Genomic DNA, 144,179 nt, shown 5'->3' with positions numbered 1-144,179 from the left:
CTAAAACTATTTTGTATTTTTCAGGGGAATATTTTCATTGATTCCTTTAATTCATATAAAAATGTAATATGAATAATATGGCTCTCATTCTTTAATATACTTAGTTTGGAAAACTGATTCTAGTGCTGACTGGCTATAGTTTCCCAGTTGCACAAAATTTCTAAGCCTTTTTCTCACAATTATAAAGTAAGAACAGTCATACTTTTCTCAGAAAAACATATAATGCATGTACAATAGTGATAGTTATATGAACTACCCTCTCTCTAATCATATACATATATATGATTAAATCTTAAATCAAATTTTAAAGTCACCATTAGGCCAAAACTTGACTCCTAATTCTGTATGATCTTTTCAGAATATCAAGCTCCATTTTTACCTATTTAGATTTTTTTTTTCAACTCTGGAAGAACAACACTTTGAATTTTCATAGTTTTTGACATACTACTGAGCTTCCTTGGTGGTGCTAGTGGTAAAGAATCGACCTTCCAATGCAGGAGATATATGAGATGTGGGTTTGATCCCTGGGTAGTCCAGTATTCTTGTCTAGAGAATCCCATGGACAGAAGAGCCTGGTAGACTACACTCCATGGGATCTCAAAGAGTCAGACATAACTGAAGTGACTGAGTATGCACACACACACTGCATACTACTATAATTTTAATTTTAAAAATTCTATGACTCTCAATTACTTTAGTAAAGTAAGGTCAAATCATGTCTCTTTGCTGCTGGAATGGTTAACTAAGTTTAATATGTATAACATGTTGGAATATTCCTGGTACATAATAATGCTAGTTTACATTCTTGAATTTTCATGTAATTCCTTAAAAACATTTGCAAAGTATTTTTAACTGCCCTGTACTTCACTGAATATTTCTTTTACCTGTGTTGTGATTCATATCACATAATTCTTCAAGTAGGGTTGTATACCACACTATATTATGTTTGTCTGTAAGGCCAAATTATTTCCCAATTATGTGACTGGTTGTTGGAGCAAATAGGTGTGCAACACTGTAGGATTTTTTTTTCTATATAGATATTCTCTGTCAGATAAAGCATGTAACAGTGCTATTACAATAAACTCAGATTTGAGCTGACTATGCTTAAAACCAGTATATACAGATATGTCCTCCCTCTGGCAGAGTAATATGTATTAAAAGCAGGCTAAGGATGGCTGGGCATATCTCTTTCCATGTTTCAGTAGATGGGTATAGCTTTTGAAAGATTTAAATGAATCCTCAGGTGCAATCATCTTCTAGGTAAAAGCTGTGTCTTCTTAATGTCCTTAGAAGTTTTCTCATTTCCCCCACCATCTAAAGAACAATTTACATTGAGGTTAGGTTGATGCTGCCAGACAAGTCAGAGAGCATCTGAGATTTTCATTTTAGGCTGTTTCTGTGATTTAAACTGAGTCACATAGTTCAAGCTTCAGGTACAATCTGCTATTTTTTCATTTGAGAGTACTTAAACAATACAAAGGCCTAATATTTCTTTTCCTTATTATTAAAAAAAAAGAAAATCTCAAATATAGATGTTAGCTTTCTTTTGCCAGCAGAAAACCTTCACATTTAAAATACCAACTTAAAAATAAGTCTCCGTATATTTTTTAGTTCAAATTTTCAGTGTAAGAATATTTAATCCCCGAACATAGCTGCACCATTTTTAAACACTGCTATAACTTGGAAAATGCCAAAGATAAAACTAAACAAGTTGAATAACGATAATAATAGTGATGATGTTAGCAGAAATGATGTGTTGTGCTGTGCACGTTCAGTCGTGTCCGACTTTTTGTGGCCCCATGGTCTACAGTCCACCAGGATCCTCTGTCTATGGAAACTGTGGAAATTGTGCATGATAACTTATCCAGGATCTATTGAGAGCGTATGAGAAAGTCAGACTTTTTCCTTAAGAAACACATTTAAGATATACATGCAAATGGCAAGTGTAAAATATATTCGTTACATAATACAGGAAAGTCTAAAGTTAGAAGTTTTCAGAAGACAGAGCATGCAAAGACTGGAGAAAGCAGGATTGTATAATTAGATACCTCTGTGTTCAAAAGTAACCTTAACATGTGCTGCTTTTTGGAAAATTAAGTAAGGAGAACAATTTGTCTGATCATAATTTGGCCCAAGATAAAGAGGAAGAGGAAATGGAAATGGGGAAAAAGGAGCAGAAGAAGAAGGAGACAGAATGTGATATTTAACTTCAATGGTTGTTTTGAAATGTGATCATTTACAGGAAGTTGTGTGGTATAATAACTAGTACATTGAGATTAAATAGTATTTATTAAAATCACTTGCCACTAGTTTAATGAAATTATGTGAAGATGATGGCATATGAATTCAACTGGACAATGAATAGGATTTATACCTGTAAAAATAGAAAAAAAAAAGTGCTGTAAGCAGACAGAAACAAGGTAGTGAATGCTACAAAAAGAGTAAAGAAGTGAGTGAATTTATTCTGCTATTGTATCAGTGAAAGTGAAGTCGCTAAAAGATTTAACATTATTTAACTTTATTAAATGTTAAATCTGCAAAGGCATATTGAGGTAAAATTATTTTTAACTTAAAAATGAGGCTAAGCTTTTAATTTTAATTAGATGCCATTTGTTTATTTTTGCTTTTATTTCCAGAATTCTGGGGGGTGGGTCATAGAGGATCCTGCTGTGATTTATGTCGGAGAGTGTTTTGCCTATGTTCTCCTCTAAGAGTTTTATAGTTTCTGGTCTTACATTTAGATCTTTAATCCATTTTGAGTTTATTTTTCAGTGTGGTGTTAGAAAGTGATCTAGTTTCATTCTTTTACAAGTGGTTGACCAGTTTTCCCAGTACCACTTGTTAAAGAGATTGTCCTTACTCCATTGTATATTCTTGCCTCCTTTGTCAAAGATAAGATGTCCATATGTGTGTGGATTTATTTCTGGCCTTTTATTTTGTTCCATTGATCTATGTTTCTGTCTTTGGGCTAGTACCATACTGTCTTTGGGCATACACACCGAGGAAACCAGAATTGAAAGAGACACATGTACCCCAGTGTTCATCACAACACTGTTTATAATAGCCAGGACATGGAAACAACCTAGATGTCCATCAGCAGATGAATGGATAAGAAAGCTGTGGTACATATACACAATGGAGTATTACTCAGCCATTAAAAAGAATATATTTGAATCAGTTCTAATGAGATGGACAAAACTGGAGCCAATTATACAGAGTGAAGTAAGCCAGAAAGAAAAACACCAATACAGTATACTAACACATATATATGGAATTTAGAAAGGTGGCAATGATGATCCTGTATGTGAGACAGCAAAAGAGACACAGATGTGTAGAGCAGAATTTTGGACTCTGAGGGAGAGGGAGAGGGTGGGATGATTTGGGAGAATGGCATTGAAACATATATACTATCATGTAAGAAACGAATTGCCAGTCTATGTTTGATGCAGGATACAGGATGCTTGGGGCTGGTGCACGGGGATGACCCAGAGAGATGTTATGGGGAGGGAGGTGGGAGGGGGGTTCATGTTTGGGAACGCATGTACACCCGTGATGGATTCATGTCAATGTATGACAAAACTAATACAGTATTGTAAAGTAAAATAAAGAAAAAATAAAAATTTAATAAAAAAAATTAGGCTAAGGATTATAAAAAATGTTTTATGTTAAAAAGTGGGGTTACAAAATCTTCAGTAAAATATTAGCAAACCAATATCAACAATACATTAAAGAATCATTCACCATGATCAAATGAGACTTAGTCTAGAGATGCAGGGATGGTTCAATATTCACGTATCAATCAGCATGATCCATCACATCAGCAAAATGAATAGCAAATAATGTGATCATCTTAGATGCAGAAAAAGCATTTGACAAAGCTCAGTATCCATTTATGAGAAAAGTCTTCAACAATGTGTGTATAGAGGGAATGTATGTCGGCATAGTAAAGGTCATATATGACAAACCCACAGTTAACATAATTCTCAATGGAAAACAAAAGCTGAAAGGTTTTCCTCCAAGATCAGGAACAAGGCAAAAATGCTCACTCTCACAACTTTTATTCAACATGATACTGAAAGTCCTAGCCAGGGCAATTGTACATGAGAAATAAATAAACAGCATCCAAACTGGAAAGAAAGAAAGAAAGAAAACTCTCACTATTTGCAGATTGCATGATAGAATAGAAAACCTTAAAGACTTTACCAAAAAAAAAAAAAATCAGAACTAATAAATGAATTCAGTAAAGCTTCAGGATAAAAAAATGATATACAGAGACATACTATACCTTATATATAATATATAGACATTCTGTATACTAACTGCAAACTATCAGAGAGAGAGAAATTAAAAAACAGTCTCGATTAATACTACATCAAAAGAGCAAAATTATAAAGCTAAATAAGGAGATAAAAGAGCTGTACTCTGGAAGTTATAAGACATTAATGAAAGAAATTAAAGATAATACAAATAAATGGAGAGATATATCTTGTACTGGAAGTAAGTCCAATGCTGTAAAGAATAATGTTGTATAGGAATGTAGACTGTTAGATCTATGAATCAAGGTAAATTGGAAGTGGTCAAGCAGGAGATGACAAGAGTGAACATCAAAATTTTAGGAATCAGGAAACTAAAATGGGCTGGAATGGGTGAATTTAACTCAGATGACCATTATATCTAGTACTGTGGGCAAGAATCCCTTAGAAGAAATGGAGTAGCCCTTAGAGTCAACAAAATAGTCCAAAATGCAATACTTGTGTGCAGTCTCAACAATGACAGAATGATCTCTGTTCATTTCCACGGCAAACCATCCAATAACACAGTAATCCAAGTCTATGCCACAACCAGTAACCCTGAAGGAGCTGAAGTTGAACAGTTCTATGAAGACCTACAAGACCTTCTAGAACTAACACACAAAAAAAGATGTCCTTTTCATCACAGGGATCGGGAACGCGAAAGTAGGAAGTCAAGAGATACCTGGAGTAACAGACAAATTTGGCCTTAGAGTACAGAATGAAACAGGGTAAAGGTTAAAACAGGACAACGTTTTTCCAAGAGAAAGCACTGGTCATAGCAAACACCCTCTTCAAAGAACACAAAAGAATCTACATATGGACATCACCAGATGGTCAATACCAAAATCAAATTGATTATATTTTTGCAGCCAAAGATGGAGAAGCTCTATATAGTCAGCACAAACAAGACCAGGAGCTGACTGTGGCTCAGATCATGAAATATTTATTGCCAAATTCAGACTTAAATTTTAAAAAGTAGGGAAAACCACTAGACCACTTAGGTATGACCTAAATCAAATCCTTTATGATTACACAGTGGAAGAGAGAAATAGATCCAAAGGACTAGATCTGATAGACAGAATGCCTGATGAACTATGGACAGGTTCATGACATTGTAGAGGAGGCAGTGATTAAGACCACCCTTAAGAAGAGAAATTCAACAAGGCAAAATAGTATCCTGAGGAGGCCTTACAAACAACTGAGAAAAGAAGATAAGCTAAAGGCAAAGGAGTAGAGGAAAGATATACCTATTTGAATGCAGAGTTCCAAAGAATAGTGAGAAGATATAAGAAAGTCTTCCTAAGTGATCAGTGTAAAGAAACAGAGGAAAACCATAGAATGAGAATGATTAGAGATCTCTTCAGGAAATTTGGAGATACTAAAAAGAACATTTAATGAAAAGATGGGCACAAAAAAAAGACATAAATGGTATGGACCTAACAGAAGTTGAATATATTAAGAGGTGGCAAGAATACACAGAAACACTCTATAAAAAACATCTTCAGGACCTGGATAACTATGACAGTGTAGTCACTCACCTAGAGTCAGACATCCTGGAATGTGAAATCAAGAGGGCCTTAGGAAGCATCACTATGAACAAAGTTAGTGGTGGTTATGGAATTCCAGTTGAGCTATTTCAAATCCCAAAATATGATTCTGCTAATGTTCTTTATTCAGTATGCCAGCAAATTTGGCAAACACGGCAGTGGCCACAGGACTGGAAAATGTAAGTTTTTACTCTAATCCCAAAGGAAGGTAATGCCAAAGAATATTCAAACTACTACATAATTACACTCATCTCACACACACTAGCAAACTAATGCTCTAAATTCTCCAAGCCAGGCTTCAACAGTCCGTGAACAGAGAATTTCCAGATGTTCAAGCTGGATTTAGAAAAGGCAGAGTAACCAAACATCAAATTACCAACATCTATTGGATCATTGAAAAAGCAATAGAGTTCCAGAAAAATATTTACTTATGCTTTATTGACTATGCCAAAGCCTTTGTCTGTGTGGATCACTACAAACTGTGGAAAATTCTTCAAGAGATGGGAATACCAGACCACCTGACCTGCTTTCTGAGAAATCTGTATGCAGGTCAAGAAGCAACAGTTAGAACTGGAAATGGAACAACAGACTGATTCAAAATTGGGAAAAGAGTACATCAAGGCTATATACTGTCACTGTGCTTATTTAACTTATATGCGGTGTACATCATGAGAAATGCTGGGCTGGATGAAACACAAGCTGGAATCAAGATTGCCCAAATAAATATCAATAATTTCAGATATGTAGATGACACCAGCGTTATGGCAGAAAGCACAGAAGAACTAAAGAGCCTCTTGATAAAAGTGAAAGAGGAGAGAGAAAAAGTTGGCTTAAAACTCAACATTCAAAAAACTAAGGTGATGGCATCAGGTCCCATCACTTCATGGCAAATAGATGGGGAAACAGTGGAAACAGTGACAGACTTTATTGTGAGGGGTTCAAAATCATTGCAGATGGCGACTGCAGCCATGAAATTAAAAGATGCTTCTTCCTTGTAAGAAAAGCTGTGACCAACCTTGATAGCATATTAAAAAGCAGAGACATTACTTTCCCAACAAAAGTCCGTCTAGCCAAGGCTATGGTTTTCCCATTAGTTATGTATGGATGTGAGAGTTGGACTATAAAAAAAAGCTGAGGGCTGAAGAATCGATGCTTTGAAACTGTGGGGTTGGAGATAACTCTTTTTTTTTTAATTTTTATTTTTACTTTATTTTACTTTACAATACTGTATTGGTTTTGCCATACATTGACATGAATCCACCACGGGTGTACATGCGTTCCCAAACATGAACCCCCTTCCCACCTCCCTCCCCATAACATCCCCCTGGGTCATCCCTGTGCACCATCCCCAAGCATGCTGTATCCTGCATTGGACATAGACTGGCGATTCGATTCTTACATGATAGTATACATGAGAATCCCTTGAATTGCAAGGAGATAAAACCAGTTAATCCAAAAGGAAATCAGTCCTGAATGTTCATTGGAAGGGCTGATTTTGAACCTGAAACTCAAATACTTTGGCAACCTGATGTGAAGAACTGACTCATTGGAAAAGACCCTGATGCTGGGAAAGATTGAAGGCAGGAGGAGAAGAGGACGACAGAGGATGAGATAGTTGGATGGCATCCCCAACTCAATGGACATGAGTTTGAGCAAGCTCCAGGCGTTGGTGATCTACAGGGAAGCCTGGTGTGCTGCAGTCCATGGGGTCGCAAAGAATTAGACATGACTGAGTAACTGAAATGAAGTAAACCATACTCATAGAGGGAAGAATTAATATTGGTAACATTTCCATAATATCCAAAATAATCTACAGATTCTGTGTCATCCTTATCAAAATAGCCATGAGATAGATAGATAGATAGATAGATAGATAGATAGATAGATAGATAGGATGGTTTGATGCCATCACTGAGTCAACAGACATGAAGTTGGGCAAACTCCAGGAGATGGTGAAGAACAGGGATCCTGGCATGCTGCAGTCCATGGGTTGGCATATTCCAATGCTCTGAATATGTGTTAGCCACTCAGTAATGTCTGACTTTTGGGGCCCCATGGACTGTACTCTGTGAGACTTCTCTGCCGATAGGATTCTCCAGCAAGAATACTGGCGTGGGTAGCCATTCCCTTCTCCAGGGGATCTTTTTGACCCAGGAATCAAACCCAGGTCTCCCTTACCATGGGCAAATTCCTTACCATCTGAGCCACATAATGCATAATTGTGTTTGCAGTCTCAGAAGTGAGAAACAATAGAAAAAATCAAAAACTGCATCCAACTAAACCAAACCAAACAGAAATACAGAATAAACCAGATAGAACAAAACCAAATAGGAATACAGGAAAACACATCTCACACATCTACCATGTTCCCCAAGTTAACAAGTAGGCTATGAGTCACATCTACCTGCATCCACTGTTTATAACTTTATAATTTCAGATAACCTTCCATTCACTACTTCACAATAACAATCTGTGGCAATTCTAATGCTCACCTCTACAAGTAAACTTCAAGTGTTTTTCAAGTTAAAGTATCACATTTATAGTTGTATATATTTAAGTACTGTAACATATGTAAAATTGCATTATTCTTTTTTCTCTATATTTTTATATATTACTGATTATGTTCTTGAGTGTTTTCTTCATCAACCCTTTCTACACAATCCTTTGGTTTTTATTGAGTGATTCTGTGTAAAAGAATGTTTTAGAAATAACTATGTTATTTTATAGCTTTAAAAGATTTTATGCTGCTGCTGCTAAGTCACTTCAGTCGTGTCCAACTCTGAGCGACCCCAGAGACGGCAGCCCACCAGGCTCCCCCATCCCTGAGATTCTCCAGGCAAGAACATTGGAGTGGGTTGCCATTTCCTTCCCCAATGCATGAAAGTGAAAAATGAAAGTGAAGTCGTTCAGTCGTGTCCGACTCAGCGACCCCACGGACTGCAGCCTACCATGCTCCTCCATCCATGGGATTTTCCAAGCAAGACTGCTGGAGTGGGGTGCCATTGTCTTCTCCGAAAAGATTTTATAGAAAATATTTTAGTTTTGCCAGATTTTTCTGTATATTTAAAGCAATTCTAATTAAAATATCAGCAGAGTTTGTGTGCACGTTTGTGCTGATATGTGTGTATATGTAAATTAACAAGCCATTATAAATTTATAAAATAATGCAAAGTTTCAAGGCCATGTTCAAAAAGAAAAAGCAGGAAGGCCACCATGCATAGTATCAACAGTTGTTATAAATCAGAAATAATTTCTGATTCAAAGAAAGAAATTACTTTGCATAGATAAAAGGCCAATATATCAGAATCAGTTCAGTTCAGTTCAGTTGCTCAGTGGTGTTCGCCTCTTTGAGACCTCATGAATCGCAGCACGCCAGGCCTTCCTGTTCATCACCATCTCCCGGAGTTCACTCAGACTCACGTCCATCGAGTCCATGATGCCATCCAGCCATCTCATCCTCGGTCGTCCCCTTCTCCTCCTGCCCCCAATCCCCCCCAGCATCAGAGTCTTTTCCAGTGAGTCAACTATTCGCATGAGGTGGCCAAAGTACTGGAGTTTCAGCTTTAGCATCATTCCTTCCAAAGAAATCCCGGGTTGATCTCCTTCAGAATGGACTGGTTGGATCTCCTTTCAGTCCAAGGGACTCTCAAGAGTCTTCTCCAACACCACAGTTCAAATGCATCAATTTTTCGGCGCTCAGCCTTCTTCACAGTCCAACTCTCACATCCATACATGACCACAGGAAAAACCATAGCCTTGACTAGACGGACCTTAGTTGGCAAAGTAATGTCTCTGCTTTTCAATATGCTATCTAGGTTGGTCATAACTTTCCTTCCAAGGAGTAAGCGTCTTTTAATTTCATGGCTGCCGTCACCATCTGCAGTGATTCTGGAGCCCCAAAAAATAAAGTCTGACACTGTTTCCACTGTTTTCCCATCTATTTCCCATGAAGTGATGGGACTGGATGCCATGATCTTCGTTTTCTGAATGTTGAGCTTTAAGCCAACTTTTCACTCTCCTCTTTGACTTTCATCAAGAGGCTTTTTAGCTCCTCTTCACTTTCTTCCGAAAGGGTGGTGTCATCTGCATATCTGAGGTTATTGATATTTCTCCCAGCAATCTTGATTCCAGCTTGTGTTTCTTCCAGTCCAGCGTTTCTCATGATGTACTCTGCATAGAAGTTAAATAAGCAAGGTGACAATATACAGCCTTGATGTACTCCTTTTCCTATTTGGAACCAGTCTGTTGTTCCATGTCCAGTTCTAACTGTTGCTTCCTGACCTGCATACAGATTTCTCAAGAGGCAGGTCAGGTGGTCTGGGATTCCCATCTCTTTCAGAATTTTCCACAGTTTGTTGTGATCCAAACAGTCAAAGGCTTTGGCATAGTCAATAAAGCAGAAATAGATGAATATAGGACCAAAAATTAACCCACACAGATATCAATAGTTGACATATGCTATTTTTTTTTTTAAATCTGTGATAAAGAATAGGATTTTCAACAAGTGACACTGGAAAATTAATTATCCATTTGAAATAAAATGAAATTTAACCTTTCTTACACTATATATAAAAGTAAGTTCTTGACAATGAAAGTTTGAAATGTTGAAAACAAATACATGAAGCTTTTAGGTATAACAGTAAAATATTACATTCTCAGATATGAATTTGCTCTTTAAAAATACAGAAAGTAGTAATTGTATTTATGAAGTTCATTCAGCTACACTTATATTAAGAATGTTTTTGATCATTAAGAAAATTATGAATATATTAAAAAAGCATACAATTTGGAAGACCTATGATTTGGAATATCTATAACTGAAAAAAATTAGTCTCAAGCATAAATGAAGAACTTTTACAAATCAGTAATTTAGAGACAAAAATAATTAGAAAAATGTGAGAAATGTTTAACTAGATATTTCACCAAATTATATTTATAACTTATATTAATGAGAGCTCAAGTTTTTCAGTAATCAAGGAAAGACCAACTGAAATAACAATGAAATATCATTACAAACTAATTTATTGGAAAATTTAAAAATCCAATCAGTTCCAATTTTTGAAGTAATGGGAGCTCTTATATATTACTGCTCAGAAATTAAATTTTTACAACCACTTTCATGTAAAGTATTTCATTACCTAGTAAATTTGAAGTTATTCACACTATTGATATATTTCAATTTACAATATAGCCCAAAGACAAGTAGTAAAGGTAGACTATGTATAATAATTTTAAAAATATCATTATAAAGTTAAAATACCTATAGTTATGATCTTAGTACATAGATAGTCACATCAATGCTACTTAATGAGCAGTCCAGAGATAGACTAAAATATATTCCAAATTAGTGCATGACAAAGATAATAAAACAGATAAGTTTGTAAGACATATTCTTTAATAAAATGGTTGTATAACCTGGAAACTGTCTGAAAAAATTAAATGGAAAATAATAAACTTAAAATACATAAAAAAAAAATCACACCAGAACATATATTGAAACTTAGCAGCCAATCCATAACAGTATCAAAAAATAATGAGAGTATTATTGAAAGAGCTCAAGTTGAAGATATTCTGTTTAATGTAACATGAAACGTCAAAACAACAGATTATAAGATTTATAATGAATTTATAGCAGTGGAAAAAAATACATTTTTTACAAGGCAGTTTTAAAATCAAAACACAAACAAATAGGACTGATGCTGAAGCTGTAGCTCCAATCCTTTGGCCACCGATGCGAAGAACTGACTCATTAGAAAAGACCCTGTTTCTGGGAAAGATTGAAGGAAGGAGGAGAAGGGGACAACAGAGGATGAGATGGTTGGATGGCATCCCAACTTGATGGACATGAGTTTGAGCAAGCTCTGGGAGTTGGTGATGGACAGGGAAGCCTAGGGTGCTGCAGTCCATGGGGTTGCAAAGAGTCAGACATGACTGAGTGACTGAACAAACAAATATGGGGGAAAAAAACCATAATTCCTTACATGGAAAAAGAGATATGTGTATCCATGTGTCAGGAGACAGAGAGGAGAGTGTTTGTTGCTCAGTCCTGTCCAACTGTTTGTGATCCCATGGACTGTAGCCCACCAGGATCCTCAGTACATGGAATTCTTCAGGTAAGAATACTGGAGAGGGTAGTTATTCCTTTCTCCAGGGGAACTTCCTGACCCAGGAATTGAACCATTGTAGGCAGATTCTTTACTGTTTGAGCCACCAGGGAAGCCACATATGTGAGGAAATATCTATTACAATATTTATTAAAAATGAAATGACAGAAAGACAGGGAAAATATATAAAAAGAATTAACAGAAAAATAAATTTAAAGGTCCCTTAAACAATTGGAAAGATAATCAACCATTTCATAACAAAAAAAATATCCAAATTTAAAACACTGAAAAACTTTTTAAATTTATCTAATTGGTAATGATCAAACAGTTCTTAAAGTGCTATTAGGGTCATGTTAGGAAAAAAGATAAGATATTCTCATGCATATCTCATGGGAGTATAACAAAAACTGGTACAATATGTATAAAGGGAAATTTGACAATATTTATAATTTACAAATGCATTCATTCTTTGAAATAGCAATTCCTGTTATAGATATGTGTCCTTTAGTGGTAATCACATGAGTGAAATGACAATGGAATATTGTGGTAAAATAAAAAATTAGGAAATAATCAAGATGTCTGTTAATAAGTAACTGCTTAATGTATGCTATATTTATAATGTACAATTGTACAGCTGTAAAAATAAACATATAAGTCCATATGTTACCACCTTCAAAATATATTTTAAGTGAATAAGCAAAAGTGCAGAATGGTGAATTTAACATCCAGGAGTTTTTTTTTTTTTTTTTTTTTAGAAAAATGAGATGTGTGTGTAGAGAAAGAGATAGAATATATAAGAAATTATTTCACCAAGAATATTAAAATATTTAGAAAATTAGATGCTTTCAAAGAAGGAAACTGAGCTGCTGTTCCCTACAGTGGGAGGGGAAATTTTCATAATGCATTTTTTCCTGTTTTCTGAATTGTTTTTAATGATCATTTTGTCTATTAAATAAGTAAATTTTTTTGTTTATAAAATGCATAAAGAAAATGTAAAAGATGAAAGAAGAAGGAAGGAAAGAAGAATAACAGGGATAACAGAATAACAGCTAATACTAGCTTACAACCTCCAAAGTTGCCTCGGAGAAATCTGAAACTAGCTTCCTACATAAGAGCAAGGAGAGACAAAAAAGGCAGATCACTCCAGATTGCTAGGTGGACAGTTTAATAAGAAAGGAACTACATGAAGTTTGTCTTGGGAGTCCTTAAAATGAGTAGATTTCTGTATCAACCCCTCAGGAATCTTAAAAGTTTATACAGAGGTCTTAACAAAGTTCAGTCATATATTCAATCTTAATGCTCCCAACAACACTGCACCCTTACAGCTATGCCCTTAGGGTAGCTCCTAGTTCAGGAACAATGAGTAGAGGGAGGGGGCTGAAGAGTCTCTGATTGCCTGGAACCAGCTCACAAGTCAACATGTGGTCATGTCCTCTAGATGAAGTCCTTCAACAGAGGGAAGAGAGGAGGGAGGAAAAGGGCATGCATTTATATCATCCAACCTATACTAGACAAGGACACTACTGAAGCTAAATGTTTACTCAGATTAATATGATTTGATTTTGAACTATCAATCCAGATAAATATACATGATTGAGGGTTTAAAGAATTTCATCTTGCATATGTAAAACAAAATCCCAATCATGTTTTGTAAACAGCTTTTCGGTTTGCAAAATACTTGCATATATGCTTATATATTTAAGTAGTTACTGTTTTCTTCTACTTTTTAAAGATGATTAGTCAGACCTCAAAAATGTCAAGTGACACACAATGAGGCACAGAAGTTAGTTATTAAATCTGTCTTCTAATTTTACATCTCATGCTCATCACAAGCTACCATATTTTCCTAAATATATATATTAAAAAAATTCTCACCTTCTTTTCTCTCTCAAGTCCTCATGTTGTAATAATTTAGAGCAAACACTAGGCTGTATTACTGAATAAGAGAGTGAATAAGGGGAAGAATGCATGAAGGAAAAGAAAGAATAAGTGTTGATTCAGGGTATTCAGAGAATGAAAAAATACAAATCAAAGTATGTTAAGTGCAGGAAAAAAATTTAAACTTAAAAGTAAGTTTTTAGGGAGTGGTACAATCATTCTATGTTTCAAATAAGCCATCTCAAGCCTTAAGATGAATGAACACATTCATCCAGCTATTTTACTTTTAGGGATTTTTCCTAAGAAAATAATGGAACAAATGTACAAAAATTGCATGTACAAATTACGTGGGCTCCCCATGTGGTTCAGCAGTAAAGTACTTGCCTGCAATGCAGAAGGCCCTGGGTTCAGTCTCTGAGTTAAGAAGATTTCCTGGAGAAGGAAATGTATTCTTCAGTCCAGTATTCTTGCCTAGAAAATCCCACAGACAGAGGAGCTTTGTGGGCTACAGTCCATGGGGTCACAAAGAGTCAGGCACAACTTAGCAATTAAACAACAATTATATTTAATATACATATGTTACTTATAAAATAAACTGCAAGAGCATTTTAATAGAACATATTAAAATTGATTCGCTACCAAAGTAAAATATTAACAGGAAAAAAAAAAAAAGTTTTTTCTTTCTTTCTTCTAACCTGAACTTCCTTACACACTCATTAAAATATCCATCAAGTTCTCCACCAAGTATATCTTCGTGTGGACTCCTTCAAAATGGGTGAGAGCTCATCATCAATAGTCTACTTAGTCTTTCAGTCCCTGAAAGTTTAATGCATTTGAACATTAGTGTTTATTCAGAGCTGGGTGCAAAGTTCCCTTGGTAGCCCAAAGATTTAATTAGAATCAGTCACTGTATTTGAAAGCATCGTGGCTCTCTTTTTTGAGCCTTTTTGAGATGAAAGTGTCCCTGGCCCCACTTTCAAGCTCACTGCTGAAATACCTCACTATCAATTAAAGGATTCTCACTCCAAACCCACAAGAGCCCGACGTTGTGCTCCTGAAGCCTACATCTAAGGATATTCCTAAGACTTACAGACTTAATGTTCTAAAATAGCCAGTCTTTCTGGCAGAATCATTTCCTCTCTATCTCCATCGGTAAATTGGAAAAAAATCCTCCTGATACTCAAAGTTATCAGAAACCTTAAAAAGAAAACCAACATTTTTGTGCAAGATAGAATGTCCTGTAATTGTGATTCAAGACTTTATCCTTCTAAGATCTTGGTTATAATGCTCTGTTTTCCTATTTTCCCATCCTATCCTCTGCTTATAAATGCAATTTTTCTAAAGTAAAATTTCACATATTGTGTGGTATCAGTACTGGAGGTGGAAATGACAACCCACTCCAGTATCCTTGCCTGGAGAATCCCATGGACAGAGGAGCCTACAGTCCATCGGGTCTCAAAGAGTCAGACGTGACTGAAGTGACTTAGCACACATGTGCTATCAGTACCCAGCAATGAGGACTACTGCTGGAGAGTAAATATAGAAGAAAGTTACAATGCTTATTCCTAAGGTAAGAACAAAATGTCAAATTCATGGTTGCAGATTATACAGATTTGTATATTTTAAAAATGCTCCATAAAATATGTAAGATAAAGCCAATAGATTTTTTTGTTATTGCTATATGGTAGTCCAACTGGGGCTTTTTGCATACCTCTGTCACGTAAGACTTTCAGATTAATAACAAACCCAACAGATTGCTAATTGAGAACTCAGTTCAATAACTACAAGGAATAGGAATACGTGTAGAAAATTTTAAAAAGCAGTTTTTGTCCTTGGGAATTGTCAAAGTGACTAAGTTCATTTGCTTCCATCTTTAAACTATTGCCTTACTTTGACAAATTGCACTGGGACCAACAGACACTATGTGATCAATGGGATCGAAATGAATGACATTCAATCACATCTTGCATTATTAGATGAACATTTTAATACAATGAATGATGGCCTTGCAGTACAAGCAAGACATAAGAAATCATTTTTTCCCCCACAAATCGTCAATTTCTTGAAAAGAGAGGGCATACCAAGGAGCTGAAGTACCAACTCTTTGCTCTACTCTGCTTACATAAAAGCCATTTTACCTCCACTGTGATACCAAGGGGTTCTTTTTGAATCTTACCCCTGTTAAGTCCCACTGACAGAGGAAGGCAAACTAACGGTGTAAAAATTCCGCTTTTCTCATCAACATTTTAGTAACTTGAATCAAAGTGAGACTATTATTTGATTTTTTTAATATTTATGTTATTATTGAGTGATTTTGAATCCAAAATACTATGAAGCAAATTCTCAATTATAGATAAATCTATATCTATATCTATATTTAGATATCAAGAGAAAGAGGAGAGAAACAGAAAAAGATTTCACCATATTTTATTAGAAATAGTAAGAAATTTGTCACATTTCTTTCATCATTACTCAATATTTGAACTAAAAGATTTATTCAAATTTAGAAAATTAAGTAAGAAATTCAACTTCTAAATGTTGTTTTAATTTTATTTCTTTCCTTAGAGAAGATATACATCAATAGCCAAAATGTCTGTTTCTTTTCTTCATTCTCAGAGTCAGATAATGTGTCAATCACATGATATTGTTTCAGTCTGCTAAATCTTATATAAAATAAATTCACTTTTCCTGCATAAAGAATATTACAACAGAGTAACTGAGGCTAAATATTTATGACTTTCATCAACTTGTGATGACAAAAATTCTCATTCCTGGTTACTTAAAACTCCTGGAATTAAAACCACCCATTTTACTTCTAAGGAATCAGTATCTTTCCTTAGTTGCTCTGTCGGGATTTGGAAACAAAGTCTAACAAATAAACAAAAAAGGCATGAAGTAAAATTCCATTAATTAGGAAGAAATCACTATGAAATGACTGGAATATTCAGATAGGCAAGATATCTGATAAAATTTATAGGCAATAAAGTTGGCTAAAGATAGTGAGGAAACTAGTCAAGAGCTTAGAGTTCATATCATTTTTTATTTTATTTTTATCTTTTAAAGTCCATTTCTCAAATTCTTATCTTGAAGGCAAGTTTCTCTCACATGAATTAAACTTCAGGACTTTTGCATTTTACAATTTCATAGAATTCTTTTTTTTTAATCTATAGAACTATTACACTGGATACTATCATTAACTGGTGATTTGATACTATTTATAATTTTTATACAAATTAGTTTAATTTTAGACACCATTTCCTTCTAAATGCAGGAATTCTAGTTTAGCCAATCAATGAACTAATACATTAAAATTTGACAATGGGCTTCTATGGGCTTCTATGGTGGCCTAGTGGTAAAGAATCCACCTGCCCAGCAGATGACCTGGGCTTGATCCCTGGTTTGGGGAGATCTGCTGGAGGAGGAAATGGCAACCCACTCCAGTATTCTTGCCTAGGAAATCCCAAGGATGCAGAGCCTGACAGGATACAGTCCATGGAGTCACAAAAGAGCCAAACAAAATTGAGTGACTAACAACAACAAATGGTTTTGAAAGGATGCTAGTATCTAGGAAAAGTAGCAAAAAAGAAAATGGTTTATATAATATATCAGAATCCCCTCGTCGAAGGTAAGGAGCAGCGGCTGTGTTTTCCTGGAGCAGCCATGAAGAGATACCCCACGTCCAAGGTAAGAGAAATCCAAGTAAGATGGTAGGTGTTGCAAGAGGGCATCAGAGGGCAGACACACTGAAACCAAACTCACAGAAAACTAGTCAATCTAATCACACTAGTGCCATAGCCTTGTCTAACTCAATGAAACCAAGCCATGCCTGCGGGGCAACCCAAGACGGGCGGGTCATGGTGGAGGGGTCTGACAGAATGTGGTCCACTGGAGAAGGGAATGGCAAACCACTTCAGTATTCTTGCCTTGAGAACCCCATGAACAGTATGAAAAGGCAAAATGATAAACTCCCCAGGTCAGTAGGTGCCCAATATGCTACTGGAGGTCAGTGGAGAAATAACTCCAGAAAGAATGAAGGGATGGAGCCAAAGCAAAAACAATACCCAGTTGTGCATTTGACTGGTGATAGAAGAAAGATCTGATGCTGTAAAGAGCAATATTGCATAGGAACATGGAATGTCAGGTCTATGAATCAAGGCAAATTGGAAGTGGTCAAACAAGAGATGGCAAGGGTGAACGTCGACATTCTAGGAATCAGCGAACTAAAATGGACTGGAATGGGTGAATTTAACTCAGATGACCATTGTATCTACTACTGCAGGCAGGAATCCCTCAGAAGAAATGGAGTAGCCATCATGGTCAACAAAAAGTCAGAAATGCAGTACCTGGATACAATCTTAAAAATGACAGAATGATCTCTGTTCATCTCCAAGGCAAACCATTCAATATCACAGTTATCCAAGTATATGCCCCAACCAGTAATGCTGAAGAAGCTGAAGTTGAACAGCTCTGTGAAGACCTACAAGACTTTTTAGAACTAACACCCAAAAAAGATGTCCTTTCCATTATAGGGGACAGGAATGCAAAAGTAGGAAGTCAAGAAACACCTGGAGTAACAGGCAAATTTGGCCTTGGAATGCAGAATGAAGCAGGGCAAAGACTAATAGAGTTTTGCCAAGAAAATATACTGGTCATAGCAAACACCCTCTTCCAACAACACAAGAGAAGACTCTACACATGGACATCACCAGATGGTCAACACTGAAATCAGATTGATTATATTCTTTGCAGCCAAAGATGGAGAAGCTCTATACAGTCATCAAAAACAAGACCAGGAGCTGACTGTGGCTCAGATCATGAACTCCTTATTACCAAATTGAGACTCAAATTGAAGAAAGTAGGGAAAACTGCTAGACCATTCAGGTATGACCTAAATCAAATCCCTTATGATTATACAGTTGAAGTGAGAAATAGATTTAAGGGCCTACATCTGATAGATAGAGTATCGGATGAAGTATGGAATGAGGTTCGTGACATTGTACAGGAGACAGGGATCAAGACCATCCCCATAGAAAAGAAATGCCAAAAAGCAAAATGGCTGTGTGCGAAGGCCTTACAAATAGCTGTGAAAAGAAGAGAGGTGAAAAGCAAAGGAGAAAAGGTAAGATGTAAGCATCTGATTGAAGAGTTCCAAAGAATAGCAAGAATAGATAAGAAAGTCTTCTACAGTGATCAATGCAAAGAAATAGAGGAAAACAAGAGAATGGGAAAGACTACAGATCTCGTCAAGAAAATTAGAGACACCAAGGGAACATTTCATGTAAAGATGGGCTCGATAAAGGACAAAAATGGTATGGAACTAACAGAAGCACAAGATATTAAGAAGTGGTGGCAAGAATACACAGAAGAACTGTTAAAAAAGATCTTCATGATCCGGATACTCATGACGGTGTGATCACTAATCTAGAGCCAGACATCCTGGAATGTAAAGTCAAGTGGGCCTTACCAAGCATCACTACGAACAAAGCGAGTGGAGGTGATGGAATTCCAGTTGAGCTATTTCAAATCCTGAAAGATGATGCTGTGAAAATGCTGCACTCACTATGCCAGCAAATTTGTAAAACTCAGCAGTGGCCCCTGGACTGGAAAAGATCAGTTTTCATTCCAATTCTAAAGAAAGGAAATGACAAAGTATGCTCAAACAACCGCACAATTGCACTCATCTCACATGCTAGTAAAGTAATGCTCAAAATTCTCCAAGTCAGGCTTCAGCAATAAGTGAACCATGAACTCCCTGACGTTCTAGCTGGTTTTCGAAAAGGCAGAGGAACCAGAGATCAAATTGCCAACATCCGCTGGATCATGGAAAAAGGAAGAGAGTTCCAGAAAAACATCTATTTCTGTTTCATTGACTATGCCATAGTCTTTGACTGTGTGGATCACAATAAACTGTGGAAAATTCTGAGAGAGATGGGAATATCAGGCCACCTAACCTGCATCTTGAAAGATCTGCATACAGGTCAGGAAGCAACAGTTAGAACTGGACATGGAACAACAGACTGGTTCCAAATAGGAGAAGGAGTCCATCAAGGCTGTATATTGTCACCCTGCTTATTTAACTTATATTCAGAGTACATCATGAGAAACGCTGGACTGGAAGAAGCACAAGCTGGAATCAAGATTGCCAGGAGAAATATCAATAACCTCAGATATGCAGATGACATCACCCTTATGGCTGAAAGTGAAGAGTAACTCAAAAGCCTCTTGATGAAAGTGAAAGAGGAGAGTGAAAAAGTTGGCTTAAAGCTCAACATTCAGAAAACGAAGATCATGGCCTCTGGTCCCATCACTTCATAGGAAATAGATGGGGAATCAGTGGAAACAGTGTCAGAATTTATTTTTTGGGTGCCAAAATCACTGCAGATGGTGACTGAAGCCATGAAATTAAAAGACGCTTACTCCTTCGAAGAAAAGTTATGACCAACCTAGATAGTATATTCAAAAGCAGAGACATTACTTTGCCGACTAAGGTCCATCTAGTCATGGCTACGGTTTTTCCTGTGGTCATGCATGGATGTGAGAGTTGGACTGTGAAGAAACCTGAGCACCGAAGAATTGATGCTTTTGAACTGTGGTGTTGGAGAAGACTCCTGAGGTTCCCTTGGACTGCAAGGAGATCCAACCAGTCCATTCTGAAGGAGATCAGCCCTGGGATTTCTTTGGAAGGAATGATGCTAAAGCTGAAGCTCCAGTACTTTGGCCACCTCATGAGAAGTGTTGACTCATTGGAAAAGACTCTGATGCTGGGAGGGATTGGGGGCAGGAGGAGAAGGGGACGACCGAGGATGAGATGGCTGGATGGCATCACAGACTCAATGGATGTGAATCTGAGTGAACTCGGCGAGATGGTGATGGACAGGGAGGCCTGGCGTGCTGCGATTCATGGGGTCACAAAGAGTCGGACATGACTGAGCGACTGAACTGGACTGAACAAAGAGTTAAATACAATTAGCACTATATTAAACAAGGTTAATATCAAATCACAATCTAGGATAAAGGAAATCTATCTTGACTAATAACGCCTTAATCTGAGCCCAGTTTTCTAGCAATAAAGATAAACATATATAGTCCCTAAATCTGTCAAGGTTTTATCAAAGCATATATAAATGAAAACTGAAAACTTGAGTCAAGTCCCAGAAAAGTATGTTGCTGCTGCTGCTGCTAAGTCGCTTCAGTCGTGTCCAACTCTTGCGACCCCATGGACAGCAGCTTACCAAGCTGCCTCGTCCCTGGGATTCTCTAGGCAAGAACACTGAAGTGGGTTGCCATTTCCTTCTCCAATGCATGAAAGTGAAAAGTCAAAGTGAAGTCGCTCAGTCGTGTCCAACTCTTCGCGACCCCGTGGACTGCAGCCCACCAGACTCCTCCATCCATGGGATTTTCCAGGCAAGAGTACTGGAGTGGGGTGCCATTGCCTTCTCCGCAAAAGCATGTTACCAACCCTAAATCCAGCATGAAATATAACAGAAGAACTATAGTATTTAGTTAAAATGTTGGGCTCTGGAGGTGAATCCTTGAGGTTTATATCCTAGTTTTACTACTTACCAAATATATGTGCAGAAGCCTTTGACTGTGTTGATCACAATAAACTGGGAAATTCTTCAAGAGATGGAAATACCAGACCACCTGATCTGCTTCTTGAGAAATCTGCATGTAGGTCAGGAAGCAACAGTTAGAACCAGACATGGAACAACAGACTGCTTCCAAATAGGAAAAGGAGTAGATCTGTATATTGTCACCCTGCTTATTTAACTTATATGAAGCATACATCATGAGAAATGCTGGGCTGGATGAATCAGCCCAGCTGGAATCAGCTGGAGTCAAGATTGCTGGGAGAAATATCAATAACCTCAGATATGCAGATGACACCACCCTTATGGCATAAGGCAAAGAAGAACTAAAGAGCCTCTTGATGAAAGTAAAAGAGGAGAGTGAAAAAGTTGGCTTAAAACTAAACATTCAGAAAACAAAGATCATGGCATCTGGCCCCATCACTTCATGGCAAATAGATGGGGGAACAGTGGCAGACTTTATTTTTTGGGCTCCAAAATCACTGCAGATGGTGACTGCAGCCATGAAATTAAAAATTGCTTACTCCTTGGAAAGAAAGTTATGACCAAGTTAGCATATTAAAAAGCAGAGACATTACTTAGCCACAAAATGTCTGTCTAGTCAAGGCTATGGCTTTTCCCGTAGTCACATATGGATATCAGAGTTGTACTATAAAAAAAGCTGAGAGCCAAAAAATTGATGCTTTTGAACTGCGGTGTTGGAGAAGACTCTTGAGAGGCCCTTGGACTACAAGGAGATTCAACCAGTCCATCCTAAATGAGAACAGTCCTGAGTGTTCATTGGTAGGACTATTGTTGAAGCTAAAACCCCAATACTTTGGCCACCTGATGTGAAGAACTGACAATTGAAAAGACCCTGATGCTGGCAAAGATTGAGGGCAGGAGGAGCGGGGATGAAAGAGGATGAGATGGTTTGATGGCATCACAAACTCAATGGACATGAGTTTGAGTATACTCTGGGAGTTGGTGATGGACAGAGAGGCCTGGCATGCAGCAGTCCATGGGGTCACAAAGAGTCAGACATGACCGAGTGACTGAACTGAACTGAAGTGAAATACGTGTGAACTGTAGAACATTATTTAAATTCATTTTGGCCAAGTTTTCTCATTTTTAAAATGGATTGTATCAATCAGGATCCTAGTTGAACACAACAAAACCCACTCTAGCTTACTAAAGCAGAAAGGTATTTTTAATTGTGACAGTTTCACATTTTTTTTCTTTTAATATTCATATGATTTGTTTATCTTTTATTTTTGGCTGTATCAGGTTTTAGTTGTGGCGTGGGGGTTGGGGGTGTTCACTGTGTCATGTGGGATCTTTCATTGTGGTGCATGGGTTTGCTCTAGTTGAAGCATGTAGGCTCCAGTGTGGGCTCTATAGTTGCAGCACACAGCCTCCAGTTGAGGCACACAGATTCAGAAGTTGTGGTGTGCACAGAAAGGTGTTTGTTAAAGCAGGGCTTAGAAAACGTTTTCTCCTGAGCCAAAGAGCAAATATTTCAGACCAGATGGTCTCTGTTGAAAACACTCATGATTGACATTTTAACAAAAACAGCCATAGACAAGATAAATAAATAGGTGTAACTATGTCCCAATAAATCTTTATTTACAAAAACAAGCATTACCAACCTTTGTCTTTAGAACAACTCACAGAATCTTGAAGATTTCTGGGACATCGATAAAGAACCAGAGATGTGAAGCCAGTTTTAGTGGCCAAAATCACCGAATCACACTTTGATGGGCAATACCACTGCCCAGAGGAACCACAGCTTGCAACACAGGGCACTGAACACAGACAGGACACTACTACTATTAACAGAATCCCATCACTGTTATGCAGTCTCTTTATTGTGCTCTATTGTTTTGCCAGAAAAATGAATTCAACCCAATACTTCCTGATTTATATTACCTTCTTCTGCGAATGAATCTAAAGGAAAAAGTGGACATATGTTGTAAAGGAGGCTAGGAAAGCAAGTTCTGGGCTTCTACGTTGTAAATTATCACCCATGATGGTGCTGAAATATATAATCGCCACAACATAGTAAAGACTTCTCATATCCTATCATGAAAAAGTAAAAGCGAAAGTCACTCAGTTGTGTCGACACTTTGCAACACCATGGACTGTAGTCCAGTGAATTCTCCAGACCAGAATACCAGAATGGGTAGCCCTTCCCTTCTCTAGGGGATCTTCCCAATCTAGTGATGGAACCCAGGACTGCAAGGCAGATTCTTTACCAGCTGAGCCACAAGGGAAGCCCATATGGAAAAATATATATACCACATAGTATTGTTGTGATAAGTAAACATAATACAAACATATTTCAAAATAATGCCTGGTTTTCTTTCATTTCAAACTGGAGATTTAATCCAGCATTTCTTGTAAGACAGGTCTAGTATTATTGAATCCCTAAGTTTTTGCTGTCTGGGAGTTTTTATCTTTTCTTCATGTTTGAAGGACAGCTTTTCCAAGCATAATATTCTTGCTTATGAATTTGCCTGTTCATTCATTCATTAGTTTGTTTTTCTAGCACTTTGAATCTATCATCCCACTTATTTCTTGGCAGTAAGATTTCTGTTGAAAAATCCACTAAATAGTCTTATGGGGGTTCTTTTGTATGTGGCAATTTATTTTTCCCTTGCTTCTTTTAAAATTCTATCCTGTCTCTGACTTTCATGGGAGAGAAATGAAGTTTCATCAGTTTAAGCAGACTATTATAAATAAAAGATATTTCATGGAATCCCAAAGGTAACCACACACACACACACAAACACTCACACACGTGCACACAAAATACCAATAGATGGCACACAGAAGAAACAAGGGAACTAATAGTAAAAACTTGACAAAACACAAAAGACATCAGGAGGGGAAAAGACAGGCAAAAGGACTACAAGACTAACAGAGTACAGTTAACAAAATGACAGTAGCAAATATTTCCCTATCAATAGTTAATTTACATTAAATGTAAATAGTTTAAACTTCCCAATCAAAAGACATATAGTTTCTGAGTACTTTTTAAAATAGACACAATTATATATTTTTATAAAAAGTCACTTTAGGCTTAAGCACACACATATACTGAAAACAAAGGGATATTAAATAGTTTATGTAAATAGCAACCAAGAGAAAGGATACTTCAGTTACATACTTTCTGATTCACTAATGTCGGAAAAATAAACTTTAATCAAGAGATAAAGAAGGACATTATATAATGAAAAGGCCAACCCACCGGGAAGATATAATCATTACAAATATATATGCAGTCAACAATAGAGCCTTTTCATACTGTTCATGGGGTTCTCAGAGGGACAGACTTTATTTTTGGGGGGCTCCAAAACAACTGCAGATGGTGACTGCAGCCATGAAATTGAAACATGTTTGCTTCTTGGAAGAAAAGTTATGACCAACCTAGATGTATATTAAAAAGTAGAGACATTACTTTGCCAAAAAAGGTATGTCTAGTTAAAGTTATGTTTTTCCAGTAGTCATGTATGGATGTGAAAGTTGGACCATAAAGAAAGCTGAGCCCTGAAGAACATGCTTTGAACTGTGGTGTTGGAGAACACTCTTGAGATTCCCTTGGACAGCAAGGAGATCCAACCAGTCCATCCTAAAGGAGATCAATCATGAATATTCATTGGAAGGACTGATGCTGAAGCTGAAATTCCAATACTTTGGCCACCTGATGCAAAGAAGTGACTCATTGGAAAAGACCCTGTTGCTGGGAAAGACTGAAGGTGGGAGGAGAAGGGGACAACAGATGGTTGGATAGCATCACTGACTCAATGGACATGAGTTTGAGTAAACTCTGGGAATCGGTGATGGACAGGGAGGACTGGCGTGATGCAGTCGATAGGCTTGCAAAGAGTTGGACAAAACTGAGCAACTGAACTGAACAGTAGAGAATCTTTTTGTTGTTAAGTCACTAAGTCCTGTCCAACTCTTTGAGACTCCATAGACTGTAGCCTGTCAGGCTCCTCTGTCCATGGGATTTCACAGGCAAGAATACTGGAGTCGGTTGTTATTCCATTCTTCAGGGGATCTTTCTGATACCAGGATTGAATCAGCATCTCCTTCATCTCCTACATTGGCAGTCAGATTCTTAACCACTTAGCCACCTGGGAAGTATTCTTTATGCAAAAATCTTCAACAATCTAGTAAACTGAATCCACCAGCACATTAAAAGGACCATACATCATGAGTAAGTGGGATTTCAAGCTTCCCAGGTGGCACTAGAGGCAAAGAACCCCCTTACATCCCTGGGTCCAGGAGATCCCCTGGAGGAGGAAATGGAGACCTACACCACTATCTTTGCCTGGAGAATCCCATGTACAGAGGAGCATAGCAGGTTACAGTCTATGGGGTTTGAAACAGTCAGACACAACTGAAGTGACTTACCATGCACACATATATGCCTGAAATCAAAGCTGGTCTAAAATAAGAAAATTAGGTAACATGACATCAGCAGAATAAAAGATAGAAAGCATATAAGCATCTCAATTAGTTCAGTTCAGTTCAGTCGCTCAGTCGTGTCCAACTCTTTGTGACCCCATGGACTGCATCATGGGATACCTTTCCATCATTAACTAGTGGAGCTTATTCAAACTCATGTCTATAGAGTTGGTGGTGCCATCCAACCATCTCTTCCTCTGTCATCCCCTTATTCTCCTGCCCTCAATCTTTCTGAGCATCAGGGTCTTTCAAATAAGTCAGTTCTTCACATCAGGTGGCCAAAGTATTGGAGTTTCAGTTTCAACATCAGCCCTTCCAATGAATATTCAGGACTGATTTCCTTTAGGATGGACAGGATGGATCTCCTTGAAGTCCAAGAGACTCTCAAGAATCTTCTCCAACACCACAGTTCAAAAGCATCAATTCTTTGGTGCTCAGCTTTCTTTATAGTCCAACTCTCACATCCATACATGACTACTGGAAGAAACATACGTTTGATTAGACAGACCTTTGTTAGCAAAGTAATGTCTATGCTCTTGCAAGTCCCTTGGACTGCAAGGAGATCCAACCAGTCCATCCTAAAGGAGATCAGTCCTAGGTGTTCAGTGGTAGGACTGATGTTGAAGCTGAAACTCCAGTACGTTGGCCACCTGATGCAGAGAGCTGACTCATTTGAAAAGACCCTGATGCTGGGAAAGATTGAGGGCAGGAGGAGAAGGGGACGACAGGATGAGATGGTTGGATGGCATCACTGATTCAATGGAAATGGGTTTGGGTGAACTCCAGGAGTTGGTGATGGACAGGGAGGCCTGGCAGACTGTGGTTCACGGGGTTGCAAAGAGTCGGACAGGACTGAGCAACTGAACTGAACGGAGATGAGTGCAATTGTGTGGTAGTTTGAATATTCTTTGGCATTGCCTTTCTTTGGGATTGGAATGAAAACTGACCTTTTCCAGTCCTGTGGCTACTGCTGAGTTTTCCAAATTTGCTGGCATATTGAGTGTAGCACTTTCACAGCATCATCTTTTAGGATTTGAAATAACTCAACTGGAATTCCATCATCTCCACTAGCTTTGTTCATAGTGATGCATGCTTCTTAAGGCCCGCTTGACTTCTCATTCCAGGAAGTCTGGCTCTAGGTTAGTGATCACACCATCTTCATTTTCTGGTCCCCAAGATCTTTTTTGTATAGTTCTTCCATGTATTCTTGCCACCTCTTCTTAATATCTTCTGCTTCTGTTAGGTCCATACCATTTCTGTCCTTTTGTGCCCATCTTTGCATGAAATGTTCCCTTGGGATCTCTAATTTTCTTGAAGAGATCTCTACTCTTTCCCATTCTATTATTTTCTTCTTTTTTTTTTTTTGTTTTTTTGTTTTTTTGCATTGATCACTGAGGAAGACTTTCTTATCTCTCCTTGCTATTCTTTGAAGCTCTGCATTCAAATGGGTATATATTTCCTTTTCTCCTTTGCCTTTAGCTTATCTTCCTTTCTCAGCTGTTTGCAAGCCCTCCTCAGGCAACCAGTTTGCCTTCTTGCATTTCTTTTTCTTGGGGATGGTCTTGGTCACTGCCTCCTATACAATGTCACAAACCTCTGTCCATTGTTTTGCAGATAAGAAAGCATATAAGCATCTCAATATATGAAGAAAAAACATTTTACATAATTAGCATCCTTTCATGTTATAGCTCTCAACAAAATAAGAATGGAAAACGTACCTGAACACAATAAAGGTCATATATGAAAAGGCCACAGCAAACATGATACTCATTGATGAAAATATTAAACCTTTCCAGTTACATTCAGGAACAAAGATGCTCATTCTTGCCAAATCTGTTCAACAGATTATTGAAAGACCTAACCAGAAAAAATAGAGAAGGAAAAGAAAACTCATTCAAATCGAAAAGAAAAAAAGCAAACTTGTTCCTGTTTGCAGTCAACAAGATTTAACACATAGAGAACATTAAGTGCTCCAGTCTAAAAAGGAAAAAAAAAAAAAAAAAAAAAAAAACCACACTGTTAGATATTAGGTAAAGGGGGTGGTCCCAACATAGCAAAGGAATAGGACAAGGAGACTACTTTTCCCCCCACTAATTCATCAATAGATCATTTGAATGCTGAGCAGCTTCCACAAAGCAATTTCTGAATGCTGATGGAGGACATCAGGCACCCAGAAAGGCAGATCATTCTCTTCAAAAGGAGGTAGAACAAAATATAAAAGACAAAAGAGAGAGAAAAGAGGAACAGAGACCTGTCCTGGGGAGGGAGTCTTGGTGAAGAATCTCCAAACAGTAGGAAACCCTCTCACAGGCGGGTCTGTGGGAGTTTGGGAATATCACAGGGCAACATAACCGCTAGGAAACAAAACAAAACAGAAAACAACCACAGAATACACACTTAACTGCAACTCCCAGAGGAGAAGTAGCCCAGAGGCTCTCATTTGCCACCAGCAAGTGGGGATGGGGGTGGAGGGGTAGGAGGGTGGGGGAGGGTGGGGGGTGGGGGGAGCTGAACAGGGAGGTGCAGGCTGCATTGCTTAGGGTAAGGATCAGGCCTCAATGCCCTGAGGACAATCTGAGGGAGCTAACATGAGATGGCAACCCGAACTGTGGGATAGCCAGAAAGAAGATAAAAAAGAGAGAGAAATTTCCAGTGAAAGGCTGTAATGAGCAGCCTGGCCTGCTCATAGAACAAAGGACTGAGCCAATACCAGATGAAAGCTAGCTGGCAGCGGACTGGCCAATCCCCCACTGGAGGCAGGGAGGCAGGTGGGCGACAGCCAGAGCCGGAAGGCGACGAGCAATCTCGGCCCCAGAGATAGCGTCCTCTTCCAAACTGTGAGTGGGCTCCCAGTTGCTAACCAAGACTTCCTGGGATCCTGGATAGTTGACCCTCCTGCACCAGGAGGGTCGGCAGAGATCAGCTCCCCAGAGGAGACACATGGCACACCTGAGATGGTGCTCCCACAGTAAACTCAGAAAACAGAGCGGCCAGGACCTGAGAGGTGATCATGTGCCAGTGATATTTGTTTGCAGTGTTCTTCCCTTCCTACAGCACAACTGAATAAGTGAGCCTAAATAAGTGACCACCTTCGCCCCCTTGTGTCAGGGCAGAAATTAGACACTGAAGAGATTTGCAAACAGAAGCCAAAATAAACAAAGAAGAGAGAACCACTCTGGAACTGACAGGTGTCACAGATTAAAACCCTGCAGTTAATTGACTAAGAATTGGAGGGGGCCTATATACCTGTGGTGTTGCAGAAGACTCTTGAGAGTCCCTTGGACTGCAAGGAGATCCAACCAGTCCATTACAAAGGAGATCAGTCCTGGGTGTTCTTTGGAAGTAATGATGCTAAAGCTAAAACTCCAGTACTTTGGCCACTTCATGCAAAGAGTTGACTCATTGGAAAAGACTCTGATGCTGGGAGAGATTGGGGGCAGGAGAACGGGGCGACAGAGGATGAGATGGCTGGATGGCATCACCGAATTGATGTATGTGAGTTTGTGTGAACTCTGGGAGTCAGTGATGGACAGCGAGGCCTGGAGTGCTGCAATTCATGGGGTCGCAAACAGTTGGACATGACTGAGCGACTGAACTGACTGACTGACTGACAGACCTTGAGAAGAAACACAAGCTGTAACAAGGAACTATCTGAAACTGAACTGAACACACACTGGCCACAACAGCTCCAGAGAAAATTCTAGATATATTTTTACTATTATCACTTTTTATTTTTAAAATTTAAGTTCTTTATTACTCTTTTTATTTTCATTTTTTAAGATGGTAGGGGAGTAGGTGACATGGAGTTCATCTCTCTCCATGGATACATCAGTAATACAGCTTCAGACACAGAAGTGCATAGCAGAACACCAGCTGACAGTCTAGATTCTAATCTGGTCCTTCTCCTGTGTGTTCTTGCCTCCAATGTGCACAACTATCAGAACTTGTGCATTTTCTTTTCTGGGAGCGCTCAGTGACCTTTTATATATTCCATATACACAGAGTCTGCCAAGTTGATTGTCTGGATTTAATCTGCACTAGAATCTGAGCTGCACCCACAGCAGGTCCAGAGACCACTACAGTGCTGGAGGGCATCCTAGGGAAGTGAGGTGGACTGTGACTCCTAGTGAGGGAAAGGACTCTGATAGCAGTGACTCAAGAAAAGCATCTATTATTCTTATTTTTGACTTGTCTTGTAGATTCTTTTGATTTTTTTCTTTTCCTTCTCCCCCCCCTCCCCCCCCCATTGTAGTTGTCAATTTTATTGGCACTAAGAAATCCAATTAAGCTTTTTAGCTTTTTTATTTGTTTTCTTCTTCCTCAGTCACGTTTTTTATTGTTGTTATAAACCTCGTCCTCTACTTTGGGCTTTTGCAGTTCTGTGGAGTTTTCCTTTTCTTTTCTCTCTTTTTTATTAATTTTAATTTTTAATTTTTTAACTATTATTATTTTTCTTCATTTATTTCTTTGTTTTCTTTTTCTACTATTCTTTTCCCCTTGCAGCTAATCTTTAATTTATGTAAATATTCTTCATACACCTCTATTTAACTTTGCATATCTATTTTTTCTTTCTTTTCTTTATTTCCTTTCCTCTCAGCATATTTGCTAGTTTTGTTTTCATTGCTTTATTCCCCACTTGGCACCTTGCTTTTGTTTTGTTTCCAATTTGTGCTTAAGTTAGTTTTATTCATAACTGGTAAATATAATTTTTGATTTCCTTTGTTCATCAGACAATCTACTATATTTTTGTTGGACTGTTTTCACTTTACTTATGGGTTTATATGTATATGTGCATACTCCATTATTTTAATTATATTTTTCCTGATTTTTTAAATGCCATTTTTCTGGGGTTCATCTTTGGTTTCTTGTTTTGGGATATTTGTTTTACTCTCCCTTAATGCCATAACAAACCACTTGTAGAATCTTTGTTCCTGACCAGAGATCGAACCCTGAGCCTTTGGAGTGGGAGCACTGACTCCAAGACCCTAGACTACCAGAGAACTAACCCTCACTTCACTTCACTTCACTTCACTTCACTTCAGTCGCTCAGTCGTGTCCGACTCTTTGCGACCCCATGAATCGTAGCACGCCAGGCCTCCCTGTCCATCACCAACTCCTGGAGTCCACTCAGACTCACGTCCATCAAGTCAGTGATGCCATCCAGCCATCTCATCCTCTGTCGTCCCCTTCTCCTCCTGTCCCCCATCCCTCACAACCCCTCCTTAGGGGGTATCAAATAGTGAGAACTCACACAAAGGAAACCACTTGCATACAAGACCTGGCATCATCCAACCATTAGTAGCACCCTGTGCAGGATGCCTCATCTAAACAACAAACAAAACAAAAATACAAACCCAATCATCAGCAGACAGGAGTACCACCTCACTCAGCCTTGCCCATTAGAGGAAAAAGAAACAAACAAAAACTCAGCACAAATCTCACCCTATATAAAACTCATCACATACCACTGGATCAACCATAGGAAGGCAGAAACCATAGGAGTGAAGAAAGAATTTAACCTTCTTCAAGGAAAGAATTCAACTTTTCTTGAAGCCTGGGAAAAGGAGACCGCAAACACAGGAATTTTTTTTTTAAAAAATGAAAAGACAGAGATATTGCACAAATGAAGGAACAAGCTAGAAACACAGAAGTCCAAAAAAATGAAGAGGAAATAGGAAAATTACCTGACAAAAAATTCAAAATAATGACAGTAAAGATGATCAAACGCCTTGAAAACAAAATGGAGAAAATGCAAGAATCAATTAAAAAAGACCTAAAAGAATTAAAGAATAAGCATACAGAGGCAAACAACACAATTACTGAAATTAAAAATACTCTAGAAGGAATCAATAGAAGAATATCTGAAGTGGAAGAATGAATCAGTGAGCTGGAAGATAAAATGTTGGTAATAACTTCTGAAGAGCAGAATAAAGTAAAAAAAAAAAAAGGAAAAGTGCTGAGGAGAGTATCAGAGACCTCTGGCCCCAGAAGAAGAAGAGAAAAATAAAGAGTATGAGGAAATTTTTGAAGAGATTATAGTTGAAAATTTCCCCAGCATGGAAAAGGAAATAGCCAATCAAGTCCAAGAGGCACAAGAGTCCCATGCAGGATAAGCCCAAGGAGAAACACACCAAAACACAAACAAATCAAAGTAACAAAGACTACACACAAAGAAAGAATATTAAAAGCAGCAAGGGAGAAGCAACAAGTAACATATACATGGGAAACCCAATACACTTAACAGCTGATCTTTCAGCAGAAACCCTGCAGACCAGAAGGGAATAGCAGGATATATTTAAAATACTGAAAAGGAAAAATTTACCACCAAGATTACTGTAAACAGCAAGGATCTCATTCAAAACTGATGGAGAAATAAAAAGCTTTTCAGACAAGGAAAAGTTAAGAGAATTCAGTAGCACCAAACCAGCTTTACAACAAATGTTAAATGCACTTATATAGTCAAGAAATACAACAACAACAAAAAAGATCTACAAAATCAACCCCCCAAAATTAGAAAATGGCAATAAGAACATACATATTAATAATTACTTTAAATGTAAATGGATTAACTGCTCCAACCAAAAGACACAGACTAGCTGAATAGATACAAAAAAAAAAGACCCATATTTATGCTGTATACAAGAAACCCACTTCAGACCTCAAGACATAGACTGAAAGTGAGAGGATGGAAAAATATAGTCCTTGAAAATGGGAAGCAAAAGCAAGCTGGAGTAGCAATTGTCATATCAGACAAAATAGACCTTAAAATAAAATAGATTGGAGGAGATAAGGAAGGACACTCCATAATGATCAAGGGATTAATCCAAGAGGAAGACATAACAATTGTACATACCTTTGCACCGAACATAGGAGCATCTCGGTACATAAGACAAACACAGACATAAAAGGAGAAGTTGACAGTAACACAATAATAGTAGGATACTTTAACATACCACTCACACCAATGGACAGATCATCAAAACAGAAAATTAATAAGGAAACACAAGTCTTAAATGACACATTAAATGAGATAGATCTCACTGATATCTTCAGTACATTCCATCCAAATGCAAAATAATACAACTTCTTCTCCAGTGCACAAGGAACATTCTCCAAGATAGACCATGTCTTGGGTCACAAATCAAACTTTAATAAATTAAGAAAATAACAATTGTATCAAGCATCTTCTCTGACCACATTGCTATGAGACTATATATATCAATTATAAGAAAAAAGCTGTAAGAAACACAAACACTTGGAGATTGAACAACACATTTCTAAATAACCAACAGTTTACTGAGGGAATCAAAAGAGAAATCAAAGTTTCTGAAAACAAATGACAATGAAAACGCGACAACTTCAAAGCTATGGGATGCAGCAAAATCACTTCTAAGAGGGAAGTTTATAGCAATACAATCTTAACTCAAAAAACAAGAAAAACATCGTATAGACAACCTAAATTTACACCTAAAGCAGCTGAAAAAATAAGAAGAAAAAACTCCCAAAATTAGTAGAAGGAAAAAATAATAAAAATTTGACCAGAAATAAATGAAAAAGAAAGGAAAGAAACAATAGGAGAGATTAATAAAACCAAAGCCTGGTTCTTTCAGAAGATAAACAAAATTGACAAACCCTTAGCCAGACTCATCAAGAAAAAAAAGAAGAATTAAATCAACAAAATTAGAAATGCAAAAGGAGAGGTTAAAACAGACAATGCAGAAATACAAAGAATTATAAGAGACTATTATGAACAACTATATGGCAATAAAATAGATAACCTGGAAGAAAGGGACAGATTCTTACAAAAGTTCAGTCTTCAAAGATGGAATCTTGAAGAAATAGAAATTATAAACAACCCAATTATAAGCACTGAAATTGTGATCAATAATCTCCCAAAAACAAAATCTTAGGACCAGATGGCTTCAAAGAATTCCATTAAACAATTAGGGAAGAATTAATGCCTATCCTTCTAAAAACTCTTTCAAAAAGTTGCAGAGGAGGAAACAGTTCCAAATTCATTCTACAAGGCCACCATCACCCTGATACCAAAACCAGACAAAGACAACACATAGAAAAGAAAACTATAGGCCAATATAACTGATGAACATAGATGCAAAAATCCTCAACAGAATTTTAGCAAGCAGAATTCAGCAACACAAACAGCTCATACACCATGATCAAGTTGGGTTTATTCCAGGGATGCAAGGATTCTTCAATATACAGAAATCAGTCAATGTGATACACCATATTAACAAATTGAAAGATAAAAGCCATATATCATCTAAATAGATGCAGAAAAAAACTTTGACAAAATTAAGCACCTATTTATGATTAAAACTCTTCATAAACTGGGCATAGAAGGACTCTACCTCAACATAGTAAATGTTGTATATAATAAGCCTACAGCAAATATTCTAAATGATGAAAAACTGAAATCATTACCCCTAAGATCAGAAACAAGGCAAGGGCATACACTTTCACCACCATTAAGCAACATAGTTCTGGAAGTCCTAGCTATAGCAATCAGAGAAGAAAAAGAAATAAAAGGAATCTAGGTTAGAAAGGAAGCAGTAAAGCTCTCACAGTTTGAAGATGACATGATACTGTACGTAGAAAACTCTAAAATAGTATCAGAAAATTACTAGAGTTAATCAGTGAATTTAACATAGTTGCAGGATACAAGGTCAATTTCTAGAAATCACTTGCATTTTTACATCTAACAATGAAAAATCAGAAAGAGAAATTAAGAAATTAAGGAATCCCATTCACCATTGCAACAAAAAGAATTAAATATCTAGGAAAAAACTTACCTAAGGAGACAAAAGAACTGTACACAGAAAATTATAAGACACTAATGAAAGAAATCAAAGATGACATAAGCAGAAAAATATTCCATGTTGTTGGGTAGGAATAATCAATATTGTGAATATGGCTATACTGCCGAGTACAATCTACAGATTTAATGTGATCCCTATCAAATTACCAATGGCATTTTTCACAGCACTAGAACAAAAAAATTTCACAATTCATATGGAAATCAAAAGACCCGGAAGAGTTAAAGCAGTCTTGAGAAAGAAAAAATGGAGCAGGAGGAATCAAGCTTCCTGACTTCAGGTTATACTGCAAAGCTACAGTCATCAAGACAGTATGGTACTGGCACAAGAAGAGAAATATAGACTAATGGAACAAGATAAAAAGCCCAGAAATAAACCTATGCACCTATGGGTGTATTATTTTCTTACAAAGGAGGCAAGAATATACAATGGGGCAAAGACAGCCTCTTCAATAAATGGTGCTAGGAAAACTGGACAGCTCCATGTAAAAGGATGAAATTAGAACATTTCCTAACACCGTACACAAAGATAAACTCAAAATGGATTAAAGACCTAAATGTAAGACCAGAAACTATAAAACTCTTAAAGGAAAACATAGGCAGAACACTCTATGACATAAATCAAAGCAAGATCCTCTATGACCCACCTCTTATAGTAATGGAAATAAAAACAAATTAAACAAGCAGGACCTGATTAAACTTAAAAGCTTTGGTACTGCAAAGGAAACTATAAGCAAGGTGAAAAGACAACCCTCAGAATGGGAGAAAATAATAGCAAATGAAACAACTGACAAAGGATTAATTTCCAGAATATACAAGCAGCTCATACAACTCAATACCAGCAAAACAAACAACCCAATCAAAAAGTGGGAAAAATACCTAAATAGACATTTCTCTAAAGAAGACATACAGATGGCTAACAAACACATGAAAAGATGCTCAACATTGCTCATTATTAGAGAAATGCAGATCAAAACAACAATAAGATATCACCTCACACCAGTCAGAATGGCCCTCATCAAAAAGTCTACAAACAATAATGCTGGAAAAGGTGTGGAGAAAAGGGAACGCGCTTGCACTGTTGATGGGAATGTAAATTGATACAGCCACTATGGGAGACGATATGGTGATTCCTTAAAACACTAGGAATAAAACCACCATATGACCCAACAATTTCACTCCTATGCATATACCTTGAGGAAACCAAAATTGAAAGAGACACATTGTTCATTGCAGCACTATTTACAGTAACTAGAAAATGGAAGCAACCTAGATATCCATCAACAGATGAATGGATAAAGTGTGGTATAAATACACAATGGAATATTCAGTTCAGTTCAGTCGCTCAGTCGTGTCCAACTCTCTGCAACACCATGAATCGCAGCACGCCAGGCCTCCCTGTCCATCATCATCTCACGGAGTTCATTCAGGCTCACATCCATCGAGTCCATGATGCCATCCAGCCATCTCATCCTCGATCGTCCCCTTCTCCTCCTGCCCCCAATCCCTCCCAGCATCAGAGTTTTTTCCAATGAGTCAACGCTTCGCATGAGATGGCCAAAGTACTGGAGCTTTAGCTTTAGCATCATTCCTTCCAAAGAAATCCCAGGGCTGATCTCCTTCAAAATGGACCGGTTGGATCTCCTTGCAGTCCAAGGGACTCTCAAGAGTCTTCTCTAACACCACAGTTCAAAAGCATCAATTCTTCAGCGCTCAGCCTTCTTCACAGTCCAACTCTCACATCCATACATGACCACAGGAAAAACCATATCCTTGACTAGATGGACCTTAGTTGGCAAAGTCATGTCTCTGCTTTTGAATATACTATCTAGGTGGGTCATAACTTTTCTTCCAAGGAGTAAGTGTCTTTTAATTTCATGGCTGCAGTCACTATCTTCAGTGATTTTGGAGCCCAGAAAAATAAAGTCTGACACTGTTTCTACTGTTTCCACATCTATTTTCCAGGAATTGATGGGACCAGAGGCCATGATCTTCATTTTCTGAATGTTGAGCTTTAAGCCAACTTTTTCGCTCTCCTCTTTCACTTTCATCAAGAAGCTTTTTAGCTCCTCTTCATTTTCTGTCATAAGGGTGGTGTCATCTGCATATCTGAGGTTATTGATATTTCTCCCAGCAATCTTGATTCCAGCTTGTGTTTCTTCCAGTCCAGCGTTTCTCATGATGTACTCTGCATAGAAGTTAAATAAGCAGGGTGACAATATACAGCCTTGACGTACTCCTTTTCCTATTTGGAACCAGTCTGTTGTTCCAGGTCCAGTTCTAATTTTCACTTCCTGACCTGCATACAGATTTCTCAAGAGGCAGGTCAGGTGGTCTGGGATTCCCATCTCTTTCAGAATTTTCCACAGTTTCTTGTGATCCACACAGTCAAAGGCTTTGGCATAGTCAATAAAGCAGAAATAGATGTTTTTCTGGAACTCTCTTGCTTTTTCCATGATCCAGTGGATGTTGGCAATTTGATCTCTGGTTCCTCTGCCTTTTCTGAAACCAGCTTGAACATCTAGAAGTTCACAGATCACATATTGCTGAAGCTTGGCTTGGAGAATTTTGAGCATTACTTTACTAGCATGTGAGATGAGTGCAATTGTGCAGTAGTTTGAGCATTCTTTGGCATTTCCTTTCTTTGGAATTGAAATGAAAACTGACATTTTCCAGTCCTGTGGCTACTGCTGAGTTTTCCAAATTTGCTGGCATACTGAGTGCAGCACTTTCACAGCATCATCTTTCAGGATTTGAAATAGCTCAACTGGAATTCCATCACCTCCACTAGCTTTGTTCGTTGTGTTGCTTTCTAAGGTCCACTTGACTTCACATTCCACGATGTCTGGCTCTAGATTAGTGATCACATCATCATGATTATCTGGGTCGTGAAGAACTTTTTTGTACAGTTCTTGTGTGTATTCTTGCCACCTCTTCTTAATATCTTCTGCTTCTGTTAGGTCCATACCATTTCTGTCCTTTATCGAGCCCATCTTTACATGAAATGTTCCCTTGGTATCTCTAATTTTATTGTAGAGATCTCTAATCTTTCCCATTCTGTTGTTTTCCTCTATTTCTTTGCATTGATTGCTGAAGAAGGTTTTCTTATCTCTTCTTGCTATTCTTTGGAACTCTGCATTCAGATGCTTATATCTTTCCTTTCCTCCTTTGCTTTTCTCCTTTGCTTTTCCTTTTCTCCTTTGCTTTTCCTTTTCTCCTTTGCTTTGCTTTTTTGGCTGCACAGGCACAGGAGGGCCTAGAGGAGCTATCCCACACTGAAGGTCAGGAACGGTGGCATAAGGAGATACCCCTCGTCCAAGTAAGGCGCAGCTGCTGTGCTTTGCTGGAGCAGCCATGAAGAGATACTCCATGCCCAAGGTAAGAAAAACCCAAGTAAGATGGTAGGTGTTGCAAGAGGGCATCAGAGATCAGACACACTGAAACCATACTCACAGAAAACTAGTCAATCTAATCACACTAGGACCACAGCCTTGTCTAAATCAATGAAACCAAACCATGCCTGTGGGGCAACCCGAGACGGGTGGGTCATGGTGGAGGGGTCTGACAGAATGTGGTCCACTGGAGAAGGGAATGGCAAACCACTTCAGTATTCTTGCCTTGAGAACCCCATGAACAACATGAAAAGGCAAAATTATAGGATACCAAAAGAGGAACTCCCCAGGTCAGTAGGTGCCCAATATGCTACTGGAGGTCAGTGGAGAAATTACTCCAGAAAGAATGAAGGGATGGAGCCAAAACAAAAACAATACCCAGTTGTGGATGTGATTGGTGATAGAAGCAAGATCCGATGCCATAAAGAGCAATATTGCATAGGAACATGGAATGTCAGGTCCAGGAATCAAGGCAAATTGGAAGTGGTCAAACAAGAGATGGTAAAAGTGATCGTTGACATTCTAGGAATCAGCGAACTAAAATGGACTGGAATGGGTGAATTTAACTCAGATGACCATTATATCTACTACTGCGGGCAGGAATCCCTCAGAAGAGATGGAGCAGCCATCATGGTCAACAAAAGAGTCCGAAATGCAGTACTTGGATGCAATCTCAAAAACGACAGAATGATCTCTGTTCGTCTCCAAGGCAAATCATTCAATATCACAGTTATCCAAGTATATGCCCTAACCAGTAACACTGAAGAAACTGAAATTGAACGGTTTTATGAAGACCTACAAGACCTTTTAGAACTAACACCCAAAAAAGATGTACTTTTCACTATAGGGGACTGGGATGCAAAAGTAGGAAGTCAAGAAACACCTGGAATAACAGGCAAATTTGGCCTTGGAAGGTGGAATGAAGCAGGGCAAAGACTAATAGAGTTTTGCCAGGAAAATGCACTGGTCATAGCAAACACCCTCTTCCAACAGCACAAGAGAAGTCTCTACACATGGACATCACCAGATGGTCAACACCAAAATCAGACTGATTATATTCTTTGCAGCCAAAGATGGAGAAACTCTATACAGTCAACAAAAACAAGACCAAGAGCTGACTGTGGTTCAGATCATGAACTCCTTATTACCAAATTCAGACTCAAATTGAAGAAAGTAGGGAAAACCACTGGGAGAAGGCAATGGCACCACACTCCAATACTCTGGCCTGGAAAATCCCATGGATGGAAAAGCCTGGTAGGCTATCGTCCATGGGGTCACAAAGAGTCGGACATGCTGAGCGACTTCACTTTCACTTTTCACTTTCATGCATTGGAGAAGGAAATGGCAACCCACTCCAGTGTTCTTCCCTGGAGAATCCCAGGATGGTGGAGCCTGGTGGGCTGTCATCTGTGGGGTTGCACAGAGTCAGACACAACTAAAGCAACTTAGCAGCAGCAGCAGCAGGGAAAACCACTAGACCATTGAGGTATGACCTAAATCAAATCCCTTATGATTATACAGTGAAAGTGAGAAACAGTTTTAAGGGCCTAGATCTGATAGGTAGAGTGCCTGATGAACTATGGAATGAGGTTCATGACATTGTACAGGAGACAGGGATCAAGACCATCCCCATGGAAAAGAAATACAGAAAAGCAAAATGGCTGTCTGTGGAGGCCTTACAAATGGAATATTACTCAGCCATAAAAAGGAACACATTTGAGTCAGCTCTAATGAGGTGGATGAACTTAAAACCTATCATACAGAGTGAAGTGAGTTAGAAAGAGAAAGGTAAATACCGTTTTCTAACACATATATATGAAATCTAGGAAAATGGTAGTGAAGAATTTATTTCCAGAGCAGCAATGGAGAAAGAGCCATAGAGAATAGAATTATGGACTTGGGAAGAGGGGAGTAGAGGTTGAGATGTATGGGGAGAGTAACATGGAAACTTACATTACCATATATAAAATAGATAGCCAACAGGAATTTGCTGTATGGCTCAGGAAGCTCAAACAGGGGTTCTGTATCAAGCTAGAGGGCTGGGTTGGGAAGGGAGATCAGAGGGAGTTTCAAAAGGGAGGGGGTATATGTATTCCTATGGCTGATTCATGTTGAGGTTTGACAGAAAACAGCTCAATTCTGTAAAGCAATTATACTTCAGTACAAAATAAATTAAAAAGACCCTATTTTTAAAGCAAATATATATATATATATTTATAATTTTTGTGACTGATTTTGTTTTGTATTTTTAATACTGTATTTCTGACAGTCTATCCTCTACTCTAGATTTTTAATCTTTGCTTTTTGGTATTTGTTATCAATTTTGTATCTTTAAGAATCTAATCTCCAGTACCCACTTTCACTTAGGGTGTGTGATTATTGGCTTGATTGTTCTCTCCCCTTCTCCTTTTGCCTCTCCCTTTTATCCCCCAGATCAGCTCTACCTCCTCCTTCCCTCTTCTCTTCCCTACTTAACTCTGTGTATCTCTCTGGGTATTCTTGGCTGTGGAGAGTACTTAGGTAACTGATTAGTGGCTAGCTTGCTCTCTTCCCCTTAGACTCCCCCTCTTCTCCTCCTGGTCACCTCTATCTCCCTCCTCCCTCTTCTCTTCTCATGTAACTCTGTGAACCTCTCTGGGTGTCTCTCACTTTGGAGAATTGTTTCACCATTAGCCTAGATGTTTTATCATCAGTGCTATATGGATGGAGAAGTCTTGAGGCTACTGTAAGCATAAGACTGAAAGCCAGAGGAGAAGGCTTAACTCCAAAACTTGAGAACGTCAGAGAATTTCTGCTTCCAGTGAACATTAACAGATAAGAGGCTCACACAAAATCCTCCATACATAACCAAGCTCCACCCAAGAGACAAAAAGTTCCAGAGAAAGACATACAATGCTAATTCTCCAGTCAAGCAGACACACAGCCCTGAGCATTAAAAGACAGGCTACCCAAAGAAATGCCCCAAAACTCACTGGACACTTCATTGCACTTCAGAGAGAAGAGATCCACCTCCACCCACCAGAACACAGATGCAAGCTGCCTAACCAGGAAACCTTGACAAGCCATTAGTCCAACCCCACCCACAAGGAGAAGGCTCCACAATAAAGAGGAACCACAAACTTCTAGCATACAGAAAGGGGACCCCAAACACAGCAATCTAAACAAAATGAAACATCAGAGAAATATTCAGCAGGTAAAGGATCATGATAAATGCCCACCAAACCAAACAAAAGATGAAGAGATAGGGAGTCTATCTGAAAAAGAATTCAGAATAATGATAGTAAAGATGATCCAAAATCTTGAAAACAAAATGGAATTACAGATAAATAAACTAGAGACAAGGATTTAAAAAATGCAAAAAAAAAATGTTTAACAAGGACCTAGAAGAAATAAAGAACAGTCAATTGATAATGAATAATGCAATAACTGAGATCAAAAGCACTCTGGAGGGAACCAATAGTAGAATAACTAAGGCAGAAGATAGGATTAGTGAGGTGAAAGATAGAATGGTGGAAATAAATGAAGCAGAGAGGAAAAATAATTAAATTAGAACAATTTCAGAGACCTCTGGGGCAAAGTTAAATGCCCCATCATTTGAATCATAGAGGTCCCAGAAGCAGAAGACAAAAAGAAAGGGCTTGAGAAAATACTTGAGGAGATAATAGTTGAAAACTTCCCTAAAATGGAGAAGGAAATGGCCAAGTCCAAGAAATCCAGAGAGTCCCAAACAGGATAAATCTAAGGCAAAACACCACAAGATATATATTAATCAAACTAAGATCAAACACAAAGAGCAAATATTAAAAGCAGCAAGGGAAAAGTAACAACACACAAGGGGATCCCCAGAAGGATAACAGCTGATCTTTCAATAGAAACTCTTCAGGCCAGGAGGGAATGGCAGGACATACTTAAAGTGATGAAAGAGCAAAACCTACAGCCCAGATTACTATTACCCAGCAAGGATCTCATTCAAATATGAAGGAGAAATAAAAAGCTTTACAGGCAAGCAAAAATTGAGAGAATTCAGCACCACCAAACCAGCTCTCCAACAAATGCTAAAGGATCTTCTCTAGACAGGAAACACAGAAAGGTTTATAAACTCAAACCCCAAACAACAAAGTAATTGCAACAGAATCATACATATCAATAATTACCTTAGATGTAAATGGGTTGAATGCCCCAATCAAAAGACAAAGACTGGCTGAATGGATACAAAAACAAGACCCCTATATACGCTCTCTACAAGAGACCCAACTAAAACCAAGGGACACATATAGACTTAAAGTGAAGGGCTGGAAAAAGATATTTCATGCAAATGGAGACCCAAAAAAGCAGAAGTAGCAATACTCATATCAGACAAAACAGACTTTGAAATGAAGGGTGTGAAAAGAGACAAAGAAAGACACTACATAGTGATCAAAGGATCAATCCAAGAAGAATATATAACAAGTATAAATATATATATATATATATATATATATGTAATTATAAATATATCCTGTGTTGTGCACCCAACACAGGAGCACTGCAATATGTAAGCCAAATGCTAACAAGTATGAAAGGGGAAATTGACCAGTTAGACCTAATTGATATCTATAGAACGTTTCACCTCAAAACAATGAATTTCACCCTTTTCTCAAGTGCACATGGATATTCTTTAAGATAGATCACATCCTGGGCTATAAATCTAGCCTTGGTAACTTCAAAAAAATTGAAATACTTTCAAGCATTCTTTCTGATCACAATGCAGTAAGATTAGATGTCAACTACAGGGGAAAAAGTATTAAAAATTCAAAGATATGGAGGCTAAAGAGCACACTTCTGAATAACCAAAAAATCACAGAAGAAATAAAAAATCAAATCAAAATATGCATAAAAACAAATAAAAATACAACAACCCAAAACCTATGGGATTCAGTAAAAGCAGTGCTAAGGGGGAAGGTTCATAGCAATACAAGCTTACCTCAGGAAACAAGAGAAAAATGAAATAAATAACCTAACTTTACACCTAAAGCAACTAGAAAAAGAAGAAATTAAGAGCCCCAGGGTTAATATAAGAAAGGGAATTTCAAAAATCATGGCAGAAATAAATAAAAAAGAAACAAAGGAGACTATACCAAAAATCAACAAAAATAAAAGCTGGTTCTTTGAGAAGATAAATAAATAGAAAAACCATTAGCCAGACTCATCAAGAAAAAAAGGGAGAAGAATCAAATCAACAAAATTAGAAATGAAAATGAATAAATCAAAACAGATAACACAGAAATACAAATGATTATAATTGACTACTATCAGCAACTATATGACAATGAAATGGACAGCTTGGAAAAACTGGACAAATTCTTACAAAAGTATAACTTTCCAAAACTGAACCAAGAAGAAATAAAAAATCTTAACAGACCCATCAAAGCACAGGAATAGAAACTGTTGTGAAAAATCTTCCAACAAAATAAAAAGCCCAGGAACAGATGGCTTCACAGGTGAAATCTACCAAAAATTTAGGAAAGAGCTAACACCTATCCTACTCAAACTCTTGTAGAAAATTTCAAAGAAAGGTAAACTCCCAAACTCATTCTATGAGGTCAGTTCAGTTCAGTTCAGTTCAGTCGCTCAGTTGTGTCCGACTCTTTGCGACCCCAGGCCTCCCTATCCATCACCAACTCCCAGACATCACTCAAACTCACCTCCATCGAGTCGGTGATACAATCCAGCCATCTCATCCTCTGTAGTCCCCTTCTTCTCCTGCCTCCAATCCCTCCCAGCATCAGAGTCTTTTCCAGTGAGTCAACTCTTTGCATGTGGTGGCCAAAGTATTGGAGTTTCAGCTTTAGTATCATTCCTTCCAAAAAACACCGAGGACCAATCTCCAGAACTCTCAAGAGTCTTCTCTAATACCACAGTTCAAAAGCATCAATTCTTCAGTGCTCAGCTTTCTTCACAGTCCAACTCTTACATCCATACATGACCACTGGAAAAACCATAGCCTGGACTAGACAGAACTTTGTTGGCAAAGTAATGTCTCTCCTTTTGAATATGCTACTTCCAAGGAGTAAGCGTCTTTTAATTTCATGGCTGCAATCATCATCTGCAGTGATTTTGGAGGCCCCCCCCAAAAAAAAAAGTCTGACACTGTTTCCACTGTTTCCCCATCTACTTCCCATGAAGTGATGGGACCGGATGCCATGATCTTCGTTTTCTGAATGTTGAGCTTTAAGCCAACTTTTTCACTCTCCTCTTTCACTTTCATCAAGAGGCTTTTAGTTCCTCTTCACTTTCTGCTGTAAGGGTGGTGTCATCTGCGTATCTGAGGTTATTGATATTTCTCCCAGCAACCTTGATTCCAGCCTGTACTTCTTCCAGCCCAGCGTTTCTCATGATGTATCCTTCATATAAGTTAAATAAGCAGGGTGACAATATACAGCCTTGATGTACTCCTTTTCCTATTTTGGACTAGTCTGTTGTTCCATGTCCAGTTCTAACTTTCACTTCCTGACCTGCATATAGGTTTCTCAAGAGGCAGGTCAGGTGGTCTGGTATTCCCAACTCTTTCAGACTTTTCCAGTTTATTGTGATCCACACAGTCAAAGGCTTTGGCATAGTCAATAAAGCTGAAATAGATGTTTTTCTGGAACTCTCTTGCTTTTTTGATGATCCAGTGGATATTCTATGAAGTCACCATCACTCTAATACCAAAACCAAACAAAGGTGCCACACACACAAAAAGAAAACTATAGCCAATATCATTAATGAACATAGATGCAGAAATCCTCAACAAAATTTTAGCAAACAATCCAACAACATACTAAATAGTTAATGCATCATGACCAAGTGAGCTTTTTTGCAGGGATGCAAGGATTCTTCAATATTCACAATCAATGTGATACACCACAATAGCAAACTGAAAGGTAGCAACCATACGATTATCTCAGTAGATGCAGAAAGTCTTTGACAAAATTCAACACTTATTTATGATAAAAACTCTCCAGAAAGCAGGCGTAGAGGGAACATAGCTCACCATAAGAAAAACCATTTATAATCAACCTACAACAAACATTATCCTCAATGGTGAAAATTGAAAGCATTTCCCCTAAAGGCAGAAACAAAACAAGGGTGTCCATTTTCACCACTACTATTCAACATAGTTTTGGAAGTTTTAGCCACTGCAATCAGAGAAGAAAAAGAAATAAAAGGAATTCATATTGGAAAATAACAAGTTAAACTCTCACTGTTTGCAAATGACATGATCCTCTAAATAGAAAACCCTAAAGACACCACAAGAAAATTATTAAAGCTAATCAATGACTATAGTAGGGTTGCAGGATATAAAATTAATACATGGAAATCCTTTGCATTTCTATACATTAATAATAAGAAAATGGAAAGAGAAATTAAGGATACAATCCCATTCACCATTGTGATGAAAAGAATAAAATACTTAGGAATAAATCTACCTAAAGAAACAGAAGGCTTATATATAGAAAACTATAAAACACTGATGAAAGAAATCAAAGATGACACAAATAGAAGGTGAAATATATAATGTTCATGGATCAGAAGAAGCAATATAGTGAAAATAAGTATACTATCCAGAGCAATCTATACATTCGATGCAATCCCTATCAAGCTACCAACAGTATTTTTCACAGAACTAGAAAAAATAATTTCACAATTTATATGGAAATACAAAAAGTAAAAACCTCTAATAGCCAAAGCAATATTGAGAAAGAAGAATGGAACTGAATGAATCAATCTGCCTGACTTTAGACTACACTGCAAAGCTACAGTCATCAAGACAGTATGGTATTGGCACATAGACAGGAATATAGATCAATGGAACAAAATAGAAAACCCAGAGATAAATCCATGCACCTATGGACAACTTATCTTTCACATAGGAGGCAAAAACATACAATGGAGAAAAGATAATCTCTTTAACAAGTGGTGGTGGAAAAACTGGTCAATCACATTTAAAGAATGAAACTAGAACACTTATTAACACCATACACAAAAATAAATTCAAAATTGATTAAATTTATAAATGTAAGATCAGAAACTAATGAACCTCCTAGAGTAAAACATAGGCAAAATACTCTCTGACATAAATCACAGCAAGATCCTCTATGACCCATCTGCCAGAGTGATGGAAATAAAAGTGAAAATAAACAAATGGGACCTAATTAAACTTAAAATCTTTTGCACAATGAAGGAAACTATAAGCAAGCTGAAAAGACAGCTTTCAGAATGGGTGAAATAATAGCTAATAACGCAAATGGCAAAGAATTAATCTCAAAAATATACAAGCAATTCATGCAGCTCAATACCAGAAAAATAAACGACCCAATCAAAAAAGTGGGCCAAAGAACTAAACAGACATTTCTCCAAAGAAGACATACAGATGGCTAACAAACACATGAAAAGATGCTCAACATCACTCATTATCAGAGAAATGCAGATCAAAACCACAGTGAGGTACCGTCTCACGCCAGTCAAAACGGCTGCTATCAAAAAGTCTACAAACAATAAATGCTGGAGAGTGTGTGGAGAAAAGGTAATCCTCTTATACTGTTGGTGGGGATGCAAACTAGTACAACCACTATGGAGAACAGTATGGAGATTCCTTTAAAAACTGGAAATAGAACTGCCATATCACCCAGCAATCCCACTGCTGGGCATACACACTGAGGAAACCAGAATTGAAAGAGACACATGCACCCCAGTGTTCATCGCAGCACTGTGTATAATAGCCAGGACATGGAAGCAACCTAGATGTCCAACGGCAGATGAATGGATAAGAAATCAGTGGTACATGTACACAATGGAATGTTACTCAGCTATTAAAAAGAACCCATTTGAATCAGTTCTAATGAGGTGGATGAAACTGGAGCCTATTATACAGAGTGAAGTAAGTCAAAAAGAAAAACCAATACAGTATATTAGCACATATATATGGAATTTAGAAAGATGGTAACAATGGACCTATATGAAAGACAGGAAAAGAGACAGAGATATAAAGAACAGATTTTGGACTCTGTGGGAGAAGGGAAGGGTGGGAAGATTTGAGAGAATAGCATTAAAACATATATATTTTCATATGTGAAACAGATCACCACTCCAAGTTCAATGAATGAAACAGAGCACTCACAGCCACAGCACTGGCTCAACCCTGAGGGATGGGATGGGGAATGAAGTGGGAGGGGAGGTCGGGATGGGGGACACATGTACACCCATGGCTGATTCATGTCAATGTATGCCATAACCACCACAATATTGTAATTAGCTTCCAATTAAAATAAATAAATTAATTTTTTAAAGTTTTAAAAAAGGAAATTATTAAATTCCCTAAAGGTGCAGAATACAAAACTGAATACAAAAAAGAATAGTTTTGTTTCTCTACACTATACACTATCTGAAAAAGAAATTAGGAAACAATTATATTTACAATATCACTAAATATAATCATATACCTTGAAATGAAGAATGTGAAAGATTGATATACTGATAATTATAAAACACTGATGATATAAATTAAAGATACAAGTGGAAACATGCTGTGTTCATAGACAGAAAATTTCATATTGTCAAATTATCCATACTACCCAAAGTGATCTACCAGCTCAATGTAATCACTAACTAAATCCTGATAGCATTTTTTACAGAAATATAAAAAATAATTTTCAGTTTATGTGGAGCCACAGAAGTCCAGGAAGAGACATATCAATCCTGAGGAAAAAAAACAAAGCTGGATGCAACATGCTTATTGATTTCAAAATATATTACAAAGTTTCAGTAATCAAAGCAATGTTACACTACATAAAAATAGACATATAGCCTAATGGTACAGATTAGAGAGCCCAAAAATAAAACCATGCATGTGCAGCCAACTTATATTTGATAAGGCCACCAAGAACACAATGGAGGAAGGATTATTTTTTCAATAAATGATCCAGGGAAAGTTGGATATCTCTGTGCATGAAAGTGAAACACTAGATCTCTACCTTATATCACTTACAAAAAATCAACTTGAAACGAATTAAAGATTTAAATGTAAGACCTTATATAATAAGAAATCATAGGGAAAAATTTCTTTGACATTGTTCTCAACAATTATTTTTTGTATATGACATCAAAAACATAGGCAATAAAAGAAAAAAAAATAGACAAGTGAGATTTGCACAACATCATACCTGTAGTCAGCAGTAATGTACACCATTCCCTGGTGGCTCGGATGATAAAGAATCTGCCTGCAATACAGGAAACCCGGGTTCAATCCCTGGGTCTGGAAGATCCCCTGGAGAAGAGAATGGAGTGGTTACACACTCTAATATTCTTGCCTGCAAAATTCCATGGACAGAGGAGCTTGGAGGGCTACAGTCCATGGTATCACAAAAAGTCAGACACGACTGAGTGACTAACACACACACACACTTAAAAAATCATTAGAATAGTAAACCTCGGGTTGTGTTCTTACTATAATAAAATAAAATTTGAAAATAAAACAATGCCTGGAATTTGGAGCTCACTAATTGTTAGAATTTTTTAAAAATATTGGTTTTTTTCTTTTAAATATTAGCATTTATACTTTTTGTACTTTAATACCCTTTTCCTTTACTTTAACTTTTAATCTCTAATTATCACTCTAATTTCTCTACCAGCTCTTTTTGAAATTTATTTATTTATTTCACCTGGAGGATAATGGAAGTTCTACAAAACTAGACAGTTTTACTTAGTTCATTTCCTCTTGGATCCCCTAGCAATAGTAGAGTCTCAAAAAGTATTTTTGTAAGTATCAAAATATTCACCATATGCGCAAGCCACAAGGTTAAAATTTAGTACCAACTCTTTTTGCATCTATCAGTGAAAATTTAGCAAAATCATGATATTGCTGCAGTCTTCATCTTATTTTTAAGCCCCCTTAAATTAATTTGAAGGATGTGAAAGCCTCGTGTCTGCAGTTTATGGGATTTCAAAGAGTCAGACACTACTTAGTGATTAAATGAGTGAACAACAAATCAAAAAGCAAGAGATGGCCTCCTTCGTATAAGAATTATTGCATATTACTCACAGATAAAATTAAGTTCCTTCGAATGTCAATTCAAGATTGTTTTCCAAAATGCCATTTACTTTCATCCACTTTCACATTTGTCATAAAACACTTGAGAGCAATATTTGAAAATATATTATTGTACTCCCCCTGATTATCTTTCCTTTATTTCTCACAGATGAATCTACAGATAGAAAGAAACATTTTTGTTTCAATCATGAAAGAGCATTACAATATTCTCTGAATATGTTCATTTCTCAACTTCCTTTGAAGAGAATATATCATTTTCAACATCATGAAAAAGAGTTGGGAAGGACAGGCTGGGAGGAGGGAGCAAAAGGATGCAACTGAGTGCTTCTGCAGAGAGGAAAAAGAAAACAGAAAAAGTAGTGAGAGTTAAAGGGTGTTTGCTGATCATGGCTTTCAACAGCTTCTTCCAAAACCTTTGGGGAAAGGTGATCAGATTTCCAAACACTTAAGGGACAAGAGGACTACCTTGTGAATAGACACACTAGGTTATTTTTATTTACTTTTTGCTTTATATTTTTGTGAAAACCATTTCCTCCCAGCTGTAATTTTCAACATGAAAATCTTTGAAATTTCTGTCGCAGCCCTTATTTTGATATAATGACACAATCAGGAAATAGTGATTTCTGTTACATATTAGCCTCTGTGATTCCAAATGACTTGACTTTCCCTAAACAGTAGATTTAAACCTTTTTTTAAAAAAATTCAAATGCTGTTTGAATGAAATAAAATGACTTCAAATCTATCTTCAGCTTTCCTTAAACAAGTTCAGATGAATTTCCGTACCCCAAAATGACAGGCAAGCAATGTAGATTTCTCAATATATATATTCAGAAGTAATCATAACAAAGACTGGATGAAGCCCAAAGTGGCAATTAAGATATGCAAATAAGAATCAAACCTTTATTTTCATTTTGCAGTAAATTAAAGGGCCTGCCCATGCACTCACACAGCTTTGTATTATCACTGCTAGTATTTATAACCTTAATTCATCTCATTTAATTTATCTACTGCTTTATTCTTACTCCCTTGGGCATCACAATCATGAGTTCTGATTTCTCTGAAGCACCAGTGATAGTTCTTAAATTTCTCTTCCCTGATTTCCCCCTGAAAACCGGCCAAAGCCCAAGAACACTTAATCTAAAAAGGCCTTTGTTTGTTTATACATTTTCAACTCTATCTTTCAAAATTGTTAAAAAATTTTGCTGACTAATTCTCTCCCTAATACCATATATTTCTTCACCCATCTTCCACAACTATTACTTTGCAAACATTGTATAAAATGAAAATACATGTTTATACAAGAACATTTATTTCAAAATCAGAAGAATCAAAAGGACACTGAACACAAAACTAGAAAACCTGAGTTTGAAGTCCAAGCTTGCCATTTACTAAGAGATTGGAGTTAATTTTCAAGACTTTCTGAAATTTATCCTACTCATCTGAAGCCTGGAAATGATAATAACTGTCCTACCTGTGTGACAAGATTTCCATCAGCACCATATTGAGAAGTATGCAATAATGGTTGTGCATGTGCACAACAGAGTGGGAAGGGATCCTCTCTTCTTACATCATTGCATGAAATGAAGCTACCTCATGATGGATTATTTTCACATATATTTGTAAATTTTAAGATTGAAATTACATATATTTGCATGTGTGCATGCACACATACACACATCTCTATCCATCATCTATCTATATTTTTTTAAGAGAGAAAAATTGTCAAATATTTTCCCAGAAAGCTCACTTAATCATGTGTCTACATTTGCCAAGGTCTTATTTCCACAATCCAGGACCAATTAGTCAAGACTTAATGTTATGGAAGCCAAAGCAGTCACTCCAGTGGATGTTTCAGAAGTCTACTGTGCCTCAAAGTATGAGTTCTGGACCCTGAAATCCTGGACCCAGGGGCACCTAGGATTTGACCTATAGAATTATCGCAAGCCATACATGTTCACTTTCTCCTATGTAACTTGAATTTAATATGAAATCTCTCAGCCATATTTCCAATATGCAATTTTTTTTTTCAAAATGAGATATATGAGGTCACACTTTATTGATTATGACAAGTTACACATTTACTGTTTTAACAGAAATGGAAAGTGAGAATATACAATTAAAATTATATAGGCTAGCCTTATAGAAAAGATAACTGTGCTTAATAATTTGGGCAGAGAAAAACCTAATATTGAGAAAATTAAGGTACAGATATACATACATATATATTTTTGGCTGCACCATGAAGCTTTTACAATATTAGTCTCCCAACAAAGGATTGAAACTGAGCCCTTGGCAGTGGAAGTTCAGAGACCTAACCACTGGACTGACAAGGAATTCCTAAAATATATGTATGTATTAATGTTTGCACTTTGTCCCTGCAGCACGTAGAGGTGCTGACTCTGATCAGCTTATCAATCTGAAATACATTTTCTTCATTCCCTGGGATAGTGTTATTTCTGAAGCTTTTGTCTTTTCTAAAGTCTGTATTGACATGATATGACTTTATCCAAGTGTTCTTGTCACTATGAGAACATTGGGTTTTATTCATGGAGCAAGGTTTTCCATAGGAGGAGGAAATGAAGGAATAGAGGTATATATTGAGTTAAACTGTAAAATCCAATACTATATAGCCCATAGCAGATGTGCAAGATGACTTTCAAGGGACAGGGTGTTTGCTCTGGCATAAAAAGATTCACTAACACATTTAACAGAAATTAAAAAAAAAATGTGTAACAAAAAGATTATTTGAAACTATAATAAAAGGGGAGGCATGGTCCTTGCCTGTATACAACTAATGTCTAGGAGAGAAACCACCATGGTTAAAGGTCTTTAATGATCCCAGCAGCCCATCCATCCCCACTGTGAGACTGCACAGTGTTATATTTAGAACAAACTCCTTGGAAGGAAAGTTATGACCAACCTAGACAGCATATTCAAAAGCAGAGACATTACTTTGCCAACAAAGGTCCATCTAGTCAAGGCTATGGTTTTTCCAGTAGTCTTGTATGGATGTGAGAGTTGGACTGTGAAGAAAGCTGAGTGCCGAAGAATTGATGCTTTTGAACTGTGGTGTTGGAGAAGACTCTTGAGTGTCTCTTAGACTGCAAGGAGATCTAACCAGTCCATTCTAAAGGAGATCAGTCCTGGGTGTTCTTTGGAAGGAATGATGCTAAAGCTGAAATTCCAGTACTTTGGCCACCTCATGTGAAGAGTTGACTCATTGGAAAAGACTCTGATGCTGGGAGGGACTGGGGACAGGAGGAGAAGGGGACGACAGAGAATGAGATGTCTGGATGGCATCACCGACTTGATGGACGTGAGTTTGAGTGAACACCGAAAGTTGGTGACGGACAGGGATGCCTGGCGTGCTGCGATTCATGGGGTCGCAAAGAGTCGGACATGACTGATCGACTGAACTGAAGCACTGTTCTAAGTATTTCACACACTCATCATGCATGAGATGTTACTATTGTAGCATGCATGTTGTTGAGTCTGATTCTTTGTGACTCTATGGACTATAGTCTGCCAAGCTTCTCTGTCTATGGGATTGTCCAGGCAAGAACACTGGAGTGGCTCAACTTCTTTATCCATTCATCTGTCGATGGAATCTAGGTTGCTTCCTTGTCTTAGCTATTGTAAATAACGCTGCTATGAACATTGGGGTACATGTGTCTTTTCCAGTTTTTATGGTATTTGCCTAGTAGTGGGATTTCTGGGTCATATAGAAGTTTTATTCCTGATTTTTAAAGGAATCTTCATACTGTTTTCCATAGTGGCTCTATCAATTTACATTTCCACCAACAGTGCAAGAGGGTTCTCTTTTTTCCACACCCTCTCCATCCTTTATTGTTTGTAGATTTTTTGATGATAACCATTCTGACCAGTCTGAGTTGATATCTCATTGTAGCTTTGATTTACATTTCTCTAACAAGGAGTGATGTTGAGAATCTTTTCATGTGTTTATTAACCATCTGTATGTCTTCTTTGGAGAAATGTCTGTTTAGGGCTTTTGCCCACTTTTTGATTGGATTGTTTACTTTTCTGTTACTCAGCCATAAAAAGGAATGCATTTGAATCAGTTCTAATGAAGTGGATGAACCTAAAGTTTATTATACAGAGTAAAGTAAGTCAGAAAGAGAAAAGCAAATATCATATATTAATGCATATATATGAAATCTGGAAGGATAGTACTAATGAACCTATTTTCAGGGCAGCAATGAAGATGCAGACACGGAGAACAGACTCATACATGGGGTGGGGAAGGAAGGAAAGGGTGGGACAGATGGAAAGAGTAACAGGAAAGTATAAGTATCTTACTTATCCTTTTACCATGTAAAATACATAGCCACTGGGAGTTTGCAGTATAACTGAGGAAACTCAGACTGGGGCTTTGGAACAACCTACAGGGGTGGGATGAGGTGGGAGGTGGGAGGGAGGTTCCAGAGAGAAAGGACTTGTGTATATCTATGGCTGATTCATGTTGATGTATGGCAGAAGCCAACACAATGTTATAAAACAATTATCTTTCAATTAAAAATAAACAAATAAAAAAATACTGGAGTAGATTGTCCCACACTTTCCTACACCAGAGGATCTTCCTGACCTAGGGATCAAACCTTCATCCCCAGCATCTGCTGCATTGCAAGCGAAATCTTTACCACTGAGACACTGGGGAAGCCCAAGGAACTATTATCACTCTCATTTTACAATTGACCATATTAATATTCAGAGGACAGTTAAATAATTTCTCTAGGGCTTCCCAGCTAATAATTGCTCAAGTTGAGATTAGATAGCCCAGTTAGAGAGCCTTTCCACGATACTATATTATTTAAATTTTTTTCCAGTGTCACCTGTCATTCAGTCTTTGTATTCTCATTCCATGTTCATAAAATTATTCTATGTATAATTTTTGGTTTTTCAATGTCTTTATTTTAGATGTAAGTATTCTAGGTTTTGTTTTGGCTTGTACCTAGTATAATTAATGGAGTGGCATTCTTGTTTGGTATATCAGTTTTTAGGCATGGTTGCTAGGAGGTGGATAGAGACAGATGGGTGCATCCATTCTCAGTGTGGTTCTAAACACCAGACACCAGACAAAGCTAGGTTTTAGGCCTGCATACACAAGATCTAATCATTTAATTGGGTCAAGTGATTTTTCAAGAGAGGAAATCTAGGTAGAAATTTGAACTAAAAAAAAAAATGAGTTAATTGCTCAGACTTGAGTGAGAAAGAAAGGACAAAGAGAAATAAAGGGACCTCAATAGACACAGCAAGGAAGAAAAACTTGTCTGAAGACTGAACAAGATAGGTATTTGTATGACATGCTTATTTTGAATTTTTGTTTTGTTTAAGCCATCCATCCCTCTAACACAAAGGAGAACATTTTAATTGGTTCTAACTGATATCCTATTAATTGATGTTGTTGTTCAGTCACTCAGTCATGTCCAACTCTTTACGACCCCATAGACTACAGCAGACCAGGCTTCTGTGTTGCTGGAGACCAGCTCCAGTGGCCAGGGATTCAACCTGAAGAGATGAACGGTGTTGGCGATGAGACAGCCTTTCAGTTTTCTTGGACTGCCTATTTATTTCAGGTTTAAGATTTTCTTTCATACTTTTACAAAAGCATTAGGTCAGAGGTTTGACATTTTCAGTTCCCCCTCACCCAGATTTATTATGTCCATAAATCATTGTTGCTCTTCAGAGTTCCTGCTTCAATGATTCTCTCAGAATCAGCCTTACCATCTATTATCTACTTCTTCTAATGTGTCCTATAGTTAACTTGTGATTTACATTGTAACTCATGCTACATTCCTCAGTTTACTACTAATCTTGCTAAATCTTATTTGCCCTAACATCCTGAGCTCGCTATCTCTGTAAAAGGCTTCTAGCTATAGTGTCTCTAAAAATTTCTAACTTCTATAAGCTATAGTAAAATATTCTAACTTTACAACATTCCTTAAATCTTTAACTTCTAAGTATTTTAATTATTTCTAAGCCCTAAATTCAGTAAACTCCTCTGCCATAAACATTCTCTTCACAAATAGGCTTCAGATAGCAATCCCTCCCATGGCCTCAAGCTACGGCCTATGTGCTCATCCTGGAACACTCTTTTTTAAAAGTCCTTGAATAAATGTCAATCATTAACTTTATGAATTATTTTCTGGGCACAGCTGCAGAAGGCTTTGTGCCTTCTCATGCTCCTCTCAAGAACAATAAACACCTTAATATTCCTTTTCAGTCAATTCAGCTGAGGAGAGGAAAAAACAAGTCAGAATTACAAGGCCTAACTCCTTCATCCCGAGTCCGTGTCTGCGCAATGAGGGGAGAGGGCTGGGGCCATGCCTCCATTTTGTCTGTAACGCCTAATGCAGCTCCCAACACTGTATCCTTCATCAACTCCCAAACCTGCTCAAACCCATGTGCATTGAGCAGGTGATGCCATCCAACCATCTCATCCTCTGTCCTCACCTTCTCTTTCTGCCTTCAATCTTTCCCAGCATCAGGGTCTTTTCTAATGAGTCAGTTCTTTGCACTGAGTGGCCAAAGTATTGGAGATTCAGCATCAGTCCTTCCAATAAATATTCCAGACTGATTCCCTTTAGGATGGACTGGTTCAATCTCGTTGCAGTCCAAGAACTCTCAAGAGTCTTCTCCAACACCACAGTTCAAAAGCATCATATCTTTGGTGCTCAGCCTTCTTTATGGTTCCAATCTCATATCCAAACGTGACTACTGGAAAAACCATAGCATTGACTATATGGACCTTTGTCAGCAAAGTAATGCCTCTGCTTTTTTATATGCTAACTAGGTTTGTCATAGCTTTTCTTCTAAGGAGCAAGCCTCTTTTAATTACATGACTGCAGTCACCATCTGCAGCGGTTTTAGAGCACCCCAAAAAAGTCTCTTACCATTTCCATTGTTTCCCCATCTATTTGCCATGAAGTGATGGGATCAGAGGCCGTGGTCTTAGTTTTCTGAATGTTGAGTTTGAACCCAACTTTTTCATTCTCCTCTTTCACTTTCATCAAGAGGCTCTTTAGTTGTTCTTCACTTTCTGCTATAAGGGTGGTGTCATCTGCCTATCTTGGAGAAGGCAAAGGCACCCCACTCCAGTACTCTTGCCTGGAAAATCCCATGGATGGAGGAGCCTGGTAGGCTGCAGTCCATGCAGTCGCTAAGAGTGGAACATGAACGAGCAACTTCACTTTCACTTTTCACTCTCATGCATCGGAGAAGGAAATGCCAACCTACTTCAGTGTTCTTTCCTGGAGAATCCCAGGAACGGGGAAGCCTGGTGGGCTGCCATTTATGGGGTCTCACAGAGTCAGACACGACTGAAGTGACTTAGCAGCAGCAGCAGCATGTGCATATCTGAGGTTGTTGATATTTCTCCCGGCAATCTTGATTCCAGCTTGTGCTTCTTCCAGCCCAGCATTTCTCATGATGTACCCTGCATATAAGTTAAATAAGCAGGGTGAAAATATACAGCCTTGACATACTCTTTTCCCAAGTTTGAGCCAATCAGTTTTTCCATGTCTAGTTCTAACTGTTGCTTCTTGACCAGCATACTGGTTTCTCAGGAAGCAGGAAATGTGATCTGGTATTCCCATCTATTTCAGATTTTTCAGTTTGTTGTGATTCACACAGTCAAAGACTTTGGCATAGTCAATATAGCAGAATAGATGTTTTTTTTTTCTGGAATTCTCTTGCTTTTTCTATAACCCAGTGGATGTTGGTAATTTGATCTCTGGTTCCTCTGCCTTTTCTAAATCCAGCTTGAATGTCTGGAAGTTTTTGGTTCACACACTATTGAAGCCTCGCTTGGAAAATTTTGAACATTATTTTGTTACTGTGTGAAATTAGTGCAGTTGTGTGGTAGTTTGAGCATTCTTTGGCATTGCCTTTCTTTGGGATTGGAATGAAAACTGAACTTTTCCAGTCCTGTGGTCACTGCTGAGTTTTCCAAATTTGCTGGTATAACAAGTGCAACACTTTCACAGCATCATCTTTTAGGATTTGAAATAACTCAACTGGAATTCCATCACCTCCACTAGCTTTGTTTGTAGCGAAGCTTCCTAAGGCCCACTTGACTTCACATTCTAGAATGTCTGGCTCTAGGCAAGTGATCACACCATCGTGATTTATCTGGGTCATTAAGATCTCTCTGTATATTCTGTGTATTCTTGCCACCTAGAAGTTCTTTTGTGTGTTCTTGCCACCTCTTCCTAGGTCCATACCATTTCTGTCCTTTATTGTGCCCATCTTTGCATGAAATGTTCCCTTGGTATCTCGTATTTTCTTGAATCTCTAGTCTTCCCCATTCTGTTGTTTTCCTCTATTTCTTTGCATTGCTCACTTAGGAAGACTTCCTTATCTCCCCTTGCTATTCTTTGGAACTCTGCATTCAAATGGGTCTATCTTACCTTTTCTCCTATGTCTTTCACTTCTCTTCTTTTCTCAGCAATTTGTAAGTCCTCCTCAGACAATCATTTTGCCTTCTTGCATTTCTTTTTCTTGAAGTTGGTCTTGATCACTGCCTCCTGTACAATGTCAGGAACCTCTGTCCATAGTTCTTCAGGCACTCTTTCTGTCAGATATAATCCCTTGAATCTATTTGCTACTTCCACTGTATATTAATCATAAAGGATTTGATTTAGGTCATACCTGAATGACCTAGCAGTTTTCTCAACTTTCTTCAATTACCCCTAAAATATAACAGCATGCTTGTAAGAGGAAACTGATAACTAGTAAAGCCTTCAAGGTAACCCTGCAGACTCATAGCAGTTCAAAATTAATCGGGAAGCACAATTTGTATTCCTGATACTACATCCCAGGATTTTTGGTGTGAGAGACAAGAAATAGACTCTGAGCAAAGAGATACAAGAGTTCTTCTAATGTCTCTCAGCCAAGAAAGACACCCTTTTCTCTGCTTTAGTTTATGTATGTATATGCATCAATTCTCACTAGAATAGCAAGCCTGGTTAGGCTCTAATTAGTACATTCACAAGAATTCTCAAGTTTTTTTTTTTTTTTTTCAGTTCTTGCATCTTATATTTTTAGTATATTAGCAATTAGAAAGAAAAGGAAAAGCAATGTAAACAACAAAATAAACTCTATGAGTAATATATACTTGAAAAACAGTGCCTTATCACTTTTAATATTGAGCAGTGGACCATTAAAGGAAGCTGATGATCTAGAGATGGCTAGAATTGTTTCAATATCAGGAAAGAAAAGAGGAAGGGAACATTTACTCTCCCCTGAATGAAAATAAGATCACTGGGTAATGTACTCAGAATTTGCAGAAAAATAAACTCTTCTGGCATGTTACCATGATAGACTCCATTACTCATTATAGTAATCATGTTATTTTGATGGATTTGGGAATAGTGGATTAGGAGAGGGAACTCTTTTTATAATATTGTGAAATAGCTTTGTGTTTCAGGGGGGCATCTATATATTAAACAAGAGAGCTGATTTGCATGACCTGTTTGGGGTATCACATCACCTACAAAAATGCCATAAATTCAATAGAGCAGCACAAAATTAAATGCTATATAACAATAAACCATGGTGTTAGAAGATATTTTAAGTTTTAATTCTGCTACTAATATGACATGACACTGCATAAGTAACACCATCATATTTTTTCCATGTGGAAAAATATGTGTTGTTATACTTCATAACAATGTATACATCTAGAGGAAGAAAATGTCTCTTTCAGAATCCATTAGGGTAGGTGCTATAAGGAACTCTGAAAAAGAAAACTCATAGAACGAGGGAATAAAAATTATCTTAATTCTAAGATTTTATGATTATAAAAACTTAGCTGGCAGTGTTTTAAAGGGACATATGTGTGTGCATGTGTATATGTGTATATACATGCTTAGGGCTCTAAAGCAGTGTCTTTAGAATGGATAATCTAAAAGATAAAGGATGCAATTTTTAGAAATTGCCTGAGAAGATATTTATTTGGGTATGTACTCATTTTAGAAGAGGTTCACTAATGTGTTTAAAAATTTTTTCTTCAATTATTATTATATAGTCACAGCATTAGCATTTTCGAGGGAGTAAAGTGAGCAAGTAGCTTAGAATGCAGCTGTATTCATTTGCATTCATTTTAAAAGGTAGAACACTTCGGGTTTTTACATGGAACAGATAGCCTAAAACTTCATTTTTAATAGTGTGTTCATACCTGTTTTTTCCACGTGTGTAGGTTAGACCTTACTGCAAGTACAGTACCAAACTGCAAGGCATATATCAGAAAATTTCAAAATGTAATAGGCACTGTGATACAGTTTTCACTTGTAAATAAGCTGTTTTGAAAGTAACCAAGGCATGAACAACCCTGTTGTCTTAAGGTATAATTCACACCAGTTAAAAAAGGATGAATAGAGTCCAGTGCTTTATTACGTTCCTCTAGATACCTTTAAACATGATGAAAGGCTTTTCCACACATAAGTTCAAGTCTCAGGCAGTTTTCTGTTGAAAGAGTAATTTATTTTTGATTATTCACTTACTAAAACAAATGCATTTGAAACACAGAGGAGATATGGATCAGCTCTCTGCAGTATCAGTGGAATAGATATTTACCAGACATTCCAATCATTAAAAAAAAAAAAAAAAAGACATCAAGTCTTTTGTTCTGAGTACGATAATGGGAAGTTGGTGCTATTTTTTTTTCCCCCAGCTGAAATTGGCAAGTAGCAGTTCAGATGAGAAAAGTAAGTCACTTTTCAAATTTAATAGTAAGCCCACAGTGCAAAGCACTATAACCCAAACAGTAGTTTACCTTTGGGCCCATTTTACATTTGTCCTGGTATATGATTTCTATCAGACTCTGAGCCTAATGGCCAGGCATAATGCATATCTGAAAATGCATGTGGAAAACAGTTTTTTAAAATGATTACTGTGTATTTTAATAGGTTTAAAGCTCCAGAGAAGCAAGACAAATATATGAAAGCTCCTAGCCTGAGCAAGTAGGTCTTAATGGGATGAGTAGAGAAATGTATAATGCTAATGAGATTAATTTGGAGAAGTATCCTGTCTCATCCCCATAACTTCCAATATCTACACTGTAAGATGTGTGTGTGTAAAAGTCATTTAGTCAGCTTCAATCCTTTGTAACGCCATGAACTGTAGCCCACCAGGCTCCTCTGTCCATGGAATTCTCCAGGCAAGAATACTGGAGTGGGTTGCCATTCTTTTCTCTAGGGGATCTTCCAGATTCAGGAATCCAACCTGGGTCTCCCACACTGCAGGCAGATTCTTTACCATCTGAGCCACCTGGAAAGACCCACATTGTAAGATAGTTCTTTACTAAGGAGTCAACTTCTTTTTTAAAAAATATAAATTTATGTATTTTAATTGGAGGCTAATTACTTTACAATATTGTATAGGAGACAACTTCTTATAGAAAGAACTTATAGAGGTGAATGTTGCCATAATAGTCCTACTTTATCTTAGTGCTTGATTTTAAATTGTTTCTCAATACTTTATATCTCATAATTTTCATATTAAAAGCTCTGCCTCAGGTTGGTTGTAAGAATTTATAGACAGAATGCAGATAAACCACCTGAAACAATATGGCACTGAATAGATACTCCTTCAATGTTGACTTCTGCCATCCATTTGCTCCTGTCTACTTTGAAATTTCCAAAAGGTACCACAATTTTTCTGCTGTGGTCTTTCTGGAGTGAAGCATATAGTTCCTTGCCTTATATATTCAGCACCAATAGTGAGCCTATTTTTCTCTGTTAGATCCATAAAGCTAGTGCCAGTAGAACATACTTTGTGAAAGTGTATTAACACATATAAATATAATAAAATTATCACCTTGCACACTTAAACTTATGTAATGTTTTATGTCTATTATATCTCCACAAAGCCATCAAAAATAACCCAGAATTCACAATTGAATTAGTCTTTATTATCCAATTTAGAAATAATTGATCAGTGAAATGTCCAGGCATTTTGTGAGAAGAAAACTTAACTCTTAATAACATACTTGCCTACAATATGACTTTATCAAACACCATGGACACTTGCAAATTCCTGGATGATTAGGTAAAATACATGGACATAATGTATGAAGATGGGAGAAAAAATAGACAAACTTGATACCTACCAGAGGGAATTATGAGTCCAATTGGAAGTCCAATGCCACCATGTACATCTTAATTTTTATAGTCCCTGTAAAAGTAGACCTTATTATTATCTCATTTAAGAAATGCAGCTCTTTAGTCTCAGATAATTTAAATCTTTCCAGTTTTAATGAGAAATAACTGACATGCTGTACAAGTTTATAAGTTTAAGATGTAAGTATAAGGTATACAGCATGATGATTTGAGATACATATATTGTGAAATGATTATAATAGTTTTAGTTAAGAGCCATCATCTCATGTAGCTATAAAAAAGAAAAACTACTCTTGTGATGAGAACTCTCAGTATCTACTCTCTTAATAGTGTTACCTATAGTCATTACAATGTATATCACATTCCTAATCCTCGTTATAACTGGAAATTTATGCCTTTTGACTATCTTCCTCTGAATTTCAGTATTTTTATCAGGTCACATGCATAAGAAGTTTGGAATCAAAGTATTTTTCCATAATTCTCTGTTCTTTGAAACTAGTCCATAAATAAAGGTCAAATAATTTTAAAAGTTAACTTTATTTCTTAGTGTCTTCTGTGACAGCTACATTAACAACTGCATGTTCAAAAAGAATCTTACAATGCCTCATGCATGAAAGGAAGGGATGAACGCTATCCTCTGAGGTCTAACATTAGCTTGACTATGGAAATTTTAGGCTGTACTTTTATACTCTGCATAGAAGAAAAGATAAGAAAGCATAAATAGTTCCAGCTTTGAAAGGTAAACTCAGGGGATTTTGTATGCTTTTTACCTATCCAAGCACACACTTTCTTATGCTTTATGTCTATATATGATTGTTTTTTTAATGTTTTTTGTCTTCCATTTTGTGTTAAGGAAACCTCTATTTGTCCTCATTTAGTAGTGACTAAAATGACATAATCAAGATAGAGTCTTTCCTGTTTCTACCAGACTGCTATTAAGAAAAAAAGTCCTTCTCTGTTGCACTAACATCTTACCATATTTTATTACAGTATTTTTTATCTTGTAATCTACTTGATGCTGTGTTTGTGTGTCTGCTTTTCTACTTTATTTGGATCAACTTGAGAAATAATTTTGCAACATGTAATACAATTTCTAAGATTTAATTTTGTTAAGATAGCAAAACAATCATGATATGTTATATAAAACGTAGAATTTAGATAGGGAACAGTCTAAAATATAACCACTGAGTAGTGGGATGTGGGTGATGTTTTTCTTTTTGCTTACCTGTTTTCCTAATATTTTGTAATTGGTTATATTACTTGCATAGTGAAAGTGAAAGTTCAGATGCTTATATTATTTTAATAACTGATAAAATTCTGTATTGAAAACCATAGCCTGCTTTACCTCATTAACTCAAAACATAAGGAATAAGCAGGATTTTGACACAATGTAAGAGAAGCAGTGAATAGAAACAGGTGTCTAGGTGAGAAAAAAATAGATCTTGCATAAGGTTAAAGAATAATTGAAATCACTGAACAACAGATTGAATAACTGAGTTTATTCAACTAGAGATAAATTACTATTTGCCTATTATATAAAAGATGAATATACTTATAATTCATGATGACTAACTGTTCTCCACCTCTATGGAAGACTGAATTGAAAGAAAGCAAAAATGAAGCAAGAAAGCAACAAGCCTGAAAAGGAAGGAAGGAAGGAAGAAAGGAAACTCAAGGGATTTATATAATATGTAAGGAAGACTTTTCTGACAGTGGAAACTGTTAAGTACTGTACCGGATTACTAATGGAATGCAGAAGTATTTATTCATTTAAAACTGGAAAAACCAATACAATATTGTAAAGTAAAATAAAGTAAAAATAAAAATTAAAAAAAAATAAAACTGGCCTGTAATAATTTTCAAATTGGCATGTGTGCAGACAGGGGTATGCTTAAGGTGACTTTCAAATGTCCTTTGCAATGCTTTGCTTTTGTGGTATGATAGATTTTGTAGGAATAACACTTATTTCTCATATGACACTAAGTGACTCATTCAAGACTTTTCAGAAGCCAAAAAGCCCTATCCCCAGTCCTCTACTGACATTTAGTTATTAGTTTCTAATACTCCAAGGTGGAAAATAGATTTCTTAAATGTAGGCACTGGGGTTTTAGCAATCATTTAAAGCTCTTATGTTTTGAATTCCCAACTCAGATCAAATTCATTTTATGCTCTACTAAATATGTATCATCTCTGAGAAACAATTTTTCCTCTATAAAAATTTAACCATTCCTCTTGCTGTCTTCCACTCTGATTTCTCATACTGGAAAGCTCAGTTTTAGTGGATGCCTGTGTTAGCCCCTTGTTTCACATTAACTTAGACCATGGCAGTGAATGTACTGTCACTGATGGCAGGGAAAATCAAGAAGCTGAGTAATTAGATGGTCTGGAATATTTCCTATCTCAAATTTATTTCACACTGTCCATATTTTCTTCCTTTGATTAAGTATCAACCAGATGAAATTGTTGATACTTCTTCAATTTAATTAACATTGCCTTGATTGACTAATGCACAATTTCATTTTTTTCTCATAATTTCCCATCTAAGAAAACATGTATTAAAAGCACTTAAGAGGACTTATTCTTTCTTAACTCAATGATAATGTTCTTCTGTTCACTACCTTTGTTGTTTCAGAATCACTTTAATGTAAAATACATGGAAGAAAATAATTATTAAAATACTAAAGGAAATATTATAATATTTGTTTCAAAAAAAATTCTTGGTGACTTCTCTGGTGATCCAGTGGTTAAGAATCCACCTTCCCATGCAGGGGACACAGGTTTGATCCCTGGTCAGTGAACTAAGATCTGCATGCCTCAGGGCAACTAAAGCTGCAAACCACATCTAAAGAGAAGCCCTCATGCCACAACTGAGAACCCGAGCACTGCAAGGAAGAGCCTGACTGCTCCCCTAAGATTTGACATGGCCAATTTAATTAATTAATGTTCAGTTCAGTTCAGTTCAGGCGCTCAGTCATGTCCGACTCTTTGCGACCCCATGGACTGCAGGATGCCAAGCCTCCCCATGCATCACCAACTCCCAAAGCTTGTTCAAACTCATGTCCATTGAGTCAGTGATGCCATCCAACAATCTCATCCTCTGTCATCCCCTTCTCCTCCTGCCTTCCACATCAGGTGGCCAAAGTATTGGGGTTTCAGCTTCAGCATCAGTCCTTCTAATGAATATTCAGGACTGATCTCCTTTAGGATGGACTGGGTCAATCTCCTTGCAGTCCAAGGGACTCACAAGAGTCTTCTCCAACACCACAGTTCAAAAGCATCAATTCTCCAGTGCTCAGCTATCTTTATAGTCCAACACTCAACATCCATATGTGACTAGTGGAAAAATCATAGCCTTGACTAGACAGACATTTGTTGGCAAAGTAATGTCTCTGCTTTGTAATATGCTGTCTAGGTTGGTCATAACTTTCCTCCCAAGGAGTAAGTGTCTTTTAATTTCATGGCTGCAGTGATTTTGGAGCCCCAAAAAATAAAGTCTGTCACTGTTTCCACTGTTTCCCCATCTATTTGCCATGAAGTGATGGGACAGAAACAGAAAAAAAAAAAGTTATTAACTTCTTCTGTCAATCTACAGGTAGATATATCATTATTTTTTTCCTTACTATTTTCCATAATTAAAAAATACTTTGCCATTTTTCTTCAAGGTGAGATAGGGATTATGTTCTTGAAGTTCAATCCATAAATCTCAGTTTTAATAGAAGTCATCCATTCATTCACAATGTTTACTCCTTTAAGAACTCCTCTCTCTGGCATTTACACATTATTAGGCTTCTGTTACATCTAATTATTTTCCAAATTCACACAGCTTATGCAGAAAATCATTTGACCAAACTAGCAGTCATTAGAGCACTGGCATTTCTTGAATAAAAAGTATTTGAAAAGTGCCAGGCACTATGTGAGGCAATAAAGAGATATCAGGGAAAAATACAGACAAGGAGGTATGGATCAGGTGTACAAACATGCTGCCTGTTAATTCACTTCACTTATGTCCAAATTTTTGCTACCCAGTGGACCATAACCTGCAGGTTCCTCTATATATGGGAATTTTCCAGGCAAGAATACTGGAGTGGGTTGCTGCGTCCTCTTCCAGGGGATTTTCATGATGCAGGGATTGAACCTGTGTCTCTTATGTCTCCCGCATCGGCAGACAGGTTCTTTACCACTAGCGCCAGCTGGGAAGCCCATACAAATATAGGAATAAGAAAACATAATAAGAGGAATAAGACAGGGGTGCAGTATGACTTTATGGAGCACCTAGAAGAGAGGAAAATATGTATTTAGGGGATGTCCTTAGAGTAGATAAAAAATTACTGAGACATGCAAAATGAATAAGAGCAAATAATGCAAAAAAGGTAAAGGAGTTGGGGCAGGCTAGTGAAACTCCATAGACACAGCCAAAGAGTGTGAAGGAAAACTGCAGGGGGTTGTGTGAGTGTGTAATGTTGGTCACTGGACCAGTATCATTGGCATCACCTGGAGACAATGTGTTAGACATGAACATTCCCACCTCCATTCCAAATCACATGAATAAAAACCCTTGGATTGGAGCCTGGAATCTTTGTTTTAACATAACCTTCCTCTGACTGTAATGCCAGGTAAAGTGTGAGAACCATATAAGACAAATTGAAATTAAACAATACAGAATGCTCAAAAGTGGCTAAAGATTATCCTTGAAAAATACAAGATAAGAATCTGAAAAATCATGACCTCATTCTATCTCATGAGGACAATGATGACCCCAGAAAATGTATAAGGAGGAGAGTGACAGCCTTTAATGCCCATCAGTTCCTTCAAGGAGCATTTCCTGATCTGCCTTACCTAAAGCAGCCCGTGGGCCACTGTTTGTCATACTGCAAGTTTATTTGTGTCATAGCACTTTTCACCTCCTTATACTTTCTTTACTTTGGTTTGTGTCTGTCTTCTTTTCCTGAAATGTAAGGTTCTTTAGTGGCAAAGCCATTCTGCCTGTCTTCTTCTGCATTGAATTTCCAGTGCTTAGAACCTTGCTTTGTATATAGTAAACACTCTTTAAATGTTTGCTGAATGGAAAAAATCAGTGCATAAGTCACAGGATACAGAGGTGAGAAAGAAAGACCCAGGTCCTGATCTCATGGAGCTTACTTTCTGGTTTATAGGACTAAATTTGCATTTAGATCGCATGTAGATTGCTGTAGGGTGACTGACGGGAAAACTGGAGACAGGAAAACTAATTTGGAAACTGTTGCCGCAATGAATGTCAGAGGTAACAGTGACCTGTAATAGAGAAATGCCAATGGGGATGGAAAGAAATGGATAAATCCAAAACACATTTAGGAGATAGAATCAGGAGTCTTCTGTGATTGATAAAATGTAAGAGGAAAGAGTCAAGGTATGAAGGATTGGATTCTGGCTTAAGCCACTGAAAGTCAGAATCTGCTTTGTGGAGAGATGGAACAGAGAAGAGGCAAGCAAGTGTGCAAATACTGTAAGTGAACTACTTTTATTAAATATTTATTGTGAATAAACATATGTGTGTGTATGTTTATTTGATAATAAGATCATGCTGGTGAAGTTGCATGTAACAACCACACAAATTTCTTAGCCAGATTGATCAACTGGATGCTGAAAGCATTAAATTCAAATTATTCAATGAGCTCATTCACTAACAAAAAAGATATTTGATCCCCAAGAATTGTACACTTGTGTATCTTTTATATAGAAAATTATGGGATACTAGAAAATATTTTCATTACTCAATACTTAAAAATAATTGCCTCCATGTACATGGGACTAAATGAAGAATTGGGAGAATTTGCCAACTATCCTATTGTCTAAATCTGCATATTACTAAACAAGATTCCTTGACTTGAATGTGTATGCTTAGTCGCTCAGTCATGTCCTACTCTTTACAACCCCATGGACTATTGCCTGCCAGGATCCTCTGTCCATAGGGATTCTCCAGGCAAGAATACTGGAGTGGGTTGCCATGCCCTCCTCCAGGGGATCTTCCCAACTCAGGGACTGAAGCCAGGTTTCCTGCATTGCAGGCAGATTCTTTACTGTCTGAGCCCCCTTTGTTTCAGTGAGAGCCTTAAGCCTTAAGAAGGCAGAGGAAACAGATTGATACCGTTATGACTGTGGTTATACAATCCCTTATATTCACATAATAGTTTACAATTTTGAAAACATTTTCACATTAGTGTGACTTACTTGAGGCTTCCAGTATCTCTGGAGTTGATTAGGATTTATCTCCATCTGAACACTTAAGAGATATGAGATTCTTAGAAATTTTACAGTTTTCTTGATATTACATCTTTAGAAAGTGGAATAGACAACACTCACCTGATACTTCTGCCAACAAGGTCAGAATTCATTTCAAGGCAAAGTTAAAGGGAAAAAAGTAACATAAATGTGACAATGTGTGTATATACAAAGATGTGGTTTCTGAAAGAAACTATATGGACATCTGAAATCATGCACTGAAAGAGGTGTGCTGCAAGGTAGCTGTGGTTTAAAAAAAGCTTTCATAGAAGTACTTCTAAGAAGGACACTGCAGAGGCAGTACTGACAGTGAAAGAATTTTTCTCTGCCAGGTACTGAGTGATCATGGAACACCATTATCCTACCAGAGGAGCTAGTAGAAGCTGCGAACTTGAACATCTGAAGCAAAGTTAATGCCAGTAGAACCTGCCATGGCTGAAAAGCTGACAGGCAGCGGCTGAAATGATCATTAAAGAAATCATTACAAGCTGGAGAGGCTGAAGAAAACTGTTGGAAAATCCCATCTGTGGCAGAAGGCCCCAATGAGAGCAGACAGAGTTGCAGGCAAAGGAAGCCTCATTTTCTACCACCCCTGCCTTATTCACTGCCCCAGTGAAAGCGTCTGTTTCAAGCAGAAGAGAAGCATCCTCTCTGTTTCTAGGAGTGAAAGTGGAGTTCATCAGTCTATTGTTAAGTCTGTCAGGAAGGAGTATTAACAATGACCTGCAATGTGTTGAGAGAGGTTCAAAGACCTTTATTTTCAGCAGGAGGAGCCTGAAAATTCAGAACCCAGGGCATCAGGTAACTGGAACAAGCCTTAGAGCATATAGGTCTTCAAAATACACATTTGCAAGCCCTAAGACCTTAGATTCTGTTTCCTAAATAATAAAGGAAGGAGTAGGTGACACCAGGCTTATTTTCAAGCAATCTGAAAAGCCTTAAAGATCTCAAAGTGCCCAGAAGTCAATTTCCAGGCATGAGTCGAGGCCAGTGCATACAGGGCCAACACTGCCCCTTCCAGTCAAAGCTGATGGGCTCTGCTGCATCTCTATGGAGACTGTGCATATGACTTGGTTTGAAGTTTATTTCCTTTGGCTATAAAATTTAAAAATATCTAGACTGGCTTACCTCAGACTCTTCTTCTAACTTGAAAGCCTTCATTCTGTAGCAGAAACACTACTCTGCTTTTTTGCTCTGTTCCTGAAATGTTCCAAGTTCAGAATGCTGGTCCATTTTTCTGTGTTTTATCCCTTCCTCTCTTCACAACACCCCCACTCTTTCCATCTCTCTCTCTCTCTCTTTCTTTCTTTCCTCCCAGTCCTCAGACTTTCCCAGCCCCTGTAAATTCTATCATGATTTCTTGATTTTACATTTCCTTGGCATTTGTCTGTCATTTCAAAATCTACTTCAGGTTTGCAGGGAAATGTTCCAGCTGGAAAAATAAGCTTCCTGCTCTGGTCCATCCTGTTTCTAATCTGCTGCTGTTGTAAGAAATTCCCTTTGGGGATTTCTTTACTTCCTATTGCTTTGCCTTTTTTTTTTTTTTTTGCTATAAACCTCACAAATATTAATCTCTCCTGGTCGCCTTTTCCCTTAATGCATAACTTTTTTTTTTTAGTTTAAAATGCCTGCCAATACTTTTCACACTTCATCATGTCTCCGGGAATACTGGCCCTAGGTCAAAGCCAGACAAAATATGTTGCAAGGTGGTTTTTCCTCCACACTGTCTGCAGCTGTCATCTTCTCTCAAGTCCCCCAACTGCAAATTAGCCAGTGTCTGCATGGGATCATGGGATTTTGTAATTCCTACTTATTCAACAAAGAAAAAGAAAGTGACAGCTTTTTCCCTCCATGTCTAGGTAAATAATTAACCTATAAGCTATATTCTTTACTGATTTCCTTTGATGGGATTCTGATTCATAAAATCAGAAATCATGGTAGAGGAGTTGAAAAGTCTCTTTTCTGGAGGAAAATAATTTACAAATAATACTTTGGCTATAAGAATTGTATATTGTTCTTTAAAGAAAAACTGATCTGCTCTACTAATATCGGCTGATATTTAAATTTGCCTTTGGATGAATAAGGTAATTGTACTGACTCCTGGCAAAGAGAAATATGGCTATCTTTATTTCAATGAAAAGCAATCTAAATTTCCTGTAGCCTATTTTCAGTTAAAAGGAAGTTAAAAGCAATTTTCTATATTCTAGACACTGTGTTCTCTTAGCATACAAGTTGGAATCAATGGTGAAATCACTGATATTTAGGGAGTGAGCTTTTTTTTTCTTTTTAAACTTCTATGAAATAAACTTTAGATATTGCTGGATTTAGAATATAATTGACATTCCACTTCCTTTATGAGTAAAAATAGAAACATTGTTTAGCTTAAAGTCTGGAATAGTCAATCCATTATCTGCTTAGGATTTAGTTCAACTATTTAGGTTTTTCCATTTTTCTGGCACTTTGCCATAATCAATCATTCTTAAAACAAGCTTGCCATAAGTTTGACAAGGGGACTTCAGTTTAATATATTCTCACCTCAGAAATGTTGTGCGTTTAAAAATAATTGTTTAGTTGCTACTATATGCTGACACGTAGAAAGTAACTGGAATGCAATAGAAAACAATATAGATATTGCATACTCATAAATTGATAAGATTACGAATGAATAATTACAAAACATGTGTTCTAAGTTTTCTGGATTTTCTAATTTTTCTTTCTAATATTTGGAAAAGAAAAAAGTGACATAAAATTGTGCTTAATAGCTTTTATCCATGAGTATGGAAAATATAGTCTTTTAGAATTTGAAGACCTAGATATATGTTCAACTTTAGAAACAGTGTAGAATTTGAAAGGTGTTCTACTCTGTATCTAAAGCTGAACACATATCTAGGTCTTCAAATTGTAAAAGACTATATGTAATGTCTAGCCTTAAAGGCATATGAAACATGAGCAGTTAACACTTTCTAACCTATCATCTTTGTTTTCATTAGGCCATCATTTGGGATAAAATAATTAATGGAAGTAGGTAGGAAATAGAATGGGCCCCAGGGTGAGCAGCTGTATCCAGTTTCCAGCTGAAAGTTCAAGATAAGATACTAGCAGGAAGATGGGACCCTGATTGGATGGAAGCAAACTGACACAATTTTTGTGATCAAGAGGATTTCCCAGCCCAGTACATGCGCAGAGAAGGCCCTTAGTCTAGGGAAGAGCCAACAGAGGGAGGAAACACCAACCATAAAATGTTCTGCAACGTCCTAGACGCCTTCACACAGGAATCCATCTTGGCTGAGAGATGTGTGCACCTACCAGGAAGCACCCTGAGTCAGGCCAAATAAGGACACAAGCGACACGATTGGTGAGAGACAACCCAGGAGACAGCCCCATGTAAGCAACCCAAACCACCCCTATCGGGGGCAACTCACTCAGAGTTCACCTATATGTTCTTCCACACATACTGTGCTTACAGTAAGTGCTTTATCTCTTTCAGTTTAGTTTAGTTTAGTTTCTTCACTAAACTGTTTCTTCAAAGAAGACAAGGAGCAAGCTCCTGCTTCCAGTCACAATACACTCAAATTCAGAAGGTTCTTATGAAGTAAAAATCAGTTATAAATTGCATTCTGCATCCATTTAAACTGATGCAAATAAAAATATGTATAACCTTCAGTGAAAACTATATATTCAGAGGAAATTTACATGAAAATTGGGTGTACAGAAATGAATAGATGATAGATAGAAAAAATACTAATGGACAGAGAAATGTACTTAATGTGATGTTTGTACTGAAAATACATGAGAGAAATGCTTATATTATAAACTGCAATAGAAATATTTTGATACTTTTATCTTTACCATATAATCAAATTACCACCATAATTCAATGGTCTTAAATCTCCTGTAGTGAGATGACTACAGGATCACAGCAAATGGACAAGGGCCTTTTTGTTACTATGCTTTAGCTCCCATGACTCTCGTCAGGTAAAGTGATTATCATCTCCATCAACCACATCTTTCTGAGAGTAGGAAACATATCTCTCTGAGACGCTATAGGAATGGGCTTCCCTGGCAGCTCAGCTGGTAAAGAATCTGCCTGCAATACAGGAGACCCCAGTTCAATTCCTGGGTCAGGAAGATTCCCTGGAGAAAGGATAGGCTACCCACTCCAGTATTTTTGGGTTTCCCTGGTGGCTCAGATGATAAAGAATCCACCTGCAATGGGGGAGAACTGAGTTTGATTCCTGGGTTGGGAAGATCCCCTGGAGGAGGGCATGGCAACCCACTCCAGGAGTCTTGCCTGGAGAATCTCCACGGACAGAGGAGCCTGGTGGGTTGCAGTCCATGGTGTCGTTAAGAGTTGGACATGACTGGGTGACTAAGCACAGCACAGCACAATCAAGCTCATGCTTGGAAAAAAGTGCATGCATTTCTTAAGTGCATAGTGAATCCACAAGTCATACATATCTATGTCCACCACTACTTGAGGACCTTTGATTAGACAGCCAATTAGGCTCTTTTTAGGGAGAGAGTGTAGAGAGTTGCATAACAAAAACTGTCTGTGTGTGCATGTGTGCTCAGTCGTGTCTGACTCTTGTGATCCCACATACGATAGCCCACCAGGCTCCTCTGTCCATGGGATTTTACAGGCAAGAATACTGGAGTGGGTTGCCATTTCCTTCTCCAGGGGATCGTCCTGACACAGGTTTTGAACCTACATTTCCTCCATCTCCTGAATTGTAGGCAGATTCTTTACCGCTGAGCCAATGGGGCAAGTCCCATAAAACTGTTGAAAGCTATATATAAAGCAGAGTGCTTTGGAAATTTAAAAAAAAAAAACAAATGACTGAAACACTGTCAATTTAACCCCATATGGCTAAGCTTATCCATGACACTGCTGAGATCACACCTGGTTGTAAGATCTAAATAATAATAATAATACAACCAAAAGACAACATCTGGTTTCATTAAGTCTGGAAATAGGAGAGCTATCTGGAGGCAGACATATGTACATAATAATTTTTATAATATCACGTTTGGAGAGACTAAATTTCACTGTAAACCTAACCTAATATTTTACTTTCCTAGCCTTCTTAGTCATGATAAGCACTGGATGCTTACCAAACTTTGTTCTTACTCTACAGACTTCAAAGTTCATTTGATTTATGCCATATAACAATATTTAATATGTCATATACAAATATTTCATAATCTTGTAACATGAATGTAAGGTTTTCAGACTTATAAAAGGTACAGCATGTCAGACACTGAGGTAACAGAAAATACTCTTAGGGTTGACATCAGAACCATCTTCTAGGAAGGCAATGAAGCTTCATATGGGCATATAATCTTGTGACACAAATTGAGATTTGTTGATATATGCTTCCTAATGCATTTTCTTCTTGTCATAATTCTCATAACATGTAATAAGGCACAGAATAAAATATAAGTGTTTTATTAAAACATTCTCTCTGTCACTTATAATGCTGGCAATTAGAGAAGCAATAGTTGAGGGGGAAATGCCAGCATGTAAATGCACTATAATGTAAACACGCAGATATACATGATGGCAAGAATGGTTTAACTGACAGAGCAATAAAGAGTACACTATGAAAGATTAATAAGAAGATTAAAGTAAAAAGACGCATGAAAATGAAAATATACTGCTGTATCTACTGAAGATTTCAAGTCCAGAAGAAAAAAATAACCCACACAAGTTTGAAAAGATAAAGCTTCAAAATATGCAAAAATAAACTTTATAAGATGATTTTAATGTTTCAAACTAATTCATTAAGTACTTTATAAAGTGAAAGTGAAGTTGCTCAGTCGTGTCCGACTCTTTGCGACCCCATGGAATGTAGCCTACCGGGCTCTTCCCTCCATGGGATTCTCCAGGCAAGAGTACTGGAGTGGGTTGCCATTTCCTTCTCCAGTGAATCTTCCCGACCCAGGGATCGAACCCTGGTCTCCTGCATTCCAGGCAGACGCTGGAATGAGCCACAAAGCTTTATAAAAACAGAAATCTTACATTTCTCATTTAAGAATTGATGTTTTCCTCCATGGGGTTCATCACCTTATTCAGCTATATATCTCACTGAACACTTACTTTGTCTGAGTATAGTTCTAAAGGGACAACAGTAAACAAAGCTCAAGTTCTAAAACAGGAAATGAAGCCCTAAACAAGTGAGCCATGAAATTTTTTTTTTAAGTTTCTGATAAACACAGAATCATTGAAATAAAATGGGATGCTGTGATGGTTGGAGATTGGAAACTTACTGCAAGGGGAGCAAAGAAGGTCCCTGAGAAAGTGACATTTGACTTGAGACGTGAATGACCAGAAGGGAGTGTGATGAGACTGTCTGAGAGAGGGGGAAGGCAGCGGTGAGACCAAAGACCCTGAAGCAGTTAGGTCGGCATGTTTGAGGACGACACAGAGAACTAGTGTTGGAGTGCAGAGAACAGGTAAGTGGTCCCTGCTGGCAGTAAAGAACACTGTTGTTCAGTTGCTCGGTCATGTCTGACTCTTCGACTTTTCTTTAAAGAAGTTAGGAGAAGCTAGTTCTCAATAGGGTCTGAGAAGACCCTGGTATAGATTTTAAGGGGTTTTTGTTGCTTTGTTTTATTTCCTAATCCAGCATAAAAATATCAGAGCGTTTTAGGCCAATGTCATGTCCTAATACATATCTTTTTTTTTTTTTTTTTCTGTTATTCATGGCTTATTTCAACTCTCATTCCCATTTACTCATGTTGAAAATTCTTTGTGTCTTTTTTTTTAAAAAAAATTTAAATTTTTATTTTTACTTTATTTTGCTTTACAATACTGTATTGGTTTTGCCATACATTGACATGAATCAGCCACGGGTGTACATGAGTTCCCAATCCTGAACCCCTTTCCCACCTCCCACCCCATATCATCTCTCTGGATCATCCCTGTGCACCAGCCCCAAGCATCCTGTATCCTGTATCAAACATAGACTGGCAATTTGTTTCTTACATGATAGTATACATGTTTCAATGCCATTCTCCCAAATCATCCCACCCTCACCCTCTCCCACAGAGTCCAATACATATCTTAAATAAGACAATTTTAGCTAGTGGAGTGTAGACTGGAGTTCAGAGAAGAGGGAGGCCCATCAAGAGGCCTGTGATGAAGAGACTAGCTAGCAATTTGGATCAGTGATACCAATAATCTAAACAAGGGTAGTACAACACAGATGGAGAGAAGTGAGTCATGAAAAATGCATTTGACAGGTCAGCTGCTGAGGGAGGGGCACTTGAAGAAAAGAGAAGCAAAGGATCATTTCTTGGTTTGGAGGAGCACCCAGGTGAATGTTTGTGAGATTTGCTGATCTGAGGACTAAGTGGAGGAAAAGAAGGACCATTAAGAGTTCTGTCTGAGATGTTAAATAAAAGACTATCTGTTTCAAAACAGGTACTAAGAAAAGGTGTAAGAAAAGAAATATTAAAGGGGATGTTTATGAGTAAGAACAGGACTCACTCATCATATCTTTTTTAAAAAAAAAGTGATGATTCTCCATAAAACATTCATTTTAAAAAGATTTCTGTTTAGATACAGATATTCAACTAGAATCTACATGAATGGGAGAAATTCTTTACCTTAAATTCCTTAAAATGAAATGAGCTATTTCTAAACCATCTATCCTACTATACTTTGTAATTCTATGACAACCAGATGATTTAAAATAATATAATATATCTGTGGCAGATTCATTGATGTATGGCAAAACCAATACAATATTCTAAAGTAATTAACTTCCAATTAAAATAAATAAATTTATATTAAAAATAATATATCAGCAGAATCAAGTGCAATACTTTATTTATTTATTTATTTATTTTTGAGAATGGCAAAAGCAATATTTTTAGAGCTTAGTAACTAGTTGGTATGCAAAGGATTTCTCATCTATGGCAATCTAAGTATATAATCTATATTGAGGAATAATAGAAAGATTTCCTAAAATGCAAACTTTTCTTGGCGTAAAATTTTCTTATTTAATGTATTGAGCAAAATTTTATGAAGAGCAGCTCATAAATATTTTAAAGTGATTTCTCTCTATTTGCATTGAGTGCTTTTCATAATATTGTCTCATTCAATGATTCAACTTCAATAACACACTTGATGTTAAATGGTTGCATGAAAATGATGAATTTTAACATAATCTCATTTTACACACTTGACTTTGTCAAGTGTTTTTCCCTTTATTAAAGTATTTTTCCTTCTGATTATATCCTCATGGGAAAATGTTAAAGAAATGCCTTTCTATTTATTGTATAATAATTTGTACTTTTGAACGTGAAATCACAAGACTGTTTTGAGCTTTTCTTTCCTTCTGGAAATAGGCATGGCTAAATCTCACTCTGGGAGTTGGTGACGGACAGGGAGGCCTGGCTTGCTGCGATTCATGGGGTCACAAAGAGTCGGACACGACTGAGTGACTGAACTGAACTGAACTGAAATCTCACTCAGTCCAAAATGACATATAGTTTTACTTGCATACATGCGTGTGTGCTAAGTCACTTCAGTCGTGTCCAACTCTTTGCAGCACTAGGAACTGTAGCCCACCAGTCTCTTCTGTCCATGGGAGTCTCCAGGCAAGAACACTAGAATGGGTTGCCATCCCCTCCTCCAGGGGATCTTCCCAACCCAGAGACTGGACCTGGGTCTCCTGCTTTGAGGGAATTCTTTACCACTGGGCCATCTAGGAAGCCCTATTTACAAAGGTCTCTAACAGAGATAAGGAGTGAAGGGGTTTGATTCCTTCACTGATTTCAGTACATTTCATTAAATGTAATAGAGATCCCATGTTCCAGTGGTTCCAGAAATGCATCCTTTTGAAGGAAATACATAGTAACTGTTTTTGTGTAAGATAATCTGCCTGGCTTAATGATCTTTACAAAATGGTGCCATGTGTGAACATACTTGACTCACACTGCATAACTTGCCTTTCCAAGGCATTTTGGCAGGAAAGAAATTAGGGCTCCCTGAATAATCAGTTGTATTGGAAAGTTATATAAAGACATTTAATGAGTTTAGACATGAGTTATTTTCAATACTATTTTGTTTTGAGTTTATCTTGGGAAGATAAATTAATGATGCGAATGAACCAGAATTATCTACACATGAAGGAGTGTATGTCTTTACTTGATGAGTGGCAAATAGTTTTCAAGATTTAGAAAATAATAAATTTTATTATAACCTTGCAGTGTTTGCTAATTTGTCTTTATGGCATGTTTTTGCTAATTTGTTTTATCTCATGTTTTATATTTAGTTGTCAACATTTTTTTCCCTGACACAATCAACATACTGTATGCATATGTGTGTATTAATAAGTAGTTGTTGATATCTATTTAATAATAAATAAAAATATCAGACATACTGCAAGTTAGAAAGTAAGAAAAACTTTAAAAGGTAATCAGTTTTACTGTTTTAATTTAACCCCTTCCAGTTGTTTACTTAATACAAGTGGTCTAACTCTGCTCTTGTTTAACTCAGGTCTTGGCAAACTCACATTTTTATAGACCACAACTACCACACAATGAGTCATCAGAATTTATTTTTGTGTTCATTAAGTTTCAGGTGTAGTTGTAAGCAATTATTAGCTAACAAATAAAAAATTTAAAAAATTGTTTTTGTTAGAAATATTATCTCATTATTAAGTTAAATTACACTATACATTGAATATTTTTTAAAAATAAGCAAAATAAGGCAATATGAAAGCTTTAAGTAAAATTCACAAACAGAAATAATCACTGTTAACACTGTGTTTAATTATTCTTTAATAAAAATTAGTTAGAACTATAAATTCTGTTTGGTAACATATATATATATATTTATTATAAATAATAGCCCATGTTATTAAACATTAATTTACAATAAATTGATTTATTATATTCCATCTCATTTTATGGAAGAATAAACCTTTAATTTTAGATATGTAAAGTGTTTTTATTTTTCAGTCTTTAGGCTTTGCTGCAACAAATAGCCTTGTATCTATATCCCTGCCCATATTCATGATTTTTTCTCAGATTTATCTTAAAAGGTGGCCTTGGGTTGTCAAATACTTAAGACTTTTGAAATGTATTATCAAATTGCCCTTTGGAAAGTTTGTACCAAATTACAGTCCTGTCAGCATTATATGAAAGTAACTATTTTTATGATATTACATTTAATAAATTAAAAATGCTCAAGCAAACTTGAAAATAGACTAAAATTCAGTCAAAATTTATCCAGTTCTATTCAGTCAAGTAGGCATATTTTGTAGCTTCAAAGAAATATGGCTCATCATTTTCTCTTCTGTTTAAGAAATTAAACTGTGACCCTTCAATAATGATCATATATATGTACACATAATATATTTTACTTATTTCTTTGAATTTGGTAGCCTATAAAATACAGTTTTGTGGTATATCACATGTCCTCAATTTTCTATTGCAGCAGGAGGCTTCAGATATTATCCTTAGTTTGAGGAAATCAATTTCTATTCTCTAAGGAATAATAATTTATAATACTGTACTTTCATCATCATTCATGTTTTGTTAGATATTTCTGATTCTGTTTCTTAAAGATCCACAGTAGGAAAGCTTGCCAAGTTCACCAATGCACTGGATTTCAGCCTGTAGTATGATGTAACATCAATATAAAATCAACTACTTCTGATTTAATGATTTTAAGATAACGTCAATCTTTATGTTCACTTGTTGAGAAATTTAGAATTTAGCAATTAGAGAACCAAAGTTTTCCTATAGATGTGGTGGCTAGAATAATTTACATGCAATATAACAGAGTTGGAAATAATTCTGTGGGTCATCCATTCCAGTTACCGAACCAATGACAGTATCTTTCCAACAGATAATAATTTGTGTTGTTTTACTTTGTTTTGTTTTCAAAGTGAAATAGCCTGTTTCACTCTTAGGTAGCACACACATATATTCCTCACATTGCTCCTAAACTTGCTTCCTTTTTACAACTCACCCAATAGATTATTTCATTTTCTCTTCCATTTGATAGGATTTTAGGTATTTTAAAATGCCACGACCAATATCCTCTTCAGTTTTTCTTTTCAGACATATTATCTTCATTTCCTTGTGCTCCTTCTCACATGATATGCTTTCTCAGTTCTTTTACTAGATCACCTTCTTGTGCAAAGTTTGTTTTAATAGAGGCCTCATTAACAGAGGCACTGCAATGAGAAAATAGGAGATCTGGACCCACTGTGTTTACATTGAATGGACACTATCTGGAGTGTTATCTTCAAGCCTGAACACAGCACTTCAAACTGGAATGTATCTAGTAGAGCGTTGTCTGCAAAAACCCTGAGTAAATACAGTACCTTGTATTATCTTCATTGCCAAATAATTAAGGGACTCAAGTGGTAAAGAATCCAACTGCCAATGCAAAAGCCATGTTCGACTGAGACACATCTTCAATCACTGGGTCGGGAAGATCCCTTGGAGGAGGAAATGGCCACTCACTTCAGTATTCTTGCCTGGAAAATTCCATGGAGAAAGGAACCTTTTGGGCTACAGTCCCTGGGTCACAAAGAGTCAGACACACTGAAGTGACTGAGTACACATAAGCACTCCAGTTAATTAACAAGACACTTCACAGGCAAGACGTGCCTCTAACTTAACTTGCTGTGTAAAATGCATACAGAAATACTGAGTGCAATATTTAGACTATGAAAGTGAATGTGTTAGTCATTCAGTCATGTCCGACTCTTTTCAACACATAGACTGCAGCCCGCCAGGGTCTTCTGTTCACGGAATTTTCCAGGTAAAAATACTGAAATGGGTACCCATTCCCTTCTCCAGGGGATCTTTCCAACCCAGGAATTGAACCCAGGTCTCCTGCATTATGGGCAGATTCTTTACTATCTGAGCCACCAGAGAAAGCCCATATTTATGAATATACATCAATATAATTGAGAAATATTTGTCTAATGTAAAAAATATTACTCCACAAAAGTAAGTAGATGACTCAACCCAATCAATTGAATTTCAGTAATCAATTCTTCTATTAAGACTTAGTATTTTACTAGTACTAAGGTGGAAAGATAAATATTTAAGACATTAAGAGCTCTAAACTGTGAACTTTAAATAATTTAAAATGTACTTTTCTTGTTAAAAAATTTTTTAAAAGGAGGTTTTATCAGGGCAGTCTCTTCTCCAGTGTACCTCTGTAAACTTAATGCCAGACAATCCTGCCTGAAACCCTTCTCCAGCTTTTCTACCTCTCCTCTGAAAGATTATAATGGTAAATGGGTCACCAGTAACTACTGGGTAAAATCTGAAAAATTTCATTTTGGTCCAATTAAGATTATGAACATAAATAAGGCTGCTAAATTTCTGACCTTAAATAGGTAGTTTATGCCATGGCTGATCCATGTCGATGTGTGGAAGGGGCCACCACAGTGTTGTAAAGTGATTGTCCTCCAATTAAAACAAATACATGTATATTTTTTAAAAGGAGTTTATCTTAAATATTGCTGGTGAGTTCAATGTAATCCTAGGGTCCTTAAGTGTAGATGGGAAAGACAGAACAGGAGAAGCAATCAGAGGGAGATGAGGCTACTGAAGGAAATCACAGTTGATACCACAGAACTGGCTTTGAAGGTGGAGAAGGGACCATGAGCCACAGAATGCAAGTAGCCTCTAGAAACTGGAAAAGGCAAGGAAATGAATTCTCCTCTAGGCCTTCAATAAGGAATACAGCAATACAGAGGCTGATTTATTCCAGTGACACTCTTGTCAGTCTTGCAAGCTAGAGAACTGAAAATAATAAACTGGTGTTGCACTTAACCACCAAGAGTGTGGTCATTTTTAAGATGGCCATATAAAACTAATACACGGGAGAAAACAGTAGACCTAGTGACAGTTTTTTTTTTTTTTTTTTTGTTTTGTTTTTATTGTCGTTGTTTGGGGGTTTTATTCCTTGGCTATGCCAAACTCTTTTCCACCAGCGGCCTCTGAATATATTGTCCCCTCTTCTTGGAAGGCTCTACGGCACCACAGCCAAACCCCCTCATACATACAAACGTTTCCCATGGCTAGCTCTCTGTCATGTTTTAGAGTAGGTTTATATATCACTTCCTCTGAAAGGTATTCCTTGAAAGTGGAATTAAATTTCTTTATTGTATTATTTTCATCTTAAGTACACTGTTTCCTTTATGCACACCACTTATCAGCATTAGCAATTTTATTTTTTATTACCTTGTTTAATTAAGTTTTACATGTTTTTTCTTTCATCACTTTGCCAAAACAAACAAACAAAAAAATTACTGAAGGTAGGGGAGTCATATCTTTCTTATTTTACTGTTGTAAAATCTCAACACCCTTACCAGTATCTGGTATATATTAATTAGCTAACAAGTATATTTTGAATTAACTAATTAGTCAATGGTAGGCAAGATATATTTTAAGGTAAACATTTGAGATAAGAAGATTTTACATTTTTCTTGGCTAGAAGTGAAGAAGGACTCAACTAAGGTCTTGACAATAAGAAAGCCACAGAAGGGCAGGTTTTAGAAATAACTAAGACTAACAAGAATGATAGAAACAGTGAAAGTGGCTTCTAGAAAGATATTGAATGAGAAGATTCTATAGCATGAAGTAAAATACTATGCTTGGTGAAGCCGGAATAAATTGGAAAAGAAGATAATGTGTCTAACTGTGTACATATTGAGTTTTTAAAATGCATATAGTTGTCTGAGCTATAGTCGATCAGTTGTGTCTGACTCTTTGTGACAGGAAGAGCTACATAGACTGTAGCCCGCCAGGCTCCTGTGTCCATGGAATTCTCCAGGCAAGAATACTGGAGTGGGTTGCCATTTTTTTCTCCAATATAGTTTTCTAAGGAGAGTCAAACAGATATTTAGATTTCTAAATCTGAAAGTCATAGAGAAGTCATAGTTAGACAGTGATTTGGAATTTGTTTACCTATATGCCTGGCGCTTCCCCTGTAGCTCAGTTGGTAAAAAAATCTCCTTGCAATGCAGGAGGCCTGGGTTCGATTCCTGGGTTGAGAAGATCTCCTGGAAAAGGAAATGGCAACCCACTCCAGTATTCTTGCCTAGAGAATCCCATGGACAGAGGAGCCTAACAGGTTATAGTTCAAGGAGTTGCAAGAGTCAGACATTGCTTAACAACTAAACCACCACCACCATGCTTAGTCTTAGTTATGTCTGACTCTTTGTAGCCCCACAGGCTTAGCCCACTAGGCTCCCCTGTCCATGAGGTTTCCCAGAAAAGAATACGGGTGTGGATTGCCATTTCCTCCTCCAAGGGATCTTCCTGACCCAGGGATTGAACCCCTGACTCCTGTGTCTCCTACTTTGGCAGGTAGATATTTTACCACTGAGTTATCTGGGAAACCTTTTTCACCTATGGATGGTTATTAAAATCTTTAAAGTAATTTAAGATCTTCCAGTAAGGATATATAAGCAGAAAGAATGGAAAGTAAGAAGGACTCCAGTGTACTTAGGAAGAGATGGAAACAGAAGGGCTTAAAAAATAAATATGAGAAATTATGATTAACATAATACTGCTCTAAAGGTCAAGAGAGACAAGGGTTTAAAGACTGAGGCAGAAGTTAACTAAAAACCATATGGCTGAAAAGTTTTCTAAAATAACTGTTTTACTGATATAATAAAATAGAAAAACAATCACATTTTTTGTCTCAAACTTTCCTGGGTTTAGAAACAATCCTGATATTTGATGACTATGTTTCTTTCTTTTTTGATGGAGACAAATTGGAGACTTGGGAACAAACATAAAGGCATAGTGGAAGGGCCTTGTCATACTTGTTTTATCTCATGGCTTTACATTGCCCTCTAGTTGCAAGTAATGTAATCATGATAGATATATGATAGGAATATTTTGCCATGTAACATAATATCATAGTAAGTAATTCTGATGACTTTATTCAGTTCAGTTCAGTCACTCAGTCATGTCTGACTCTTTGCAACCTCAGGGACCGCAGCATGCCAGGCCTCTCTGTCCCTCATCCTGGAGTTTATCCAAACTCATGTCCATTGGGTCAGTGATCTCTTCCAACCATCTCATCCTCTGTCGTCCCTGCCCTCAATCTTTCCCAGAATCAGGGTCTTTTCAAATGAGTCAGCTCTTTACATCAAGTGGCCAAAGTATTGAAGTTTCAGCTTCAACATCAGTCCTTCCAATGCCTTTATATAGAGATGTAATTTCTGCACATTTTCAATCTTGAAATTCTATTTAAATCTTATGGTCATTAAAGAGTAGACTTTGCCATATGCTTTGCTTCCTTGTCACCTAAGATTTGGACCAGCTATTTGAGCTCTTGTATTTTCTGTTTGTGGCCCTGTTTATTTGAAGGCTTAGGAATAGTAATTTCTCTCTACTTTTGGCCTTATTGAAGGGAACCTTTCAGATTCATTAAATGAAATTAATGTCTTTCCTCAAAGATCTCCAAATCAAATGAAAACAAAGCAAACTCTGCCACTGTAGCTGAAAATAGAGGGGAAAACTTCTTTCTTTACTCTTTCTTCTTAATATCTAAATCCTATCATAACTTTTCAGACAAGACACATAAGAAAATCTGAACAGTTAGTACATTTTTAGTATGAACACTTTAAATAGGCAACTGTGTTAGGAGGCAAGAAGGAGATGTTTTCTTTAGAATTCAAAAGCCAGGGCCCAATTTCAGGTTTTGTGATAACCCCAGGAGTGCTCTGATTGATATAAATTACTGGTGCAGGGCAGCGAGTGACTGGTAGCAGCTGGATTCAAGCTTTGACTGAGCTGCAGAGTCCAATCTGTTATCCAGTGATAACAAATTGACCTTCCAAAGAACAAATTGACCCTTGACCTGATGCTATCTCATGGCCTGATTCATTCCTTGCAGATTCATGTTGCCAGAATCATTATGAGTGACAGATCACAGTCCAGGTCAAGAGGCTTTTGTCAAATAATTCTGTTGGAAATTACCTAGGAGGTCTAATATTCCTGACTTACATAGAAGCAGTTCATTGAATGTTAGATTTTTCAGCTCCCTTTCCTGGCTGAAGATTATCATTATGTTTAACTTTAATGGGTATTTTAAGTATAATGAGACCTAGTGTTCCTTTAGAAGGTCTTTCAGAGAGTTCCTTTCTCCTCCACTTTTGTCCCACTCTAAGTAAGACATTATGGACTATTGCCTGGCTTTCTCTTCAGTGTGCTGCCGTGGCTTGAGCACAAGTCTGGATGTTTACCTGGACTATTCTACACTGGCGTTGTTTCAGAACGCGCATAGATTATCACTACTGTTTCCTCCAATCCCCTCTCCAGTCTGTCCTATCTGTCATTTCTGTTTACCTGCCTTTGGCGCTAGTGATAAAGAACTTGCCTGCCCGTGCTGGACGTGCAGAAGATGCCGCTTTGATCCCTGGATCAGGAAGATCCTCTGAAGGAGGAAATGGCCACCCACTCCAGTATTCTTGCCTGGAGAATCCCATGGACAGATGAGCCTGGTGGGCTACAGTTCTTTGGGTGGCAAAGAGTCAGACCTGACTGAAGCAACTTAGCAGGCACGCATGCCTGAAGGTGCAGATTCCATGGAAGCTCTTCCTTATAAAAACTCCCTGTGTAATATAGTCCTTAGCATTGTGAATCATATACAGTACACACTCAAGTACTTTTAGGTTCAGTTACTAATGATCAATTAATGATCTAAACACATGGAAACATTCAAATATATTACAATATTAAATTATTCCAAGGCTTTCACAGCTGACTTCATAATTCTATAGATCCAGTTTAACCATTTCAAGCCACAGAATTTTTTGTAAGAAGAAATATTGAATACAATTAATTTCCTGACAAATGTAAGCTTCCTCATTACCTCATTGCCAAATGACTGATTAGTTTCAGGGAAAACACAAACAATGGAAAGTGTTCCGACTTCCACTGATACACTATTTCCCCTAAAACTAGACAGTGTGCATTTTTTAAAAAATATTTTCTGTTACTCAGCCCCCTAGCAAGTTTTCCCCAGAATTTGAAAATCTAGCCAAATACCTATTACAAAGACACAAATTGCCAAGATCCATCAAAAGAAAATTAGCTTTTGCAAACCTCACTAGAAAAAAATTAAAATCATGCATTGCCTCCTGCTTTGTAGAAAACTGAAACAGGAGTTTCTCATAAATAGGAAAAAATAATATTGTGATAGAAACACAGAATCAGATTCTCTGTACAAGGATATAAATAGATGCATCTGATGAATAATTTTATTTCTGCTCTATCAAGCTACCAAATAAATATGTGCTTATAATAATATTTGAAAAAAATCAAGATGCTCACTACTTCCTAACACTCTTTGAGTATCTGTGAATTCTTGCTACAGTCCAATATTACCTTAATTTATGCTCTGTGAGCTATAAATTGGGAAGAAAGAGAATGGAGTAGTTAGTTCCAAGATAACCGACTGTGTCCTTTGCATGATTCTATATTTTAATTCTTATGAGAGCCTATTGATATGGGATACAGTTGTCATCTTCTTGATAACTATAAGGAAACAGAGCCTTTAGCAAATTTGGTAGACTTCTACTGGCTATAGGCTTTGCAGGTGGTGCTGGTGGTAGAGAACCCATCTGCCTATGCAGGAGACATAAGAGACACAAGTTTGATCCTTGGGTCCGGAAGATCCCCTAGAGGAGGGCACAGACCCACACCAGGATGCTTGCCTGGAGAATCCCACAGACAGAAGAACCTGGCAGGGCCACAGAGTCGGACACGACTGAAGCGTCTTAGCATGCACACAGCTGTTAAGTGATGAAGCTAAGATGTAGACCTGATCAATTGTAATTGGGGGTCTAGGTCTGTGCTTTATTAATTAATTACTCAGCTACACCACTTATTTATGCTGAGGAACCAGGCTTAAGTGGTTCAATTAATCTAACAATGAAGGACATCACAGTTGCTCCTATGTGTAATAATATTAATTTAGTTTGGAAATCTTGACTTCAAGATTTCAATGTGCTTCAAACTATATTTGCCAAATTTAATAAATAAAAATACATGAACTTTAGTTTAATTTGAATTTCAGGTAAATAGTCCATATTTTAGCATAAGTATGTCCCATGCAATATTTGGTATATATTTCTATTTAAAACATGTTAAAGGAGCATAGTGTTTTACTTGGAAACTCTGCATCAAAATGAGTATAGCTCATAAATAGCTGTACGTGAGCTCCAATGGCTTGGGAGGAATTACAGTTAGAAACATAAACTTGGGAGTCATCAATAGTTTTAAATATTACATGTGTAAAGAGCTACTGCTGCTGACAAGCCCTGGGTTAGGTGCTGCAAAAAAGTGAGAACCGAAATCATGAATAGATGAAATCCATGAATCAAAACATGTAATCAAAGCAAGAAAGCAATGAGAGAAACACTGATATTTGGAAAACATTTTTATAGGGTCAGATATGGCCACAGAGTCAGATGAAGAAGAAAAGATGTAAGGCTCAAAGTATAACTGTGCTGATGTGTAAAATCCAGGAAGTGTATTGGTAAAAGTAGTACCACATGATACTAACAAGGATGAGACTCAAGAGAAGACCGTTACATTTGGAGTTTCTCTCTCATGGTAGACTGTTGCCTGGAGACAGTAACTCATTGTACAACTGTGACAAGATTATTCCAACAACATTAAGCACATTTTTTTTTTCTGTCCTTAGATAAAATAACCTTGGGATCCTATATCTTAATATATAGATGGAGACTTGCAGAAAGCAAAGGACATAAATCAAATGATTTAAAGACAATTACCTTACCAGCAAACATTTAATGTAACTTTTTTTGTTTTTAATGCAAAAAGATAAATATTAAGAAAAATTAGTAAAAGTTAAAGAATGCACATTGATTATGAGGTGAAGAAACTTAACATTTATCTGTTATGGTGCTCTATTGCTATGTGAACTGTGAACTTCCATATGTTCAAGCTGGTTTTAGAAAAGGTAGAGGAACCAGAGATCAAATTGTTGACATCTGCTGGATCATGGAAAACGCAAGAGAGTTCCAGAAAAACATCTATTTCTGCTTTTTGACTATGCCAAAGCCTTTGACTGTGTAGATCACAATAAACTGTGGAAAATTCTGAAAGAGATGGGAATACCAGACCACCTGACCTGCCTCTTGAGAAATCTGTATGCAGGTCAGGAAGCAACAGTTAGAACTGGACATGGAACAACAGACTGGTTCCAAATAGGAAGAGGAGTATATCAAGGTTGTATATTGTCACCCTGCTTATTTAACTTATATGCAGAGTACATCATGAGAAACGCTGGGCTGGAAGAAGCACAAGCTGGAATCAAGATTGCTGGGAGAAATATCAATAACCTCAGATATGCAGATGGCACCACCCTTATGGCATAAAGTGAAGAGGAACTCAAAAACCTCTTGATGAAAGTGAGAGAGGAGAGTGAACAAGTTAGCTTAAAGCTCAACATTCAGAAAACAAAGATCATGGCATCCAGTCCCATCAGTTCATGGGAAATAGATGGTGAAACAGTGTCAGACTTTATTTTTGAGGGCTCCAAAATCACTGCAGATGGTGATTGCAGTGGTGAAATTAAAAGATGCTTACTCTTTGGAAGGAAAGTTATGACCAACCTAGATAGCATATTCAAAAGCAGAGACATTACTTTGCCAACAAAGGTCAAGGCTATGGTTTTTCCAGTAGTCATATATGGATGTAAGAATTGGACTGTGAAGAAAGCTGAGCACCAAAGAATTGATGCTTTTGAACTGTGGTGTTGAAGAAGACTCTTGAGAGTCCCTTGGACTGCAAGATCCAACCAGTCCATCCTAAAGGAGATCAGTCCTGGGTGTTCATTGGAAGGACTGATACTGAAGCTGAAACTTCAATACTTTGGCCACCTCATGCAAAGCGTTGACTCATTGGAAAAGACCCTGATGCTGGGAGGGATTGGGGGCAGGAGGAGAAGGGGATGACAGAGATGGCTGTCTGTCCATCAGAGATGGCTGATGGACAGTGAGATGGCTGGATGGCATCACCAACTCGATGGACATGAGTTTGGGTGAACTCCAGGAGTTGGTGATGGACAAGGAGGCCTGGTGTGCCGCAAAGAGTCAGACAAGACTGAGCAACTGAACAGGACTGATTGCTACTCTGCAAATTTCCATAAATAAAGAGACTTAAGACGACTCAGTTTTATCATCTCACAATTTTGTATTGGTTGCAAGTCCTACATGGCTCAACTGAGTTCTCTGCCCAGGGTCTCACACTGAAGCAGTCTCACACCTGGGCTCTTTTACGGAAGGTCTGGGGAGGAAAATATACTTCTGAGCTCACTCAGATTGTGGTTTAATTCCGTTCCGTGTGCTTATAGACTGTAATCCTCATTTCCTGGCTATTGGCCAGAGCTCCTGTCATCTCCTACAGATCCCCTGCTAGTCCCTGCCAAGGATGTTTTCAAAAAATTGTAGCTGATAATGTTGAATTGTCAGTTGAATCTCCTTTATGCTTCAGCTCCCTTTGATTTCCTCCTCTGCTACAAGCTAAAGAAAACTCTGTGAAGTAAAGTGACTTGGTACTTTATTTACATCTGCAAGATCCTTCACAGCAATACTGACATCAACATTTATTGACTAACCAGAACATAGGATCTGGGGGATTGTAGAGCTCTTTAGAATTTGTTTATCATATTATCCATCCAGTTTTAATTATCTAGAATTAAAAGGTACCCTGCAACTAAAAGTGGAAGTCTGTCAAGCACTGTGTTAAACACCTGAAAAATATTATTTTCTATAATTTTTGCAATATCTCTAAGAGGTAATTATTGCTATTTTCAGGTAGAGAAAATTTAGCTCAAAATATTTACAATAATTTACCCACGTTGTGCAGCTTTTCAGGTAACTGTCCACCAAACTCATTGAAAGTTCTGTAACACTATACATTCACCAAAATTCCAGTCATTTTCACAATTCCAGTAGAATTCACTCTCAAATTTCTAATTCTGAACCATGAATAATAATAAGAGGTAAACTATAGTCAAACTCAATTTCAATTTTTTTCTTCTTTGCACAGTAATAACACCAGATAAAAATGATAATACTGGATACCTATTGGTAATTTTCACTTTAACATCTCTAAGTCAAATATTAATTCTATGTGAAGGTAGGATCTTTGTTTAATAAAACAGCCAGGTTAGATTCGCCTGGAAGCTTCAAGGTGGGTTTTAGTAATATTTGTTGGGAAGAGGGAGAGGATTTACCTTAGAAAGGCATGGTGTTGTTATGGGAGATCATAAAAAAATGAACACCAGAAACTGTGTACTAATGGATCATATCTATTAAGTAGGGCTTTCCAGGTGGTTCAATATAAAGAATCAGCCTGCCAATGGAGGAGATGTGGATTCAATTCCTGTGTCAGGAAGATCCCCTGGAGAAGCAAATGACAACCCACTGGAAAATTCATGCCTGGGAAATCCCATGGACACAGGAGCCTGGTGGGCTGAAGTCCATGGAGGTCTCCCAAAGAGTCAGGCAGGATTAAGCAACTAAACAACATCAACAAATATGTTAACTAAGTTAATTCCAGCATTCTTATGTCTTGAAAATTTCATCTGAAGTGCCATAGCAGCTGACACGGCTCATCAAGTAATATCCGGTCACGATATCCCCAAGGCACTCTTCAACCATGAAGAATGGAGCAAGATCGGGTGAAGCGCCCACTCATACGCAGCCTATAATTCAGCTTAAGAGAAAACAGGGAATGGTTGATGAGCCAACCATTGCTTTTTGGGGCTATACATTTTATAGTATTGGTTCTCACATAAGATGTTTATAAATATGTTTTATATTCAAGACATGGCTTTCAGTTCAGTTCAGTCGCTCAGTCGTGTCCGACTCTCTGCGACCCCATGAATCGCAGCATGCCAGGCCTCCCTGTCCATCACCAGCTCCCGGAGTTCTCTCAGACTCACGTCCATCGAGTCCGTGATGCCATCCAGCCATCTCATCCTCTGTCGTCCCCTTCTCCTCCTGCCCCCAATCCCTCCCAGCATCAGAGTCTTTTCCAATGAGTCAACTCTTCGCATGAGGTGGCCAAAGTACTGGAGTTTCAGCTTTAGCATCATTCCTTCCAAAGAAATCCCAGGGTTGATCTCCTTCAGAATGGACTGGTTGGCTCTCCTTGCAGTCCAAGGGACCCTCAAGAGTCTTATCCAACACCACAGTTCAAAAGCATCAATTCTTCGGCGCTCAGCCTTCTTCACAGTCCAACTCTCACCTCCATACATGACCACAGGTAAAACCATAGCCTTGACTAGACGGACCTTAGTCAGCAAAGCAATGTCTCTACTTTTGAATATACTATCTAGGTTGGTCATAACCATTTCAATAAAACCCTCAGAACCTATAAAATGTAACATAGATGAGCTATTGATTAATTACAGTATTACAAAGTCTTTATTTGTCCCAAGAATTAAGTAAAAATGAAAGATTCATCAAGAATCCCAATTTTCATTCTATGTTGACAAAATTAAAATGCTAATCACTGTCATCATTAATACAATAACTAATGATTACTGATTATGCATGATGTACCAGACTCAAGACTGAAAACTGTGTGGGTGTGTTTATCCTGTAAACCTCATGTTCACTGTAAAAGATCAATGTTGTTAACATTTCCATTTTACAGCTGAGAGAACTGAAGCTAAAACATTTAAGTAATTTCCTCAAGTTGCATAGCAACTAAAGTGTGGAGTTAATTTCAAATCCACAATTTGAATTCTGTTAACAATGCGTAGTATTCCATCCTTTGCTTAACAGATGTGCCCTTTCACAATTATTGTTTTTATCAATATTTACAACTCAGAGAAGAGAGTTTGAAAAAGCCTACATATATATGTGCTCAGATTATTTAGAGGTAGGTATATTTCTGCATTTCTCTATTCTGCTTACTGCTTATGTAAGATATTATGTACTGACTAAGGTATCAAAAGTAAGTCTGCTGCACAATAATTAGTCTACCAATAATAGCAGCATAAATAAAGAATGTTGTTCAGTGAGTTAGTATAAATAAATCAGAGATGTGTAGGCAGTAGGTAATAATCTTCATAGACTATTATGTAACATTAATAATAGAATGCTCATTGTATATAAAGATTAATCAACTAACTCTAACTTGCCTCAGCAAACATTTATTGAGCAATCCCAGTGTGTTAGGCTCTGTGAAGGTTTACCAACACTAGCAGAACTGAACATCTCTTAGGAGGATAAATGTTCATAAATTATTTTGAATACTGAGCAAAGGTAAAATATATGGCTGAAGGAAGAGTGAGTTTCAGGTGAATTTACTGGGGAAGGCATAGCAAATATGATAGTATATCTGATAGATCTTGAAGAATTTCAACAGTTGATAAAGAACATTCCTGGCAGAGGGAAAAGTCCATGCAAAAGCACAGCAGTAAGTTAAGTTCAATTTATTCATAAAATAATAAATACTTAGTTTCCTTCTTTGTGGGGAAGTCTGAGACATTATAAAGCTTAAAGAATTAGGTTAGAAAGAATTGAAGATAGACTCAAATATTAGAATTTGAACTTTTAGAATATTCTTTTATATAATGGGAATATACTAAATCCTTTTCCAGTGTGAAAGTTTGGTGAGCAGATGAATGTTTTGTAAAGTTAAGTCCAGACAATACCTGGAGAAAAGACTGAAGAAAAATTGAATATACAAAGATTAGTTAATAGGGATCAGAAAGTATCATTTGTTGTTCATGTGATCCATGCAGCTATTATCTGTCTACTTACAGATGAGGAGATGGAGACTCAGACAGATTAAGGTACATGCCCACTATTGGGGGAGATGAAGCCAGTTACAATCAGTATTTCCTGAATTCTAGTTCTGTTTTCAGATTACACTGATATTACTTTCTCCTCAAATACTCATTTTCATAATTTCAAACAGCTGTTTCATGTCTGGACAGCTTAACAGCTCTATTAGAATATGGCCATGAGGTGGTGATGGCATTGCTCTAAGGATCCTGGGATACTCAGATTCTGTGCTGCTGCATTCAATTACTCCACATGAGCTTCCTCAAATAGGGAGTTATTGGCAGTAAGTGTGGTCAAATGACAATCAAATTATTGCTTACTTTTGTTAATGTTTATTAGTGCCATTATTTTATTATTTCCATTTTTCTTCATTTCTGAAATACAGGGGTTTCCATATTGTTCAGGTAGCAGAGTACCTAGAGAAATAATGTATCTTTAAAACACCAATATTTTGGTACCTGATGTGAAGGACTGACTCATTTTTATAGACTCTGATGCTGAAGAAGGTTGAAGGAAGGAGAAGGGGATGATAGAGGATGAGATTGTTGGATGGTATCACCAACTCAGTGGAAAGAAGTTTGAGTAAGCTCCGGGGGTCGGTGAAGAACAGGAAGGCCTGGTGTGCTGCAGTCCATGGGATCACAAAGAATCAGACACACTGAGCAACTGAACTGAACTGAATATTATGTGTACCATTATGTTATGAATCATGTACCACTATTATGTACCAATAAGCACTGTACAAATAAATAATGTACCATTACATTATGAATATTATAACACATATTAACTTAAACCTAATTTAACTCTCAAATAAGAGAGTACATGAAAGTGAAAGGGTTAGTTGCTCAGTCGTGTCCGAATTTTTGACCCCATGAACAGCCCACCAGGCTCCATGGAATTCTCCAGGCAAGACTACAAGGTTGGGTTGCCATTCCTTTCTCCAGGGGACTTCCTGACCCAGGGATTAAATTCAGGTCTCCTGTAATGAAGGCAGATTCTTTACCACTGAGCCACCAGGGAAGCATATAGAGTATATAGCTGGTTTAATCTAATAACTTCATAAGGTAGATTCTAATGTAGATAAGCAGTTCAGTTCAGTCACTCAGTCGTGTCCAACTCTTTGTGACCCCATGAATTGCAGTACCCCAGGCCCCCCATCCATCACCAATTCCTACAGTTCACTCAAACTCACGTCCACTGAGTCAGTGATGCCATCCAGCCATCTCATCCTCTGTCGTCCCCTTCTCCTCCTGCCCCCAATCCCTCCCAGCATCAGAGTCTTTTCCAATGAGTCAACTCTTCACATGAGGTGGCCAAAGTACTAGAGTTTCAGCTTTAGCATCATTCCTTCCAAAGAAATCCCAGGGCTGATCTCTTTCAGAATGGAATGGTTGGATCTCCTTGTAGTCCAAAGGACTCTCAAGAGTCTTCTCCAACACCACAGTTCAAACGCATCAATTCTTCAGCTCTCAGCTTTCTTCACAGTCCAACTCTCACATCCATACATGACCACTGGAAAAATCATAGCCTTGACTAGATGGACCTTTGTTGGCAAAGTAATATCTCTGCTTTTGAATATGCTATCTAGGTTGGTCATAACTTTCCTTCCAAGGAGTAAGCATCTTTTAATTTCACTGCAGTCACCATCTGCAGTGATTTTGGAGCCCCAAAAAATAAAGTCTGACACTGTTTCCACTGTTTCCCCATCTATTTCCCATGAAGTGATGGGACAAGATGCCATGATCTTAGCTTTCTGAATGTTGAGCTTTAAGTCAACTTTTTCACTCTCCTCTTTCACTTTCATCAAGAGGCTTTTTAGTTCCTGTTTACTTTCTGCCATAAGGGTGGTGTCATCTGCATATCTGAGGTTATTGATATTTCTCCCGGCCATCTTATTCCAGCTTGTGCTTCTTCCAGCCCAGCGTTTCTCGTGATGTACTCTGCTACTGGGGTCCAGCCCCAGTTGGATCCACGGATTCCCTCAGGAGGAACAGCACCAGCGATAAGAAAGGACAGAGAGGAATAGAATAGAGGCTGATATTCCTTGGTTTACACAGAAAGCCAATAAACCCCAAGACAAGGGACTTGCACCATTCATGTAGGCCGCAGGCGCCCTCCTTGTCTCCCAAGGGAGTGAAGATGCAGAGCGCCTTCCCGTTCAGGTCCTAGAAGCCCAGGCAAATAAGTGAACATGGAAGGGCCCCTGTGCTCCAAGGGATCAGCCTGAAAAAGAGTAAGAGAGAGAAAGAAAGAAAGAACAAGAGGGAACCAGGCTTTCATGGAACTGGTCCATCTCTTTATTTTTCAGGGTAGCTTTTATACTTTCAGTTGTACATAGAGATAAATGTAAGAAGCAGAGTCACACAGGGTCAGCTACTCTGACCCTTATCTAAAGACGGAGTGTTCTTTGCATACCTTTGTTCTTACAAGAGTCTTAGGTTTGTTTACAATATCTTCTGATCTGGAGACTGATTAACATTTTATGGCCCCATCTTTCTTTCTATCGATAAAGGTTAGTCAATCAGAAAACTTGTTTTCCCTTAAGATCTGCTTAGTCTTATGATAGTGATAAAGTTATATTCTTACATAGCAAGGATACAATGATTTATAACAAAGAGAAAATTCATTAACTCAAAAGTCTAGTATTGCTAACATCAAAACTACTATATTTCTTTTTCTACATTCCAATTACATTGATTAACATAATCCCAGGTGCGTAAGGTTATAGAGGCCTGACAGCAATGAAACCCTTCACCAACATGATTTTTATCTTTAGAAAAGCCTTATGCTAACTAAGACTTTCAAAATATTCTAACCTCTCTGTGCTGTTTATGGTTGAGAGGTTGTGAACAATCATATGAGTAGTAGCAAGAGTGTGGATAAACCTGTCACACAAGCTAGACTGCCAGAAGAGAGGTTTGAGCTGAGACACTCCTTTTATATGCAGGAGACTATTAACTGGAGCTCTAAGTTAATTTTCCAGAGAAAGGTGGTCAGGGATAGCCTCTGTTAATGTCAGAAGAGTGTAGTATAACAGACAGATTTTGGTTCAAGGGTAGATGCTCGAGCAGATCCAGGGGGCCCCTTGAGTCCTGATCCGCCTTGCCTGTCAGGCCTCTTCCACATGACCTTGTCATGGGTGGGGTCAGGGAGTCAGTCCCTCGAGTCCTGATCCGCCTTTGCCCATCAGATCTCTTCCTCATGACCTTTGCCATGGGTAGGATCTCCCATGCTGGCTCCCGGCACTCTGCATATAAGTTAAATAAGCAGGGTGACAATATACAGCCTTGATGTACTCCTTTTCCTTTTTGGAACCAGTCTGTTGTTCCATGTCCAGTTCTAACTGTTGCTTCCTGACCTGCATATAGGCTTCTCAAGAAGCAGGTCAGGTAGTCTGGTATTCCCATCTCTTTCAGAATTTTCCACAGTTTATTGAGATCCATACAGTCAAAGGCTTTGGCATAGTCAAGAAAGCAGAAATAGATATTTTTCTGGAACTCTCTTGCTTTTTCCATGATCCAGCAGATGTTGGCAATTTGATCTCTGGTTCCTCTACCTTTTCTAAAACCAGCTTGAACATCTAGAAGTTCACAGTTCACATATTGCTGAAGCCTGGCTTGGAGAAATTTGAACATTACTAGCATGTGAGATGAGAGCAAATGTGCAGTAGTTTGAGCATTCTTTGGCATTGCCTTGCTTTGGGATTGGAATGAAAACTGACCTTTTGCAGTCCTGTGGCCACTGCTGAGTTTTCCAAATTTGCTGGCATATTGAGTGCAGCACTTTCACAACATCATCTTTCAGGATTTGAATTAGCTCAATTGGAATTGTATCACCTCCACTAGCTTTGTTCATAGTGATAGTAGCACATAACAAATGTTTAACAAAAATATATTGATAGGAACAGAGTGTCATTGAACTTTTAAAAAGTCATCATTTGGTAAATATGAATATGACGATTGTTAAATAGGTGTAGCAAAACTACTTCGTTTTCTCACAAAAACTAGTGTCCCACCAGACCATAAAGTGAGAGAATTTTCGTAATACCCTATAGGAGAAAAGAAGACTTACCTTCTGAAATTTTTTTTAAAAATGAAAGTGTTAGCCTCTTAGTCAGCACTGACTCTTTGTGACCCCATGGATTGTAGCCCACCATCGCATTTTCCAGGCAAGAATATTGGAGTGGATTGCCATTCTCTTCTCCAGGGGATCTTCCTGACCCAGGGCTTGGACTCAGTCTCCAATATTTCAGGCAGATTCATTGCTTAATTTCTTAGTTTATGATATAAATAGTAATCTAAAGATCATTCATTGGTCTGTGTTAATTAGTTTTGAAAATGTTGTTGCTATTGTTTATTCACTAAGTTGTGCCTGACTCTTTGGGACTGCATGGACTATAGCTTGACAGGCTTTTCTGTCTGTGAAATTTCCCAAGCTAGAATACTGGAGTGGGTTGCCATTTCCTCTTCCAGGGGATCTTTCTGGCTCTGGGACAAAACCTGCCTCCCTTGCCTTGGCAGACTGAATCTTTATCGCTGAGCCACCAGGGAAACCCCTAAGGATATGTTAAAACTATTTAAATTATAAAAACCTGATTTGTGTATAACATTTAAGACACCCAAGTTCATGAAGTAAAAAGTGGAATAGCTAAAAAGAAGGAAATTTGAATGAAAGACATAAGCATGCGTATTTGGAAAAAAATATTTCTATTATACTTGGATTATTAGACTGTAAAATGTTCATGACATTGTAATGTTGATTCAGATACAGATTTCCAAGTATTGATGCACTTATATCCATTTAAAAACAAAATTGATGGCTGGAATAAGCAGAATTGCAAATATTACCAGAAATTTCTCAATCTCAGATTCTTTATGTGATCCAGGAAATGCTACAGTTTCTGTATCTAAAAACTGACCCCTGAAACAAGATAGCCAGTGATTGAAAAAAAAAGAAAAGAAAAACTTCAGTTAATAAGCGTACAAATGCAGACTTGAATACTGGAATAGGTGCTGAGGCAAAGGATACCTGAGAACTGCTGAGATCTTCACTGGCTTGTGGTTTACCAAGCAGTCATCATTTTCCCCGTTGTGTGGAACAATGGCACAATGATCTGCAGAAGCAGTATCATCACACTGGAAAAGACCCTCGACCACTGCAAGAAAAGCTTTGAATTGGATTCATGTCTAAATTTCTACCTTCTCTCTCAAGCTGAATTCCTCCAACATTAAGGCAACTATTATTTGCTATGTAAATAGTAACCTACAAAGCAGCTGTTCTCAACCAGACAGGTAACCAGTGTGACACAGTTTACCTCTGAATTGTTCAAAGGTAAAAACCAAACACAAAACAAAAAGAAAACAAAAACCTTCTAAGACAGTTAAGAGTGAACACAAGAAATAAAGGGAATGTTTTCAGAAGTGGCTGAAGATCAGTTACTGCACAGAGTCAGGATAAGGCACATTAGAGTGTGTGTGCCAGTCAACCAAGAGAAGGAACCACCCATGACATAGATCAAGAATCAAAACCCAAGTTCCAGAGATCCTGGTGGTTCCAGCTTTGGTGAAACTTGTTAGTCCGAGAGCAGTGTCATTTGTCTTTTAAGAGCAAATATCTCCTAGGAGTCCAGTGTCTGAAGGCAATGGATAATCCTGACTCACTGGGCCACTCTTAGTATGTTTAGCAATCAGCAAATGCTTCCCAAAGGGGTGATGGCAGAGGACAGTGGAAAGAAAATAGGTTGGAAGCTACAGAGGGCATGGGGAGACGGGGAAGGTGGACGCCACTACCCTTTTGGCAAGAAATAGGCAGTACAAATTAAAGCTTAAAATGTCAAAATGCACAAGCCCTTGGTACCAGCATTCCCACTCTGGGAAATCTAAGCTTCAGAAATGAAAGTTAAGTATTAATAGTATGCATACAAGGCTACTGATTGCAGTGTTGTGTGCATGACCGAGAAACTGGAATCAACCGGCCTCTCAGTACAGGGATGGCTGAATGTGTGATGGACATCTGTCTGCTGCCAGCTCATCACCATCTGTCCCCTTCTTCTTTGCTAACAGAAATTAAATTTCCTTTAGGTATCCATTCTCCAGGAAAGGGGACCTGTAGGCCCAACCTCAGGGGAAAATCCATAATGGTCTGGAGTGAAATAGATTTGAAATCTGTGACTCCACCCTGGCCCCTCCACTTCCAAGTCTTATGAGCTGTATGTCACTCCATCTACCTAGGCCCCATGTTCTCAGTTGGAAAGGGCTCATTCATTTGCCCCATCTACCTGTTGTTTAGTTGCTAATTTATGTCCGACCCCATAGGCTCTAGCCCACCAGGCTCCTCTGTCCATGGGGTTTTCCAGGCAAGAATACTGGAATAGGTTGCCATTTCCTTCTCCAGGTTGAGAAAATAGAAGTATATATTACTTCACTAGATAGTGGCAAAGAGAAATTGACTTGTGAAATCTCATCTTCGAGCTATTGCACTCAATCAAAAATAGCTTAGGCTAAGTGCTTCTTAAATGCACCTCAACTTATTGGGCACTTGCCTTTATATTGCAAAACCTCTCAGCCCACTTGAGTTGCATTCAAGCAGAGTCAAAGGAAAACTTGGGGCTTTCAACTCAAAGTCATTGAAGTCAGATAAGAAATGTTATCAGCTGGTCGATCTTTTCTGCCGTTGCATTGACACTAGCCAGTCTCATGCACTTCAGTCACAGGAATGATTTTGTGACGTCTTCATACTGGGATGTTTTCCAAAATTTCAAGCCCCACTTCAATATTTCTTATAATGAACATTTTCCAATATCCCCAAACCAGGAAACATTGATTTTACTAGAATTAAGTAAAAAAGTATCCGAATATAGAAATTTTCTGATAAGGACAATTAGAATGGGAAATTTAAATACAAATGTTCCTCTATTTCCATTATAGTCAAACTAAGAGTTCTTATATTTTCCTTAAGAAGCAAGATACTTACAAGATAACTCCCAACTTCAGATATCTGAAGTACAATGGGAATATAACCAAAAATAGAAGCTTTGGAGATGCAACTGTTTCATTTGCTGAGATGAGAAAACTACAACTTACAAAGTCATAAAATATATCCATGGCTGGACAATTACTTAGTGTTGGAAGAGAATAAAATCAACTTCATTGTTTTCTTTGTTATTTAGGGATGGATTTAAGTTTATGGTTTACTTTACAGATATTGGGGAGAAGTTCCAGTGGGCCATCAAATATATCAGTCTATCTTCCACGGTCCTAACTGAACCTTTCTTTGCCTCTCATCTGGACTGATTTCACAGTCTGCAAGCAGATGTTCTCCCTCTAATTTCTATGCCACCTGATACTGCCTGTGTAAGCTTTCAGATCAATTTTCTAAAGCACAAACATGATGACATCATCACTCTCTGCTTAAAATCCTTTCATCATATTCTAACACTTATCTTCAACTGGTAAACGGTTCAGGCTCACTTCCAAAACGCTCTAGCGTTCTGTTCTTTGTATCTCCTATATCTAGCCATATCAATGGCAAATTATCATGTGGGCTATCAACTCTAAGAAAATAATTATAACAATTTTTTTTCTGGTATACAAAATCTGCAGAAGTGACAAACACTGGAAGCAGTAATGGCTCTCAAAAAGCAGAAGCCCTAAGGCAGTGATGACTAGGAGAGAAAGTCACAATATATCCTTGGCCAGGACAGCTGCTCACACAAAGTCTGTCTGCTCTCTAGGTGTCAGTTTGCTGATCTTCGGTGTTGCTGCATAAACTTGGCTGGCTAGTGCCTCTTCTCAGCCCACTTCTGCCCTGAAGCAGTCTGTCTCAGCTGTGCTACTTTTAGTGGGCTCACCACACTTGCTTCAGTTGGAAACTTGATGCAAAAAGTTTGCCTATACCCTAAACCATTTGTTTTAGAAGTTGCAGACCAAGCAGTGCTTATATTATGAATCATGCCCAGGAAATGATTCCTGGAAAATAATATTTTATTGAATACGTATAAACAAATGGTATGCAGAGAGAGTTGGCATATATGTAGACTACAGAAGATTGTAGCAGTTGCAGAGGAAGTTAAATGAAAGGGAAATAGTCAATGGTTTGTGTTAGTGATAACAGTGGTGGTGGTTTAGTCATTAAGTCAACTCCAACTCTTGTGACTCCATGGATTGTAGCCTGCCCGGTTCCTCTGTCCCTGGGATTTACCAGGAAAGAATACTGGAGTGGGCTATTATTTCCTTCTCAGAGGACCTTCCCAATCCAGTGACTGAACCCTGGTCTCCTGCATTGCAGGTGGATTCTTTACCAATTGAGCCACCAGGGAAGCCAAAGAAGGTAACAACATTAGTTCTCTATTCATATTATGTGCAGGTTGACTGAGCAGTCCCTGGCTAATTGTCTTGAACAATGAATCAACTAATTGAGGATATTAATTCATTATTTTTAAACTAAAACTTATAGAGCATCTGCCAAATGTCAGAGGCCATGCTAGGCACCAAAACAGAGATGATTAAAATCTAAGCCTGTCTCACAAGACCTTGAAACTTTAGGAAGAAAAGCAGTAAGTAGATTATGATTCAATGTGATACGTCAGAAAGTAGAGAACTGTATAGAAAGAGATGTTAACTGCATGGGAAGTCAGAAAAGGGTTCACAGAGAAGGCAACATTTTATTCCAGCACTTTGTAACTGGGCATAGTGAAAAATAATGAGAGATAGAGATGAAGAGAAGGGCAGGAATAGAATAAATATATGCCCGTCCTAGACAGTACCATGGTGAAGATGGTGAAGGACAGGGAAGCCTGGCATGCTGCAGTCCATGAGGTTGTGAAGAATCAGACACAACTGAGTGGCTGAACAACAGCAGAGACTAATGATCAAAGCACTAGAGTGAGAGCATGCTTAGTTTCCTTAGGGACACAATTGGTTCTCAGATTCAAATAGAGCATGCTGCTTCTCAGTGTAAACTGAAATTCTGGGTAACTTGCTTGTTTTGTCTTTTTGTTTTTTAATATTATTATGAAACATCTGCATGGTATGAAAACTCTTGGTCTTCCAGGTGGCACTAGGGGTAAAGAACCTGCCTGCCAGTGTAGGAGATATAAGAGACTTCGGTTCAATCTCTGAGTAGGGAGGATCCTCTAGAGGAGAGCATGGCAACCCACTCCAGTTGCCATGAGAGAAACCCACAGAGGAGCCTGACAGGCTACAGTCCATGGGGTCACAAAGAGTAAGACATGACTGAAGTGACTGAACACGCACACACACACCATGAAAAATCTTCCAAATCAGGCTCCATCAGTCAGTCCTGTATCTCTCTTTCCATATTGTGCAGATGCCGATGTGAACACGTGCCTTGTTTCCCAAGCAGAGAGGACTGTCTCTGCCTTCTCTGAGCTCAAGGGGGGCTCTTCACACCTGGATGCCATTGCTCTAGTACTGTTCTGGCTTGCCTTTCTCCAACTGGGAAATTCTTGTCACTCAACTAATGAGTCTCTTGGGATCAATCCATTCCTGCCACTAGGCAAAATAGCTGCCTCTTTTGAACATGTATTTATTGTAAAATGAGTTAATTGAGTTGTTTCTTGCTTTCATATTTGTGAGCTTCTTTGGATTTGCAAGTTTCTGAATTTATATGACCCTTAGAGAAGACTCAAGAGGAATTCTTCATTGCACCAAAATAAGAGGCAAGGTTTGAGCTGGTTGACTCATGTGCAGAATCAAATACTAGGGAATGTTTTAATCACCAGAGATATTAAAACACTGGCACACATAGGTTTATATAATATGTAGAGCCTCAAACCAAATCAAGTATATATATTTAATATGATTAAAAAAACATTTAATTTTAAAGTTTTTGAAGTTAATATGCTTCGATTATTCAAAAAGTATGTAAAATAAGACATAGTGAAGAAGGCTACTCCCTCTTTTGTTTTACTTCCACTCAATCTTCCCCTTGCTTTTTATGAAGGAAGTACATTTTTGTATTTATTTTTTGTATTCTTCCAATGTTTCTTTATTCCAGTATAAACAAATACTAATACCTGCCACATGTGCTTTATATTTCACCCTTTCACATACTAAGAGTGATATAACATAAAAAGTGCTTTGGGATTACTTGTTTTTTTTTTTTTTAATTAGAAATGTATCCTGGATTTTTTTTTTTTTCTATATTGGTTACATTATATGGCAGATTTAGTGGCTCAGAAGTTAATGAATCCTCCTGCAATGCAGGAGACCCAGGTCTGATCCCAGGGTTGGGAATATCCCTTGAGAAGGGAATGGCTACCCACTCCAGTATTCTTGCCTGGAGAATTCCAAGGACAGAGGAGCCTGGAGGGCTACAGTCCAAGGGGTTGCAAAAAGTCAGACATGAGCAATGAACACTTTGACTTTCACTTTACCTTATATGGCAAAAGGTAAAATTTTCACTCTTTTTAGTTTTTTCAGCGTTTTTGTCATAAAAAGTATTGAGCTCTTTCAAATTTTTCCCCTAAATCAAACTTATTATGATGTTTTTTATCATTCCATTATTTTGCTGTTTTACCTTGATTTTCTTATGGTGATCCACTCTTGCATTCCTGGAATAAATCTCAAGTGGACATAGTGAATAGTCTTTCTTATATGCTGCTAGATTAAATGCGCTAAATTCTGTTTATACTTTTTGTATCTATGGGCTATTAGAATATGATTTTATTTTCTTGTGATGTCATTACCTGGCTTTGATATCAGAGTAATGATAGATTCATAGAATGAAATAGGAAATGTTTGCTCCCCCTGAATTATTTTTGAAAAGCCTGAGAAGGTTTGCTATTAATTCCTTAAATGTTAATGGAATTCACCAGTGATGATCTGTTCCAGGTCTTTTCTTTGTTGGGAGATCTTTAACTACTCCTTAAATGTTTCTTCTTTATAGGTCATCTGAAATGTCATACTTCTTCTTGAGTTTGTTTATGTGATTTGTGTACTTCAAGGAATCTGCTTCTCCGTAAATTAATTTGTCCAGCAAAAACTGCTCACAGTAGTCTCTTATAATCCTTTCATCTCTTAAAGAGCATTAGGGATGTCATCAGTATGATTTTTTATTTTAGTTATTTTCACCTTATCTTTTTAGCCTGATCTATCTAAGTACTTGCCAAGGTTGTTGATCTCAATAAACCAGCTTTTGTGTCCATTTATTTTCTCTATTTTTTTTCCTTTTCTCCACTTTATTATTTCTTTCTTCTACTAACTCTTTGTTTATTTGGCTCTTATTTTTCTAGTTTCTTATGTTATAAAGGTAGTTTGAATAGTCTCTGGCATTACCCTTCTTTGGGACTGGAATGAAAACTGAAATTTGCAGTCCTGTGGCCACAGCTGATTTTCCAAATTTGCTGACATATTGAGTGCAACATTTTAGCAGCATCACCTTTTAGGGTTTTAAAATAGGCCACCTGAAATTCTACCATCTCCACTAGCCTTGTTTGTAATAATGCTTCCCAAGGCCCACTTGACTTCACCCTCCAGGATGTCTGGCTCTAGGTGAATGACCACACCATTCTGATTATCTGGGTCATTAAGACATTTTATGTATAGTTCTGTGTATTCTTGTCACCTCTTCTTAATCTCTTCTGCTTCTTTTAGGTTGTCATCAATTTTGCATTTTAGTAAGTTTATCCTCAAAATCCTTCAAGCTAGGCTTCAGCAGTATGTGAACCAAAAATTTCCATATGTATAAGCTGGGTTTAGAAAAGGCAGAGGAACCAGATATCAAATTGCCAACATTTGTTGGATCATAGAAAATATAAGGGAATTCCAGAAAAAAACATTTGTATCTGCTTCATTGACTAAATTCTTTGACTCTGCGGATCACAACAAGCTGTGAAAAATTATGTACTCTGAATAGAAATTAAATAAGCACGGTGACAATATACAGCCTTGATGTACTCATTTACCTATTTGTTACCAGCCTGTTGTTCCATGTCCAGTTCTAACTGTTGCTTCCTGACCTGCATATAGGCTTCTCAAGAGGCAGGTCAGGTGGTCTGGTATTCCCATCTCTTTAAGAATTTTTCACAGGCTGCAACCTGGAAATTAAAAAAAAAAAAAAAAATGCTTGCTTCTCGAAAGGAAGGTTATGACCAACCTAGACAGCATATTAAAAAGCAGAGACATCACTTTGTCAACAAAGGTCCATATAGTCAAAGCCATGGTTTTTTCAGTAGTCATGTATGGATATGAGAGTTGAGCCATAAAGAAGACTGAGTACTGAAGAACAGATGCTTTTGAATTGTGATCTGGAGAAGACTCTTGAGAGTCTCTTGAACTGCAAGGAAGTCAGACTCATCAATCCTAAGAGAAATCAACCCTAAATATTAACTGGAAGGACTGATGCTGAAGCTGAAGCTCAAATACTTTGGTCACCTGATGTGAAGAGCTGACACATTGGAAAAGACCCTGATGCTGGGAAAAATTGAGGGCAGGAGGAGAAGAAGACAATATACAATTAAATGGTTGGATAGGGTCACCAACTCAAATTTGAGCAAACTCTTAGAGACAGTGAAGGACAGGGAAGCCTGGTATGCTGCAGTCCATGGGGTCACAAAGAGCCAGACGTGACTTAGCGACTAAACAACACCAGCAAGGTAGCTAGGATTCCACTCCCTCTCAGAAGTTTTCCTAACTTAGGAGGACCTAAATTGGCCCTAAGATCCTCTGCTAATGACCCCCCAGAGTATATATTTTCTGTTCCTTGAGATTCGTATGAGTCCCTTAAGGGGTGTTTCTGTCTCTGTCTTGGGCACATTTCAACTTTTCATGTCTTACTTTTTTTTCTTAATTTTTCTTGTCACACCTTCACAACTACAGCCAGTTTATCCATGGCCCCAATAAAGGCAGTTTCTTCTTTCTTATAGCACCCTAGGTCTCTTTTATTTCTCTTTCCCCATTTGGCAACAAGAGTCATGGACTTCTCTGTGCTGCATAGCAGTTACTCTGGGTTCAAAATTAACTTCCTTATTCATCTAGGTGTTCAAAGACCCTCAAATTTCTACCACTCATAGAACCCTCTCACATTACAGTGTACTTTGGCGACCATCTGGTATTATTTCAATATAGTTTCTTGAATTCCCAATACCCTTAGTTCAAGTAGTTAACAAGATGTTGAATTGGACGTGACATTACTCTCTGCAAGAAGAGAGCTTTTGGTAGATATTAACCATTTTATATTTTCTCCACGTCTTTGTATTTCTTTATCAGAATGCAATAAAAGCAATGGCACAATTAGAAAGGAGACATTGATAGATTTGATAACAAAAACAATTTAGCTTTATAATTTGCCAACAGACTTGAGGAAATTGTTCTAAACAGATACGTAAGCATAGAATATTCTTGAAGCACAAAAGTGTTAACATAACATTCTGTACAGCAGTAAAAAATTGAAAACATCCTGAAAATTATGGAAGACTATTTTATAACATAGGAAAGAACTTATGATATACTTGGAACTTATGATAACATAGGAAAGAACTATTTTATAACTATTTTATGACATAGGAAAGAACTTATGATATACATGGAAAACAAAACCATATGGACAATATTCTCACAATTTTATTAAATGTATATATACCTCCAGTAATATATAAAAGCAACAGTGAAAATGATTTGAAATGACACACGATTTTTTAATTTTTTCCTCTGCACTTTATTGTTTAAAAGTTTTATAAATTTTACACTTAAAACTGTGAAAAATATTGCGTAGAAAAACCCTGAAATTACTTTGAGACTAATTTTTAAAATACTGTCATTATACACACTACTAAATATGACTGATATCCTAGGTAGAGTCAGAAAACAAAAGCTATTTAGAGTCACTTTTTAATTTTTTATTTCAGTCAAAAGCATAGAGGGCTAGAGGAAAAGCACAGATTTTCACGTTCTGTGTTTAGCTCGTGCGTTGTGAATTTGAGAATGTAGAAATGACTATAGGGAGTGGAAATGGGTATATAAAACATGCCTGTCTTTTATACCTGAGGTAGATATATGATTTCCTTCCTGTTCTCGGTATAGTTCCGTTCATTCATATAGTATCTGAGGATGGAAGTTCATTGGAAGTTATTGCTCAAAGTCATATGCACCCTTAGGTGTTGTAAAGAGAGGCAGGGCAGGCAGCAGATTGCAGATGCAAAGGAAAGCCACATAAAAGAGCAAAATGCATGATTACGGTGTGCTGCATAAAAGACTGAGCAGAAAATTGCATCTGGAGAAAGGTAACCTGAAGATAATATAGAAAGAACAAGCCCATGAGTTCAGTTGACTGTAAAATATAAAATTTTAAAGTGAAAGTTACACAAGAGCTTAACAATTTAACTTCAGAATCAAATAAAATGAGGGTGATGTGTTACATTTTCTAAAGGACTTATGTTTATCATCTTTCTCTGTATTTATGTGAGAATATTTCAAACTGCAAACAACAGTTTCAGCATCTCTATGGGAGACCATTATACTTAGGAGCAGTGCTGAAGATACCTGTTGGAAAAACAAAATACAATCAATGCAAAAAGCTCAGTCCAGTACAGTAGGAAGTAACAGATGAAACAGTAATTTTCCTAAAAATCATCTCTAGATGATTTTCTAAGGGATCAAGATTTCATCAGAAATTTTTCATCCCAGACACTTAGCAAGTTATTAATGGCAACTGTGATATTCAGCAAAGATCCTGAACATGCTGTAAACTCCTCCTCCCATAAAAAGTGCAAACCTCCTTGTACTATAACTTATGATGATACTGCACTACAGGTCAACTTCTATGTACAGAGTTCAGTAGCTTGGATATGAGTGCTATTGCGTATGAAAAAAATTTAATGGCTATTATAAAGGAATATGTTTTAAACAATGCTCTGAATATTGCCTGTAGTGTATTCAGGTCAATTTCCTGCTGGTTTCCAGTTTCAGGACAATTTCCTGGAGGTTTCAAATTTTTAGCACTTTCCAGATACCATTTCTTTGAGCAAGGAGAGAAATGGAGGAGAAAAATGGTACTTATTACAAGAGCAATCATGAATGCTCAGCTACAATTGAAAAGCGTAGCATGAAACAAGACTCTGATTGCATCAAAGCATGGTAAGATTTATGTGTTGGTGAGGCTCTTAGCTAAGTACTGGATGCAGTATCATGACATATTTTACTGTCTTGTAAATTACATGATTTACAACATAAGCTTTCTGTCAGCACAATTTTTATTTATTGACTACAGTGTGAGAAATGTCACAGGAGGCAAAAGTCATCCACAACAAATAATGATTACATTTTTTGAAAACGATACAAGCGTTAGCTCTTGGTTGAATGGTGGCGCTAAGATGCTTCTTATAGCAGTTTCTGTCTAAACCTTTTAAATAGATAAATAAGGTCAATTTCATTCTTTCTTCTCTTTTTTGAAGCAACTAGGATAATTGCTTTTTTCACCTATTCGCCTTCCCAGGTGTTCACAGGTTTCTATCTACTTGCAATGCACAACAGATTAGGTTACTTTATATCACTAATGTATTGTAAGTGTTACTTACTAGTCAGAGAGATGCTGGGGTGCTCTTCTCTTACCTTCATAACTCTGAAAGGCGGCATTTCATAAAGAAAGGGACCGTAGGCTAGTGAACAGCCAATCAGAGTTTTCCGACCACTCTTGCCAGTAATATTCTGCCTGGTCTTGACAAGTCTCTTTACGATTCTCAGGACTCATTTTTCTAATCTGTAGAGTGAGAGCACTTATCTAGACCACCTCTAAGGTCCCTGACTGTCCTAAAATCTTTGATCCCAATTAAATTTATTTGATTCTATTGCTTGTCAATAGGGTAGACAAGAGAATATTAGGTTTTTTTAATTCTAATTTGCACTTCAAGAATATTTTTATTGCCATAAGAAAGCTTTCCTTTTGAGCAAAATCAAAGTGCCATATCCCTATTAGTTAGTTATTATTTATAAGGGATAATGTACAGTAAAAAGAAAAGATAATGAGTAATTGTAAATATTCAAATTTGGTTTAGAATACTATCACCTTTTGATTTGTTGACACTACAAATAAAAAGGAAGAGAGAAAATTAAGAACCTCTTGTATCAGACTGAATTGTTTTTACAGTGTCAAAATGTGACACTGTAGTTGTTCAAAGCAGATTTTCTCATTTGACATACAATACTTGAAGACTAGAAACCCCTCTTTTTTCTTTCTTCATCCTTCTTTAAACATATGCTTCTATTAAAACAGCCACAAATGAACAGACTGAAAAAGGAGAGGGGAAAATAAAAAAAAAAAACCATCATGGAGAAAGCACAGCAATAGCAATACCAAAGCTCAGTTGCGGGTGGTTATTAGAGCAGGTAGGGCTCTGCTAGGTCTGACACCCAAGATTTTGAAAACTGTGCTTATTACCCCAGTTTTGGATCTGGGTGATTTGTATTGATCATCAGTCTTTTGTACTTCAGAAGGTACACATTCTGAAAATGACAGGATCACCTGCTTCATTAAGACATATCATGGCTTCAAAAGCTCTCTCTCTTTTTTTTTTTTTTTTTTCTTTTGAATGGGCTAATGAATTGTACTGTACCACAGTTTTTGAAACAAGTAGCATATTTAGGGTCTGATGGTAATAGACATCAAAATAATGTCACTGAAAGGAATCCTTGTGGAAAGTGGTTTATCTTTGTATGATTTTAACTCTTCTCAAAACTCACCTGATTGCTGTTGTTTCTGCCTTAGCATCTGGTAAAAGTAGTCTGTCTAGTGTTTGGTAAAATAAATATATCCATTCATCAACTTGTGCCAGGGGAAAACACATGGACATACAAGAATTTATTCTTTAACTAGTTTGTGACTTGTACATCCCAGTCCAAGACCAAATTTAGTGTGTACTCTTAGAGGAAATATTTTTTTTTTATTTGTCTTTCTTCATTCTTTTCAATTCTTTCCTCTTATTCTCTCTTAAATTCATTTAAATAAATCTTTAGCTCCCATTCCTCCATCAAAACTACTCTTATCAAGCTCCATATTTTTCTACCAAGCTCCATATTTTCTAATGGCTAGCTCTCTGTGCTCATCTTATTTAGACTGAACCATAAGAAACATGATATTTGGCCAGTTTCGTACAGTTTAGTACAGCTTTCTACTAACAGACTTGCTCTGCTGTGCTGAGTTGTGTCCAGCTCTTTCTGACCCCATGGACTGTAGCCCACCAGCTTCCTCTATCCATGGGATTCTCCAGACAAGAATAATCGAGTGAGTTGCTGTGCCCTCCTCCAGGGGATCTTCCTGACACGGGGATCAAACCTGTGCCTCTTGCATTGCAGGTGGATTCTTTATCGCTGAGCCATCAGAGAAGCCCATCTTGTGCCCACAATAATAGTAATTTTATATACTTTAATCTTGCTAACCTATCAGAAACTTTTTATTTGGTCGTACCCCTCACTTTCTTGAAATGTTTCCTTCACTTTGCTTCCAAACCACTCAATCATCCTGTTTTTTCTCCTGCCTCACTGCCCTCCATCTCAGTCTTCTCACCAACTTCTCCCAGTCTCTCCAACCTGAAATCACTGTGTTCCTAAGACTCAAACCTTAAATGGGATTTATTCTGTATTTGCACATGTCCCCTCGGTGATCTTATCTGGTCTTGAGACTTTAAATATCATAGCTATACTGATGATTCCCACTGCAGCTCTCTCCCCATAGACTATATTTGTACATGCAACCGAGGAATCTACTTGAATTTGAACTGGTATGCCAAATTAACATGTTGACATGCAAATTAACAATTGCAGAACAAGCTGTTTTGCAGTTAAAGTACAGTTAATTTACAATGCTATCTTAGTTTCAGGTGTGCAACAGTGATTCAATTATATGTACATATATACTTATTTTTTCAGATTCTTATCTCATAAATTGTTAAAAAAGATTGTATATAATTCCCTGTTCTATGCAATAGGTCTTTGTTTTTATCTATTTTATATGTGATAGTGTGGATCTGTTAATCCAACATTCCAAATTTATCCTTTCTTCCTCTCCCCTTTGCTAACTGTAGTTTTGTTGTCTACATCCGTGAGTCTCTTTCTGTTTTGTATATAAGTTCAACTGTACCATTTTTTTCATATTCCACATATAAGTGATATCACATGACATTTGTTTTTCTCTCTCTGACAAACTTAGTATGATCATCTCTCGGTCCATCCATGTTGCTGCCAATGGCATTATTTCGTCCTTTCTATGGCTGAGTAATATTCCATTGTGTATATCCATTCTTCGTCCATTCATCTGTCCCTGAACATTTAGGTTGCTTCCATGTCTTGCCTATTTAAACAGTGCTACAAAAGGACTTCCCTGTAGCTCAAATGGTAAAGAACCTGCCTGCAATGCAGGAGACTGGCATTTCATCCCTGGGTTGGGAAGTTCCTCTGGAGAAGGGAATGGCAATCCACTCCAGTATTCTTGCCTGGAGAATCCCATAGACAGAGAAGCTTGGCGGGCCACAGACTGTGAGGGCTCAAAGAGTCGAACACAACTGAGCGACTAACACACACACACAATGAACATCAGGGTGTGTGTATCTTTTCAAATTATGATTTTCTCTGGATATATGCCCAGCAGTGGGATTCCTGGATCATATGGTAGCTCTAGTTTTAGTTTTTTCTTTAAGGAACCTAGATATCTCTCTCCATCGTGGTTGTACCAATTTAAATTCCCACCATTAATGTAGGATGGTACTGTTTTCTCTACATCCTCTCCAGCATTTATCATGTGTAGGTTTTTGATGATGGCCATTCTGACAAGTGTGAGATGATAACTCACTGTAGTTTTGATTTGCATTTCTCTAATAGTGATGTTGAGCATCTTTTCATGTACCTTTTGGCCATCTGTAAGTCTTCCTTGGAGAAATGTCTGTTTAGATCTTCTGCACATCCAAAATTTTTTTCAATTTTTTTGCTCTGATCCCCTACCCAATCTACTAAAGCCACTTTTTCTTGTATCTGTTTTCCACCTTAACATCTTCTAGTTTCCGCAAGTCATCTTTCTGGTTTCTCAAGTCAAATTCTTCAGACTAACACTTGCCTCTATTACTCATCTCTTAATTTCACAATTTATATTCAGTTCATCAGAAAATGCAAAACTGTATTTTCAGAATATATCCAGAATATGATTACTCTTTATCACCTTTCCTGATTTTTCTCTGATCCTTGTCACTGTTATCTTTCTCTTGTATTATTTAATCATCTTGATTAGGCTCCCCTTTCCTACAATTTCTTCTTCTAATTTTCCTCAACACCACAGTCATGGTGATTTGGAATCAGTGTGAATCAGATCATCTTGGTCCAGAGCCCTTCAGGAGTTTTTGTCACATTCATTTATGTTGTAGATCTTTTATCTTATAAAGCCTTACATTATTGAAGCCATGCCTGATAAGTCTCTCTAGCCTTCTGATCTCAGTTCATAATCTTCAAAGCAACTGCCACACAATATTTATTAATTTTTATTATGTCATTTCCTATCTCCTAGCTAGGCAACTGATTCCCAAATTGGATACATAGCAGAATCATCAAGGCCGCATGCACAACACCCGAATGTTAATCCAACGTACAGTGTCCAAAATTAACCTCAAGACCTTGACATTATAGTCTTTACCCATTAGTGTCACATAACTCACAGGTAAGCCACATAACTTGAAGTCCTGCTCCCATGACCTGCTCCCTTACCTCCGTCAGGTATGACCAAATACCACCTTCACACTAAGGTCCCCTTTGCTATCCTTTTACATATCCACCCTTCTCCATACATACATCCCCCATTGCTATGTCATGCTTTATATAGCCCTTATGCTTATCACAATATAAATGTACCGAACAGTATGTTTTTATTTTTGTTTGTATCCCACTAGGACATGGAACAATAGACTGGTTCCAAATAGGAAAAGGAATACATCAAGGCTGTATATTGTCACCCTGCTTATTTAACTTATATGCAGAATACATCATGAGAAACGCTGGGCTGGAAGAAGCACAAGCTGGAATCAAGATGGCCAGGAGAAATATCAATAACCTCAGACATGCAGACGACACCACCCTTATGGCAGAAAGTGAAGAGGAATTCAAAGGCCTCTTGAGGAAATTGAAAGAGGAGAAAGTGAAAAAGTTGGCTTAAAGCTCAACATTCAGAAAACAAAGATCATGGCATCTGGCCCCATTACTTCATAGGAAATAGATGGGGAAACAGTGGAAACAGTGTCAGACTTAACTTTTCTAGGCTCCAAAATCACTGTAGATGGTGATTGCAGCCATGAAATTAAAAGATGCTTACTCCTTGGAAGAAAAGTTATGACCAACCTAGATGGCATATTGAACAGCAGAGACATTACTTTGCCAACAAAGGTCCATCTAGTCAAGGCTATGATTTTTTCAGCGGTCATGTATAGATGTGAGAATTGGACTGTGAGGAAAGCTGAGAGCTGAAGAATTGATGCTTTTGAACTGTGATGTTGGAGAAGACTCTTGAGAGCCCCTTGGACTGCAAGGAGATCCAACCAGGCCATTCTTAAGGAGATCAGCCCTGGGATTTCTTTGGAAGGAACGATGCTAACTTTGGCCACTTCATGAGAAGCATTGACTCATTGGAAAAGACTCTGATGCTGGGAGGGATTGGGGGCAGGAGGAGAAGGGGATGACAGAGGATGAGATGGTTGGATGGCATCACTGACTCGATGGACGTGAGTTTGTGTGAACTTCAGGTGTTGGTGATGGACAGGAGGCCTGATGCGCTGCAATTCATGGGGTCACAAAAAGTCAGACACGACTGAGCGACGGAACTGAACTGAACTGATAATAGATGGTGTAGAAGCCTTACCCACAGTTTCTCAGCTCTTCTCATTCCTGTCCAAGCCTACAGCATCTTACTGGAAGCACCTGCAGCTCTTTCCTGAAGATTTTCTTTCAACCCCACATGGCCTGCAGTTGTGGGAGTTGGTAGTGTGTGTGTGTATGTGTCTGTGTGTGCTCAGTCACTTAGTAATATCCAAGTATTTTGGGACCCCATGGACTGTACCCGCCAGGCTCTTCTGTCCATGGAGTTTTCCAGACAAGAATAAATACTCCAGCATCTGTGGGTAGGATAACACACATCAACATTATATACCATCTCCCGGAAATCCCCCTTGGAACCCACCTCAGTTGCCTTCGATAGTAGCCTACCCCACACCAGGCTTCCATATATCCCCTGCCTCACTTCCCCATTCTACAAGTACCTCCTGAGATGATCTCCCAAATAAACTACTTTACTCAGCATGTGCTTCTGAGGAAATTCACTTTATGATATATCCCAAGAGCATGTCCTTCTTTAAGGGAGAAGGATTTTTGGTTTGTTTTGTTTTATTGGTTTATCTCCAATGACTAAGGGAACCCTGGCTCATAGCAGAGATTTGAAAGTATTTTTTGGATCAATGATTCCCTATTTTCAAATATCATTTGATTCTACTTTCACCACAGTCAGGGCAAGATTTTGAAATCACCTAATTCACAAATAATCAGTTCATATAAGAAAGCATTTCCTGCGTGTCTCAACTACCAGTACTTCTGGGGATGTTAAGCTTTGGAAAATGTGAAAATTTTGTAGAATTGGTAGATTGAGGAAAAAATGAGAAATTTATTTTAAAAAAGAACTAAAGTTTCTTACAATAATGGTTTTCATTCTTGATTGCCCAGCAGAATCACCTTGTTGGCAATTTACAAATTTCTGATTCTGGATTTTAGTCTTCCTGAGTCTAGATTCCATTGTTCTGGCTTAGGGAGCATTACATTTTTAATGTTCTCTTCATGATCCTAATGGATAATCAAGTTTGGGAAGCATTTGCTTAACTAAAGGATGCAATTCTAAGTAATCAAGTACATAAAAAATATGATATTTCAGAAGAGAAATATAAATGCCTATATTTTCAAATATATTTTCAAAAGCATCAAAAACATTACTTTAAAAATACTAAAATTTAAGATGCCTATGGGAGTAATGTTTTCATTATATGAAATGTTTACTATCCTTCTATAAATTTCAAATTACTTTTACTTTTGTGTAAGAAGGAAAATCTGGAACTAATAAGCACATGTATGAAGGGATTGGTTAACTTTCATTTAAGTTAATTCATTGAACACCCATACAGATACAGTAGAAAGAACACCACTGTAATTTTTTGAAGAGTCCAAGGACTTTATTTTTTTTCAAAATTATGGATGATAGAGCTTCAAGTTTCTTTCTGCCCAATATAAATGAAATTTAAAAAATCAAGTATACATTATATATATAATATATGAATCATATGGTTGGTATAGGTTTCATCACTAGTACTATTTTAAAGATTAAGATATTTGCCTTTTTCTTTTTTTAAAAGGAAAAAAGATAAAGATATAACTTTATCTTCCCTTGATATTTCCAGTGTAATTTGTTGTTGCTGTTTAGTGGCTAAGTTGTTTCCAAATCTTTTGTGACCCCATAGACTGTAGCCCGGCTCCTCTGTCCATGGGATTTCCCAGGCAGAATACTGGAGTGGGTTGCCATTCCGACCTATGGATCGAACCTGCATCTCCTACATTGGCAGGCAGGTTCTTTACCCTTGAGCCACCAGGGAAGCCCTCCAGTGTAATTATCCACACTTTAAATTAAGTGGATTAGAAAACCATCTGTTGCTGGAAGTAAATGAATGCTCTTAAATCCTTGAGTTTCCCCCTTGTTGCATTAAAAAATAAATAAATAAAAGCAATGCCCAGTTAGCTCAGTAGTGACCCTTAGGAAAGACTGTGTTTTCAATACTAATTTTATATATAATACATCAATAAACTGATCTGGGGAATTTCTCTAATAAGGCAAACATGTTATGTTCTATTATCAAATGGCACTCGTTTCCTAGGAGAAGGACTTCAGGCCTTCCTCAGTCTTTCTTTTGACTGATAGAAGCTGAATCTGTATAAAAAGAAACAAGATTACATGAACTAAAGAAGGAAATTTTCTGTTTCTCCCTCTTTCTCTCCTCGCTCTGGCAGGAAAACCAGTGGGGTTTATAAGAGGGAATTAAAGGCTTGTAGGAAACTGAGACTCCATTCTTAAATAACAGGTACATAGACTTGCTCACTCCCAGTCTCAGCATGGAAGCAGGAGACATAGGAGATGTGGGTTCAATCCCTGGGTAAGGAAGATCCCCTGGAGAAGAGCATGGCAACCCACTCCAGTGTTCTTGCCTGGAGAATCCCACAGACAGAGGAGCTTGGTGGGCTATAGTCCATGGGGTTCCAAAGAGTCAGACACAATTGAGGTGACTTAGCACAGCACTCACATGATCTGGTTTAACCTTAACCACCACTTTAAACATCCTATCAAAAAACACAGTCACATTTGGAGGGACTAAGGATTAGGATTTCAATACATAAAATTTCAAGAAATACAATTCAGTCCCTAACATGTGCTACTTTAAGAAAAAATTATAACATAATTCCAAACTCCATAATCAACACATTAAAGCCAATTAACGCACTCATAGAGAGTATACCGTTCTCATTCCTCACGTTTTCACCTGTATTGTCAGTACTTCAATTTTCTGACTCCTTCTCATGTGGATTGTTGAAATCCTTAGCTAGAAACAACCAAGGAATGGCCTCTGTGTCCATTCACTTTGTTTCGTTTGTTTTACAGATTTCTGCTGTCATGTTTCTTGAATCCAATTATAATTTATGATAGAATATTATATCTTTGTTTCACACCTGGCCACTCTGTTATAAATTGTATATATTAGCAACTGTTCAAAGTCCATTTTAAATGTAATGTTTATCACCTATACTACTGAGGAATTTTTGTTTGTTTTACAATATCCTGCATGATACTGACTTCTCTTTATTTACTGTCAAGAAAAGTTTGTCATGCCAGATACATTACATTTCTGTGCTATTCTTTATATTTATAATCACTCAGCTACCTGTGTACTCTGCCTGTATTTCAAATTTATCATCCTTTCTTTTTGTGGGACACATAATGTTCAGATTGCTTCCCAGCTAAGCAGTAAACCATTTTGAAGGCACATATGTACTCTTAGACTTTTTGTGTAAGACTATAAAGTAGACTCTCTGATTATAGATCTGAATTGTGTTATTATTTGCATCAAGATGGTCACAACTATTGTGTACTTCCATGTGATCTGAAAAGAATGTCTTTGGTGTTCTCTTTTCAGAACTAAACTTTTTCTAGGCTTGGCAGGAAATTATTTTCAGACTTCTCAATATTTCTACTTTTCTCCCTAAGATCTCATATTTATACAATTATCAATGTATTCTTGAAGACAAATCCCTTGCTTTCAACCAACTGACCATATTTATGTCAATATATTATCATCTCTTACTTGGACACTTGTAAAAATTTTCTATCAGAATTCCCAACAATATGTTCATATCTATTTTCCTCCATCATCTTCAGTGCTGACAAAACTATCTTTAAAAGAAAAGTATGGTTGCATTATGTTCCAGCATTAACGTTTCTTTGACTCCACACTTGAATGAGTTCCAATGTAAGATATTCCCATCTGGCATCAAATTTTCTCTCCACATCCAACTTCAAACACCTCTCTCTCCTTATCTCAAGTCACATGGGAAACACTTCTGGCTTCCATAACACAACATGACTTTTGAAATATTATGCTTACTTTAAAAAAAATCCACTTACAGAAATTACTCTTCTGAGAAATCCATATCCATTCTTCAAGACCCAAATCAAATATCACCTTACTATGTAAGCTCAAGGAAAATTAAATCCTGCCTTCTCTGTGCTTTCACAGTGTTTTATTCCTCTCTAATATTTATTGCATCAGATCTAAATTGTATCTTTACTTGTCTTGTGTCTGTAACTTATCTTATATTTTTCCAAGAAAAAGAACATGCTGTGCAGTTCACACAGTAGGTATTTAGTGAGAATTGAATGAATGGGTAATGAGATCAAACTACTATGAAATAAAGCTACATTTCTCTCTATTAAGTAATAGAGTCTTAGAGGGTACTTGTCTTTTCATTTATATTATATTGTAGCTAATTCTAATTCTAATTCAGAATTGATAAGGCTGCCTCTTAATTACTGGTAGATCTCTATGAGGATATTCTCTTTTCTAGCAATCATATAAAAACTAAAAAAATTCAAAACACGTTCCATTACTTTATGATTGGTTTAGTGAAAAACATTAATGCTGGGAAACTTAGGAAGCAGCTTCTTGAGTTCTCACAGTTTATTTTCCTAATGAACCAACTATCTCTGTAAATAGTCACATTAGATAGTTAAGAGAAACACATGGTGTATAAAATTCAAAAATCATCTATGTCTATCAAACAACATCCAAAAATTGAAATAGTGGCTCAGGTGGTAAAGAATCTGAAAGCAATGCAGGAGCTGCTGCTGCTAAGTCACTTCAGTCGTGTCCGACTCTGTGCGACACCATAGACAGCAGCCCACCAGGCTCCCCCATCCCTGGGATTCTCCAGGCAAGAACACTGGAGTGGGTTGCCATTTCCTTCTCCAATGCAAGAAAGTGAAAAGTGAAAGTGAAGTCGCTCAGTCTTGTCCGACCCTCAGCGACCCCATGGACTGAAGCCTTCCAGGCTCCTCTGTCCATGGGATTTTCCAGGCAAGAGTACTGGAGTGGGGTGCCATTGCCTTCTCCGCCAATGCAGGAGACCCAGGTTCAATCCTTGGGTTGGAAAGATCTCCTGGAGAAAGGAATGGCTACCCACTTCAGTATTCTTACCTGGAGAATCCCCATGGACCAAGGAGCCTGGTGGGCTACAGTTCATGGGTCTCAAATAGTCAGTATGATTGAGAGACTAACATTTTTACTTTTTACTTTAAAAGGAAAAAACCCTACTTATATCCTAAGAAAAAGAAATACAGTAATTCAATTGTGAAAAATTGGAAAAATATAAAATAGTTTTCAGAAAGAAATTGGGGAATGTATGTCAACTCATAAAGGTATAGCAATTCATTGAGTCTATGAATGATGAAAAATGCAGATTTATCATCAGCTACAAAGCAAGTACTTTAGTGATATCATGAAGGTGTAGCTTTAGTTTTCATTCTGCTAAGAAATGACCATGTAAATTCAGGAATTTATTGCTCTTATTCAGGAAAGTATAACTTTCTTTCTTCTGAGCACTTTTTTCTTCCTGCTGACTCAGTGCTATTTATTAGCCACAAAGTTACAATTTTGCAAAGCTGGAATTTGATTAGTCCTATTTGACAGATAATTCATTGAGGGGAAAAACTATAATATATAAGGCTAACCATTTGTGAAAGCATGAAATTATGGAAATTGGATACATCTTACTGATCAGTAGAAAGCTAAGTGAACTCCTGAAAAGACCCATAAACATTTATGACTCATTTTAAGGCAGTAGTTTCCAGACCCTGTGATCCATGAACTGCTTAAAGATTTTTTTTCAAGGATTAATCAAAAGATAGATACAAGAGTCTGACAAATTATCATACAAATAATTACCTCTATTATTGGTTAATCTGATGATCCCAGAGAATATGACTTTATACCAGTTAACTGAGTTGACTTCATACCCTTTATCCATGACCAAGATAGACTTACCTGTTCAACTAGGGGCAGTTTAAATCAGTCTTCCCCTTTTGAGAGACTATACCTTCAAAATCACAGCACAAAATAACGGAGTGTATTTTTTTTTTTCTTTTAATGTTCCTGGGATGTGTAGGAATGTTTATTGAGGGAGAGTGATTCTCAAACAGAGATGAAGAGGCATCCCCAGTTTCTCCTCCCTAAAGTCTCAAAATACATTGCTCCTTCTCTCCCAGGTAGAGAATCAGAGTGGTACTCTAGGGAAGATCTTCCACGTAGTACAGATAGAAAAGTGGAAGATGGGTGTTCTACACTACCACATACTTTTTCCATTTTTATATAAAGATACTGAAAATTACAGTCTTCAATGATATCACTTAAGGATTATTGGAGGAGGGAGCCTGGTATCTGGTTCCTGAATTGCCCTCTTGGACTTCCCCAGATTCTGCAGACCTATCGTTTATTATTCATTGTCACATACACCATGCTGCCCTCTCCTGCTCACATCCGAGTTCCCACCCGCATATTGGTTCACCTTGAAACTGAAACTGTTAATTACTCAGTCGTGTCCAACTCTTTGTGATCCCATGGACTGTAGCCCACCAGGCTCCTCTGACATGGAATTCTCCAGGCAAGAATACTGGAGTGGGTTGCCGTTCCCTTCTCCAGGGGATCTTCCCAACCCAGGGATTGAACCCGGGTCTCCCACATTGCAGGAAGACTCTTTACTGACTGAGCCACCAGGAGTCACCTGGAATTCCCCATGACCATAAATCCTAAATCTAATCCAGTAATTTTCAAACACTGTGTGACGAAGAGTAAGGATTTTATAAAATTTCAGTTTATAGCTTATGATTAATTTTGTGAAATGTAATGGAAATAAATTACTATAAAAATGACCAAATGCTTGGATGTCATGTACGTTTCAAATTACTGTGTTGTTGTTCAGTAGCTAAGTCGTGTCTGACTCTTTTTAACCCCATGGACTGCAGCACGCCAGGTTTCCTGTCCTTCACCATCTCCCAGATTTAGCTCAAACTCGTGTCTGTAGAGTTGGTGATGCCATCCAACCATTTCATCCTCTGTCGTTTCTTTCTCCACCTGCCTTCAAACTTTAATTGTTTCTACATACTGTAGTTTCTGTCCTCCAATAGGTCTATTCCAGTGCTGATTCTCAAACTCTAAATCAGCCTTGAATACCTAAAATAAATCCCAGTTGGTATATAATTCTTTTTATACATTGATGAATTCAATTTGCTAAATTTTTGAGGATTTTTGCATCTGTGTTCATTAGAGATATTGGTATGTTATATTTTTCTTTCTCCTAGTAATTTTATCTGGCTTTGGTATTAGTGTAATGCTGGTCTCATAGAATTAATTAGAGTATTCCTTCTGCTTTCAATTTATGAAAGAAATTTTGTAGAGATCTGGTGCAACTTCTTCCTTAAATATCTAGTAGAGTTTACTAGCGAACCCATCTGGCCTGGTGCATTGTTTTTGAAAGTTAGTTACTGTGTATTAAATTTCTTTACTAGATGTGAGCCTATTAAGATTGTCTACTTATTATGTGAATTTTGCCAGATATACCTTTCAATGAATTGATACGTTTCGTCCGTGTATCAAATTTGTAGTCATAGAGTTGTTCATAGTATTCTTCTAATACTTTTTTAATGTTTCTGGGATCTCTAGAGATGTTTCTTTTTCATTTCTGATATTAGTAATTTTCATGTTTTTTAAAATTTTTTAGCTAGTCTGGTTAGAGGCTTAAAGATTTTATTGATCTTTTCAAAAGACCAGCTTTTGAGATCATTAACTTTCTCTATTGATTTTATGTTTTGTGTTCACTGATTTTTATTCTAATCTGTATTACTTTTCCTCTCTTACTTGCTGTTTGGATTTTACTTACCCTGGTTTCCTATGTTGGAAACTTAGATTATTGATTTTAGACCTCTCTTCTTGACACACATATTCAATAAATTTTCCTCTAGGAACTACTTTTGATGCATCCCATAAATTTTTTGACAAATTACATTTTCAGTCTCATTCAATTCACATACTTCAAAATTTCTATTGAAATTTATTTTATGAACTATGTCTTATTTACAAGTGTTTTATATTTTGGCTTTTCCACATGTATTGTCATTTTTACTTTAATTCCATCATAATCTGAGAGTAGATATTAAGTTGCCTATATTTAAACTTTATAAATAAAGATATACTTTATGGCCCAGAATGTGATCATCTTAGGGAATGTTTCATATAACATTGATTAAAAAAATACACATTTTCTGTAGTTGTTAGATGAAGCAATCTATACATGTTCAGTATAACCTGTGGATTGCTAGTGTTGTTAGTCTTGTCTTGGATGCATACTCAGTTGTGCTGGACTCTTTGAGATCCTATGGACTTTAACTTATCAGGCTCCTCTGTCTGTGGGATTTTCCAGGCAAGAATACTGGAATGGGTTGCCATTTCCTACTCCAGGGGATCTTCCCAATCCAGGGATCGAACCCAGGCCCTTTGCGTCTCCTGCATTGGCAGGCAGATTCTTTATCACTGTGCCACCTGGGAAGCACTGCTAAACTTAACTATGTCCTTACTGATTTTCTGCCTGCTGAATTCACCCATTTTGATAAAGGGATATTGAAGTCTCTGATTACAATGATAGATTCATTTATTTCTTCTTGCATTTCTATTAGCTTCTACTTCATGTACTTTGATATTCTGCTATTAGGCAAATGCACATTAAAGATTTTTAGGTAAATACTCATTACAAATTGTTGTGTTTTCTTGGAGAATTGATCCCTTCTCATTATACAATCTGCAAGTAAGTTGTGAGTCTCTATATTTGCCTAGGGATCGCTACAATTTTGTGAGTAATAGTTTTCCTTGAGACTATAAGACTTTCCCTTATGGATAAGAAGAGTTGTTGATTTTTTTTTTCTCTCTCTCTCTTTTTTAAAGTTTGTTCAGCTTTTTACTTGTTGTTAGGACAGAGTGATGACTTTCAAACTTGTGGCTAAGTGATAAACAATCTGTCTGCTAGTGTAGGAGACTCAGTTTAAGATACTTCTGTTGGGAAGATGCCCTGGAGAAGGAAATGGCGACCCACTCGAGCATTCTTGCCTGGAAAACTCAGGACAGAGGAGCTTAGAAGGCTATAGTCCATGGAGTTGCAAAGAGTTGGACATGACTTAACAACTAAACAATGACAACCCGAAACAAAGACATTTTTAAATTAAAAAACAGAGAAAGTTGGACACACAGAGACTGAAAAATAAAACAATAAAAGAAACATCGAGTTAACAAGTAATGATTTCAGGAAGCAACTATTACTCCTACACCTGAAGATACAAAGTGAAGAGTTTAGGTGCAGTTATCAGAACCTAGAAATTTAAAGGAAAGATTAAATTTTGTACATCTGGCTTCAAACTTCTATTGCTGGTGGTGAAGCTGAAGGTGAAGTCACTCAGTCGTGTCCGACTCTTTGTGACCCCATGGACTGTAGTCTACCAGGCTCCTCCATCCATGGGATTCTCCAGGCAAGAGCGGGTTGCCATTTCCTTCTCCAGGGGATCTTCCCAAACCCAGGATCAAACCCAGGTCTCCCGCATTGGAGGCAGACGCTTTAACTTCTGAGCCTCATGTCACAGAACTCAATGATTCTCACTCTGAAATTGCCCTAAGAAGCAGTGACGGGCCCAGAGTGCAACGGAAATAGACATTGTATTGCCACAGTGCTACTGAAAGAAACAGTTAAAAAAAGAAATAAATACAAAGGATTATGTCCTTTTTAGTAAGTTCTTATTTTATACTCCCTTGATGATTAAATACATACTCACGATTTTAGCTACTACTTGTGACCTGGTAATTGCCCACCCCCCCCCCAAAAAAAATCAGTTAAACAGGCATCCCTTCAAAATGTCATACATAATCCTCCTAGTGACATCTCACACTGAATGCCTCACAAAGTCCCTCAATCTTTAGAAGGTCCAAGTTAAACCTAAATAAATCATTATCCTCTTTCTCTCAACCACATTGAATTTTACCCACATTCTTCCTCTTTAATCCTTATCTTAGTGAAAGATAAAACTGTATCTAGTGGATTAAACTAGAAATCATCTTCTCTCCTCCTCCTTTATTATCCCAAGAACTAATTGTTTTAGATATCAAGTCCCCTTATTTCCCTCCAAGTTTACTGTCACAACTTTCCACGGGCCCCTGGTGGTCTAGCGGTCAGGGCTCTGCAATTCGCTGCCATGACCTGGGTTTGGTTCCAGGTGAATCAAAGGGAAACCTTTCTTCATACCTCTGTTGTTGTTGCTGTTCAGTCGCTCAGTCACGTCCAGCTCTCTGTGATCCCAAGGACTGCAGCATGCCAGGCTTCCCTGGCCTTCACCCGTCTCTCAGAGATTGCTCAAATTCATGTCCATTGAATGGATGATGCCATCCAATCATCTTGTTCTCCATCATCCCCTTCTCCATCTGCCTTCAATCTTTTCCAGCATCAAGGTCTTTTCCCATGAGTCGGCTCTTTGCATCAGGTAGCCAAAGTATTGGAACTTCAGCATCAGTCCTTCCAATGAATATTCAAGGTTGATTTCCTTTACATTTGACTCCTTTGATCGCCTTGCAGTCAAAGGGACTCTCAAGAGTCTTCTCCAACACCACAGTTCAAAGGTATCAGTTCTTCAGTATCAGCATTTTTTATTGCCCAGCTATCACATCCATACATGACTACTGGAAAAACCATAATTTTGACTATATGAACCTTTGTAGGCAAGTAACATCTCTGATTTACTAGAGGCAACAGTAGAGGTATGTTTTGCTTTTTTTTTTTTTTTGGTATGAAAAGTCAAAAACATACCTCTTATGTGGCCTATTGAAAACTTTATTACTCAAAGCTACCAGACTGATCATTCTAACTTCACAATATTTGCTTTACTTCAAATCTATCAGTGACCTACCATCACGAGTTTAAGTTAAGATGTTATCTCCTTGGTGTAATTTGTAGTTTCATTTTTCTGGCCTATTTCCAATCTAATTACCATTTATCCACATGTCTAATTTTCCTAAGCTGATTTTCTTCTTCCATGTGTTTTGTTTTTCCTCTGTTTATGGTATTACTTTTGTAATCAGTATCCCACATAGGTTAAGAAAACTTGCCTTTAAGACCAGGTGGAGTTCATACTATCAGAGATGTTTTTACGATGATTTGGTAATAAACTATACATAAAACATTATTTTAGCCATTTCTACATGTTCAGTTCAGTGATATTAAGTTCTCCAGTACATTTTTATCTTCCCAAATTGAAACTTTGTACCTAGTAAAATTAACTCCTCATTCTCTGGACCCAACTCATGGCAAAAACCATTCTACTTTCTGTCTATATAAATTTGACCAGGTTAGGTACCTCACAGAAGTAGGAACATGTATTATTTGTCCTTTTCTAGCTGACATACTTCAATTAGCATAAGGTTCATCCTTTTTGCAGCATGTGTCAGAAGTCCTTTTATAATGTGGAAAAATCATGTAGATTATTTCTAGCTGTTTGTTATTGCTAATAATTCTGCTATAAACACAGGTGTGCAAATACTTGCTTGGGTCTCTGCTTTAACTTTTTGGATACATAACCAGAAGTAGAATTTCTAGATTATATTTTAAATATCATATGCTATTTTTAATTTTTAAAGGAACTCCTACACTGTTTTCTATAGCTGCACCGTCATGCATTCTGACCAGCAATGTACAAAAGTCCTAATTTGTCCACATTCTTGTTAACACTTTGTAATTTACTTTTTTTTTTTTTTAATGCTAGCCATTCTAATGTGTGTGAAGAGGTATATTCTCTAAGGATATTGTACATCTTTTCATGTGCTTATTGACTATTTGTATGCCTTCTTCAGAGAAATGGTTATTCAACTACTTTGCTCATTTATAATCTGTTTGGTGTCTGCTGCACCTGAGTTGTAGGAATTATTCATATATTCTGTATATTAGCTCCTTAATCAGATATGTGATTTGCAAATACTTCTACTCATTCTGTGGAGTGCTTTTCACTCTGTTTTTAAATATCCTCTGATAAACAAAAATTTTAGATTCTGAAGTAGTTCAATTTATCTATTTCTTTTTCTTTGTTCCTGTTCTTTTGGTGTCATATCCAAGAAATCCATGCAGACCTTCAATAATTAGCAGGGCAAGTTCTGAGACTTGACATCAGCCCAGGGTAAAGGCAAACATTTTCTTCAAGCTTTTGAGCATGTGTTCTTCCTAGGCCTTAATGTATGCCTTTAACCAGCTCCCTGGTATACACTGCTACATTTAAATGTCTTAACTTCCCTAGAATTCTCAGCCTGCTCCTTCTTGGGACCTGAGCTGTTTTGTTGTATTACCCAGTGAATAGTCTCTTGCCCCAGGCATCTCTTGCCCTCCTAAGAGATTTTCCTAAATTATGCCTTCAGCTCCTGGAGTCTTTTCCCAGATTGACATATAATCTGTGCCACATTTGGCCCTGAGCTACATGACACAGAGACCAATCAAGAGCCCTCTAAACAGGTTAGCACACTGCAAATTTGGCTCCTTCTGCTCTCTCCAGGTTTCACAAGGTAGGCTGGATGTGCTTCTGCTTCTCTCAACACACCCTGTGCCCTGCAGGGGAGGGAATTGGGCAAGGGCGAGCAAAAATGTTGCAGAATCTTCCACCTCTCGGAGTGTGACTCTTTCTTGTTTGAGTGCTCACTTGGCTACTGCAGTTTGCTGACTGATATTCAGAGCTCTATGAAGTCGCATTAATCAGTCTGTAGTTGTTTATTTGACATTTCCATGACGGAAAAAGAGTCTGGGATTTCTTATTCTACCATCTTGCTCCAGGTTCTCCTATCAGTGTTTTTAATATTTGCATCTACAACATCCAGGACAATAGAGAAAAAATAACTGTCAGATAAAGGGTAAAAATGTTGGAAATGTGTAGTACCAGGACTAGAGTAACTGATCCATTGAATACTTGCTTCTCTGTAGATTGTATGCTGCCCAAGTTTCATAATGAAATCTCACTTAATATCATTTATCACAATTATACTGCCAATCTCTAGTAGCTCAGATGGTAAAGAATCTGCCTGCAATGCAGGAGACCTGGGTTCAATCTCTGGGTTGGGAAGATTCCCTGGGAGAAGGAAATAGCAACTCACTCAGTATTCCTGTCTGGAAAATTCCATGGAGAGAGGACCCTGGCAGGTACAGTCCATGGGGTTACAAAGAGTCGGACACAGCTAAGTAACTAACACTTTCACTTTCATCATGATTTTTACCAAGAACACAGCTCACATCATGACAAATGATTGCTATTGACAACATTTTCCATAAGCATTCCAAAGCTCAGAGTGCTAGTGAAGAGATTTCTTTTGTTTAGAATGTTTTAACAGATATAGCCTTGGTCATCTAACAGAATATTAAGTTTCATGGCCAAAAAGAGGTGTGTGTAGGTATTTTCAGTCCACTGCTTTCCTTTCCCCAAATAAAACTAATATTGGCAGCTGCCTATTTCACTTATGGATTAATGTGTTTATGGAAATGGGAGATAGGTAGATACAGAGATTCATTTAAATTATAAATACAAATAAAATTACAGATAAGGATGCTTTCTTCTCTTCTTGCCCTCCCAGAATCAGAGAATAGGATGGCATGTGTATAATCAGTGTTGTCCTTTACTGCTCAAAACAGAAGGCTGTGGAAATAATGGTAGATGTCCCTAAACTGTCTGGGAAATCAATCTGAAAATAGGAAGATACAACTCTGCATGGAAAGGATGTTGCCCAGGGACCATTACTTCTTACAAGCATTACAATCTTCATACTCCTCCACAAGGCTCACAGTTCAGGAGTGATTTTTAATCTTGGCTGATTGGAGCCAAGAGGAGCAATTGGAAAACTAATTGAATCAATGTAAATAGTCAGCGCTATATAATTCACCCATAGAAAAAAAGTAAATACAGAATTCCTAAGCCCACTGCTCCTCAAATAACACTATTTTCATTCTCTGTTATCTATGTTATGAGTTGATGATGAGTAATAATTTATCATATATGTGCATGCACACACATATATGTGTATCATGTAGCATGATTTTTTACATGTATGTGTATATAATATATATTTTATATGCATAAGTATATGAAATACAAAATGAATATAGGCAATATAAAAATATTTTACAGTCAGTTTATTAGGCATACAACAATTTGAATGGACACTGACATTGTGTTCAAGAATGGTTATGGAGGATTCTTGCAAACTAATTGCTATTCCTTTAAATAATAGGTTTTTCTTAGGAAGGTTGAAGAGGGAGAAGGGAGACATAAGTGACTTGGGTCAATAGGATGGAAACATTTTACTATTATTGAATCATGCACTGACAAACTGAATGCTGGCAGAATCTTTATACCTATATCACAATTTGTCCCCTTTGATACCATTATATATAAAACTAAAAACACTCAATATATAAATAGAGTGTTATACTGTATATTTTATAACAACTTACTCAGTTGGCAAATAGACTTTATGATTCTTATGTTAAAGATAGAGAAACTGAGAGTCAGTAGGGTGAAACTATTTGGCTTGAGATAACAAAGCTTTAATGATATATATTTTATTACATGGCTGAAGTTATAGGGAACAGCCTTCCTGTATATATATGCATCATGGGGAAATCTGTTAATCATTAAGTCAGTAAAGGATTGGTTAAGTCAGTCAAGACTTAGTCAGAAAGACCTAATTTAGCAAAATTATCGCCGAACTAACAATCAGGAAATCTAGACTCTAGCTCGTCTGTGTTACACATTACCTGCTTAATTGTGATTATATCTTATGACTTCTTTGAAACTTGGCTTCAGTTTTTACCAGGATAATTGTATTTGATTTTGTCATAATCCTTATTATTTAAAAAGGAATTCCAAGATAGTGAGAATGCAAACCTTTACCTCCTAAAGAAATCAATTTAGAAGGATATCTTTCCCCAACCCCTGAAATGAAAATACAGGACCAAAAGGGTGTTATCATCAAGATCTGAAAACTTGAGAACCTGACACAAAGGAATAGTGTTGAATAAGAGACTATTTTGAATGCCATCAATGGCACACTTAAAAGTTGAGTAACATGGTGGTCTGTGTTGGATTCAATAGGATCCAGGACCATTGCACCAAATGCCTAGGGTTGAAAGCTGTAAAAAGTACCACAATAATGTCCTGGGATGTTTGTTCACGTGGCAAGGTTAAGCCCACCTAGTTTCTGCCTGAATCTATCTCCAGCCTTCTAATTAATTCCACGTGCTACTTGACTCCAAGGAGGAGTGGCTGCATGGGCACAGGAGGGCCTAAAGGAGCTATCCCACGTTGAAGGTCAGGAAGGGCAGCGGTGAGGAGATACCCCTTGTCCAAGGTAAGGAGCAGTGGCTGCGCTTTGCTGGAGCAGCCGTGAAGAGATACCCCACGCCCAAGGTAAGAGAAACCCAAGTAAGATGGTAGGTGTGGCAAGAGGGCATCAGAGGGCAGACACACTGAAACCATACTCACAGAAAACTACTCAATCTAATCACACTAGGACCACAGCCTTGTCTAAATCAATGAAACCAAGCCATGCCTGAAGGGCAACCCAAGACGGGCGGGTCATGGTGGAGAGGTCTGACAGAATGTGGTCCACTGGAGAAGGCAATGGCAAACCACTTCAGTATTCTTGCCTTGAGAACCCAATGAACAGTATGAAAAGGCAAAATGATGAGATACTGAAAGAGGAACTCCCCAGGTCAGTAGGTGCCCAATATGCTACTGGAAATCAGTGGAGAAATAACTCCAGAAAGAATGAAGGGATGGAGCCAAAGCAAAAACAATACCCAGCTGTGGATGTGACTGGTGACAGAAGCAAGGTCCAATGCTGTAAAGAGCAATATTGCAGAGGAACCTGGAATGTCAGGTCCATGAATCAAGGCAAATTGGAAGTGGTCAAACAAGAGATGGCAAGAGTGAACGTCAACATTCTAGGAATCAGAGAACTAAAATGGACTGGAATGGGTGAATTTAACTCAGATGACCATTATATCTACTACTGCGGGCAGGAATCCCTCAGAAGAAATGGAGTAGCCATCATGGTCAACAAAAGACTCTGAAATGCAGTACTTGGATGCAATCTCAAAAACGACAGAATGATCTCTGTTCATCTCCAAGGCAAACTATTCAATATCACAGTTATCCAAGTATATGCCCCAACCAGTAACACTGAAGAAGCTGAAGTTGAATGCTTCCATGAAGACCTATAAGACCTTTTAGAACTAACACCTAAAAAAGATGTCCTTTTCATTATAGGGGACTGGAATGCAAAAGTAGGAAGTCAAGGAACACCTGGAGTAACAGACAAATTTGGCTTTGGAATGCATAATGAAACAAGGCAAAGACTAATAGAGTTTTGCCAAGATAATGCACTGGTCATAGCAAACACCCTCTTCCAACAGCACAAGAGAAGACTCTACACATGGACATCACCAGATGGTCAACACCAAAATCAGATTGATTATATTCTTTGAAGCCAAAGATGGAGAAGCTCTATACAGTCAACAAAAACAAGACCAAGAGTTGATTGTGGCTCAGACCATGAACTCCTTATTACCAAATTCAGACTTAGATTGAAGAAAGTAGGGAAAACCACTAGACCATTCAGGTATGACCTAAATCAAATCCCTTATGATTATACACTGGAAGTGAGAGATAGATTTAAGGGCCTAGATCTGATAGATAGAATGCCAGATGAACTATGGAATGATTGTGACATTGTACAGGAGACAGGAATCAAGACCATCCCCATGGAAAAAAAAAATCCAAAAACAAAATGACTGTCTGGGGAGGCCTTACAAATAGCTGTGAAAAGAAGAGAGGCAAAAAGTAAAGGAGAAAAGGAAAGATATAAGCATCTAAGGAAGCCTTCTTCAGTGATCAATGCAAAGAAATAGAGGAAAACAACAGAACGGGAAAGACTAGAGATCTCTTCAAGAAAATTAGAGATACCAAGGGAACATTTCATGCAAAGATGGGCTCGATAAAGGACAGAAATGGTATGCACCTAACAGAAGCAGAAGATATTAAGAAGAGGTGGCAAGAATACACAGAAGAACTGTACAAAAAAGATCTTTACAACTCAGATAATCATGATGGTGTGATCACTCATCTAGAGCCAGGCATCCTGGAATGTGAATTCAAGTGGGCCTTAGAAAGCATCATCATGAACAAAGCTAGTGGAGATATGGAATTCCAGTTGAGCTGTTTCAAATCCTGAAAGATGATGTTGTGAAAGTGCTGCACTCAATATGCCAGAAAATTTGGAAAACTCAGCAGTGGTCACAGGACTGGAAAAGGTCAATTTTCATTCCAATCCCAAAGAGAAGCAATGCCAAAGAATGCTCAAACTACTGCACAATTGCACTCATCTCACATGCTAGTAAAGTAATGCTCAAAATTCTCCAAGCCAGGTTTCAGCAATATGTGAACCGTGAACTTCCTGATGTTCAAGCTGGTTTTAGAAAAGGCAGTAGAACCAGAGATCAAATTGCCTACATCTGCTGGATCATGGAAAAATCAAGGAAGTTCCAGAAAAACATCTATTTCTGCTTTCTTTACTATGCCAAAGCCTTTGACTGTGTGGATCACAATAAACTGTGGAAAAGTCTGAGAGAGATGGGAATCCCAGACCACCTGACCTGCCTCTTGAGAAATCTGTATGCAGGTCAGGAAGCAACAGTTAGAACTGGACATGGAACAACAGACTGGTTCCAAATAGGAAAACAAGTACGTCAAGGGTGTATATTGTCACTCTGCTTATTTAACTTATATGCAGAGTACATCATGAGAAACTATGGGCTGGAGGTAACACAAGCTGGAATCAAGATTGCCAGGAGAAATATCAATAACCTCAGAAATGCAGATGACACCACCCTTATGGCAGAAAGTGAAGAGGAACTCAAAAGCCTCTTGATGAAAGTGAAAGTGGAGAGTGAAAAAGTTGGCTTATAGCTCAACATTGAAAAAACAAAGATCATAGCATCCGGTCCCATCACTTCATGGGAAATAGATGGGGAAACAGTGGAAACAGTGTCAGAGTTTATATCTGGGGGCTCCAAAATCACTTCAGATGGTGGCTGCAGCCATGAAATTAAAAGACGCTTACTCCTTGGAAGAAACGTTATGACCAACCTAGATAGCATATTTAAAAACAGAGACATTACTTTGCCAACTAAGGTCCGTCTAATCAAGGCTATGGTTTTTGCAGTGGTCATGTGTGGATGTGAGAGTTGGACTGTGAAGAAGGCTGGGCGCTGAGGAATTGATGCTTTTGAACTGTGGTGTTGGAGAAGACTCTTGAGAGTCGCTTGGACTGCAAGGAGATCCGACCAATCCATTCTGAAGGAGATCAGCCTTGACATTTCTTTGGAAGGAATTATGCTAAAGCTGAACCTCCAGTACTTTGGCCCCCTCATGGGAAGAGTTGACTCATTGGTAAAGACTCTGAAGCTGGGAGGGAATGGGGGCAGGAGGAGAAGGGAATGACAGAGGATGAGATGGCTGGATGGCATCAGTGACTCAATGGACATGAATCTGAGTGAACTCCGGGTGTTGGTGATGGACAGGGAGGCCTGGTGTGCTGTGACTCATGGGGTCACAAAGAGTCGGACACGACTGAGCGACTGAATTGAACTTGACACCATTTCACAGAACTATTTTTTGTTAAGTTATAGAGAAATCTGTGCACTGTGAGCAATTAACAAGGGATTAATTTCCAAAATATACTAACAGCTCATGCAGCTCAATATCAGAAAACTAAAGAAATACCAAACAAAAAATTAGCAGATGTTCTAAACTTGTATTTCTCCAAAGACGTATAGGCGGTCAAAAAGCATACAAAAAGACTCTCAATATCACTATTTACTGGAGAAATCCATAGCAAAATTCAATGAGGTATCACCTCACTCCAATCAGAATGGCCATGATCAAAATATCAACAAGCAATAAATTCTGGAGAGGATATGGAGAAAAGGGAACACTCCTGCACTGTTGGTGGGAATGCAATTTTGTAAGGTCACTATGGAGAACAGTATGGATATTCCTACAAAAGCTAAAAATAGAATTAGCACATGATTCAGAAATCCCTCTCTAGATCATATATCCAGAGAAAAACATAATTCACAAGTATGCATACACCCAGATGTTAATTTTGACATTATTTACAATAGCTGGGACATGGTAGCAACCTAAATGTCCATTGACAGAGGAATGGATAAAGATGTGGTACTTGTATGCTTCTCAGCTGTCTCAGTGGTAAAGAATCTGCCTGCCAATGCAGGAGATGCAAGAGATGTGGATTTGACCCCTGGATTGGGAAGACCCCCTGGAATAGGAAATAGCAACCCATTCCAGTTCCCTTGCCTCGAAAATTCCATGGAAAGAGGAGTCTGTCGAGCTGTAGCACATGCAGTCTGAAAGAGTCAGACATGACTGAGAGAGTGAGCGCTGTTATGTGCATACAATGAAATATTACTCAGCCATAAAAGGAAGGGACTTCCCCAGTGGCTCAGTGGTAAACAATGCACCTGGAATGCAAGAGATGCAGGAAGCAGTTTGTTTCCTGAGTTGGAAAGACCACTTGGAGGAGGAAATGGCAAGTTGCTCCAGTATTCTTTCTGGGAAAATCCCACGGACAGTGGAGCCTGGCAGGCTACAGTGCATGGGGTCACAAAGAATCAGATATGACTGAGTGACAGAGACTGCATGCACATGCTGAAATTAATGATATGCATGCACCTAGAATTTTTTCAGGTGTTAGCATCAGAGCTTGAGATATTGGGTGGCTTTCAATTATTTATTTCATTTGGTTGCCTGAAGTTTCCTCAGTGTTATTCCACACTGAATAAATTTGAATCCAATTGTCTCTTCATAAAAGTTATAGTAAGGAACTAATTCAACATATATTTATTAAGTGTCTTCTGTATCTAGCACTCTTAGATGCTGGCTAAATTTCAGTGAATAAAACAATCATCTCTGCCCTCATGGAGCTTAGAATTATATGGATAGGGACAAACAACAAAGAGACTTAAAATTTTTTAGTAGTGATAAGTTCCATGAAAATGAAAATGTTAGTCACTCAGTCGTGTCCAATTCTCTGTGACCCCATGGAGTATAGCCACCAGGTTCCTCTGTCCATGGATTCTCCAGGCAAGAATACTGGAGTGGGTTACCATTTCCTTCTCCAAGGGATCTGCCCAACTCAGGGACTGAACCCAGATCTCCTGCATTACAGACAGACTCTTTACCAACTAAGCCACCAGGGTCTACAGTAAAAAGTAAAAACTGGTTAGAGAATTAGGGAGTTCAGGTTAAAGGATTAACTTTATCCCATTATACCTTTGAAAAAGTAACCCAGAAGTCCCTAAAGTTCTCCCTCCCTATTGAAATAATAAAAATCAATGCATTTTGATGCTATTATATTATTGAAATTACAAAACCAATGCCATTTCTTTAAGAGGATCACAGAAATTATTGTCACCAAGCATATCTGAAAGATTCAGAAATATGGATATTTGATTATGATCAGAGCAAGAGGTCAGTGATCATGGATGATGGTAGGCAGTTATTTAAACTTAATCAAATGGTATTTACAAGTATGGTTGCTATTCCAGACATGGACTTTTTCTGGAAAAAAAAGAATCACATGATCTCTGACACGTGGGCCATTTTTTTTTTTTTTTCTCTATAAGAACAAAGAACATCTTAACAGGTTCAGGTGACAGAGTACACAGTCGTTTTCTGATCCTTTGCTACAGTTTTATTGACAGAGATATTTACCACTTCACCATTCAGGGACCATCATTGTGTAGAATGACATTGATTTATGATGCACGGACATGAGTTTGAGCAAACTCCAAGAGACGGTGAAGGACGGGGAAGTCTGGTGTGCTACAGTTCATGGGGTAACAAACACGACTGAGTGACTAGACAACAGCAACAACTAGAAAGCAGAGAGTAGAAAGTTAAAGGCTTGGGTAAAACGGATACACCTGGAAGGTAAGAATGAGTTACGTATGTACTATATATAAGAAGTTGTCAGAGTGTGTTTTCTGGATGTACAATGGCACGTAGAATGAGGTAGAAGTTGGTGGTGGTTCGGCTAGATCCTAATTAGCTTCAGGTGGCTTCATCTTCGGCTTATGTGTGGGTGGGCTGCCAATAGCTTGCCAGTGTACCTTACTCTTCAGAATTTGCTCTCATTATTTGGAAATCTTCTTAGCACAGCCTGTCACTGAGGCAGTTGAGAACTGCCCTGAGGTTGCGCCGACCCTGGGCCAGCCTACAGCCCATGACCGATTGATATGGAGGCATGAAATTCAGCCCCATTGCCTTGTTGTGACACAGCACTCCACTGTCATTTATGTCCAATCCAAAGCCACACCCGAAGTGAAGTCACTCCTTTCCTGATTTTGCTTTCCTTACACCTTCAATAAATCATCTACACAGGAATCCCTACCTATCTCAGGCTCACTTACAGGAAATCAGATCTTAGAAAGTCATATGGGGATACAGCCTACAAAGCAAATAGCAATTGTCCAATCTTCAACTGAAATTTATGTTGACAGTACCCAATTTGCTAGTCTGTGACTGCTAAGAAATATACTTCAGAAAAACTTTCTTCCACATAGATTAAAATATTTTTAGTTAAATCTTTTAAAACTATATAACATCAATACATGATTAAAAACACTTTTACATATATTACTCCAATTGACCCTTACAATAACTCTGAAACACTGAAGTGGCAAATACTAGGAACAATATTTATTGATGATAAAATTAAGAAATTAAGGTTTTAAAAGATTGGGTGTCTTGTCTAAGATTACATCTAAGGTCAGTGTCAGACTCATAGGTAGATTATAGGTTTTTATTTCCTAAGCAAAGTATTCATCATTCTATATCTAGCTGTCTTCCAGATTATCATTTACTGTATAAAATCTAATTAAGCAGAAAGCTTTGGTAAACACACATTCATACACACATGTACCTTCTTGCAGTAGATCTGTGATCTGCTTATTCACAAACACAGTCAAGTAAAGATGTCACAACTACGTAGTTTATAGCACAACTATGTATACATTTATAAGACTACTGCCAACACAATTCATTTCCTGAACGAATAACTGGAATCATTTTCATGTCTCTGAAGTTATCCTTAAAATGTATGTCTACCTTGAAAAGTCTATCTTGCCAAAGCTTCTCTATTAGGAGTGAAAATACATGTATTCCAATCTTCATGCTGATACTTTAATAAAAATACAGATAAATTCAAGTTTTCACAGATGGTTATGTAATTTGCCAAGATTGAAAAGAGTGGCCTGATCTATCCTCCACTGATTTATCTTGTATTTCCGGGTTTCTTAAGCTTAAATCCTAAATTTTGAATTAATGGAAATGAAAAGCCTTCTTCCTTCAATGACGATTCTAAAGTAGAAAGAAGGAAAGGCATGCAATTGTTGGGGGCTTTCAATGCTCAATAAACTGTTTAAGATATTTCATTTATGATAAAAATGTGTTTTTCTCCCAACTAGTGAGCCAATAATTGATTTTCCTTTTTAAAGTCTAAACGAAGTCCCTGTGGCAAAATATTTTCTAAAGAAAATAATATATCTACTCAACTTTCTTAGAGAATATGGGTGATATAGAGTATATTGCATTTCATCTTTTCGGGCTCACATGAAATTAGCAAACACATGAAGGAACCAGATGCAAGGATGTTGAGGACTACTTTTTGGACAATGAGGTTTTTCTATCACAGAGGCCACATATCCTCTTCTGCCTGGACCATCACTTACAAGTTTAACAATGCTTTCCATAGGGCAACGTCAAGCAGTTATTGAAATGGCTGTCAACTTCACCTAGCTATACTTGCCTTGTAGGGGTGACAGACCACATCAAATAAATGGAAGTTTGCATTTATTTATAAAGATCTGGGCCGACATCAATATTTTCAGTAACTTGTGTGAGTTGGACTTTTTGCCTCAGGTGAATGGATGTTGAATCTATTCTAATATAAATAAGACACAAATCTCAATGTTCTCTTCAGAAATGTTGAGATACTGAATACAGGGCCAATGACAGCCACAACTGTATCTGATGAAAGAAAGATATCTTACTAGAGTATTTCTTGGTTGTTGTTTGTTGTTTAGTCATTAAATTGTGTCAACTCTTTTGTGATCCCACGGACTGTAGCTCACCAAGTGGGATTCTCCAGGCAAGAATACTGGAATGGGGTTGCCATTCCCTTCTCCAGTGTTTCTAGATTACAAGTTGCCAAACAATTCTATTAGTTAAAAGCAAAAGACAAAATTTGCAAGCAAGGGAGAGATTTTAGATTTGTGCATGGTTAGAAAAGTACCTAAAACTATCAAATGTATCTCATCTGTTTGTTATCAATTGTTCAGTCATTTAGGGAGGTTGAATGAAAGGCATAATCTTAAATCAAAGTACTTTAGCAACCGTAATATTATTTCCACTACCTAGTGCATATTTTAAAGGCTGAAAGCAAACATTATTTGTGGATAAAATACTGATATTTTTAGTAACCAATTAGGAATGGAAATCAAATGTTTCCAAAGAGGTCAAGCATGTTCTTGTACCTCATTTAAAGGTATAATTTTGCTCCAATTCAACTTCCCCAGTTCAAAAAGGAGGCTGAGATGAGACTCAAATTTAACACAGGAGTTTATACTGGCTCTTCTGGGATTAACAGAGGCCCCACTGTCCTCCTTACTTAAAATGTCTCTAACTTTTGGTGAGCGGTGACAGATCAAACCAGTCAGTTCTAAAGGGAATCAACACTGAATACTCACTGGAAGGACTGATGCTGAAGCTCCAATACTTTGGCCTCCTGATGTGAAGAGCCAGCTCATCAGAAAAGCCTCTGATGCTGGGAAAGATTGAAGGCAGGAGGAGAAGGGGATGACAGAGGATGAAATGGTTGGATAAAATTACTGACTGAAACAGACATGAGTTTGAGCAAGATCCAGGAGATGATGAAGGATAGGGAAGGCCAGCATGCTGCATGCAGTCCATGGGATCACAGAGAGTTGGACACAACTTAGTGACTGAACACAACAATGGAAAAAGTTCAGCTCACTATTTGCAGAGAAGCACTTGATATGGAAGTAAAGAGACAGATGACCAAGACTATGGAGAGAAGATTATGGAAACATTAGTTGACTTCAGGACAAATGTTTCTTCCTCTTAGAGGATAGGAGTGGCCTAGGAACTGCAAGTGAACAGGGAGTTCTTATTTGGCTAGAAGTACCACCTCTGTTCTCAATCACACTACTCTGGGTCAAACAAGACATAACTGCCCCACCAGCAACCTCCCTGTGCTTAACCCAAGAATATAGTCCAGGCTGCTGCCAAGACCACATGTGTTGGCGATTTCTCAACAAACTCCTTGGAGGCCTACAAATCTTTTCATTTTTCCAACCTATATTACATTCCCATAAAACCAACCTGAAACTGAGAGGAAAGACAAAATAAAACTCACCTACACCTGGAATTTCTGTTGAATCCCAGTGTGTCAATATATTTGCATTCTAAAGTTCTAACATAGGAAGGCCTATTGTTTTAAGATGGAGTCAGAGAAAAATATTTCGTTAACTTGTACCTCAATTTAGTAGATTAAAATTAGAAATAATTTTTTCAGCAGATGAAAAGTTTACCCAAAATATGTTTATGTCTCAATTCTAAATAATTATATTTTGCTTAGGCTTTAGGCTCCCTTAGTGGCTCAGTGGTAAAGAATCTGTCTGCAATGCAGGAGACTGGGGTTTGATCCCTGGGTTGGGAAGATACCTTGGAGAGGGAAAGGCAATCCACTCTACAGACAATAGGGTCACAAAGAGTTGGAGATGACTGAGCACCTGAACAACAGCAACCAGTATTTTTGCCTGGAGAATTCCATGGACAGAGGAGCCTGGCAGTTATAGTCCATGGGGTTGCAAAGAGTCTGACACGACTGAGTGACTAACACACACATGTACACATAAGGATTTAATGGCAAGGATCCATTTTCAATTCTAAATTGAATTGTATAACTAAATTTCTCTATATGTGTGCTTAGTGTGTGATTTTTTAAAAGATATCTGTCTGTTAGATTTACCTGCTAATAATTTATTTTTGGAGTATAGCATGCTTATATTATTATAAGTTGAGTTCTTAAAATATTTTTATGCTTATAAGCTTTATAATTAAAATTTATTGTGCTTCAGATTCACTGATTTTAGTAAACTATGGATATTATTTTAAGTGAAGTCATGACATATATGGTATTTTCAGGAATATAACAAATAAAAGCTAAGATAACAATGTCACCCTGCGCTATAATATTACAAACTCTTGTCTTCTTTTTTAAGTGTAGGATAATGTGACGTGAAAGTCGCTCAGTCATGTCTGACTCTTTGCAGCCCCATGGGCTACAGGCCACAGAATTCTCCAGGCCAGAATACTGGAAAGGGTAGCCTTTACCTTCTCCAGGGGATCTTCCCAACCCAGGGATAGAACCAGGTCTCCCACTTTGTAGCCAGATTCTTTACCAGTTGAGCCACCAGGGAAGCCCCAAGATGGTGTGGTGGGGTGTTAAGAATGACTTCAATAGATCTAAGTTTGTATCTCATCACTTACAAGCAACATAGCAACTGACCTCTTTATGCTTCAGTTTTTGCATCTGTAAATGAGTATGATAGAACCCATCTTCACCCCTCTGAAAGGTTAAAGCAAGAAACAGTATTTGAAAATGTTGGCAGAGTATATAAACAATGTCCAATAAAAGGTAGCTATTTTTATTAAATTTAGTAACATTTGAGGACTCAGAAATTGAATTGAAGAAGAAAGTAAATAATTACTGAGAGCATACTAGTAGACACTTCACATGTTACTTAAATTAATCCCCACAGCAAATCCATGAAATAGAATTACTAACACTGTGTTATAAATAAGAAAACCAAGACCAAAAAGATTAAATAACTTATCCACTAAGTGTGCTTGATTTAAAAACATGTTTTTTTCCCCACAATTATACCATGTTGAGCTGCACCTGTACACCATCCAACTTGGTGCATAGCACTTAGAAAGTTTGATATTTAACATTGTAAGTCATGTGTCGACTTGTCCATTGTGGAGAACATCTGGATTGTATCAGTTGCCTAGTAATCATTCCCTTTACGAATAAAATCTTTATTTTCTTTTGAGAGAGTCTTCTGTCTTATTAGTGATAGAAATATGATTCCAGAATCAATTTCTTGATATGGAGGAAAAGGAGACAAATCCTTCTCTCCCAGGCCCTCTAGCCAGCGGGCAGGCACATGGTCTAAACTCTGACCATTCTGAGACTTTGAGTCTTTAGCTGAGGTCCGTGTTCAGATTTCAAGTTTCTTAATCCCCTCAGAGGCAATGGCTCTGAAGCAGCTGTTGATCTCCCTGCTTTCTATTGTTGTCACTGCAGAGTTCTTCTTCAGCCCCAGCCCTCTGTTGATTCTGCGTTCATCCTTTCACAGCCGACAGATTCTCTCGTGCATTTAGTAAGTCGTGTCAGACTTTTTGCAACCCCATGGGTTGTAGCCCGCCAGGCTCCTCTGCCTATGGAATTCCCCAGGCAAGAATAGTGGAGCGGGCTGCCATTCCCTTCTCCAGGGGATCTCTCTGATCTAGGGGTTGAACCCAGGTCTCGCCCACTGCAGGCAGATTGTTTACCATTTGAGCCACCAGGGAAGTCCCTACAGGTTCTCCTAGCCAATCTCTTTATCTTGCTTGTGGTGCAGATTCTTAATTAATGTGCATATACTTCTCACGCTTGTCTGTTTCTATTTCTATAACTAGAGTACCAGTACAGGACAATGTTTTAGAACATAAAATTTGCAGCCAACCTCCATGGGTTCAAATGCCACCTCTGCTGATTACTCATGTCTTCATTTGTGTCCACCTCAGAGGGCTACTAACATTAAAGCAATTATTTGTAAGGTTCTTAAAGCAGCATCTGGTACATTTTACTCTTTATGTCTGTGTTTCATATCACAGTTCACTTGGGTTCCTATTGTGAAAGAATCAACATTTAACACTGAAATTTTGAATCCTAGGAAGCATTTTTATAATTCTTCTATCCTCCATTTGTTTATTCCAAAAATTCAGACCCTTCCAAGATGGAGAAAGGACAAGTGCAGGCTAAACCCCCATCTTGCTGAACGATTTATAGAAGGGCAGGGTACCGATGTCACAAATGTGACACTGACATGACTTCTCAGCCTTAGTGGCTCGTCTGAGCTGGTCCCATCTCCCACTTACACAGCTGGAATGACATGAGTCTGGCACTTCTCCCCACTCCATCAGAGCAGCGTGCACTGTGCTGGGTTTATCTGGCAGTCGTTGCAGGAGCCCGTATTTCACGAACTAGCAGGTCTGCGGTCTGTAACTCCTGCTTTGTTGAACCTCTAGCAGACCATTCCCTTCACAGGCACTGTGTCGGCACACTCAGTGGAGGGCACCGCGGTGAACAGATCAAGTGTGGACCTTGCTCTCTGCCCTGCCTGTCAGGAGAAAGAACAGGATGACTTTACCGTGACCTTGTTGGGTTTTAAGGTTCCCATACAGAGAGTTAGTACCACATTTTGACTTTAGCCTCAGACCATATATGCTGTGCCCCATGGGATGAGCGTTGCTATGTGTCGGGGCAGCAGGCATCAATTGCAAGAACTGCGGAGCCTGAATCCCATTTTCTTCCTTGTCTGTTGTTTTAAATCAGCTTCTATCCACCAACTGCTCATTGTAAACAGTGATTTCCCTTTTTGTTCATTCTTCTACTTACCCATGTGTACAGTTTTAATTAGCTTTCCTTTGGGTCAGACTTTCCCTTCACTCTGTTGCTGCTCTATTGTATATTGCCACGAGTGTTCTGTTCAGGGGAGCTTTGTAGTCTAAAACATATAACATATAGTATTAGGAAGGTAGCATGTTCTAGTCTCACTTTTCCAGGCATCAAGATTTTTTTTGTTAATAAGGCTCTTCTTTAAGACTTTTGAAACCTGTTTCTAGGGTTATTAAGTTAGATATTAAATGCCTGTTAACAGACAGACAGTAAAGGAAATGTAACTGAGAGAGTTACATTTCTTTATTCAACCCAGTTGAGTGAAGTTACCAGTGAAAGCATCCACTTAAAGTGCAGGGCACACAAAATCATTTAAATGAGTATTTCTTGAAAGAAACAGTGACTAAACTTGCTTCTTCCTCTCAGAAGCACATCAGAATGTGAAATATTCAAAGAAGTCGTTAAGCCATTCCTGTGTTTGTTCTTCTGATTGTATACTTAAACTATGTTATCATTACCACTAGAAATAGATACAAGATGAGATGCTAATTGCATGAAAATAACTATTGAGTTTGAACAAAGCAAACAGTAGACATTTACAGTATATATTAATAGGTTGCTGCCTTCATGCTGAAATAAGGCAAGGGAAATTGCAAGGTGAAGTATTATTCAGCTTCAAGGAAGTCATTTATCATTTTTAGTTAAGAACTTAGATTGTCAAACTCGATAAATGAAATAGTCCATTGATACAACTACAATTGCTGATGCATAGCTTCAATATATAATGCCTAATTAGATGTACTCAATTAAATTACTATGTAAACTGTTTGTGTTTCATAGAATGCACGTGGAATTTTTGAAGCTGCTCAAGATTGTTTCAGATTACTCATGGGCTTTTTGCTGCAACCTAAATTTCCAAAGGAAAATTGTTAAACACTGAGGACTTCAAAAATGAACTTTGCCCCGTGGAAGACAGTATTAGGCATTCTATAAATCTTACAGTGATATTGCATCTAAGAACTTTCCAGGAGATAACAAAGATGGTATACCTTGGGATGCAACATTTATTCCTTTTCAAGCAGTGACCTTTACAGTGCATTTTCAGCATGACCAGTGCCTTTTAAAACTGCCCAGTGTCACATATAAATCCTTTTCTCTGCATTGTATTCTGAACAAGGAGATGGCAGGAATATTCAGCATTAATTCATAAACATGGACCTTGTGGTTTAAATTCTAATGGAGTAAATTAGTGGTGATTATGAGTGTTCTTATTTTATAAGTCTCTTTTTGTATGAATTTGATGGATTTCCCCTGTACAAATTCAAGTGTCATACATAAGACTGGTTTATCTTTCAACAACCTGGCTTATATCTTAAATACTACCCTTTTTATAATGATTTCCACTCACAAACTCCAGAGAAACTGTTCTGAAATCTGAGTAGGTGACTTAAAGGGGGGAAAAAAAACTGAAGAGAGTAAAAGAAAAATCTATGCAATTTTTTTCTCATTCACTGTATAACATGAATTCAATTTCATATCTTTAAGGCAATTCATGTGAGGCATGGGTACACTCAGGATAAAAAGTTCTATTTGTGAACCTGATGTGGCTTAGTGATTGTCCACACTTGTAAACAAAAATATCAAAAAAAGCTAACAGAAACTTTATTACTACTCACGTACAGATCATTTTATGCCTAATGAAAATAAGGTCAAAGGTCAAACCCCAGGCATATCACAAGTCAAATTCTAAGTGAAATTGTTTATCTGGTGACATATGATCCAAATAACAGTTGAAATTCAATTGTTTATGAGGCTTTCAGGGCCAAAGGATCATTTAGATTACATAAATTAAATGCAAGACATTTGATTTCACACCTAAATCAGTCATCATTCATAAAATATCTTCCTGATCAAAATATATTATGAACTTTTTATTAATATTGCTTACATATAGTATGGAATTTGTAAAATGCAATTATAATATTAAATCATATGATTAATTTGGTATATTGTGAGGAGCAAGATAGATTAATATATAAAAATAAATATGACATTTTTCTATACAGAGCACTAAGTATACAAGCAAGATGGTGAAGCAAAAAATGTCAAAATATCTAAATTCAAATCTTTATTGTTGTTGTTGTTGTTTAGTCACTCAGTCCTGTCCGACTCTCTTGGACACCATAGACTACGGTTCGCCAGGCTCCTCTGTCTATGGGATTTCCCAGGCAAGAATACTGGAGTGGGTTGCCATGCCCTCCTCCAGGGCCTCTTTCCCACCCAGGGATTGAACCCATGTCTTTTACATCTCCTCCACTGGCAGGCAGATTCTTTACCACTCTGCCATCTGGGAAGCCCTAAACTGAAATCTAGCTGATACTTATTAGCTTCATTTACTCTGAGCCCTAGGTCCATATTTTTAAAATAAGAAGCATAATATTTCCAATCACAGTGTTGTTAGGAGTATATAAGACAGTATATGTGAAAGTAGAATGCTTATAGAAGATTCTCAAATTTTTAATTTACTTGAATTTCTTTGGGATTATCCCTGTCATATGAAGTCCAAGTGTTCAGTTTCCATAAGGTAAGATATCCTCAGCTTTTAATATTAGAAATCAGAAAACTCCTTGTTTGTTATGTCAACCAAATGAGGTCCAAATAAACTAGTTAATTCTCTTAGATTAAAGAAGGAATGCAAAAGAATCTGTTGCAGGAAGGAACATGTTAAAGCACCTGTGATTCACTAAATTCTAGCTCCAGCTAAATAAAATTCTAAGGTAGTCTTTTATCTGCAAAATGTTTTGTTGTTTACAGATCTCAAACTAAGGCAAATAATGATCTCTGCAAAGTGGAACTCAAAAAGATCATCACAAGAAAGTACGCTGAGTAAAGGTAATTTTGATAAGATTACAAGAAAAATCAATGAAGTCTAGTCAAGTCTACCTCCTGTGGTAATGCTATAGTTATCATACTTAATCATTTTAATATTTTTTATTGACTTATCAGACTGTGTCTGTTCTTTACTACATTTCTGGCAGACAGTCCACATTTTTTCAGACCATCAATAATTATTCTAAAGTTTTTAAATATGAAGAGTTCTTGCTTTGTGCTATGTTAACTGAGGCCCTAAACTAAATGATAAAGAAAAATTCCCCTTAATTCATGCCTCAAGATCAAAATCCAATGAGAAAAAATCTCTTTCACTGTCATAAAAGTACAACCTCAGTCTTTTATCTCAAGTGAGACGAAGGAGGTATCTCCCCAAAAGCACCATGTTCTGTGCCCAGGCCAAACCTGAGGACCACAAGTCATTTATATGTACCTTACGGAGCAGGAAGAAGCAGCACAGTCAGTCTAAATGAGAAGTCAGCAATGAACAACAGTTCCATAGATGGCAGGAGGCCTGGTTTAGTTGCTGATGAGTTTTATAGAATCCAGCTATACTGTCACTTCTATATGACATTTTCATTATCAACAGAATTTTAGGCAACATGGAGAGGCATAAAACAATCCTTGTTTGTAAGGAGTCATGATCTATGTTGATAGTAAACATCTTTAGTAAAGCCACAATTAAAAACAATAAAGAAAATGGAAAGAGCAATTTTAAAATTTAATAATATATTATGAAGTCATTTGTACATTTAACATATATTTGAATGCCTACACTTTTCTAGCAGTAAGTACAATTTAAAAGCTAGCAGAGTGTTTAGCTATAAAAATATATTTTTGATATAGATATTGGAAGTAATCTCTGTGCTGTATTTAGATGTAAGAATTATATCTAAATAGCATCTCTGAACTTAAAAAATGTAAAAAGAATTTGCTAAGTATTCTATAAACAAATTCAAGGAGATTTATGAATGAAAGATAGTGGTAACTTATACCAGCTTCAGTGTATTGGGTAATTATGCTAATAGATAATATTTATTGAGTACTCACTGTGTCTCAGGCATTGGCATAGTCAGTTTTATATGAATTAATTTATTTAACTTACATAATAATATTTCAAAATAGATGCTATTTACACCATTTTAACCAGTGACGAAATGGATATAAATATGTGAAACAACTTTGTTAGGTTAAACAGCTCATAAATAGCAAAGCTGTGGCTAGAATTCAGAGAATAGGGCATCAGAGCTGAGTCATAGCCACTAGGTATACTGATTTCCTCTCAAATAAATAGAAGTTTTAAGGTAAGTTTCTTATTTATTGAATTCAATATACTTTTTAAACTGTAAGAGGAAAATACTGCTTCATTTAGCTTATTGTCTATCCTGCTTTGAT

This window comes from Budorcas taxicolor, chromosome 25 (genome assembly GCF_023091745.1).
Source record: "Budorcas taxicolor isolate Tak-1 chromosome 25, Takin1.1, whole genome shotgun sequence".
Classification (NCBI taxonomy): domain Eukaryota; kingdom Metazoa; phylum Chordata; class Mammalia; order Artiodactyla; family Bovidae; genus Budorcas; species Budorcas taxicolor.
This window is presented reverse-complemented; position numbering follows the sequence as displayed.